This window comes from Melanerpes formicivorus, unplaced genomic scaffold, assembly GCF_026170545.1.
Source record: "Melanerpes formicivorus ecotype bairdi unplaced genomic scaffold, bMelFor1.0.p_v2 SCAF_21, whole genome shotgun sequence".
NCBI lineage: Eukaryota > Metazoa > Chordata > Aves > Piciformes > Picidae > Melanerpes > Melanerpes formicivorus.
The window spans coordinates 9,478,145-9,603,214 of NW_027142373.1; the positions used below are offsets into that span (position 1 = coordinate 9,478,145).

Sequence of the window (125,070 nt, forward strand, 5' to 3'; positions counted from 1 at the left end):
GCTCCAGACCCCTCCCCAGCCTCATTGCCCTTCTCTGGACACCTTCAAGTCTCTCAATGTCCTTCTTAAACTGAGGAGCCCAGAACTGGACACAGGACTCAAGGTGTGGCCTGACCAGTGCTGAGTACAGGGCACAATGACTTCCCTGCTCCTGCTGGCCACACTATTTCTGATGCTGTCCAAGATGCCATTGGCCTTCTTGTCCACTGGGCAGAGGTGCCAGGAGGTTGCCATGATTTAGGGACAGCCAGCACCTTGGCCCCGCAGCCAGCTGCCACCTTCCCCAGGCAGTGACCATGGTCTGGAAGGAACTGCCGAATTCAAAGCAAGGTGGGGGGCTCAGGAGACCTGTCTCATCACATGCAGGTCACTGCACAGCCTCTTGCCAGCCTCTGGCAGGAGAGACAGTCCTAATGCATGCCCCTCCAGGGCAGAGGGGACAGGGGACACAGTCATGGACACAGCACAACTACTCTGCTCCCACCACAGCCCTCTCCAACTCTGATCCTGCAAAGCAAAGAGGTTCCATGGCCCCAAGGAGGGACCCAATAAAAGGTCATCTCCCACATGACTGTCCCCTCCGCCCAGGAAGCTGTCACACAGCCTTGCTGAGCAGGACAAACAGGCAGGAGCTGCTCCCAGGGGAGTGGGTCCCTCTGCCCCCCAACAGGCGGGATACAGGATGGGGCAGAGGGAACCCCTGGGCAGCCACTGCCTGATGCTGAGCTGTGCAATCCTGCCAGCCCCAGTGCTTCCATTGCTTTCCCAGCAGCTGTCTCCCTGGGAACTGGAGCCAGTGCTGAGGTGGGAGGCAGGACAGGGCATCACTTCCCTTCAGGAAGAGGGGATGGATGAGCTGTGCAGCAGCTGCTCCCAGCAAGGAGATGGATGGAAGGCCACAGCTGCTGTGCTGCTTGGCTTGCTGAGGCTGTGAACCAGCCTGAGCCATCCTCACACCTCCCCATCACCCCACATCTCCCTCTGCTTTGGGGCCAGGAAAACTCATGCCTTGCCTCAGGGCTACACAGGGGCACAGCAGCCGCTGCAGGAGAAGCAAAGGACTGTGTAGGGAGCTGAAAGCAAGGAGGAGGAGGGAAGGGCAAGCAGAAGGTTGGCTGGAGGGGAAAAGATGAGAGCAAGGAGAAAATCTGAGGAGCCCAAGAGGTGGTCAGCCCATGCTGGAGGAGGATGTGGCAGGGAAGCCTGCTCCCACCCTGCAGAGCAGAAAGCCAACAATATTAAAACAAAGGCACTGGATATTCTAATTCCTTGCAGCTCCTGCTCCTCAGAGAGCAGCAATGATGTCTGAAACACAAACAGAAATTAAACAAGAGGCATCTCAGTCTGCTTGTTCAGCCTGCAAGGGGCCTGGGGAGCAGAGCCTCAGACAAGGGCAGAAAGGACCAATGCATGCCCTCAGCGAGCCCCTGTGCCACCTCTGTGGCACACATCCCCGGGAGGTGCCCCAGGCACTGCTGCCCCACCACCATGCCCTGGGTTTTCCTGTCATTTCTTTCTCTGTGGGGACAACCCAGGAAGCCTCTGCTCAAGCCAGGCTGCCTCTGCCTGCAGCAGCTTCCATCTATTTCAATTAGAGAATCTTCTCCTGAGAGGGGGGCAGAGAACTCAGCTCCTGCGAGGCAGAGCAGGGGAAAGCAGAAAAACCAGCCTCTGCCACACTTGGGACTGCTGCTCAGAGCCTCATTTATCATCTCCCAACACCGTGGTCATGCCCAACCTCCTCCACACCAGGCGCGGGGGGGACCAGCAGCACCCCAGCACTGCCTGGGGTTAATCGAGTTTGGCCTCTGCCAACAGCATCTGGCAGCCTGGGGCAGGAGCACTCTGCGTGTCCAAAGGCAGGCAGCAGCCTGGGGACTAGCCCAGAGCTGGATCTCCTCCTGGAGCTCACATCAAGCTCAGTTAGAGCTTCAGTGATTTATTAGGAGAGCTACTCCTTGGAGCAGCTGGGGGCTGTAAAGCTGTAGTACAGGCATCTGCTGCACCAGGGAGGGTCCTGGACACCATGGGGTGATTTATGGGGCAAAAGAGGCTGGCTTAGCACAGGGTGGCCAGCACAGGGTGAGCCTTAGGGCTGGCTGGGTCAGGACATCTACCACCAAGCCCAAAGTGTCCTCAGGTGATGAGCTGGGGGTGGCAATGCTCAGGGAGAGGGACACCTCCAGCCCGCCACAGCCCAGCAGTACGAGGCAAAGCAGCTGGGAGTCCCCCGCCAGCAAGCTGGAGAAGAGAGGAGGCTTGGGCACCACGGCTCAGCTCCAAACCTCCAAACCAGCCTATTTGAGGGGAAACAGCTTCTCCAGTTTTTGTCTGGAGCAGCCAATCAGACCCGAAGAGCCCCATTTGACGGCGAGGGGTAAAGAACCCATCCAGGTCTATTCAAAATGATGAAAGGCACCTTGACAGTGTCCTTTTAATGGTAATTAAAAACCTATTTACAGGCATGCCAAATGTTTACTAATTAAAGGAGTGCTCCTTTCCCGAGCCATAATGGGGGAAAGAAACCAAGCAATTGTGCTCCTTTGTAGCGAATCCCAGGTTTTTAAAGGAATAATTGCTTCGTAGAAAACCAGTCCCCAAATTAAACCACTCTCCCCCTGCTGTTATTTTCACTCTTCAGCTCCTTTGCTGGCAGCCGGTGGAATCCTGCAATTACCTGGGGCAGCTTTTCACTCTGAACGAGGCAAAAAGGAATGGAGAAAGAAGGAGAAAACGTTGTGGAGCCTCCCCCCCGCCCCAGCCCCAGCCTCAATCTGCAGCTGAGGGGGAAAGGGTGGTGTGGTTGGAACAGAGCAAAATGTGCCCACACTGGACAGCTGCTGCACTGGAGACAGATCAATCAGATCCTGGGCTGCATCAGGAGAAGTGTGGCCAGCAGGGCAAGGGAGGTGATCCTCCCCCTCTACTCAGCCCTGGTGAGACCCCACCTGGAGTACTGCCTCCAGTTCTGGAGCCCCTGTTACAAGAGGGATGTGGAGGTGCTGGAAGGTGTCCAGAGAAGGGCCACAAGGATGAGCAGAGGGCTGGAGCACCTCTCCTGTGAGGACAGACTGAAGGAGTTGGGGCTGTTCAGTCTGGAGAAAAGAAGGCTCCCAGGTGACCTCATTGTGGCCTTCCAGTATCTGAAGGGAGCTACAGCAAGGCTGGGGAGGGACTGCTCAGGATCTCAGGGAGTGATAGGACTAGGGGGAATGGAATGAAGCTGGAGGTGGGGAGATTCAGGCTGGATGTAAGGAGGAAGTTCTTCCCCATGAGAGTGGTGAAACCCTGGAATGGGTTGTCCAGGGAGGTGGTTGGGGCCCTGTCCCTGGAGGTGTTTAAGCCCAGGCTGGATGAGGCTCTGGCCAGGCTGATCTAGTGTGGGGTGTCCCTGCCCATGGCAGGGGGGTTGGAACTAGATGATCCTTGTGGTCCCTTCCAACCCTGAATGATACTAAGATACTATGATCTCCAACAGCTCCACCGCTCCAGATCTCCATCACCACCACCATGGACACAAATGAGGGGCACCAATGGAGGCAAAGCCTCTGGAGCCTGGGTACAAGGTCCATAGACTCACAGAATGGGAGGGGTTGCAAGGAACATTTAAAGGCCATCTAGGCCAGCCCCCCTGCAGTGAGCAGGGACACCTTCAGCTGGACCAGCCCCCTAGGAGAGATTGTCAGGCTGCTCCTGGAGTCAGCCATAAACTCTGCTGATCATCTGAGGATGGGAGAGGTACTGGAGTGTCTTTGAAGATGGCCTCCTCTACTCTGCTCTGGTGAGACCCCATCTGGAGCACTGTGTCCAGTTCTGGAGCCTCTGTTACAGGAAGGATCTGGAGGTGTTGGAAGGTGTCCAGAGAAGGGCCATGAGGATGAGCAGAGGGCTGGAGCTGCTCTGCTCTGAGGACAGGCTGAGGGAATTGGGGCTGTTCAGTCTGCAGAAGAAAAGGCTCCAGGGAGACCTTCTTGTGGCCTTCCAGTATCTGAAGCGGGCTACAGAAAAGCTGGGGAGGGACTTTTGAGTGTGTCAGGGAGTGATAGGACAGGGGGGAATGGAGCAAAACTAGAAATGGGTAGATTCAGATTGGATGCTAGGAAGAAGTTCTTCCCCATGAGGGTGGTGAGAGACTGGCACAGGTTGCCCAGGGAGGTGGTGGAAACCTCATCCCTGGAGGCTTTTGCAGCCAGGCTGGATGTGGCTGTGAGCAAACTGATGTAGTGTGAGGTGTCCCTGCCCATTGCAGGAACTTGATGATCCTTGATGTCACTTCCAACCCTGACAATTCTATGATTCTATAACCAAAAGCCAGCTGGGCATAGTCCTGGGCAGCCTGCTGTGGGTGGCCCTACTTAAGCAAGGACTTCCAGAGGTCCCTTCCAGCCTCAGCCTGTCTGGGATTCTGTGATGACCAACCCAAGGAGCAGGAGTGCAGGAATGATGGTCTTGCAGGAAAGGTGACTGCACACCACAGCCTTGCCTGCAAATCTCAGCTCCATGCTCAGACACCATCATAGAATCATAGAGCTGAGCCTGGAAGAGACTTTTGAGATCCTCACGTCCAGCTGCTCACCTAGAACTCACAATGCCACCACTACCACTAAACCACATCCCTCAGCACCACATCCACTCACCTTTTAAACCCCTCCAGGGATGGTGACTCCACCACTACTCTGGGCAGCCTGCTCCAGTGCTTGGTGACCCTTTCTGTGAAGAAACGTTTCCTGATATCCAGCCTGAACCTCCCCTGGCACAACCTGAGGCCATTTCCAGAAGCTGGGTAACACCTTTGGTCCCTACCTGCAAAACAGGCTCCTCAGCTCAGACCAATTCCTCCCAGGCAGGTGAGCATCCACTGGGACGTGACATGCTGGAGCCACACATCCCAGCACTGCCCAGGCACTGCCAGGCTGCTGGTGCTCACCCCTCCCCACAGCCCCTTGGCTCAAACACACAGAGGGGAGGGGGAAAGGCAGCTGCCCCCCCTGTCACTAACAAAGCCCAACCTGCAGAGCTGCTCTCCATCTCCTCCTCCTGCAGGCACTCAGCAGCAGCCCTGGCTGAGCAGAGGCTCTCATTTCCATAGCAGAGCTCACAGCACTTGATTGAAGGTGGCAACTGCAAACCACTTGGTGCTTGTTCTGCAGCCAAGGTGCCCATCAGCTCTACCTGGCTGCTTCCAAGAGGAGGCTCAGGCTTTGAACATGAGCCCAGCTAATCTAAGGTGACACCAGGCTGGATCTAGCAGGAGGCAGGGAAGGCGCAGCAGTGACCAAGCATCTGTGCAGGCAGGCAGCGGGTGGCTGGCTCCCAGTTGGCTGTTGCAGGGGCCTCTGACAGCAGATGGAGAGTCTGATTGCATCTGCTGATAGTGGATTAGGAGGCTTATCTTTGATCTTGACTTTCTCCTGGTTAGCCAATTTCTTGAGGGGCTCTCTGTGGGGAGGTGTTACAGGAGATTTATTAACGAGATGAGCTGCAGTGCCAGGAAAAGCTACTTCTGCAGCACACACTCTGCCTCTCACACAGGCACAGCCTTCAACCCTCTTTGAAGGCACTCAGCATCTTTCCTCCCCAGAGGTCCTCGAGCAGATCTGCTCCTTCCCTCACAGTGGGCTTGGCAGAGGTTCATCAGTGCGATGGGAAGCTGCTGCAGCCCTTGTCTAGCCTCCAAAATGCCCTTCTCTGCCAACAGCAGCAAAGGTAAGCACCTTAAAAGTTAGGCACCAAGTGCAGAAGGAAGTGTAGGTAGAGGTGGCTCGGCCCTAGTGTCCCCAGCACCCTCACAGGGTCAAACTCCTCTTGGCTGCTCTTGCAGCAGGGTGCAGAAGCCCAGCTCTTCCCGGGGCTGGGGAACAGGCAGCACCTCCAAAGCTGTCCTGGTAAGGGGAAGGGTTGATTTTAATGCCCACAGGTTGTTGGGAGCTGGGGCTGGCTGGCCAGCCTCTCAGCCCAGCTTCTGCAGAGAAAGGAGATGCTCTCCACTTACCTTATGCAGCCTCAAGAAATAACCAAGCCCTTCCAGCAGCTTGTTGCTGGACAGCAAGCCTGAATAGTTCATTTTCAACTGTTTTGCCTTGAACTTGACCCACCAGGCACTCCTTGTGCTGCCCCAGAAGTGAGCTGGTTTAGCAATGGTCTCACCCTGCAAGTGAGGAAGCCAAGCCCTGCCCTAAGGCACCTGCTTAAGGCCAGCAAAGGAGCCAGGGTTAGAAATTCAGAGCTCACAGCTCAGCTCATTAGGCTGCCTTATGTGTACCACACATGGCCATGGCAGGGGGTGACACTGATGAACCTTTGAGATAGATATGAGCACAGCTAACTACCAAGCAGTAGCTGTAGGGGAAGGAAGGAGCAAGGAAAAAGAGATGAGGTGATGGGGGAGGCAGCTGAGAAGCAGAGAAAGTAAGAGAGAGAGAGGAAAGCAGGGAGGAAAGCCACACTTTCATCACTCCAAATCCACCATGGGAGGTTTTGGTTGTTCTCTCTGCAGGCACAGGTTTTCACTGGTGCTGGGAACAGAGCTGCTGTGTTGGTGCTGGTGGCACTCTCCAAGCGGAGCAGTGCAGCCCCACATGACCTAAGCTGCCAGCCAGACCAGGCTGGGCTGTGCATGGCAATTTGGAGAGTGTTTGGCTCTGGGGAGAATAAAAAGCAGGCCAAAGCCTGTCCTACCCTTTCCCCCAGCCTTGCAGCATCTCCCAGAGAAGCTCCTGGAGAAGCAACAGGAAGGGGATGTGGCACTGGCCAAATGTCTGCTCTAAAAGCCACCTCCTGAGCTGCCTTCTACCATCCAGTGTGTCCCACCCTGGCCAGCATGTTTTCACCCCTACTCCCTTCCAAAGCAAACACACTGGATGAAAATAAAGCAGACACCATCCCTGGATGGGTTCTGGAATTTCCTTGCCAGCAGTTCCCATCAGCTGCAATTTCCCCAGGCCTTTGGAGTTTGCTGCTGATCTACAAACCCTTGGCTGAGGAGAGAGCAGGGCTCCCCCAGCTGCACAGTCCATGAACACTTCTGAGTGATGCAAAGCCAAAGCACACCAGCATTTTCCACAACAAAACCACCCCCTGATCCACAGCACTGCTCTGCACACCAGGACCTGCCCTTTCCCACTGCTGAGCTAGTGGAAGGTGTCTCTGCTCATGGCAGAGGGGCTGAAACTAGATGATCTTTAAGGTTCCTCCCAACCCAAACCTTTCTCTTACTCTATGATTTGTATTGAAACAGCATTTGGAGAGTCAGAGCTAGGTTGGATAGACACAGCTCCAGAGAATTAGCAACTGAGCTCAGAAGTCATTTACTCAGCTGCCTGCTCCTCCTGCAACAGCAGCAGCCAGCCCCAGGGAAGGGTTTGCCCCCAGTGGCAGCGGTGAGGGTTCAGCCAGCACCCAGGTTCCTGCAAAAGGATGCAGTAGGTGAGCACAGAGGCTTGGAACCAGGAGTATCCCTTAAACAACAAGCAGCCTGCTGCATGTTTCATCTCATTCTTACCTACAAGCTAAATAAACTGGCTTTTCACCTGAAGCAATGACCATGGTGCACACCAGCACTGCCTGGGGAGATGAACCAAACCCCAGGTGAGACCAGAGCAGTTGTGAGGCCTTTCAGCAGCCCACTTGCTCTGTGAGTGTTACCCCCACACCTTGTCATCTCCCTGGGGAGCAGTGTTGGACCACCTGGTCCCCAAATGCCCTCACAAAACCCAAGCACAGGTAACCCCCAGGGACACAGCCCAAGGTGTTTCTCCATCAGTGTGTGGGACATTTGCAACAGGTGAGGCTCCAGGTAGAGGCTGAGCATGGTAAGTGTGTAGCTCAGATTACACAGGAGCTATTCCCATCTCTGCCTTCAGGCTTGAGGACGAAAAATGAATTCAGCAGCCAAGCTACAATTCATCTCAGCTGGCTCAGGTCTGCCTTTGCAGGCAGGATCCAAGCACAGACACCACTTAGCCCAGCCAATTTCCTGTGCTGATGCTTCACCCAAGACCCTGGCAGGAGAGAATCATTAATTACAGAGGCTGGAATTGCCTCTCCACTAGATAAAGGGAAGCCAAATGCAGGTCAGGAGCTGTATGTGCCCAACAGAGCAGCAAACTCTGCCAGTGGGTGCTGCTGCAAACCAGCCCTAAGCAGGGGATGCCCCAAGTGCTGTGTGCTCAGCTAACCCTACCCAGGGGCTGCCCAAGCCACAGGTCCAGCTTGGTGGGTGGAGTAACAGTGCCTCGGGGAGGGAAGATGCTGCCACATACAGGACTTCATTGCCAGCTGTATCCAGCTACAGGAGGCTTCCTCTGCTCCCCTTGGGCTCTTGGCACCTGCTTATTTCCACCCACACACCTGCAGGTGCTCTGCAAGGGTCAAGCGCTCTGCAGAGGCAGAGGCACGGGGCCAGGACTGATGGCTGCTATGTAGCTGTGACTCATCCCCACCCTAGAGCAGGGCAGGGAGCTGGGACCTTCCCTCCTGCACCTGAGGCTCAGCATGGAGCCTGCAGCTGCAACCCTCTCAGCCTGTTTGCTCAGTATTACCAAGGTCACAGAGGAAATGCCCCCCAGCCAGGCTGATGATGAGCCACATGAAGAGCAGAAGCATCACAAAGTGCTTCCCATTCCACACAGGATCCTGGAAGGTAACACTGGGAGGGTCTCACCTTCCTGAACCAACAGGGTGAAGCTACCACTCCACAAACTGCTGCCAAGGTTTCTGGGATCAAACTTATCCTCAAAAGCACATCCAGACCAGCATCCTGTTAACCACTTTCCCACCAGTACCACATCTCCCCAACCTTTCCTGGGTCCCTCTTATTCTCCCCCCATCTCCAGACCTCTCCCTTCCCCAGCTAGGACTTGCTCCAAAATCCAGGCTTTCCCAGAGAAGGAGGTCAGCCCCACACCTCTCTCAGTTCCTCTGGAGCACTGATTTCCAGCCCATGCTGACTCCAAACCCAGGGCCTGCAGCCACTGGAGCGGGCACAGCAGCTTCTGCTGACTCCCAGCTGGAGCTCTTCCCCCATCCCATCAGCAGTTGCTGCTTTATGCCCTGTGACAGCAGGAGAATGGGGGCTGCCCACGTTCAGTGCCTCGAAGCAGACACCTCCACTCCCCTCCTTTCCTTTTGCTCTGCACAAAACACCCCACAGAGGCCTCAGTTACAAAGACAAAGCCAACATCTTCCATCTCAGCTCTGCAGCACTGGGCACCTCCAACTATGATCAGTGCCACAGAGGTGGAAGGCAGAAGCACCATCAGTGTGGCTTATAAAATCATTCCAGCTGGAAAAGACCTCTAAGGTCATCAAGTCCAATCCCTAACCCTACCCCAACAGCACCAGGGCCACTAAACCCTGTCCCAAAGTGCCATGGCCACAGGTTTCTTGAACACCTCCAGGGATGTTGACCCCATCACCTCCCTGGGCAGCCTGTTCCAATGCCTGACCACTCTTGCAGCAAAGAATTGTTTCCTAATATCCAGCCTAAACCTCCCCTGGTGCAACTTGAGGCCATTCCCTCTCATCCTATCACTGCTTGCTTGGGAGAAGAGTCCAGAGCAGCTGTATCCTGCATCCTGAACCTCAGAGCATCATGTTCTGACTGCTTCAGGAGGCTGCAAGAACCCCTTCACAAACACAGGGAACAGCCTGTCCTCACTCTGCCTAGTTTCTAGGAGTTAGAAATTGGCTTAAATCTCCCAGCACAAGAGCCCTTCTGCTCTTTCTGTGGTCATTAAGGATAACAACTGGGTCTATCATCTGATGGTACAACAACTAATTAACCATCCTGCATGCCCTGGCACCTCTCAGTCTCCACAGGCTCCCATGCAAGCCTCAGCTCTGCAGAAAGAGTGGCTGCAGAGGGAAGTAAAATAAAATCATCTCTTGGCTCCCAGCCCAATCTTTCCTCTTTTTAAGATGCATTTCAGGAATCTGCTGGCTGGTAACCTCCTGGAGTTACAAGGGAGGCTGCTTGTCGAGAGCTGACCTGAGCTGGGTTTAATTGAAAGGCAGCTGCTGGCTGTGGGAGCAAGAAGGGAAAGGGCACCTTGGGAGGCTTGGTGCCGAGTGGGCAGGAGCACAGGAGCCATGCAAGCAGAGAGCACCCTCTGCAGCTTCACTGAGGAGAGCCAGGCCCCTGGTTTGGAGAGGCTGGGTTCCTCAGGTCTGGCTTTGGGGAGTCTTTGGCTGCTTAGAATCATGGAATCGTAGGCTCATTTCACTTGGCAGGGACCTTTAACATCCTCGAGTCCAGCCATGACCTAACTCTTCCAAGCCTGGTGCTAAACCCTGCCCCTCAGCACCACATCTCTGCTTCCCTCAGCTCCTGCCTGGTGAATGGGATCCAGCTTTGCCCTGCACTCACCATGCACCCAGCAAGCCTCCAGGGGCATGTCCAAGGGCAGCACACCACTCACACACAGACCCAGCACCCAGAGCCCCTCTGTCAAGGCAGCAAGACCCAAAGGCCTGTCTCACAGCACCTGGACACAGAAGCCAATTTCAAGGTGTTTCTCCATGGAGGTTTTCCTGCAGGCTGCTGCCACAGCAGACACAGCATTCCTCTGCTCCCCTGAACCACACAGTTCCTCACTCAGGCTGAACTGCTCTTGCTTTTCACCAGCAGTGGGGCCAGCAAAAGGAGGATAAGAGCCAGCCAGGGATGAGCTGCTGTGTCCCCCAGGTTCTGCTGCTGCAGGTCTTCCAACAGCTTCACAAACCCAGCACGTCCCTTGAGCCCCTCACAATCTGTCTCTGTTTATCATCCCATACAGATGTAACCCTTCCCACCTCCCACAGGAACGGTGGTGGGAAGCTCTTGGACACTGTCTTACATCCTGGAGGAAGAAAAGCAGTTCACAGCTCCAAGCAGCTCCCAGGACAGCAGTGCTGACAGAGGATTTGCAAACTGGATTAGCTGGGAGCAGCCAACTGCTAATCCCAGCTCCACCACCGAGGATGCCTGTCGCCTTGGGCACACCACTTCATCTCCTGCTCCAAAATTCTCCTGCTTTGCAATATTTATCTCCTGCACAAAGCTTTTCTGGGGGAGGAATTTATTGGGGGTGGGGGGAGGGGGTGGAAATGAAGTCCTTCCCAGCAGTACTTTGCAGCAGAAAGGATTGAGCAGCCTCCACCTCTCAGCATCATCGATGTCCTAAGCCTTTAATTCCACCAGAGACCAAAGGAGTTCATTTGTGAGTTTCAGCCAGAGTGACCCAGGGAAATTACCATTCTTGCTAAATATAGCTTCTCATGAAAATATTGACCAACAAAGCTCTGCTTTCAGCTGCTCAGGATTTGGGGTTGCTTAGCCTGGAGAAGAGGAGGCTCAGGGGAGACCTTCTTGCTCTCTACAACTCCCTGAAGGGAGGCTGTAGCCAGGTGGGGGTTGGCCTCTTCTCCCAGGCAACCAGCACCAGAACAAGAGGACACAGTCTCAAGCTGCCCCAGGGGAAGTTTAGGCTGGAGGTGAGGAGAAATTTCTTCCCAGAAAGAGAGATTGGCCATTGGGATGTGCTGCCCAGGGAGGTGGTGGAGTCCCTGACTGTTCAAAAAAAGCTTGGCTGTGGCACTTGGAGCCATGGTTCAGTTGTCAGGAGGTGTTAGATACCAGGTAACAGGTTGGACTTGATGATCTCTGAGGTCTTTTCCACCCTGGTTGATTGTGTGATTTCCCAGGGCATTCCTGCTCCCTTCCCTCTGCAGCCTAAGCAGCTGTCACCTTCAGGCTTCATCACCACCTGAAAAGAAGTTGAATTTTTAATGGTGCAACCTGACCCTTCCTTCCTTCCTTCCTCTCAAAACAAAGAGCCAGGGTAGGCAAACACACAGAGTAAACCCAAAGCACAGCTTGGGGAGCTGTGAGTTGAGAAGTCACTGAAGGCAGGCACAGAGAGCTCTGCACAAACCTGGCTCCAGGTTCAGCTTCCTGGACAAGCCTTCAGCTCAGCTGATCCCTTCTCGTTGCTACTTCTCACCAAACATCATTTTGCCTGCAGAAAAGGAGGCTGGGGGAAGACCTTCTCACTCCCTACCACTCCCTGACAGGAGGTTGGAGTGAAGTGGGGGGTCAGCCTCTTCTCCCAGGTGACAATGATTGGAGAAGAGCAAATGGCCTCAAGTTGCTCCAGGGGAGGTTTAGGTTGGATAGTAGGAAAAACTCTTTTGTGCAAGAGTGGTCAGGCATTGGAACAGGCTGCCTGGGGAGGTGTTTACAAAACTGTGTGGGCATGGCACCTGGGGACATGGTTTAATGGCCATGGGGGTGGTGGGTTGGCAGCTGGACTCAATGATCTTGGAGGTCTTTCCCAACCAAGCATTGTATAATGCTGTTAGTGAAGGACAGTGCCTGGCAGACTCCAGTGGAGAAGAGCCAGAGACTGTAGATAGCCCTGAGCTGTTCACAGGACTTTCTGCCCTGTGGACTGGCCACAAGCACATCTGTATGTGGCTGTTTCCCACCTTGCTTTAATCCCCTGGGCTCCCCTCTGGAGCTGTGTCTGAGCTCAGGGCGTTGCTGTTGGTCCTCGTTTAAGCTACAAAGCAGATGCATGTCCACAGCTGGCCTCTGGCTGTGCTAATCCTGACCTGGTCTTACTGATGTGACCCAGCCTCAGCTTTGCCTTGTCTGGTGATTGTTGGCTGTGGCTAAGCCTGGCTACTGTCACTGGGCTGGTCTGGGTACTGCAGACCTGTGCCCTTGCTGGTGATGCCACTCTCAGCTCGCCACCCCCCTGGGCAGCCTGTTGCATTGCCTGACCACTCTTGCAGCAAAGAGATTTTTCCTAGTATCCAACCTAAATTCCTCTGGTGCAACTTGAGGCCATTTCTTCTCATTCTGTCACCTGATACTAGGGAGAACAGACCAACACCCACCTGGCTCCAGCCCCCTTTTAGAGACTTGCAGAGAGTTTTCCCTCAGCCTCCTCTCCTCCAGGCTAAACAACCCCAGGTCCCTCAGCTGCTCCTCACCAGTCCTGTTCTCCAGACCTTTCACCAGTTCTGTTGCCCTTCTCTGGACCCATCCTAGCACCTCAATGTCCTTCCTGGAGTGAGGGGCCCAAAACTGAAGCCAGTATTTGAGGTGCAACCCCAGAGGACAAAGCTGCCTGACTCCTGAAGACGAAGCTCCCAGCGCTGCAACGTTCCAAGTCACCCTCCCAAGCCCTGGCTCTGCTGCTTGCTTTGTTTGCTGCAGAACATTAATGCCAGCTAGCAGATTTCCACATCCCATTGCTTTCTGCATGACATGAAACCCAGTGTGCAGAGCACCCTTGCCTTCCCCTGTAGCCATTTCTGCTGGGGATATCAGATCCCCCCAGCGCCGGCACGAACGCACAGGGTGCAGGCACAGGCTGTGGCAAGCTGGCTCTGATCCCCCCCCACAAGGGCCCTGAGGCCCATCCTCTGCCACTGGCTGTGAAAGGGCAGTGCTTTGTGTCTTCCCCACACGTCTGAGCATTTGGAGAATTAAGCTCTTACCCAGTATAATCATCATAATTATTCAGAAATGTCACTGAGAGCTGCCTGTGATTGCTGCTCTCCTTCCCTCTGCACAGGATGGCATCTGAATGTGAATCACAGGATGGTGGGGGTGGTGGGAAGGGACTTCTGAAGAGTAAGTCCAACTCCCCCTGCCAGAGCAGGAGCACCCAAAGCAGGTCACACAGGACCACATCATCATAGTATCATTCAGGGTTGGAAGGGACCACAAGGATCATCTAGTTCCAACCCCCCTGCCATGGGCAGGGACACCCCACACTAGATCAGCCTGGCCAGAGCCTCATCCAGCCTGGGCTTAAACATCTCCAGGGATGGGGCCTCAGCCACCTCCCTGGACAACCCATTCCAGGGCTTCACCACTCTCATGGGGAAGAACTTCCTCCTTACCTCCAGCCTGAATCTCCCCACCTCCAGCTTCATTCCATTCCCCCTAGTCCTATCACTACCTGAGATCCTGAGCAGTCCCTCCCCAGCCTTCCTGTAGCCCCCTTCAGATACTGGAAGGCCACAATGAGGTCACCTGGGAGCCTTCTCTTCTGCAGACTGAACAGCCCCAACTCCTTCAGTCTGCCCTCATAGGAGAGGTGCTCCAGCCCTCTGATCATCCTCGTGGCCCTTGAAAGTCTCCAGAGATGGAGACTCCACCACCTGTCCAGGCAGCCTGCTCCAATGCTCTGCCAGCCTGAAAGTCAAGAAGTTCCTTCTCATCTTCATGTTCCATCTTCATGTTCCATCTTCAGTTGGAACTTCCTCTGTTCAAGTTTGAGCCCCTTACCTCCTGTCCTGTCACTGCAGGGCACAGAATACTAGGGGCTGGAAGGGACCTCCAGAGACCATCTAGTCCAACCCCCCCTGCCAGAGCAGGATCACCACATTCCTGGAGGTGTTTAAAAGACACAGAGATGTGGTGCTGAGGGACATGGCTTAGCACCAGGCCTGGGGGAGTTAGAGAATGGTTGGGCTCAATGTGAAAGGTCTTTTCCAAGTGGAATGATTCTATGAGTTGGAGATATTTCAGCAAAGAAACAGGCTGGGCACCCACTGCTATCCTCCACCTGCCTTTTCCTCCACCAAACCACATAATGCTTGAGCAGGGCAGAGACACTTCGGCAGCTTCTGACCTTTGCCTCCTATTTTATCACTCAACCACTCAGCCCCACGGCAGAGGAACAGAGCCCACAGCTCTGGGCCACCCTCCACCCCATGGCCCCTCACCTCAGGCAGCCTCCTAAGTGTTTTGTTGCTACAGAGGCAATCCTTTCCCTCCCCCAGCACAATCAGCAGCAGCAGGGAGGTCATTCTGCCCCTGTACTCAGCACTGGTCAGGCCACACCTTGAGTCCTGTGTCCAGTTCTGGGCCCCTCAGTTTAGGAAAGATGTTGAGTTGCTGGAAGGTGTCCAGAGAAGGGCAACAAGGCTGGGGAGAGGTCTGCAGCACAGCCCTGTGAGGAGAGGCTGAGGGAGCTGGCGTTGCTTAGCCTGCAGAAGAGGAGGCTCAGGGGAGACCTCATTGCTGTCTACAACTACCTGAAGGGAGGTTGTAGCCAGGCAGAAGTTGGTCTCTTCTCCCAGGCAACCAGCACCAGAACAAGAGGACACAGTCTCAAGCTGTGCCAGGGGAGGTTTAGGCTGGAGGTTAGGAAGAAATTCTACAGAGAGAGAGAGAGAGAGATTGGCCATGGGAATGTGCTTCCCAGGGAGGTGGTGGAGTCACCATCACTGGAGGTGTTTAGGAGGAGACTGGATGGGGTGCTTGGTGCCATGGTTTAGTTGATTAGATGGTGTTGGGTGATGGGTTGGACTTGATGGTCTTGAAGGTCTCTTCCAACCTGGTCTATTCTACTCTGTTCTAATCCCTCAGCACAGGAGCTGCAGCAGAAAGGCTGTGTACCACAGCTAGGCTCCCGTGAGCAGGCAACAACTGCAGGGTGGTGCTGAGGCTCCTTTCCCCCAGGCCTTTATCTGGGTAATTGGGGTTTTGTAGCAAGATTAATAATCCCAACAAACTCTGCAGGTCAGGCATTACCACAAGATGAGTGGCTCTGACAGTAAGCAGTCACCACAGCATTCAGTGAGGGCTGTTTAATTGAAGCTAATTTCACTAAGTGACCTTAACAAATCACAATTTCCTTTTAATATGACAGAATTCATGATTGGATTTTTTTTTCTCCTTTCTATTTAAGGCACAAACCTTTTTTTCCACCCCCACCCCTTCCCCCTCCACAATCCAACTTTGAAGTGCAAACTCCTGAGTCGACTTTCATCCTGAGATTCAAAGGGCTGTGCACCAGCCACAGCTTCCCTGCCAGGCTCTTTTCCATTTGTTCCCACAGAGGATTTTACAGCCAGCTACCCAATGCAGATTGTGTCTCTCAGGAATGGGAACACCAAGGCCATGCAGAGATCACACACTGGGTTTTGATGAACCTGGAAATTGCTGAATCTCGAGGGGAAAGAGAAAAAATGCAGAAGGGGGAAAAAAAAAATCAGTGCCTGTGCTGGGGCAGGCTGCAGGAAGCACTCCTGAGCTCCCCTCCCTCAGCAGCTGCAGCTCTGCAGCCACATTTCCATGTGAAATCCAGCCACACCACCACCACAGCTGGGCCCTGCCACCCCCTGCCCTTCATCACAGCCTGAAGCCAGGACTGAATCCCATCCTTCAGCCATGCAGCTTGACTGGACGATAGCCTTCCATTCATACACTTGCTTGTAGCTGAGCAGGACCCAAACATCCCACAGCTCTGAGCAGCCTTCGGGGAGCCTCCCAGGAATGCAACACTTAGGAGAATGATATTGGAAGTCACAGGAAGGGCACTGAGAGAGGAACACAAAGGTCCCCCCAGCACCCTTCCCTCACATCCCCTCCCCACCCCCCTTTGCCCAGCACCCTTCCCTCTCCCCCTCAGCACCCTTCCCTCTCCCCCTCCCCACCCCCCCTTCCTCCAGCACCCTTCCCTCTCCCCAGCACCCTTCCCTCTCCCCCTTCCCACCCTCCCTTCCCCTCAGCACCCTTCCTTCTCCCCCTCCTCAACCCTCTTTCCAAAGCACCCTTCCCCTCTCCCCCTCCCCACCCTCCCTTCCCCTCAGCACCCTTCCCCTCTCCCCCTCCCCACCCTCCCTTCCCCTCAGCACCCTTCCCCTCTCCCCCTCCCCACCCTCCCTTCCCCTCAGCACCCTTCCCCTCTCCCCCTCCCCACCCTCCCTTCCCCTCAGCACCCTTCCCCTCTCCCCCTCCCCACCCTCCCTTCCCCTCAGCACCCTTCCCCTCTCCCCCTCCCCACCCTCCCTTCCCCTCAGCACCCTTCCTTCTCCCCCTCCCCAACCCCCTTTCCGAAGCACCTTTCCCTCTCCCCCTCCCCACCCCCCCTTCCCCCCAGCACCCTTCCCTCTCCCCCTCCCCACCCCCCCTTTCCCCAGTTTTCTTGAGCTGGGCTCTCCAACAGGACTAGGAAAGCCAAGAGGGCAGGGACAGAAGCAGCCACCCCGATGTCCCCAAGACATTCCCTCCCCTAGCCTTCACCACCACCACAACCAGGCGGCTCAAAGGGGCTGCTCAGCCCCAAACCACACGTTCTCCCTTTCCTACAGCAGGCAGCAAAGCCTCTCTGAGATCCACCGCTCAGGACCGCGCCTCCCTCCCGCAGCCACGGCGGGCAAACAATGCCAGGAGCAACTCGGACAACTTAAGCGCAACACAACCCTCGTTTGCTTGTGATGGGTTTTTATTTGCGTGGCTGTGCCCGCGAACAGAAATACAGCAAGGAGCCGTCGGTGCTCTCACTGGGGAGCAGCACGTTCATGAGGACAATCACCGGGAGCCCGTCGGCAATTATCACCAGCTCTAACCCCGAAGGCATCTTTCATTAAGGTTAAAAATAAAGTAGTTTAGCATTTCAGTTGGGACTTCTGCAGCTGCCAAAATGTAAACCAGGGAGAAAGGACAGCTTGGCAGAGGACAGGCCAGCAGCTGGAACAACCCAGAGAGCAGAGAAAGGAAAGAAGCAGAAATGGAGTCGACAGCAAGCAGCAGCCCTTCACGTCCCCGTGGAGAATGTTCTCAGTCCCAGATTTGCCCTCTACTGTGCTTTAGAGAGTGGAACAAACATCCTTAGTGCTCCTCTGTGGTACCAACAACCACTGAAGTTAAAGTTATTAGAAGCACCACACTCAGTTTAGCCTTGACAACTGCTAGAGACAGTCTCAAGCAATGCCTCTGAACCAGAGTGGCTAGATCAGAGCAGCAAACACCTTGTTAAGCAGCTCAACTTCAACTTCACCCCCAGCTTTCAATGCTCCCACCTCCTATTTCTGCCAGCACCTACCAGGGAACAAGGGAAACATGGCATTAACCACTGCTGCCATTCAATTACCACAAGTGGAGCTACAAGACTGCCAAGGAAAGGAGAGATGTGGAGGAAGCCTTTGAAAAGACATTTTCCTAGGGAAAAACCCCAAACACACACAAACACACCCCCCACAAACCCAACCCCTCCTCAGTTCCTGTCATAATTAACACACTTAGACAACTGAAGTCAAAGTTGAGTGTTGTGTCTGCTGGCATCCTGTTCAGCAAGGTGTTTCCCCCTTCTGCTGACAGCAAACAATTAATCATCGCCCCAGAAAACATCTTGGAGGTTTTCTCCTCACACCCACCTGCTCTCCAAGCAGAAGCAAAGCTGCCAGGCAACCTCTGCAGCAATCCATTCCTGCCACTGGGGGTTGGTGGCCAGGGAGCCACACTCCCCAGCTTAAGCAAACTTGTGGAGTTGAAAGTCAGGAAGAGCTTTCCCTGCCACAGTGCTGAAGCTATGGCTTTCTACACTCAGATCATCTTCCCATCAAGTTATACCAGCAAACTTCACCAGGAAGTTGGGGTTTTTTCAGGAGTGTTTAAAATAGTCACAACTGAAAGAACTACACCAGCAGAAGCCTTCTTGATGAACTTGAGCTCAGCTGACTCTGGAAAAAGGTATAGACTAGATTTACTTACAAAGAACATGTTCTAAAGTGGTGCCCTTCCCCATCCCAACCTGCTAACAGAGGTTGTAAGCCTGGAGGTGTTCAAAGGCCAGCTTGGATGAGGCCTTGAGCAACCTGGGCTGGTGGGAGGTGTTCCTGCCCATAGCAAGGGGGGTTGGAGCTAGATGATCTTCAAGGTCCCTTTCCAACTCAAACCATTGATGCATCTGTGAAATTAACACAAGTTAAAAGCCCATCCCTTAATTATGAACAAGTTCCACAGAACAGTTCTCCTGGGCTGCAGCAAGAGAAGTGTGGCCAGCAGGGCAAGAGAGGTGATCCTCCCCCTCTGCTCAGCTCTGCTGAGACCCCACCTGCAGTACTGCCTCCAGTTCTGGAGCCCCTGTTACAAGAGGGATGTGGAGGTGCTGGAAGGTGTCCAGAGAAGGGCCACAAGGATGAGCAGAGGGCTGGAGCACCTCTCCTGTGAGGACAGACTGAAGGAGTTGGGGCTGTTCAGTCTGGAGAAGAGAAGGCTCCCAGGTGACCTAATTGTGGCCTTCCAGTATCTGAAGGGGGCTACAGCAAGGCTGGGGAGGGACTGCTCAGGATCTCAGGGAGTGATAGGACTAGGGGGAATGGAATGAAGCTGGAGGTGGGGAGATTCAGGCTGGAGGTGAGGAGGGAGGAAGTTCTTCCCCATGAGAGTGGTGAAGCCCTGGAATGGGTTGTCCAGGGAGGTGGTTGAGGCCCCGTCCCTGGAGGTGTTTAAGCCCAGGCTGGCTGAGGCTCTGGCCAGGCTGATCTAGTGTGGGGTGTCCCTGCCCATGGCAGGGGGGTTGGAGCTAGATGATCCTTGCGGTCCCTTCCAACCCTGACTGATACTATGATTCTATGAAAGGTCTTAAAGGGAAAAGGGACAGCACCCAAAGTGCAGCTGGAGGAAGATCACCTCTAACCCAGCAGGGGGGTTGGAACTAGATGATCCTTGTGGTCCCTTCCAACCCTGACTGATTCTATGAGACTATGAACATAAGTTGCTCTACAACTTATGAACAAGTTCCCTCTTTCCCCCATTCCAGGGCTTCACAACTCTCATGGTGAAGAGCCTCCTGCTCACATCCAGCCTGAATCTCCCCACCTCCAGCTTCATTCCACTCCCCCTAGTCCTATCACTCCCTGAGATCCTGAGCAGTCCCTCCCCAGCCTTCTTGTAAGCTCCCTTCAGATACTGGAAGGCCACAATGAGGTCACCTCAGAACCTTCTCTTCTCCAGACTGAATAGCCCCAACTCTTTCAGTCTGTCCTCCATACATTCACAACAAAATGAACACCAGCCAGCAAGACCAAAGTGTGATAGGCATTTAAAGGCTACTCTTTGGCACTCAAAGGTTAAGAGCATCCAATTAGTCAGCATTTGTATGAAAAACTTGGGGATGTGATAGACCAAACCTTAATAACCTAAAAGGATTAAAGAAGAACCACCAAAACAACATGAAGTCTTCTTTTCAAAGAAGCCCAAGCAACTTAGGGTGCAATTGTGCTTCTGAAGATAAAAATCCCCCACAGAAACCAACCCACAATATCACAAACATTGCCAGAGCCTCTTCTCAAATCCCACTTCATTTCACAGTAAGCTCCCAGTTCAGATTAACAGGGGACTGCCCCCAAAAGGCCAGGGAGGTGAAATGAACAGGATGCAGGCTCAGGGCTGGCAAATGATGATAAAAAGATGAAGAGATGGGAATTCTAAATGGATGTCAGCATTGGCTGTGGGCAAACAGTGGCATGGAGCTGGGTGGATTCTTCACCTCCCTGTCAAACCAAAGAAAAAGAAGTGAGAAGCAATCATGAGCCATGGGCAGCCTGATTAACTGGGAACTGTCTCTCAAGATCAGACGTCAAAGCAAGGCTTACACAGCTAATAGTAAAAGATAAGATAAAAGGTTATCCATGATGCAGTTCTGAGGATTCCCTGATTCCTTGGCAAGAGCTGCCACAGAGCAGTAAGGCTTCAGAGCCGTTAACTGGGTTGTTCAAGGGAACAGCCTTCTGGCATTGTCTGATAGGCAGACCAAGCAGAGCAGAGAGAAGAATGCAACAGCATCAGATTCACAGAGGTACTGAAGAATCCCCAAGGCCCAGGTCACTAGGATCCCTGAAAGGCAGTCTCAACATGCTTGCTGGAACCACAGAAACCTAGCAATTGAACTCTTCATGAAGTAGTTGATATCATGGCACAGAAACCCCACAAGAAGCTCCTCATGAAGGGTGACCAACTCAAAAAGCAGCCTCCTGAAGAGCTGCAACCTAGCCACAACAAATGGCTTTGTTTTGAAGGCATTTCTAAGTTCCTCACCACCACAAGACCCACAGAATCATTTTCCTGTGCTGCAAGACAGACCTGTCCCTTGTGAACTTCAAAGTCTTCCTTCTCTCACTGATACAGAAGGGAAAACAGGCCTCAGGAAGAGAGTGTGGAGACAAAAGTCAGCAATTCCTTACCTTAAAAAAACCAGAGAATTAAATTAAACTAACAAAATAAAACCCTTTATCCCTTTTGGTACTGGGGAGGAAACACAAATGTGTAGCTCCAAGAGCAGCAGCAGCTACACTTTTTACAGTACACTTGAAATTAGAGGACAGCAGGAGTGGCTGAGAGGCACTAGAGTGCTGCTAGTCACATTAATTGAATATATATTGATTGAATCCTGAATGCCTTTTCAGTTTGCCTGACAAATTGGAGTGGCTTGGGTAACCCCTGGATAAATGCATGCTCTGTCTCATTCTCTTTTGCATCATTCATTCCATCTCCTGGGAATACACAAAGGCTCTCTTCTCCTGGCTGGCCTCACAGATTTCTTTGCCTGCCAAGTGCTCAGGTGCTTTCTCTCATCCTCCCATTAACACCTTACTGATCTCACAGCAAGAACCTGCAGTGCATTTAAAGAGCCCTTTCCATAAGGCTGTAAGATAATCCTCCTCTGCTGTTTTTGCTGCTGTGCTTCCTGGGAGCTGTCTTACATGTCCTGTGAGAGCAGAAGTCACAGCAAATGTCACAGGAGATACTGTAGTCCCTCATCAAGTTTAACCTTAGGTACACCTATGTAGCTCTGACATGCAGGAGATACTGATCCATACTGAGTCCAGGTGGTGAGTGGTAGCCTCTCTGAAAATAGCTACATGGAGTCTCTAAAAGCAGAAGAGGAGGCTCAGGGGAGACCTTATTGCTCTCTACAACTCCCTGAAAGGAGGCTGTAAACAGGAGGGGGTTGGTCTCTTCTCCCAGGCAACCAGCATCAGAACAAGAGGACACAGCCTCAAGCTGTGCCAGGGGAGGTTTAGGCTGGAGGTGAGGAGAAAGTTCTTCCCAGAAAGAGAGATTGGCCATTGGGATGTGCTGCCCAGGGAGGTGGTGGAGTCACCACCCCTGGAGGTGTTCAAAAAAGGCTTGGCTGTGGCACTTGGAGCCATGGTCTAGCTGTCAAGAGGTGTTAGGTAATAGGTTGGACTTAATGATCCTTGAGGTCTTTTCCAACCTGATTGATTCTATGATTCCTGTGGTCCCCACTGCTCTCAGTCACATCCTGTTTGCCCACTGGACAGAAACAAAACTGCAAGTGCTACAGAGTCATGCAGACATCAAAAGGAAGGTGAGCTGCATTTGCTGCCTGAGTGACATCAACTCTAACAGCTTTTGGATTGAAATCTGGTTACTGTGCAATTTGGCAGCATAAGATCACAGCTCAGGCTTCTCAAAACACACTGAGAGAAACCATTTGCATTGAGCCTTTCAGGTATTTTTAGACTAGGCAGTAAAACAAACACTGGAAGATTATTTCCTTGCAGTTCACATCCTGAATCTGGTTTGTACTTCACTTGTACTCAGACAATGCTTCCATCACAGATCATGAGGAAGATTTCCTTCAACTCAAATGACTTCTTTGGAAAGTCCTTTTGGAAAGTCTCCTCCTCTAGGACAAGAGGAAATTACCTGAACCTTTGCCAGAGGAGGTTTAGATTGACTATTAGGAAGAAATCTCTTTAAGGAAAGAGTGGTCTGGGATTATAAAAGGTTATCCAGGGAGGTGGTGGAGTCACTGCCCCTGGAGGTGTTCGAGAAGCCTGTGGCCATGGTTTAATGGCAACGATGGTGTCAGGTGGCCAGTTGGACTCAATGATCTTAGAGGTCTTTTCCAACCAAAGCAATTCTATGAAATCTGTGAGGGAAGTCATGTCTTGTGGTCCTTCATATAGCACTCCCCCAAGAGAGCTCCAGCAGCCATCCCAACAGTTCAATCCTGAGATGCTGAACCAACGGGCTGTTTTCAACCACCAGTACTTCACAGGCACCAGGATATCTCATCCTTAATTCCTTAAGTTCTCCTAAAACCTTTCCTGTCACACCACAGCTTCATTCCCTTTCTTCAGAAAAACCAACCAAACAAAAAGCAAACAAAAAACCCCACCCCAAAAAAGTCACCAACCAACCACCCCACCCAACCCCCTTGCATCTGATCAAATGCAAGCACATGAAGCAGGAGCTGGTGGGGGGACAGGATCAGACAGCAACACTCCCCACAGAAATACTTCTACAGATCCAATTGTTGAAAAAAGCCAATGACCTGCATTGATTTCTGCTGTGCAGACACACTCTGGGATATAATGCACCTGATAAAAATATCACTCATGCCATACCAGAGTTGAAGTGTTTGCAGAATGAGAATATAGGAAAAATAATTTAAGGGAGAGGAGGAGGAAAAAAAAGAAAGAAAGAAAGAAACTAATTCTGTAGTGCCTGGTGGAGTGGAATTAGGCAATTACATTCTGAAAGGTACATCTCAGAACAGAACTGTTCAATACTCACATCTCTGCATTTCCTTCCACTTCTAATAGCACAGTTCTAAGAACATGCACACCAAGCTCACTTGATTAAAGCAAGGGGGGAGGATGGGGGTGGGGGGAACAAAAAAGCCTTTCCAATGTGGCTGTTTTCCCTCTCACACTTCACACTGTTAGGCTGATGGTGATTTAGTAGTAGCTTCCTCCATCTTAACCTCTGCTGCAACTTGGACTTTCCACCACCTCTCCCATTCCTTCACAGTAAGTGTTTTTGCCTCACACAGGACCAGGCACAGGGGCTGGATCAGATGCTGCTGTAGTCGGAGCCACGGGCAGCCAGAGCCGCTGCTGCTTCCCACTCCACTACGAAGAAGGTAATGGTTCCAAAGAAGCCCACAACCACCATGATCAGGAGCTGCCATTGCAGAAGGAAGTAGTTGCTGTAGAAATATGCAACTGCAGCACAGATGGACTGAGAGAAAACAGATAAAAAGATTATTAGTGGAGATTTCCATGAATATTACTGCCCAAGGATTATCAGGCTGACATAGACAGCTCGATACGCAACCCTCAGCAGCGTGCTCCCAGGAGATAAAGCGTCTTAAAACCTCAACATATGCTTTGATTTGCAACAGATGCAGTTTTTACTTCTTGTTTAAGTAGTGTTCACTGCTTAAAGAGAACACAGAAGTGTTTGCAGCATCCCAAGTGCAGTTTCTCAGCTGTTTGAAAACGGTTTGTCTGGAAACAACGCTGCCAGGGAAGACTTCGAGACAAAACCCAGGAAGCTGCTTGCAGTTTCACAGCATCACAAACTATAGCCTGGAGAAGGCTTAGGGGAGACCTTATTGCTGTCTGCAGCTTCCTGAAAGGAGGTGGTAGCCAGGTAGGGGTTGGTCTTTTCTCCCAGGCAACCAGCACCAGAACAAGAGGACAGTCTCAAGCTGCCCCAGGGGAAGTTTAGGCTGGAGGTGAGGAGAAAGTTCTTCCCAGAGAGAGTAACTGGCCCTTGGAATGTGCTGCTCAGGGAGGTGATGGAGTAGTTGTCCCTGGAGGTGTTCAAAAAAGGCTTGGCTGTGGCACTTGGAGCCATGGTATAGTCATCAGGAGGTGTTAGGTAGTAAGTTGGACTTGATGATCTCTGAGGTCTTTTCCAACCTGGTTGATTCTATGATTGTGTTGTACAGCAAGCAGCTGGAGGCTCTGACAAGCAGAGAGTCTTACTTGCAATCTATTCTTTTCCAAATGAAAACTGTCATTAGAGCTCATTTAAAGGCTCTCTGTATCCCATGTCTATCTCTGATTCTGACTTATGATGGAATCATCATAGAATGGCTTAGGTTGGAAGGGACCTCAGAGATCATCTACCCCAACCTTCCCCACCGTGGGCAGGGACACCTCTCAACTAGATTTGGCTGCTCAAGGCCTCATCCACCCTGGCCTTGAACACCCCCAGGGAGGAAGCATCCACAGCTTCCCTGGGTAGCCTGTTCCAGAGTCTCACCAGCTTCATACTGAAGAACTTCTTCCTAAGATCCAGTCTAACCCTACTCTCCCTCAACTTAAAACCATTCCCTCTTGTTCTGTCTCCAGACACCCTTATGAAAATCCCTCACCAGCCTTCCTGTAGGATCCCTTCAAGTAGCAGCTTGACCAGAGGCTTCTCCAGGCTGAACAAGCCCAGCTCCCTCAGCCTATCCTCATAATGTCACCAGATTTGTGCACAAGGGAAAAGAAAAGAGCTTTCTGAAGCAAGTAGTTGTCATCTTTTCAACTAGACCTAGGCTGAACTCTGCTCCCAGCACCAGCTTGCTGCTGGTGTTACCATGCACACACAGTACTTTGCACCACCATTTCTCTGCCCATCTCTCTGATCACAGAGTTTGACCTGGAAAGTTCAGTCAGCAAACAAGATTAGTGCCAGGCAGTGAAGTGACCTATCCAAAACACAGCAGCTGTATTCATCTTGTAGGAGGAGTTTTCATTAAGCTACCATAGATGCTTTTTATTTGGCATTCAGACAACTGAAGGACAGGATTTGATTCTTCTAGGGTCTGCAGACCCACCTGGAAACTCCCAGTGATAAGAAACAGCAGCCACAAACACTTGAACCACTGGTTGCACAACTCATCTCCTGTTAATTCACAGCCCTCTGGCAAAGACTTGAGCAAATAAATTCAGCCAATGATGATTTAAATAAAATCAATCTAGTGAACTGGACCAGGCTTTTGACTCTAAACTACAATTCCCACCACTAAGCTCCCTCCAAACCTTTAAGTAAGAGCAGCTTCATTATATAATCACACCAGGCTCTACATTCAAGCTACTCCTCCTCCCTAAAAACCTTGTGGAAGATAAAAACAAGCTGAAATCCTTTGCAGAGACACAGTTGCTCTGAGCTGCTTAATAAAGCAAGATCAGCACTTCAATACCAATACCAAACCAACAGCCAAGACTTGCAAAAGGCTGTGTCCTGTAATACCTGAACAAACTTGAAGATGGCAAAGGCAGGAGCACTGTCTTCTGAATACAGGAATCCTAAGATACTGAGGAGCTGGGTGTTGAAGCAGCTGTCCCCCAGGCCCAGCAGGAAGCTGCAGAATATGGCTACCTCTTTGCTGGAGGAGAAAAGCGAATCCAGTTTAGCAGGTGCATGGTCAAACAGCTTACACATCCAGAAACTATTTTGGGCAGGCTTCTTTGCAAAGTGACAATGGAACCACAGAATGGCTGAGGCTGGAAGGGGCCTTAGAGATCAGCTATTCCAACCTCCCTGCCATGGACAGGGATGCCTCTCAACTAGACTCAGCTGCTCAAGGCCTCATCCAGCCTGGCCTTGAACACCCCCAAGAAAGAGGCATCCACAGAATCACCAAGGTTGGAAGAGACCTCAAAGATCATCAAGTCCAACCTGTCACCACAAACCTCATGACTAGACCATGGCACCAAGTGCCACTTCCAATCCCCTCTTGAACCCCTCCAGGGACGGTGACTCCACCACCTCCCTGGGAAGCCTCCTTAGGCAGCCTATTCCAGCAGCCTATTCCAGCAGCCTATTCCAGACTCTCACCACCCTTATACTGGAGAAATTTTTCCTCAGACCCAGTCTAACCCTGCTCTCCCCCTCAGCTTAAAACCTTTCCCCCTTGACCTACTGTTATACATCCTTATGAAATGTCCCTTTGCAACCTTCCTGTAGGATCCCTTCAGGTACTGGAAGGCAGCAAGGAGGGATGAAAGTTACCCAAGTCTTACATTTCACTGGGAAAGAGCTGGGAACACTTGGCTTGGCAAAAGGCACAGTTACATCACATTTTAATTCCTTGAATGACAAGACTTCTGTTAACTGTGACCTGCAGTCAGTTCCACAGTGAGTTAGAACCACTGGAAGAGTTCCTTCTGGTGCCTGGAGCCACAAAACCCCCAAGGCAGTGATTAAGCACACTGTGAGTTCATAGAAACGGCAGCAACATCACAGAAACGCCAACTGACTCTGCAGCAAACCACTCCAGATAAAGAAGTGTCACCAGCACAGGCACAAACCTGGTTCATTCTGCATTCTGCAAATGCTTAGAGCTGCACGGCAGCAGCTGGCTGCACAAACTGACAGAAGTGCAATTGCACACAAAACTGGACAAGCACACCCCCAAAAGGAAGTGGCAGCGATGAGATAAAGCTCCCTACAGTCTTCCCCTGAGGGAGACAAGCACAGCATGGCTCCAGGTAGACTTGGGACAACCAGACTTTGGAAAGCAGTACAACAGTGCAAGGGGCTCCCAGCTGGAGTAAAACTGAGCCCAGTGATGGTTTAAAGCAAACTGAGCCCCTGCCAGCCAGTACACAACAGTTGCTGCTCTCAATGTTGTACTAGACATCAAGAATGTCAGTTCCCAGAGACAGAATTGCTACCAATTTATCCTGGGGTGCATCAAGGAGTGTCCAGAAGGTCTAGGGAGGTTCTCCTTCCCCTCTACCCCACCCTGGTGAAACCACACCTGCAATGTTGTGTCCAGTGTGGGGTCCCACTTCAAGAGAGAGAGACCTGCAGGGGAGAGTCCAACAGGAAGCTACAAGGATGATAAAAGGACTTGAACATCTCTCCTACAAAGAAAGACTGAGAGAACTGGGGCTGCTTAGTCTGGAGAGAGAAGGATGAGAGGGGATCACCTTAATATCTGAGGGGTGGGTGTCAAGATGAAGGTGCCAGGCTCTTTTTGGTGGTGCCCAGTGATAGGACAAGGAACTATGGGTACAAGCTGGAACACAGGAGGTTCAACCTGGCTGGATGTGAGGAGGAGGTTCTTCACCATGAGAGTGGTGAAGCCCTGGAATGGGTTGTCCAGGGAGGTGGTTGAGGCCCTGCCCCTGGAGGTGTTTAAGCCCAGGCTGGATGAGGCTCTGGCCAGCCTGATCTAATGTGGGGTGTCCCTGCCCATGGCAGGGGGGTTGGAACTAGATGATCCTTGTGGTCCCTTTCAACCCTGACTGATACTATGAGGAGAAACTTTACTGTGAGTATGACAGAGCAGCAGAGCAGGCTGCCCAGAGAGGTTGGGGAGTCTCCTTCTCTGGAGGGTCTCAAAGCCTGCCTGGATGCATTCTTGTGCAGCCTGCCTGCCCTTGGTGATCCTGCTTTGGCAGGGGGGTGGACTCGATCTCCAGCAGTCCCTTCTAACCCCTAACATTTTATGGGTCTATGAGTCATGCTTTTTACTCTTCTGCCAAATTTGAACTCCTAATTGGGGTGCACACTGGTAGAACATCTACCTTCAGCAAAGAGGACTCCTGAAAGCCTTTGCTGTGGCATTAGTCACCACATGGAAAAGCAGCTCCCAGGAGTTTCGAAGGTGCTCTTCATATGCCTCTTTGGCTGCTGCAGCTGAGGGAAAGCATTCACATACCTTGGAATCATGTAAGCCACATCATCTGTTCCTGCCATAGGAGCAATGGGGGCATCATTGGGCATGTTGAAGAAAATTAAATAGAAGGCTATGAAATGGACAAGGATGCCCAGCATCACAACGGGGTTCCTGCCAAAGCGATTACTCTTGCTCAGCAAGCCAAAGACTCCTCCACCTGGGCAAGCAGACAAGATGGGAGAATGACATCAGAACTGAAGATGCCAACAGTAGAACCAAACTCAAAACACTGCAATCAAAAAGGATGAAAGATTACAAACTTATAATCTAAGCCCCATGGCAGCCAACTGCAAGACTTGGGAGGAAAACAGCCCTGAGGAGTCTGCCTGACCTACCAGCCCCAGCTGCCACAACCTTTGGGCCAGAGACACCTGGGAAATGTGGGCAAGAGGTTTATCAGATGATTGCAGGTGAAGACACTTAACCTTTCTGCAACATTCTCCCAGCAGCCACTGTTTCCTCCAGCACTGCAACAGCACTCAGTGAAAATGGATGGCCTGGTGCTTAGCTCTTAACTGTTAACAGCAAAACATGGATCCAAGCTGCCAGTGAGCAGAGGCAGGGGGCTTGGGGGGTGCCCTTCAAGGCAGTGGGCTTGGGGGGTGCCCTTCAAGGCAGCAGTGCTTGAGTTTAAGCACAAAATTAGAATCATTTACTTAATGACCATTCCTTGCATTCAATTGTATCCAACTCTCAGCTCTCATTTAACATGAGCTAACTGTGTTTAAAGAACTCTTTTAGTGTAACACTTCACAAGTGTGTGTTACACCACTGAAGAGCTAATAAAAATCAAAGCAGGTGAGATTTAAAACCAGGGTACCCAAATGCTGGAAGCTCCCCAACAACACTGGGCCCTAAATGTTATTTATGTCTCTGTACTAACCCCAAAAGCACACAGGAATCTGAGGATTCATGCTCCCCACTATTTCACTTGCCAGGGTGTAACATAACTCCCAGTGCAGCAAGGAACCACACTGGCAATTTGATTTCATGGGGTTTTGTTGTTGGTCACATAATCATGGCTGGAAGCTTGAAAGCCACTAGAGAGTGAAATAAAACCAAACATTTGGGGTAACTACATCATCTTAACCCCTTTGGGGTGGTTTTTTTTTTTGACTAGAAGGTAGTAAATTTAAAAGACTCACCTAAAATTTCTCCAACACCAGTAAAAATGCCAGAGAGCCCAATGAGGCTTTTCTCCTCACTACCAAACCTATTCACAGCACCAATGCATGTTCCATAGACTCCAGAAAAGAAGGTTAATTCCAAACCTTGGAAGAAATCAAACACAATGGGTAGATGAGATCAAAGGTGTTAGAAAGTTAGGTTTAAAGGCTGGGGTTTCCCCCACCACCACCACCACAGTACCTTTCCAAAGCATACATTGAAATCAGGTATGTGTAATAGGAGCAGTGAAGGGATTTTAAGCTCTGTAGTTATGACCATTCTCATCTCATTCTACATTAAAGTGCCACTGAACAGAGTCACATGCACTTGGGTTCAGTCCTGCTTCTCTTGACAATCCCTACATGCAGTTTATATTCCTGCTTTCCAGGAACTTAGTTCTTTTGTTCTCCTCAACTTATGAGGTTGTTGAGCCCAGAGAAGGCTCCAGAGAGGCTTTATTGCAGCCTTTCAGTATCTAAGAGGGCTTCAGGAGAGCTGGAGAGGGACTGTTCACAAAGGCAAGGAGCGACAGGCCAAAGGGTAACGGCTTCAAACTGGAAGAAATCGGATTCAGATCAGACATTAGGAAGAAATCCTTACCCATGAAGGTGGTGAGGCACTGAAATGGGCTGCTCAGAGAAGATGTGGAGGCTCCCAAGCCTGACAGTGCTGAAGGCCAGGTTGGAATAGGGCTTGAACAACCTGGGCTACTGGAAGGTGTCCCTGTCTAAGACAGGTGGGTTGGAACTAGATTATCTTTAGGGCCCTTTCCAACCCAAACCATTCTATGGCATTCTTAGGAGAGCCTCCCTGCCTCCCCAAATACCAGAAGAGCAAAGATTCCTGCAGTTTTGGTATAGATAGTGAACTAAAAGAGAGAAAGAGCAACTACTGTTAGTTTAAAACTCTCCTTTCAACTGCCATTACCATGTGCAAACAGAGTCAGCTGTGTCAACCAGAGTGATGATAACCAGCCACCAGTGTAAAACTGCCAGCTCTTTAACAGAAAGTGCATTTAAACCCATGCCAAGTGGCATGCTCAAAGCAAAACCTCTTAGAAAAATACCATTTTTGGTCCAATTTACCTTCCTTGCCTTTTGCTGCTGCCAAAATACAGCACACCATACCCCTGGTCTACACAGAGGAGGTTACCTGACATGGCAACTGCAGAGCCTCACAAAAGGGATGAGCTTGGAGCAGTCTTAATAATTCCACCACCAGTTTTGGGAAGAAAAGCTTTTGCTGGCCTCAGGGGATTTTTCTTCTCTTGCATCGAGCAGCAATATTGACCAAAAGCCACCAGATGGCAGCAATTTTTTCCAAGCTGGATTGATTATTTTCTTTCCCCCCTGCTACCTACAAGGCCAAATTCCAGCTGAATCAGGCAAAACTTGACTGACTCCCTTCCCTTCTTACCTTGCTGCATGTTCTGCTTGACACTAAACATCCAGGAGGCATTGCAGTGAGTTAGTTTGTGTTAACTCAACACTGTGAAGTAATTTGTAACTCAGATTAGTGGCTGGCACAAACTGGCTTCACAGCTACTGTTGTTATTTCTCTACCAGAAGCTGACTGCAAGCCACAGCAGGTGTTACAGCACCATTCCTAGTCTGCTCACATCTGAGACTGCTGTTAGCTCTTGTAGGTGAGAAGACAATTTTTCCCAACAGTTACTCAGAGCTGAGGGTCTTAAAAATCACAGAAACATCCATGTTGGAAAAGACCCTCAGGATCACCAAGTCCAACCCACAACCCTACTCTACAGGGTTCACCACTAGACCATATCCCCAAGCACCACATCTAAATGACCTTTAGACACATCCAGGGTTGGTGACTCAAGCACCTCCCTGGGCAGCACATTCCAATCCCTGACCACTCTTGCTGTGAGAATTTTTTTCCTAGTGTCCAGTCTAAACCTACCCAGTCACAGCTTGAGGCCCTTCCCATTTGTTCTGATCACCTGTGAGAAGAGACCAGCACCAGCCTCTCTACATCTTTTCAGGTAGCTGTAGAGAGCAATGAGGTCTCCTCTCAGCCTCCTCTTCTCCAAACTGCCCCAGCTCCTTCAGTCACTCCTCATAAGATTTATTCTCCAATGCATCTGTTCTTCCTAAAGCTTCTTTTGACCATGAACAGATCCACAGCTGAAGTCAATTAAGGAGCAAGAAACCAGCCCCCCACAAAAAAATCCTTAAAGGATCCCAGTAACATTTTGAACATTTGATATTTTGGGGGAAGAATCTCTGTAGTGTATAGCAAAAATCAATGGATTTATTGTATGCATTGTTAGACCAAGGTCCAGCAATGGCAGACCAAGGTCCATTACAATTGCTAAAGAGAACTCTTGCCACAGCAAATACTAATGACAAAAATAGCTGAAAATGGTTAAACTTTTCCCCACCAGAACCAAGACTAAAATGAACACCAGGCCTCAGTGAAGAGCACACTGGAAGGAGTACCCTTCAAACCCACTTTTGATTCAAATGCAGTGCAATTGCACCAAACAATCTGGAACCTAATGATAGTGCAACCACACAGAAAGCAGCTGAGTAAATCCTGCCTAACTCTCAGTCTGGGTGACTCAACTGACCAAGCATTACTACCTCTGCTAGCACTGGCAGATTTAGGCATACCCTGCTTCCACACAGAAACCACTTCCCAGAACACAAGTGTCAGAAGTAACTCATTCCAAGTTAAATGAGATATTCAAGTCCTGTTTGCAGAGAGGTGGGATTGCAGTCTTGCTCTGGGGTTGAAATTCCAGGCTATGCCCTGACACTGCTTACACACTCTGCTTGCTTCATACCTGTGTAGGCTGTTGTAACACTGAGGAGCAGGATCTCTTTGGTGAAGCTCAGCTCTATAGATTTCTCTGTGAAGACATGAGAGTGAAAATTAACAACTGAGAAGACTATTAAGACAATTTACACTTTATTTTGCTCTTTCCCCAAAGAGGTGAACAGTCTGCAAACTGGGAGTTTATTGCAGTGCTGAACAAACCAACCCTGACTTGCCCTTGAAGGCAATGTTATCTGCAAGCCTTTGCTGTGAGAAATGCAAAGGGGGAAATATTAAAGAGGAGATACACAGCTTTCAATTAGCAGGCAATTTTCTGCTCCTTGTATTTTCCTTTTGTCCTCCCTTTCAGCTCATGCTGATTGTCTCCTAAAAAGATAAGTAAACTCTCAGGAACAGTTTTAACAGTCACAGGCAGACCACATCAAACTTGAGTGGAAACTGCAGATACTCCAGGTCAAAACTGTTGGTCTTCACTGGTATCACTTGGTGACAAAACCCACCACATCAACACTTTGTTATCTTGTGTTAGTGAACTGGGTTTGGGTTTTTTTAAACATTCATGCACTAACTCTCCCAAGTGGTGACCTGTTTGTTTTGAGCTCATCCACATAAAGAAGCTGTTGTAAAAGAGCTTGGCTCTGAAACTACACAAAGGAAGCACCCCTCCAGTTCTCTCCTGGGCCACACCAGTGTGTAATTGAAGTGAAGCCTGCTTCGCTTTCTTTGCTTGCAGTCAGTTTGCCTGGTACTGCCAAATGAAGGGAGCACTTCTGCAGTGCAGCCAGCCAGCTCACATCAATTACACAGCAACAGTAACTTGCCCACATGTGAGTTCAGTGGTTCCCAAGCTTTTCCAGTTGCAAACTCCATTTTGGTTAGGCTAAAGAAATAAAATGCCCAAACAACTGAATCCCTAGCAGGGTCAACATTTACTCACTTGTCATCTCTGATTATACAATCAGAGAATGGTCTGGGCTGGAAGGGACTTCCAAAGCTCATCCAGTCCAACCCCCTCTGCAGTCACCAGGGACATCCTCAACTAGATCAGGTTGCCCAGAGCCCTGTCGAGCATCACCTTGAGTATCTCCAGGGATGGGGCCCCAACCAGCTCCCTGGGCAATCTGTTCCAGTGTTGCACTGTCCTCATGGAGCTTTGACTGCCATCTGGGAGTCACTTTTCCAAGCAGGCCACCTCTGAAGGTCTACACTCCAAGTGGAATAACTGAAATGCATTCTTAAAACCTTATTTGTTCACATATGGTTGGTTTACATGGTTTGCACATGCTCATAGCATCAGCAGAATCATAGAGAGATGGGAAGGAGACAGCAGTACTTCTGAAGCAACTTATTCCATAGAACTACTTACTGAAGGCAGCCACTGCTTTTGTCAGCCTGTTTTGTGCAGACCTGGGTAAATAAACAACTTGGTCAAAAGGGAAAAAGAATAATCACAGCACATCACTGAGCTGGAAGGCAGCTTCATTTTTCAAGCTTTCTGTATAATTTCCAGCCCAGCATTCACTGCAATATGCTAATACATTATTAAAAGCTTTGAGAATCTAAACTACTAACCACAACATTTGCTTTCTGCACTTAAGGGCAACAAAGCTGGTGTGGGGTTTGGAGCACAATCCCTATGAGGAGAGGCTGAGGGAGCTGGGGATGCTTAGCCTGGAGAAGAGGAGGCTCAGGGGAGACCTTATTGCTGTCTACAACTACCTGAAGGGAGGTTGTAGCCAGGTGGGGGTTGGTCTCTTCTCCCAGGCAAGCAGCACCAGAACAAGAGGACACAGTCTCAAGCTGTGCCAAAGTAGGTTTAGGCTGGATGTTACAAAGAAGTTCTTCCCAGAAAGAGAGATTGGCCATTGGAATGTGCTGCCCAGAGAGGTGGTGGAGTCACCATCCCTGGAGGTGTTTAGGAGGAGACTGGATGGGGTGCTTGGTGCCATGGTTTAGTTGATTAGATGGTGTTGGATGATGGATTGGACTCAATCTCAAAGGTCTTTTCCAACCTGGTTAATTCTGGTTCTGGTGAGTGCCATTCAAATGTTAACCTGGTTATCAGAAGCTTTCTCCTGAGCAACTTGATCCTTGGTCTTTATTTTTTTCCCCCTGACATATTTATTGATGTTTTTTCTACTGTTTTCAGTGTTCTTTAAACAAAGCAAAAGTACTCAAACTGATGCTTGAGGCAAAAGTGTACTGAATCTGCCCATCTGTGTACCTATGCATTACTAATGCATTTATCAGGCTGGTGAATGTATATAATACACATTTACAGAAGATATGAAAAGATGATTCAGTATGTAAAAGATAAGCTATAAAAAAAGGGGAGTAATTTGTTTATTCCATACTTTAAGCTCTCTTGATGAGGGCAAGGCAGACTGTAAATGGTGAATGTCTTACATCATAATCAGCAGAGAAAAAGGAGCTGCAAGTTGTCTTTCCAAAGGCAGTTACCTACTAGTGGAAAAGCTTAATGTGGAGCACTGCATGCAGCCCTTGAAAATGTGTCATAGGAGGAGTATAAATTCTCCTTGTTATAGTAGCAACACTTCTCCATTACATCTGTAAATCCTGCAGAACAGGTTGTTCATAACTTTTATGTTGCCAGTGTAGAGAAGGGGGAAAGCAAACCCACAACAGTGCACTGAAGAGCAGGAGCACAAAGAAGTAAGCGACAACATGTTATTGCCACAAGCACTTACGGGCTGTCCCCCAGGATTTCATTAGCAGAATCTTCCTCCCCTGGAGCTTTTGTGTCCTCATGTTTCCTAATCAGAAAGAACAGAACTGTGCCCACAAGACTGATAACAGTCAGAGCAATGAAGACAGTCCTGCGATCGCTCTCTGTGGAAAAACAAAGAGGAGCCGTAACTGCATGTGCCAAAAAACAACACCACCCCAATCCAAACCAATTCAGCTACCTTCAGAAGAACTAGTACAGACACACTACATAACACTGATTTGCTAGCTTACCTTCCAGATGGATCAAAAGGTACCCAGCTGCTGGCAAATTCCTGTCTCAGTTTTATCATGCCAATAAAATATCGGCACGTTAAAGTGCCACTCGCATTTTCTGCCATGCAAAGGCTATGACCAAGGAGGAGCCAATTAACAATGGAAGCATAAATCATTAGCAGAAGAAAGGACATCTTTCAAGACTTACATAATTGAGTGGACACAGTCAAGTACCCCAAGCCCCTTCAAACTACTAAAAGCAGCTCTTAAGCAGCATCAGAAATATCAGTGGCCTAACACCACAAACTGGGAGGCTTGACAATGGCAAAGGTGACCTAACTGTGACCTTCCTAGGTCACAAACAGGTGACCTAATTGTGGCCTTCCAGTATCTGAAGGGGGCTACAGAAGGCTGGGGAGGGACTTCTCAGGATATCAGGTAGTGATAGGACTAGGGGGAATGGAACGAAGCTGGAGGTGGGGAGATTCAGACTGGATGTGAGGAAGAAGTTCTTCACCATGAGAGTGGTGAAGCCCTGGAATGGGTTGTCCAGGGAGGTGGTTGAGGCCCCATCCCTGGAGATGTTTAAGCCCAGGCTGGATGAGGCTCTGGCCAGCCTGATCTAGTGTGGGGTGTCCCTGCCCATGGCAGGGGGGTTGGAGCTAGATGATCCTTGTGGTCCCTCCCAACCCTGACTGATACTATGATTCTATGAAAGGTCTTAAAGGGAAAAGGGACAGCACCCAAAGTGCAGCTGGAGGAAGATCACCTCTACCCCAGCACCAGGGCACTGACCAACTTGTTTGGCAAGGCCAAGTCTGTACCACAAAAGTCATTCCCATTTATGGATATTAAGCAGGCAAAATGAAAAAAAGCCAAGCAGCAGCTAATGGTTGTGGTTGAACAAGTAAATGATCCTGAAGATATTGCCTACACTCAGATTTATTTCCCCTTTAGCTCAAAGGCAAATGTAAAATTGTTCCATGTCAATTAAAAAGAACCTCTTGTGTGATTAGAGATCAAAAAGAGATGATGTGCTTCACCCTGAACTGCCTCTCACATTTTTATGTAGGTAGTAAAAGGAAGGAAGGAATTGATTTTTAAATGCTGTTAAAGCTCCCAATATCAACACTTTTTAATAAAGAGGAGTCTCAAGGCATTTAGGGGGGGAGGGGTGGAAGTGTAACAACAGAACTCCCTCACAGTTAATTGCTCTATTCCATGGTGAGCAAGAGCAGTGAAGCTTAGAATGCAGAGAATTTCAGGCCCACCAGGTTCCCAGTGTCTCCAGTGCTTTTAATAACATCTAATCCTTGGTGCTCAAGGTGAAGGAATGTGGGAGCTGACCTTTAAAAGTTAACCTGTGCTGAGCTAACAAGCCTGTGTCCATGGAGAACCTGAAAGGATGGATCTAAGAGACATGGAGTGCACTGTTTATCTCAACAGGGCTGTGCTTCTGAGGCCAAATAATTACCATTTAAAAGTCAACATCTTACTCCTGCTTGACTACAGCAGAAGCAGCCTCATCTTTTAAACATTAAGAGAATTTACCATTCCAGGAGGTGTTTTACTCTAGGACTACAATAAGGACTACTCAGTCACCAGAGAACAGGAAAATCAACTCTATTTGTTTATAAAATGTTGCTTTTCAAGCAATGCCTGCTTTTTTTGTAATTAAAACCTTACCTTTTGCTCTACTCCTTAGCTGATCTCCCACCCACCTTGCCTTAAACAGCTGCCAAAACCCTCTGCTTTAAAACCACTGAGTCTCAACCACTCTCCAAGCTTCTTAAGAATATTAATGAAGCTCACTGCTCTCTACCTCCTGCTCTTTACCAGTCTAGCATGATGTCAAATGAAGGGAAAAAAAAACCCCACTGTAGCAGTAATTACAATCCCATGAGGAAGTTAGTCTTCATTAACTTTCCCAGAAAGGAAGACTGAGTTCTTTGCACACTCTTCTGGCACTGCTGCCAGTTGAAGCAGCAGCAGCTGCCCACTCTCAGCCCTGGCTAACCTGTGCCTTGCTGCTGTTTTGTGCCAGCACAATGATCAGTGCAGCCATGAAGTGAACTGGGATGCTCTTCCTTTCTTTCATAGGTTAATCAATCTCTAATCTGATTGAGGACAGTCTACACCAGGGACTGGCTTTGGAACAGAACAGCCATTCCAGAATGTCTTCTCCCCAAAGCAAGCCTACTTGGGCATAACCCTGCAAGAGGGAAAAATCCCAGAGCAGCCCTTGTGGAAAACCTTCTTCTACACTAGCTTTTGAGCCAACAGCCTAAAAGGAGGTACTCAAAATGCACTGCACACAGGAGAACAACAAACAGAGCACAAGGGCTGTGTGTGCCATGCAACACAATCAAAACACCACGCTCCAAAGGCAGAATCTAACAATCAATTGGAAAAAGAAAAGAGCTGTCTGCTATTGCACAAGATTCTTGCCACTTCCCAAGCCATCATTCTACCTGGTTTTACTCATGCTACCACACTTCAAAGGCTGGCCTTTCACACAAACAAGCAACACTCACCTGATATGTGAGTTTTTCCTTGCCAAGCAAAGTAGATGTAAAGGTTTCCAAAAAACAAGCTGTGAACAAAAAAGGACAGGACAGGTGAGCAGCACTTCTTCTGGGATAAGGTTAAGGTTGCAGCATCACAGCAGTGATGCTCTGTGCAAGCACTAGCACTGTGTAATTGTGGAGGAAATGAAGACCAGTCCCTCTCCATGCAAACTGCTTACTCAAACACAACAGAGCCCCACAATGCTTGCCAGTCATTTTCAAGGATCAAAACACAAGGTGGAAGGAAAAATGAGGAAATCTGTACCTAAGTTGCCTCTCTCTAGAGATGTAATTCTGGGAGGGTATAGGTTAGAGAGCTGACATTTATGGAGATGATTTTGTAATACACCCTTACAGGAGTCACATGTCTTGTCTGGAGCACTGCCCCAGCAACATTAAATTGCTTGTGAACTACTTAAGGGAAATTCTGTGCTCCTACCTCCAGCTTCCTACAACACAGCGATTTTGAATGAATACTGATTCAAAACAGCCTTACAGCCAGCCTTCCTCATTTGCATGCATGTGGTTCACTGTGAAACACACAATTAGGTGGGCTTGTGGAAATTGCTACTCTAATAACACACTGAGATGTTAAGGAACACAAGGATGCTACTGAGTCAGACTGATGTTCTTTCTCTTCACAGAGTGTTCTGCCCTCACAACAGCATCAGCAATGCCATCTACTGCAGGCTCACCAGTCTAAGCACCTTCAACAACTCATTCCTCTCATTATCCCCCCCTATCCAGTGCTGCTGTATTAGAGGAGCCATTTGGGAACCTGTTGCTAATTATTTGACCAATTTCTGCTCTTGCTGACATTATCCCAACTCCTGTAGCAACAAGTTCCAGAAGTTTAATCACCCACTGTATAAAGAAACACTGCATCTGGTTCAAAGCAACCCTCTTCTAGTTTCACTAAGTGACTCAAGTTCCAGCACAGCAGCATGTGGTGAACAACAGCTCTCCACTCAGCTCACCTGCTACCTTTGTGTTTTATAACCCATCAGTTTTATCTTCTCAAACACTTCCTCCAAAGGAAAGTCCCAGCCTTTTTAGTCTCTTCAAGACACCAGCTCTTGTCCTCTTGTGCACTGTTGGGTTTTCTCCCATTATCCTAGCTGTGTGACACTCTCCTGAGAGGCACAAACCACACCTGCACATAATGCTCAGTGGCAGCAACACAGCTTCCACTACCTTGTTCTCCCTTCCTTTCTTGATGCCAAGCCTCTTGCTGACAGTTTCAGTTGAGGCAACACTCAAAGCTTAAGTCAAGAGAATATTAACAATGAGACCTCTTTTCTGCCTTCTAGGTCCCAGGTCTAACTTCAGTATCTTCAGGTTGTCAGTGAGCAGCAAGGTCTGAGTGCTCCCTCAGGGAGTGAAGGCTGAGAGTCAGAGGGCAACATCCAGCAGAGAAAGTGTCTCACTGGCCAGAGTCCAGCCCCACAATACTTAGACACAGCACACAGGGCAGTCCTAAAGACTGTAGCCAGGATAAGCCAAGAGTCCAGACCATCATACAAGCTTCTGTTAATGAAGCAGATCTGAAGTCTAGCCAGGAAGTCAGTCAACAGGCCAGAGTCAGGTCTGGTAACTGCCACACATCCTCAGTGACAAGGCAGAACAGAACAGAGTTAAGAAAGGAAGCCACTCTGCAGACCACCAGGCTCCACAGCCACAGAGAGGCATAGCTGAAGCAGACCTGGAGACCATGACTCCTCCAGTGAAAGTAGAAGCCCAGAGCTGAGTTTAAATGGGACTCCTGGGTCCACAGGCAGACGGGAAGGGTGTGGTGGAGGTGTCAGGTGAAGCTGCTCAGGACCATCAGGGCTTATCAGGGCACTGGGAAGCCTGACACAAATTAGCACAGCCCTCCATGATCAACAAGATTTCTGTTACAAATGTCAAATGCTCCCCACAGAAACAGATCTCATATCCAGAGCAGAGGCTTGCAACATGCAACTTTCATTCATTGTTCTATAATAGAATAGAATAGGAGTCTAAAACAGAATTAGGCAATAGAAATGTTGCTTTCAGCTCTCCCTCTCACTTCACTAACTGCCAGGCACCAGTGGAGTACTTCTTGATGCAGTTTCCCACTCACTGACAAATGTAAAAAGCAGAATGTGTCAATAGCCAAGAAAAAAAAGATTAACAAATAAAGCTTACCTGGACTGCAGGAGTGCCCAAAATACTCCACTGTTCCTTCCTATGGTGTTTTCATCAGAATTTACAGTCAAGCAATTCCCCTGGGCTGTCCAGAGCACTGAAACATAGGCAACATATTCCTTAGGAAATAATATTTTAGAGGCATATTGAAATGCAGTAAAGATTAGGAAACAGGGCAAGAACAATTCTTACCAGCAGCTGCAATGCCAATAAAAACAGAAGCAGTGTAGAAAGCCCATGTAGCAGGCTGGATAAAAACTGCAATGTAGAGGCTAGAATAAAACAGAGCAGTTTGTTGAATGGAGACTTAAAGCAGATGATGCTCTTTACCAGACCTCTCACTTAGCATCCACCATATCTGCCACTCTCTCCTAAGTGATACTGGAAAATGGTTTAGATTGCAGGTGAAAAAAGGAGAATCTTTTTACTTCACTATGCATGTAGAAGAGAATGTCTGAGGTTGGAAACAGCCTTAGAGATCATCTCCTCCAACCTTTCCACCATGGGCAAGGACACCTCTCAGACTCAGCTCCTCAAGTCCTCATCCAGCCTGGCCTTGAACACCCCCAGGGAGGAGGCATCCACAACCTTCCTGGGCAGCCTGCTCCAGAGTCTCCCTAGCCTCACACTGAAGAACTTCTTCCTAAGATCCAGTCTAACCCTACTCTCCCTCAGCTTCAAACCATCCCCTCTTGTCCTATTGCTAGATACCCTCATGAAAAGTCCCTCTGCAGCCTTCCTGTAGGCATATATCCTGTAGGCATACTTCAGGTATTAGAAGGCAAGCAAGAAGGTCCCCTCAGGAATCTTCTTTTCTCTAGGCTGAACAATCCCAGGTCTCTCAGCCTATCCTCATAGCAGAGGTATTCCAGCCCTTGGATCATCTTTGTGGCCCTCCTCTGGACTTCAACAACTGTGTCCTTCTTATGATGGGGACACCAGAACTGGCTGCAGTATTCAAGGTGGGGTCTCACAAGAGCAGAGTAAAGGTGAGGAATCACCTCTCATGACATGCTGGCCATTATAGGAGTCCACATAGTCATTAATATAGTCATTAATAGGAGACCACAACCTGAACCCCACAGTCAGCAAAGTCTGGAGATGCTGTGGCAAAATGACACTTCCAGGGGGCTGAAATTTACTCTGCAGTTACACATCTACTGATACAGGCAAGACCTCTGCAAGATGCCTTCCTTAGCCAGCACCCTTCCATGGATCCTGTGGCAGCCTTAGGTGTGAAAAGAAAAATGAAATTAAGAATTCAAGGGGACAAAAAAAAACATCCAAATGAATACTTAAGAGGACAAAAAAAACCATCCAAATGAATACTTACCTATAAAAGACACCACTGACAACCATGGAGAGCTGAGGTCCCACTATTGCTACCACTGAAGGTGAGATAAGATTTGATGCAGAGAATACTCCATAAATAATGGACATGCTACACAAACAAACAACAGAGAGGAGATTAAGAGCTTAAAACACAGGGCATAAGTGCAACTGATTAAGCATTTAACATACAGGCTGTGGGCAAAACTAAGTAAGTATCTGAACTACAGGCTGTTAAGAGCAACTGGTTTAAGAATGCTCAGTCTATTCCAAAAGATCCAGTTAAGTACAGACACAAGTGACTGCACAACTTTCATCCTCAAACATTTCCTTCCTCTCCTCTGTTACCTTCACCCACTGGGGTGCAGGAGTGCACAGTGTTTCCTGGATTGCTGAAGAGAGTCCCAAACTACTGCAGACAAGAAGGTCTTGTAAGGTACAACATGCACTTGTCAAACTGCCTTGAAAAAGAAATAGTCTGTTCTGTGCCCAGTACTCATAGAGGAGGCTGTTGCAAACCTTCATCTATCAGGCAGGTTTGCATCTTCTGCCAAATACACTACAGAAATGCTATAGAGAGAGTTTGTGCCAGCTGTATTTTCAGTCTCAATTAAGACAGCAAACCCAGCAAAGTAGCAAGCAGGTTTTCCTACATGACAGATTCCTTTGGCACACAAAAGATCCCTGATCATGCTTGGCAAGTTTGGCTTTGCCAGTGCAATTAACCAACAGGAGGAAGGCTTTGTGTGGTTTGCTTCTCATCTTTCTGACTGCTCCTTTCACATTTCTGCTGCAGTATTTCCTGGAAGTTGATCCAGCTACCCTCCACAAACACACAGAGGTGCACAAAGGCGAGCAAGCAAGGCCTTAGTTAGCAGGTCTGTTTTAAAACTTCCACATTCTCCATCTCCTAAGACAGGAGGCAAAATGGGATGACTGGATGGTTTGGGGATGGTTTTTTTTCCCCCTCCCTCCAAAGAAAACATGCAAACCAGATAGGTAGCTCAGCTAGGAATGATTCAGAGCAGAAGCAGAGTGAATGGGAGAAGTCTGGTTTTAAACTGCTTTAACTATGTTACTAAATGGTGAAGTCAGCAGAGCACCACAATGTCTTGGGAGACAGAATTATAACCAGCTTCCCCCTGCAGGGAGCAAAGGAACAACACCTGTGGAAATTACCTCGTGTAGCCACTGCCATGGAAGTCTGTGCTGTTTAGGTTGGTGATCACAGTTTGCTGTGAGGAGAGGAGCACACATGGTGGCAGGTTAGAACACATCCCGTGGCTTGACAATGCTTGCATCAGTTTGAAGCCAGAATCAAACAGCAGAATCAATCACTGACAGGCTCCACAAAGTACTTAAAGTCGTGTAAAGTGTTAATTACAAAACTCACACCACCTCCACAATGAAGGTGAAGGAGACTGCTTCAAACAGAGACCACTGTAATTAGGACTGTAGGATAACAAAATTATTTCATCAGAGACCTTAAAATACCTCACAAAAATGTTTGTTTGACTGAACACCTCTCCTATGTATGACAATCTTAGCTTAAAAAGTGAGGGAAGAAAGGATATGTGCCAAAATACTCTTCATTTGACCTAACTTCTGCTTCCTGTTCAGTATCTTTATTGATGATCTGGATGAGGGGATTGAGTCAGTCATCAGTAAATTTGCAGATGACACCAAGTTGGGAGCAGGAGTTGATCTGTTAGAAGGTAGAAGGGCTCTGCAGAGAGACCTTCACAGGCTGGAGAGACGGGCAGAGTCCAACATGATGGCATTCAACAAGTCCAAGTGCTGCACTTTGGTCACAACAACCCCATGCAGAGCTACAGGCTGGGGTCAGAGTGGCTGGAGAGCAGCCAGGCAGAAAAGGACCTAGGGGTGCAGGTTGACAGCCAGCTGAACATAAGCCAGCAGTGTGCCCAGGTGGCCAAGAAGGCAAATGGCATCCTGGCCTGCATTAGGAATAGTGTGGCCAGCAGGAGCAGGGAAGTCATTCTGCCCCTGTACTCAGCACTGGCTAGGCCACACCTCGAGTACTGTGTCTAGTTCTGGGCCACTCAGTTTAAGGACACTGAGACACTTGAAGGTGTCCAGAGAAGGGCAACAAGGCTGGGGAGAGGCCTTGAGCACAGCCCTGTGAGGAGAGGCTGAGGGAGCTGGGGTTGCTTAGCCTGGAGAAGAGGAGGCTCAGGGGAGACCTTATTGCTCTCTACAGCTACCTGAAGGGAGGTTGTAGCCAGGTGGAGTTGGTCTCTTCTCCCAGGCAACCAGCACCAGAACAAAAGGACACAGTCTCAGACTGCAACAGGGGAGGTGAGGAGGAAGTTCTTCACTAGAATGTGCTGCCCAGGGAGGTGGTAGAGTCACCATCACTGGAGGTATTCAAGAGGGGACTGGATGTGGCACTTGTTGCCATGGTTTAGTAGTCATGAGGTGCTGGGTGACAGGTTGGACTTGATAATCTTTGAGGTCTTTTCCAACCTTACTGATTCCATGATTCTGTGCTAAGAGTTTCTGTTCTTTTCTGGTTTCCCATTATTTCTCTGTTCCTTTTTTTTTCCCCTTGAATCAGCTTTAGTGATCATGAGACCATGTAGCTAGTTGGCCTGGCAGGCAGGTCTGATGGAAAGTCACTTGTAAATGCTGTCATGACAATAAATTGCATGAGCACTGTGTCTACTTCAGTGAGGTGGTGTGAACCAAAGCAGAGCTCCAAAGATCACTGGGCTGCACTCATGGACCTGCTGCCCTGCAACCTGTGCCAAAACTACCTTAAGTAGTTATTTCTGCAGCACAGTGAGGGACATTTAGATGTCTGAACCTAGAAAGTACTCTTGCATGCAAGCTAAGAGAATCTGTAAGACCTGCAGGCTCAGGAGGTATGTTGAAATCTAACTGTCCTTCAGGCACGTAACTAATGCTGAAGCAATGTCACAAGTTAGAGGAGCTGGGCTAAGTGTGACAGTAGCAGGATTCCAGACATTTAAATAGTAAGAGACTGCAATCTGCTTCTACCAGTCAAGTTGGACTATGTTATGCTCTATTTTCCTTCAGCAGGCAAAGAGCAACACGATACTAAAGCAGGAAATTACTTATTCAGATGGAAGGTGACTTGGCAGTTCTAGCAATTGTGGAAGTCTGACTACTTGTCAGATGTTATCCTCAACACTCCCCCTCAATGGATAGTTTGTTAGAACAGAAAAATATGTTAGAGTAGGCAAGACACTCTAGGAAAAACCAGGGGCATGGTTAATGATAACAATTAGGGTAAGTATTTTGAAAGGGGCCACACTGAACAATCAGAAGGCCCAATGTCATTGTGAAATGCTGCCAGTAACACAACAGACACTGTTCTAAAGTTCAAATCTTAGGTGAGAATGATCAGCTTTCTAAGAACTCAGGCACACACATATATGCAGCTATGTTATCCCCAAGAGACAAAGTGCTGCCTTATCCAGTTAACCAAGTTAAGCTAACACTAAACCAAAAGGAGGCAAAATGTCAAGGTGCCTGGAAGATTGGAAAAAACCTCAACAAATATAGCAACTCATACATTAGAGTACACAATAAAAAAAATAAACAAAGAAAGAAAGGATGAAGTCTGCAGAAGAGAAGGCTCCAAGGAGATCTTATTGTGGCCTTCCAGTACCTGAAGGGGGCTACAAGAAAGCTGGGGAAGGACTTTTGAGGGTGTCAGGGAGTGACAGGACCAGGGGGAATGGAAAAAAAAATAGAAATGGGTAGATTCAGATTGGATGTTAGGAAGAAATTCTTCCCCAGGAGGGTGGTGAGAGCCTGGCACAGGTTGCCCAGGGAGGTGGTGGAAGCCTCACCCCTGGAGGCTTTTGCAGCCAGACTGGATGTGGCTGTGAGCAACCTGCTGTAGTGTGAGGTGTCCCTGGCCATGGCAGGGGGGTTGGAACTGGCTGAGCCTTGAGGTCCCTTCCCACCCTGACAATTGTATGATTGTATGAATAGGTGTGATAGGAACAGGGCAAACGCTGAAGTTCAGACCTACCGCCACGTTGCCACACGTCTGGAAAGCAGTGAATATAAACATAAAGGAGAGTCCCAAAATAATGACATTGAAAAGCTTTTTTGATGCAGGAGACATTGTGTGGTTTGGGTGGTTTTATTTTCCCTTCTTAAGTCCTCACTTTTGCTCTGGAAAACACTTGATTTTTCTTTTAATCTTTTGTTCTTGATCTCTGTTAAAATAGAAACAAAGAAACCAACAAGAATAAACCAAACCACCCCCAAAACCCCTCTGCAAATAAAACATCAGCCAAAAAAGCCAAACCCAATGATAAGGTCATTAGTAACCCAATGAATTAGACAGACCACATCATTATTTTGCTTTTGTATCCAGTGGTCATTTATTTTGCTTTCAGTCTTTGCACTCAGGCTGAAGTTCCCCCCCTCGAGGTGTAACACACACGTGCAAAACAAAGAACTCCCAAGCACCAATCGATAACCCTCCCCCCCCCCCCCCCCCGCCCCCCAAATAAACCTCAAAATCAAGCTTCAAAAATGATTACTTAGAGGTACTTAGCAGCAGCAGCAGCTAACTAAGCAAGAAATCTGTTCACTCTCTTAATAAATGTACAGCAAACTCAGTACCTTGGGGGACGGGGGAAGGAATAAATAGAAGGAAAACAGCAAGGTCTGGTACAGAAGGTAAAGTTCATAACGATCAAGAGTGTCTTTACCTTTCCCCATGAAGTTAACAGAGCAGGCTGCAGCATGTCACTTCTTCACGGTATCATTTTCCCTCCAAACGAAGCAGTTTCCCACATAGCGAGCTAGTCAAGCAGCTCACTTCCTCAGTTCTAAATCCGAATTCTGGCCCCCTGCCTTTCAATCACCTGACAAGGCAAAGATGAGGCACGGCTAAAGACGAACCCTTTCCTTGCATGTTGGACAGGAAATAAGGAACATTTCACAGCCTGCATCAGCTGACCCAGCCCAGGCAGCCCTTGGGCACTATGGGAAATGCAGTTTTAAGGAAATCCTCTTTTGTTTCTTGAAAGGGTGGAAATCTTAGACTCACAGCACGGTTTGAGTCGAAAGGGACCTTTAAAGGTCATCTAGTTAACCCCACTGCAGTCAGCAAGGATATCTTCAACTAGATCAGGCTGCTTGGAGATCCAAACAACCTGACCTGGAATGTTTCTAGGGATCTCCTAATCCTTACAAGATGTATGCTGGTTTGTAGGAAGTGTTATCTCTATCCACAAAGCAATGCCCAGCAAGATAAAAATTAGCTGAATTCAAACATGCAATTAGTAACTCTAAAGGAAAAATGATTTCTACCTTGGGGAAACCACACAGCTCAGTGCACTCAGCTCTGCACAGTGCTTCTGCCTTCCATTGCCTCAGGGACCCAGGAGAGGACTCTTCACAATCTTTCACAGCTTTGTCTCAGGGAGCACCATTAAGCTTTAGCAATTGCACAGCCTTAATATTTTACCTGGACATTAGTACATTTAAGATAATTTGATCTTTAAATTCATAATCATAGAATGGGTTGGGTTGGAAGGGACTTCCACAGGTCACCTCTGCAGTCACCAGGGACATCCTCAACTAGATCAGGCTGCCCAGAGCCCTGTCAAGCCTCACCTTGAGTACCTCCAGGAATGGGGCTTCCAGGTCTCAGTTAGAACACCAGCAAAATCAAAAGAGGAGCACACATGGACTAACAGCTGCTTTCCATTCTTGCTGTCTTCTCTCTGTTCTGTTGGGCCTCCAAGTCAGGACTGGAGCATTCAGCTCCAAGTAACTGCTGGCCAAAGAGGAAGGGAAGGAAATCCAGGACTGACCTGTCATTACACAGATCACTAAACTTTACCTCTTCTGTCACAGTAAAGGACACAAATAAAGTCCACACCCCAGCTATCATCCCAATTTGATGCTCTTTTAACACCCAAGTTGTAGTTTCGTTTAAAAAATGACTTTTTTTCTCAAAACAGTGTTGTGGAAGAAAGTCACTACGAGTATTCAGAGGCTGCTTTGCAAAGATCCAGTTGGAATATGAAGGTGGCTTGTTGCTTTTAACATGAGCTAAGCTCTCTTTTTACCCTATGAATTTATAGCAACAGCTTTTTTAAATCCTCTAGGCAGTGTCCCACTCATGCCTCTGTCCCCTTGTGCAGGATAAGCTTTCACCCAGCTGCAGAGCAAGCTGGACTGCTGTGTTGGACCAATTCCTTTGCCCACAGAAGCAGCTTGTATCTAAGTGAGTGAAACCAGTGAGGGACACAGCAATCTCCCTTTGACATTTTAGGGAGCTCATTTGAAAGGTAACCTAGAGAAAGGGTCTCAGCAGACCAGAAGTTATTACCTCAAAATTCTCTAGGAGAAAACAAAACACACAACAAAACCAACAAACAACACAGCACGAAGCAGTCCAAAATGTGCAGCACCTTAACACTTTTGTGGGCAGGAAACAAACCTGTTGCTTCTGGGTTTGTATGGCTGTCACTGCTTGGTTTTATGCTTCTTCAGTGCAAAAAAAACATTAAACCATTGCAGTAAGAACAGGGATTTAAATGTGAGCACGGAATTTACGTCCTCGTTTCGATATTGTAAAACAAATCAGCAGGCAGCTGCCTCTCTGGTTTGATTCTTCACGTGGCATTAGGAAAGAGATGGATAAAGAAAGAGCGCTCATCATCGTTGTAAGCCGAGTTCGTGCTTGGATCTTGGGCGATTTACTGTGCGTGAAGTGACACAGCGACAGCTCCTCCTTTGGGGAAGCAGCTGTCACCCAATTCCCTCGACAAAAGCCGGGGACTCCGCTTGTCATCGCTGCGCTTCTCTTCCCCCCCGCTCCGTTTTCACCACACAGGCTGCCAAGGCGCGAGCTTGCAGGGAGCGCTGTGTGTCAGGGAGGGTTTCCGGCGTTCCCCAGTTCGGCTCACAGCTCTCTGCCAACGGAGATCACTTCGCAGCAGTGCGCGGCCTGAGGACTACCCACACGGCTCTGCACCCCCCACCACAGCACGTTATCCATCGCGCCACGGACCGAGGCAGCGCTAACGGCAAAAGGGGAAGGAGAGCCTGCGAAAGGCCCGCGGCGGCCCCCTCGCAGCGGTGACCGGAGCACACACCCCGCCGCAGCGGGAGCAGGCAGGGTACAGAATTCCCAGAGCAGCTGCCAGGGGAGAAACGACCTCAGGGCAGCCTGAGCAGAGGGCCCGAGTTCTCCTCCCCTGACGGCGCGCTGCCTCCCGCGGCCGCCATTTTACACCGGCGCCTCCCCGCCCGCGCGGGAGGGGGCTCGCAGCGGGAACGGTCTTTGGGCTTCGGCTTAGTTTGGGTTCTTATTTCCCGTGTGGCGGGGTTTCCCCACTCCTCCTCCCGGTAGCGGAGTCAGGGCGCGCCTTATTTCCGTTTGTGTGTGTTTTTTTTTTTCCTCCACCGATTTCACCACACATTGTTCAAAATTTCCCCGCCTCCACCGAGTCCTTCCGGCTCACCGCCGCGCCGCCCTCGCGGTCGTTTTCAATAGCAAGCGATTTATTAATTTAGATTAGTATTTTCCGTCTTCCCTCCAAAGCTACTTCTGGGATCTGCGGCCGTTAAGGAGGAAAAAATAGCCGCAAAAAGAAACCACCACGGCGGGCCGGGGCTGGGGGCGGCGGCTGCAGGGCGCGGGGCGCAGCTTTCGCTTCCGGGTCGCCGTCGGCCATTTTGTGGCGTTAAGTAGGCGCGCGCGGGCGGCGCCCCGCTCATTTCCTCGCAGCGGCGGGCAGGGTTGGCTTCTGCTGGCGCTTCGCCTCCGCTCCGGCCTTAGCTGCCTCTCCTCCCGGACCCTAGAGGTGGGTGCCTGCTCATCTCTCTCCGCTGAGGACCCTGCGGCGCCTCCCTATGCCCTGTAGCTCTCCTCCTTACTGGACTCTGTTGGGCCGCCGCTCCGGCGCTCCCCCTCCGGTGTGAGGCGCTTCCCGCTTAGGGCCGCGCCGTCTCTCACCTCGTCCTCCTTCCTTCGGGCTTATTCTCTTTAGCCGCCGCCCCTCGGGGGCTCTTGCCCGCCATGAGTTACGGGCGCCCTCCGCCAGACGTGGAGGGCATGACGTCCCTCAAGGTGGACAACCTGACCTACCGTACGTCCCCGGACACGCTCCGGAGGGTCTTCGAGAAGTACGGCCGCGTAGGCGACGTCTACATCCCCCGGGACCGCTACACCAAGGAGAGCCGCGGTTTCGCTTTCGTGCGTTTCCACGACAAGCGTGATGCCGAGGACGCGATGGACGCCATGGACGGGGCCGTGCTGGATGGCCGTGAGCTCCGTGTGCAGATGGCTCGCTACGGCCGCCCGCCCGACTCGCACCACAGCCGGCGTGGGCCGCCGCCGCGCCGCTACGGGAGCAGTGGCTACGGCCGCCGCAGCCGCAGGTGAGCTCCTGGACGGGGGCAGGGGGGGAGCAACGGTGCTTCGGTCGTGAGGTGGAGAGACGGGCGTTAGGCGTGCGCCCGTTCGGGGTTGGCCGCGTGGTTTCGTTTCCTTTTCCGAGCGAGTTTCGTGCCGGGGCTGGGAGAGGGGAGTTGCGGTTTGGTAGCGAAGGCACGTGGAGTGCCCTCGGCGCGGCAGGGCTTTTCGCTCGGTAGTAGTTTTAGCCCCCGGCCACTCACTCTGAACAATGGCGCCCTCTCAGCACTCATTTTCGTGCCCACGTGGGTCCCGTTCCGCCCGCCCTGTCCCGAAGTAGTCCCTGAAGTCTGTTGCGCTGCTCGTGTTCCGACTTATAACACGCTTTCCTTTTGCTTTTTGCTGTGTTTCAGCCCTAGAAGACGCCGTCGCAGCCGATCTAGAAGCAGGAGCCGCTCTAGATCCCGCAGTCGGTCCCGCTACAGTCGGTCTAAATCCCGCTCTCGCACACGCTCTCGGTCTCGCTCCACCTCGAAGTCCAGGTCTGCCAGGAGATCCAAGTCAAAGTCCTCGTCTGTCTCCAGATCCCGGTCCAGGTCAAGATCCCGATCCAGATCTAGAAGCCCTCCCCCTGCGTCAAAGAGGGAATCCAACTCTAGATCCAGATCTAAGAGCCCTCCCAAGTCACCGGAAGAAGAAGGAGCTGTGTCTTCTTAGGCTCATGGTAATGTACCTCGGGATCAGCACATGGTGCATGTTACTTAATTGTAGCACTTAGCCGGGGTGTTGGGTAGTCCTTAGCCTGTTAAAAGCTTGAACCAAGTGAATCCTAACGGGGCACGTTGTTAGTTGTTTTGGTTTGGTTTTTCTTTTCTGGAGCAGTGCTCTTTTTTTTTGGTTACTGATACAGGGAAATTAATACCGAAGGGCTTTCTACAGAGAAACCTTTGTTTCTTTTGACAGAGCAAATGTTTTATTGAGAGATTAATGGCTTGGTTTTAATAAAAAAGCACTATTGTATGAGACGCAACCTATGATGAACAAATGACTATTTCTTACTGTATTTATCCAACATCTGCATTTTCCCCTTTAAAGCTGCGGTCTCCTGTTTGCTAAAAGAATATTGGCCAGTATTGCAGATTTTAACTGATTTGGCTGATCCTCCAGGGACCAGTTTCTGTGGGCGTGTATTGGAGCAGGTTTGTCTTTAAATGTTAAAGATACACTATCCTTTTGTAACAGAAGATCGGTTCAGTGGCCGTTATCTGGCTGGAGGTAACAACTGTTCTAGCAAAGTGGCAAATTCCTGGCAACGAGAAAACCATGGAAACTAGTTTTTCCTCAGGTCGACATCTTGGAAGAGGCATCTTAAGGATACACCGGGTGGGGAAAGGATAGTGTGTCTTTAACCCTTCAAACTGTTTGGTCCTGTTGTTTTTTTTTGAAAGGAAAGGGCCTGAGCTAGCTCTGAAGTTAGATAAACGTAGCCAATGTAGTCACTTCGGTTTGAAATGCTAACGAGAGCTTAGTTAAGTCTCGATGAAGAAGTGTTAGTTTTGTAACTTTTATATCACTTTTTAATACTCCATCGTTGAACAGGCTGAATTGAAGTTAATGCTGCCTTGCTCTACAGCCTGATGCTTGTTCCTCTTTTAACTAAATACTGTGACAGAAGCTTACATTTGGCCTCTGAAGTAAAGCAACACGTTGGGGGGGGAGGCGGAGCACGGTGGAAATGGCTAAAACTCGGAACTAAATTAGGCAAAGCCAGTTGAAAACACACCTAGCAGTATGCCTGAAGTCATCCACACGAGCCCGGGAGAGCAAGGTAGGAACCTGGCTGAATTTCTCTCTCTTCAAACCTAGATGCATCAGATAAATGCGAACCCACATAAAGGACGCCTATGGGGGGAAAAAAGATCGCTTTGAGTCTTCAGTCCCTTGGAGAGAGCCCTGGCACGAGCAACCAGCCGATGAAAAAGGTTATTTTGTAACATTTTTGTCTAACTTTTTACTTGTTTAAGTTGCGCCTCGAGTGGCAGGTTTTTACACTTTATGTGCCATTTCGTTGCTGTCATTCAAATTTCTTGTAATTTAGTGAAGTGAACGACTACCGATTTCATTATTGGCTTGGATATTTGAGGTAAAACTTCGTTTTTGTTTATCTAGTGCTGACTTATTTTGAAATTGAGAGGAAAAAAAAAACCCAAACTTAAACCAACCACCAACCAACCAAACCTATGGTAACTTGCTGCCTCCAGTTTCATACTGAAGCAAAAGTGCAGCTAACTCTGTTGGGGAGGGGGAGGGGAAATAACAAAAGTATTCTCAATTTCATCCTGGTTCCTTCAAATTGCTGCAAAAAGCTTTGATCTGAAACTCATTGTAAATGCTTTTTTTTTGTTGGGTTTGTTTTTTTTTTTTGGGGGGTGGTGTTTGTTTTTAATGATGATCATTATTTTAAAATTGAATTCAAAGTAGCATCTTTGCAGATAATTGGTAGAAATCTTTTCAAGGTGACAATTGATGTTTGAAAAAAAAAAAAAACAGGATTGCTTTTACCAGACTCAATTCTAATCTCTTCTCTTATGTATTTTTGTGCACTAGGCGCAGTTGTGTAGCAGTTGAGTAATGCTGGTTAGCTGTTAAGGTGGCGTGTTGCAGTGCAGAGTGCTTGGCTGTTTCCTGTTTTCTCCTGATTGCTCCTGTGTAACGATGCCTTGTCGTGCAGAAACACATGGCTGTCCAGTTAATTAAAATGCCTTGACAACTGCACTTCCAGTCACCCGGGCCTTGCGTAAAAATAATGGAGCATACAGTGAGCACATCTAGCTGGTGATATACACACACCCTTATTTTTTCCAGAATGGTAAAAAACAAAACCCACTTACCAACCTGCGGTAAGACGAACTTAACAGATGAGAGCAATTGTAATCTTAAGAAAGAAATGGTTCATTCCTCTGTAAGTACTCGATTGGTGTATCTTTTGCTTCAGACATTCTGTACTATACCCACATGTCTCTGTAGCTAAGATTAAACGTGTTCTTTTTTGCCTCTGTGTTTAACTTTCCTCAACTTCCAATGTCCGAGTCGGCTTATTCTTAGCTAGAAAAGGTTTCATACTGCCAGTGTTTTAACTTCTTATATGGTAACTGAATGCTTAGACATCTTACCCACTGGGGTTGCTTTTATGGGGCAAACTTAACAGGTATTGTAACTAACCCCAACGTTGTGTGGCGAGCGGTGGGAGCTGACCGTGAGCACAGAATCAGGCAGGTTGGTGCAGTAAGATGCACACTGAGCAGTACTAATCAGGTTTGCTTTGTGCTTGCCTTCACAACAGGCTGCTGCTCAGTGAGGGCTGATCTTACATTGACTTTTTTTTTTCTTCTTGGTTTGAGTACCCAACAAATTGTAACTTCATGTGTTCAAGGGTTATTGTAATGCCATGTCAACTTTAATGCATGTATGTTACATGGGAATGGAAACATCTGAATATTTGCAGTCTGGCTTGATTGAGGATTAAAAGTACTTTTCTACAAACTGAGGAGTTGGTATCTTCCAGAATTGCAGGGCTGGCAGGTCTGTTTTGAAAACAAAAGTTGGGGGGGAGGGGATGGCTTCTTTGGGAATTTGAATCTTTGGGGAAGAGCTTCAGTCCTGGGAAATGCATCTTGCAGGTATCTTACCTTGGAAGAGTGTAGTTCTCTTCAAAGCTAAGTTGTGAATTTCAGTTCTATCTTTTGGGTTGTCAGGCTGTTAAACTGCAGTGGGTTACATGATGGGATGTAGTCTTTGAACTACTCTGTGGTCTCTGGGGAGGAACACAAATTCTCAAAAGCCAGAGCTGAGCAATGAGCAGCTTTATTCACACAGTGCATGTGGTGTGAGGTGCTGCTAAGGGGAGTCACTTCCCACACAATGACAGGTGTGCTGTAAACAGAACTCTTCTGCAGGGAACAGTGAAGTCTTGTATTGGAACCAACAAGGAGAATAAAGTCAAGTACCACCTGGTTGTGCTAGTGAGATGATCATCATTTCAATTGTGTGTCTTCCTGGTAGAGAGGAGCTGGCCAAGTGCTCCTTGTCTGCACCGAAGGAGTGCAAGGGAATGGGGGTGCTTTTCAGCTTCCACTTGCAGAGCAGAGCTTCAATTGACCAGTCAGCACTGAGGGGAGAAAAAGCAGGGTGTGAAAACAGGAGCTAAGTTTATTATTTGCGTGTGCAGTAGCTACACGAGGGTGTCACCAAACTGAAATGCAACAGTTGACTAAGTTGGCAACTCTTCTACTCAACTAAATTGGTGGTGGTTGGAATTCCTGCTCTGGCTGCTACCCCTAGGATTTATTTGGTTAATACCAGCCTGATGCACAATGTCAGGAACTTCTCTGGAATTGGTGTGGCAGTTGGTGCCTGTGAGAAGGCAACACTTAGAGAGCTATGAGTGGGACAGGGATTAAAATTTGTCTTAAACACAGAAGCGTTTTACCTTCGGACTTGATAAGTAGTCCAGAACTGAGCCTGGGGATTCTTCTCCAGCAGGAAGTAAATAGTTGTTAAAATATCTTCAAAATCTGTGCAGTGTGGGGACATGAAGTGGACTTGGGTTAGTCTATGGATCCTAGACAGTTAAATATGCTTGGTTAGTTAATTGATACAAGACTAACTGCAGCTGTAGTTAAGACCATGCTTGTCTCATAGTTGTTGACTCCATTTTCTGTTCATCCCACTGCAGTGGTATTTCTGTGACAGCTTAATGCTGGAATTACCCCAGGCATAACAAGGACAGTGTCACCATAACAGCTGAAACCTGATCTTTTGAGAGTGTTCCAGTGCTACTTGGATAGTCAAGCCCCTGTAGTTTGTCACAAATCAAAGCATACCTTTGGGGTCAAAAAAGACGTCAGATCCTAAAATGATGTCTACAGGGGCAAGAGCAAGCAGCTCTGGAGACAGCTGCCCCCAGGTGAGCCCTATGACGGGTACATGGGGCAGTCGGTTCAGCAGGCAGCTCCTTCGGCAGTTCTGTAGGCACTGGGGCAGCTCCTCACTGTCGGATAGGATCACCTCAGCACCGCACTTGGCTGCCAGCACCCCGGGAAGGCTCACACCCGCACCGATCTGAAACCACAGTGTGATGATGGTGATGGGAGAGGTGATGGGCTGCCCCTGCAGTTAGGGATAGCGACGGGGTGCAGGTGGGCTGTTGGCCGTACCTCCAGCACTCGCTTGCCGGGCAGACTTCCCCGGTGCACCCAGAGGTACTGGGCCAGGACCACGGCGCAGGGCCACACGTACATGCCATATTGCGAGTCCAGCATCTGAAACACACCGTGAGGGTCGCTAGCAAGGCGGGTCCCTCTTTCTCTGCCATCCCTCCCGCTCCCTCCCGAGGTGGTACCTCGGGGATGCGCAGCACCAGCGCAGCCGAACCCTCAATGAAGCGGTACCGCCGCACGCAGCCCCGCTGTGGCTCCGCCATGTTCGCGCCAGGGCCGCCGGCCAATCGCAGGCAGCTACGTCCGCAACCAGACCACACGGACCAATCCGAGTCTTCTCCGGAGATGGCGTCATGCGGAGCGCCGCGGGCGCTGATGGTGGCGGGTGGGGTGCGGTTGGGGGCTTCTCCCCTGGGTCGCGATTAAACTGGGCCGCGCCGGTGGCCCGGCGGGGCGGGATGGGGCTCCTCCTCGTGGGTTGGTGCCGCGAGGGGCCCTGCGCTGTCCTGCACGAACCGGGTGGCACGCGGCCGGCTCGCCGCTGTCAGGGAAGCGGCGGACATGCAGCACGGCCTAGCCAAGGGAAGGGGAAACACCGGGGCGCTGGATCTCTTGGGGTGATCCCGCCGGTGAGTGGGCGAAGGGCAACGCAGCCAAGAGTGCCTGACGCTCGCCCTCCCCGTGGCCCGCAACCCCCAACATGGCGGCCCGGCTGTGCCGCTTCCCCACCTCGGCCAATCAGCGCCGGAGAGCGGGCGAGGCGTGGCGGAAGGCGACGGCAGAGGGAGCCAATGGGAAGGCGGCGGAGGCGGGGCCGCAGCGACAGCGGCGGCAAGGGGGGGGTGAAATTTCTCGAAGGTGCGGCCAGGCCGGGGCCGGGCGCGGAGCGGGGCCTGGGGCAGCGGTGAATAGTGACGGCCCCTGGCGCTGCCGCTAACGCTGCTGCCATGAATCACAAGAGTAAGAAGCGGATCCGTGAGGCGAAGCGCAGCGCCCGACCTGAGCTGAAGGACTCGTTGGACTGGACCCGCCACAACTACTGCGAGACCTTTCCCCTGAGCCCCACCGCCTGCAAGGTGCGCCCCGGCCCCGCCTCGCCTGAGGGTTATGGCGGAGGCTGAGGGGAGCGAGGGGAGCTTAGGGGACCGAGAGGGGGTGGGGAATGGGGGCCTGAAGGGGATGGAGGGGCCACTGGGGGGAGGTGTTGAGGGGGATGAAAGGGCTACTGTGTGGGGCCTGAGGGGGATGGAGGGGCCACTGGGTAAGGGGGGGCTCTGTTGGGGGCCTCAGGGGAATGGGAGAGGCAGAGGGGAATAGGGCACGACGACGACTCTAGTTGAAGGGTTACAGAGGGGAATGGGGCGAGTGGTGGGGAATGGGGGGATGAAGGGAATAGGGAAGCTCTGAGCTGAATGGTGCAGGGAAATCGGATTGGGGGGGTGGTGGGGAAAGAGGCATGTACTAAAGCGGAAGCCGCCTCAAAGCTGTGCTGCCTCAAAACGGGTGCCACCTCAAAGGTGCCGAGGTCAGGGCTGAGAGGAGGAGGTCAAACAGCATCCGCGGCTTTTTCTTCTCCACGTGGCGAGTTGTGCTCGGAGGTCAGGGCTCCGCTGGGGTGGGCGGGCACCCGCAGGGCAGGAGCGCCCACATAGTTCGCAGGTGTTTTCCCCGGGGTCCTGGAGGCTGCGAGGGGGAGGAAATGCAGCAGGGGGTTGGCAGCCAAAAGGGCAGGGATGGCCTCCTTGCCTGGGGAGTTTTCTCTGTGGGGATCAGTGCCAAACGGTTTCAGCCTGCTGGTGTTGCTGATGGGTGCAAGAAGCAGGCACACAAATTAGGACTGCAGCCTCAGGGAGCTTAAAATAACGTGTAGGCAGTCTGATAGCCTCGTGGTGTGTGGAGTAAAGGATGAGTGCGAGGCTCCTCCACGCTTAGAAAGTGTGGTTCTAGGGTGTTAGTCTGTCCTAGTATCTGTTCTGTATTTCTTGGCTCCACAGGATAACGTGGAGAGGGCAGATGCACTCCAGCTAACGGTAGAGGAGTTTGTGGAGCGTTATGAGAAGCCTTACAAGCCTGTAGTGTTGCTGAATGCCCAGGTGGGCTGGTCTGCCCAAGAGAAGTGGACTCTGGAAAGGCTGAAACGCAAGTACAGGAACCAGAAGTTCAAATGCGGGGAGGACAATGACGGTTACTCTGTCAAGATGAAGATGAAGTACTACATAGAGTATATGGAAACCACACGTGATGACAGCCCCCTCTACATCTTTGACAGCAGTTATGGAGAGCATCCCAAGCGCAGGAAACTCCTGGAGGACTACAAAGTACCCAAGTTCTTCACTGATGACCTCTTCCAGTATGCAGGGGAGAAACGAAGGCCACCTTACAGGTATAGTACACTGACAGTAAGACCCAACTACATCTCATAAGCTATTCCCAGCCAGGTGTGATTGTCCTGTATCAAACAAAGAGATGGCTTTATGTCTGGGGCCATGGTCTAGGGGTTCTGGAGGTGATGGGTAGAAGGTTGGGCTTGATCTCGGAGGTCTTTTCCAACCACGGTGATTTTTGTCAGCTGCTCTTTCAAAATGAGCATCTGTAAAGCAGAGGGAGGCGAGGGCAGATTGTCTAATGGTCTGTCACAACTTCTGTTCCTGCCAGCAGTGTTGTGACAGCTTTTGGAGGTGGTTATCCTTGTTATTGTTTTAATTTACCTCACTTTTTTTTAGATTAAAAGGAAAAAGCAGAGTTACTGAAAGCTGGGAAGATTAATTCCTTGCCATCTGCATCTCCTCACTTCCAAACTTTAAGTGCCTCAGAGCTAGCTCCTGGGTTTTGCATTAGTGCCTTGTGTATGGTGTGGAATTGAGTTTAATTATGAGTCAGTCCTTTTAAGGTAAAGATCTTAATCTCGATTACTGTGAAGTGTGGAGGCTAGTCAGCTCCCCTTCAGATGAGTTTGAGAGAGAGCAATGTTTCATTTCTAAATATTCAACTGGATTTTGTTTGCATCTGATTGGAAAAGGGTTGAAATGACACTTCCTGAAAGGTGTTTGGGCTGTTGGATACACAAGTGATGTCTCTCTGTGTTAGTGTAGTGCTTCACAGCAGTGTGAGCTTAAGATGAACCCTGCCGAGTAATTACAGGCTTGACAGCAGCATTACAATTGTGGGAGAAGGCTTTGCCCTTTGAGTGATGTGAGGCTGTGGTGTGGGATTTTTAATCACTTGGTGTTTTTTAGTCAGAGTAGGACAAGCAATGAACAATGGTACTCTGCAGCCTCTCCTGTCTCTGTAGTCCAGTTGTGCTTTTGCAGGAGTGAAACATGAAACTTAATTCTGGTGGAGACCCTTGAAGTAAGTGTTTTTTTACAGTAACAGACTGTTCATGTACCTCACTTTGAAGAGAAACACACAACTGTGTGGTCAAAAGCACACCAGGTGTTGCCTCTAGTAGAAATGGAATGCACTGAAAGAGCTGGGAATCATTTAGCCCTGTTACAGGTAAAGCAGATAGAGTGGTCATGACTCACGTTGCTGTCTCTTTTGCCCCACACCCTCTCCTCCTGCGGGCACTACGCTGAACTCTGCGCTGGTGATCTTGATAGGCACAATTCTTGTCCTTTGTTGTGGAAAAGGTGAGCTTTGTTTGAGGCTGTTAACGTTTGTTGAGGGACGAGTGATGCAAGGGGGCACATCCAGGCCTCCTGCAGTTAGGGCTTCCACCCAGTTACAGGAGCAGATGAAGAGTATCCAGCAGTCTGAGAGCACAATTAAAAATCCAACAGGAAATGAATTTTCCAGTGCTGTAATGAGGATATGAACTGTACAGCTTGACCTCGGGATTCAGCAGTGTGCTGAAGTACAGAGATCCACAGCGTCTGCATTGGAGTTGTTCCTCTTGGAGATAAAGGCAGGAGTCTTTGGAAGCTATTTTAATCGGAGGGGAAGGTGGAAGGGAGGGTGTTTGTGTTTGGTTGTGGGGTTGGTTTTGGTGCTTTTAAATGGGAAGTTCCTGGTTGTGAAGCTTTTGGCAGTAAAGGTGATGCCTTGTGGCAAACTGGGTTATGCTCATTGTAAATGGAACCCCTGGAGGAAGATGCTGATGAACGAGAGTGTCCCTAGCTAAGGGGTTTCAAACCTGCCAGGGTAGATGGAGGTTGCAGTCAGGAAAATGGCATTGAGCAGTGTGTCTGTCTGTGTGCCAAATGGACCTCTTCTGTGTTTAATTCCTTTTTGATTTCCTTGTAGAAGCTTTGACTGCTCTGTTTGTAGTTTAATTAGCTCTCCAAGGCTAATGTGAATCTGAAGAGTGACATTACAATGGAAGTGACAAGCAGCTGCTAATTCACGTTTTTATGGCTGCTTTGTGAGGCAGGAATTGCTCAGCTTGATAAACTCACACTCCTGCAGTTTGTGCTAGCAAAGGATACTTCAAAACCAGTTTAATTTACACCTGTGCTGGAAAGGGGAGCTGGAGAGCTTGCTGACTTGTGGTGTTTTCTGAGCCTCTTGCTGGGTATCACCTGCCTGTCAGCACAGGATGGAAGGTGTTTGTACCCTCCCTGTGCTCATTAAACAGTTACTGCCACGTTGCTGACTTGTGGTATTTTCTGAGCCTCTTGCTGGGTATCACCTGCCTGTCAGCACACGATGGGGGGTCTTTGTACCCTCTCTGTGCCCATTAAACAGTCATTGCCACATTAGTCCTCTTGATATTAAGTCACCTCACTCATGCTGCTGTGTCTGGTAGGGCAGAGCTCACCCTTCCTTTAGAGGGGAAATGAGCAATTGAAGGTGCTGCTGCTGTTAAATGTGTATAGTTGGCAAAGCTCTCCGTGGGGGGAAATAAACCATGTAAATGGGGAATGAGAACAGGCACACCAAGTCCTGAATGGCCACTGGAGAAAAAGCTCCATCTAGTTAAATGCTGTGAGTGAAGAGAAGGCATAAAGGGAGGCCAGGGTTGCATCACTTTCTTCCTTACTTGTGTTGCCTTTTGTTTCTTCCTCGGTTTTCTGCAGCTCTGGATCCATTTGAGTAGCAAGATATGGAAGAATGTAGGCTGAGGAGAATTCCCCTGCACAGTAGGAACCCTAATGCAGGCTGCTGGGACTTCACCCATTCATCAACCTTGAGCTCATTAGATATTTTACTACAACAATGCAGCTATGAAATGCAAACAGCCACTGTCACTTTTGGAATAGAATAGAATTAACCAGGTCAGAAGGGACCTTTGAGATTGTCAAGTCCAACCTATCACCCAACACCACCTAATCAACTAAACCATGGCACCAAGCACCCCATCCACTCTCCTCCTAAACACCTCCAATGATGGTGACTCCATCACCTCCCTGGGCAGCACATTCCAATGGCAAATAACTCTTTCTGTGAAGAACTTCTTCCTAACATCCAGCCTCAATTTGCCCTGACTCACCTTGAGACTGTGTCCTCTTGCTCTGGTGCTGGTTGCCTGGGAGAAGAGACCAACCCCCACCTGGATACCCAGAGTCCTTCCTGTCCCAGTTCACCTGGATTTGTAGGTTAAACCCATGCTGTGCTTTCCCTGTAGTGTGAGCCTGATGATCTGGAGAAGGTAAAGGAGGGAACTGTAACTACTTTGATTTCTGACTGTATGTGCAATTAACAGCTGTGATTTTCTGTCTAACAGGAAGAGAAGAGAAGGCAGGTATGTGCTTGCTCTTGGACTAAAGGATTTTCCCTCTCCCCCCCCTGCAGATGGTTTGTGATGGGCCCACCTCGCTCTGGAACAGGAATTCACATTGACCCCTTGGGAACCAGTGCATGGAATGCCTTAGTCCAAGGACATAAGCGTTGGTGCCTGTTCCCTACCAGCACTCCCAGGGAGCTGATCAAGGTGACAAGAGAGGAGGGAGGGAACCAGCAGGATGAGGCCATCACCTGGTTCAGTGTCATCTATCCCAGGACACAGCTCCCTACTTGGCCCCCAGAATTCAAACCGCTGGAAATCCTGCAGAAACCAGGAGAGACAGTCTTTGTGCCAGGTATGTGCCCATCTGTCCAGCCAGGAACTCTGAGGGACAACAGAATAGAGCTAACCAGGTTGGAAGAGACCTTTGAGATAGAGTCCAACCTATCACCCAACACCATCTAATCAACTAAACCATGGCACCAAGCACCCCATCCAGTCTCCTTCTAAACACCTCCAATGTTAGTGACTCCACCACCTCCCTGGACAGCACATTCCAATGGGCAATCTCTCTTTCTATGAAGAACTTCTTCTTAACATCCAGCCTAAACCTCCCCTGGCACAGCTTGAGACTGTGTCCTCTTGTTCTGGTGCTGGTTGCCTGGGAGAAGAGACCAACCCCCACCTGGCTACAACCTCCCTTCAGGTAGTTGTAGACAGCAATAAGGTCTCCCCTGAGCCTCTTCTTCTCCAGTCTAAGCAACCCCAGCTCCCTCAGCCTCTCCTCATAGGGCTTGTGCTCCAAACCCCTCCCCAGCTTTGTTGCCCTTCTCTGGACACCTTCCAGCAACTCAACATCTTTCCTAAACTGAGGGGCCCAGAACTGGACACAGGACTCAAGGTGTGGCATAACCAGTGCTGAGTACAGGGGGAGAATGACCTCCCTGCTCCTGCTGGCCACACTGTTCCTGATAGAGGCCAGGATGCCATTGGCCTTCTTGGCAAAACAGCTTTTTAACATCTGTGTGCAGTAGAGGTGAAGAGAATATTTCCACTGTCTTATGTGGCCCATCTCTTGGAAACAAAACTACTCTGAGCTGTTTCAAAAGGGCTGTGTAAGGCAAGATGTCTTTTGAGAGCATTCAGTCATTTAGTGAGTGTTCCTGAGACACACATAGCCTGTAGCATAGGACTGCAGGTGGCATAGATGACAAAACAAATGGGACCCAAGTTGCTGTGTGATCCAGAACTAAGCTGCAGTAATAGGAAACTGGAAAGACCTAAAATGCTAGAGGTGTTTTGAGTACAGGTAACTAGAGAAAAGTGGTTTGAGTTTCTATGCACTGTAGCAAATGCATGGCTGAATTGGGTAGTCTGACTGCAGAGGGGTTTTTCTTAGCTGGGGGAAAAACAGCTGCTTACAGGCACTGGCACCTTCCACCCACCTCACTGCTCCATCTTGCATTGGAAATGAAAAGCTAAAGAAAGATCTGGTGAAGATGCTGTTGCCTTGGAGTGACTCATCCTTTGTCCATTGTAGCTGGGAGGTGGGGTGACTAGAGGGTAAAGCAGGTGAGTTCAGGGTCGAGTTCTAACCCCTAACCCCTGCCTCGGTTTTGTGCAGCGTGGCCCGTGTTGCCCTCCTTGCCTTTCTCTGCCATACAGCTGACTTCATGTTTGAGAAGTGCCTTGTGATTGCCTTGGCACTTATTGGTGGCTCCTCAGTGTACCTTCTGTGAAGATTTTTGTAGCTGTCAAGCTCCATTAAACTGTTTCCTCAGTCTTTTTAGGAGGTTCTAAGTGGGCTGCAAGAACAGCGCTGTCTATTTTTACCCGGTGTGGGGAAACAGTTTTGTGTCTATTTTTAATTGAAAGGTTAGTCTGTAGTCATAGGAGCCTTGCAAAAATCAGCAGCATGGAGAGTGCTCTCCAGCTTAAGGTCTCTGTGCTGTCTGGGCTACAGTGGCTCCTGCTGTTAAATAAGCTGTCAGCAGCCAGCGCTGTGCTGTCAGGTCAGATCTTCAGTTCTGTTTGTGAGCTGAGGAATATGGACAGAGCATTGAGAAGCTGCAAAGCATTAGGATGCAGAGATAAGCCTGAGGGAAGGTGGCATAGTGGCAAACTCACCTGGGCATGGGGGCTAAGCTGAGGTTTCCATCTCTGATAAGGGAAGAGTGTTCATGGCTGTTCTTGACTGTGCTCCCTGCCATGCAGCCAGCAGCGGTCACTGGTGTTGTATTTGTAGGTGGCTGGTGGCACGTAGTTCTCAATCTCGACACAACCATTGCCATCACACAAAACTTTGCCAGCTGTACCAACTTCCCTGTGGTGTGGCACAAGACAGTAAGAGGGAGACCCAAACTGTCAAGGAAATGGTACAGGTAAGAGGCTTAGTAGCTTTCTTTCCATCTTCTCTGTTTAAACCCCCGAAGTACCCTGTTTGGTTTAGGTGCAGCGTCCAAAGGCTAACTCTGACCTTTCAACTCTTTAGGATCCTAAAACAGGAACACCCTGACCTGGCAGCCTTGGCTGATTCAGTTGACCTGCAGGAATCCACTGGTATTGCTTCTGACAGTTCCAGTGACTCCTCCAGCTCCTCAAGTTCCAGCTCCTCAGACTCTGATTCAGAGGTAATGCCTTTTGCTCCAGCAGATGATCCATGTCCTGCAGTCAGATTGCTTTCTCCATCACGGGGGCTTGGCCGTGCTGGGTCAACTGCAGGACCTAAACTATTCTGTGCAATTAATAGAAAGAACTAAACCAGATCTAAGTGGTGGAGGAGCCTGTGGTCTTAGGCTCTGTTTGCTGCAGGCTCTTTGTGTTACTGAATGAGTTTGGTTGGTGTGACCTGTGTTTATTTTGTATAGAAATGTGTATAGAATTAGCTAAACCCTGCCTGTGGAAGGAGCTGCAAAACAAATGCTTGAAAAACAGGGAGGGGGGGAGGAGGAGGTCCAAACCAGAGGCTGTGAGTTACAATAAAGGATTTTCTAGGCACCTAACTCTGCTCTTGGAAAATTGGGTCCTTCTAGGAACCAAAAGGATCTCTGTTGTCTTGCCCCAAGCTAGCTTAGTCATTGATGATATCTAAGAACCTAACCATCCTGGTTTTGGAGCTCTTCATTTGAGGTTCCTTTCATGTGTCTGATCTACAATGGCACCTTCCTCGATTGCTGATTGTTCAGAGTTGCTGAGGCAGCTCTTGTGGTGACAGGGTTGTTTGCTCAGCTCCTCTGAATTGTGATTCCACCTCTTCACGCTTCAGTGTGACTCTGGCTCGGAGACAGAGGGGATGATGCACCGCCGGAAGAAGCGGAGGACGTGCAGCATGGTGGGCAACGGAGACACGACTTCCCAGGACGACTGCGTCAGCAAGGAGCGCAGCTCCTCCAGGTGACCTCATGGCAGCCCTCGTTTTGACACATGCCAAAAGGAGACAGTGGGAGGCAGAGCTGGCAGGCCTCAGACAGGGTGATGCCTCAGGATGGAGAGCAAAGGGTTCCTCACAGAGTATGAAGCAGTTGGCCAGTACCTTCCCTCCATGTCTAGCACAGAGCCATGAGGATGGTTAAGGGAATGGAACATCTTCCATATGAGGAGAGACTGAAGGAGCTGAGTGCTCTTTAGCTTAGAGAAGAGAAGGTATTTAGCTATTAGGGAGCAAGTTTGTGCTCGTCTGGAGGGAGGGAACAATTCTGTAGGAAGGATATGCATGCCATTAACCTCTGTGCTGTGGTCTTTTGTCCTGATAGGAGGGGAAGTGCTGTGGTTGTTGACAGGCAGTTGTACTTTTGTGTTGTGTTTCTTTTGGCAGGATTAGGGAATCTTGTGGAAGCCGCAGCTACCCCTGAGCGATGCCAACACCCACCTAGAGGCAGCTGCCAAGCCAAGCTCCGTTAGCAGCCAGCCAGCTCTGTTCTACCCCCTTCTGCTTCTATTTCTCACAGTCCTTAAAGCTTCTGTCACTCTTCCTCGACCCAGACCATCTCCATTTTGTGCTGTCAAGGGCTGGCTCCTGGATGACCTCTAGGAGAAGGCCCCAGCTCTCCATTCTCGTGCAATGCTTTGTCCCCTCCGCGCCCCCAGTGAGTGCACTAACGACCCAGCCAGGTATGGAACGGTTCACCTCGCTGGCAAGGAAGCTGATGGTCAGTTTTTAAAGAACTCTTTTTAAAACCAGCAGGTCAATGTCCAAACCTGCCTTGCTTTGACACTGTCATATGTTTACATGTTGTCCTGTACACTTGAGGAGAGGAACACCAGCCCCTTTGGCCTGTCCGAGCGTCCGGCGGATCTCCCACCACGCTTTCGGGAAAGGAAGGTGCTACAAATGCCCCAGACACTAAAGCAACTTTCATCAGAGGTGGCCACCAACCTGAAGCACCTTTTGTGGTCTTGATCTACAAGCATGCAGGTGCAGCACCTCAACCAGCAGCGGTCCATTTGTTGTGCTCTGCCTGTCACGACGCCTGGTGGCATCGGGGATGCGCTAGCACCTTGCTCGCAGTAGCTCGATGCAGCAGGAGAATCCTGGGAGTTTCTTGCACAGCTAAAACAAACCTATGGGCAGCAAGTCAGCATTTGGCAGTGGTTCCAAGCCTTTAGGTGCAGGTGTGATGCTCAGCATTAAGCAACACCTGAGGAGGTCTGACTCTTCCAGGATCACAAGGGTTGCTGGGTTTTAAACGGCAAGCAGTGACAGGGCCAGGGGCTGGTGCAGGCCAGTGCAGTTCACGTACCCTAGATAGCTTTCCTTTGAGGTTTCTTGTTCAGAAGTGTCCCTAGAACCTGCAGTGCCAATTTTAAAGGATGGGGAGGGGCACATGTTTTTGTTTCCTGCTGTTTAAAAATGCAGTGTGTTGCTTGAGTCTGTGTAGGTGCTCTTTGTATTATGCCAGCTGAAGCTCCCATCCCCAAGGGATCTGGTGGAGCTGTTGGGGGTTTTAGCAGGGGCTTGTGCTGGTAGTGTGAGAGAAGAGGTGTGTCTGTGCTGCAAGGAAGTGATCTTCCTTTTCCATCTGAACAGCACAGCTGGACTGGGGTGCTTCCTTGGGTGCTCTCCTGAGACCTAGGAGTGGGTATTTGATCTCACTTCAGCTGCTCTCCTGTGGGAGAGGAAATTGGAAAGCAGAAGTGGTGAGTGTGCAGTAAACATGCAGTAATGGCCAGACACTAAGAGCAAGGTTCAAAAGCAGATTGGCAGCCTGAACTGTGACTTCCTTGTGCATGTTGGGTTTGGTGGAAGCCAGAGCATTGCTTGTCTGGGTTTCTGATCTGTTTTTAACCTGATCTCTTCCTATTTCAACACTTTTCCTTCTTGGAGACCAGACAACATCCTCTTGTAGAAGGGAGTCCTACATATGTCTGAAACCACAGTTTCTGAATCTTCTGTGCCAGGAGGAGCAGTAAAGTGGTGGGAAAATGGAGAGAGGGAAGGATTTTGGTACAGCGGAGGCTCTGAGCTCCCTGTGATGGGCAGCCATAAGTGAGCACAGTTGCCCTGTAGCCTGCTGCAGATTCTTCCACAGGATTACTGCATTCTAAAACAACTTCTTGGACTCCTGGCATTCCTGGCCGAGGGTTGCCTTTTTCCTGGACAGCCTGGGAGCCAGCACAAGCTGTGCATCCCTTCACAGCAGGCTGCAGCTGCTGCCTTGTGAAGGAATGTGAGGGCCTGAAGAGGTGAAGACTCAGATGTCTTGGCTCTGTTCTGCTGAGGGGAGCCTTTGGAGAGCTGTCCCCTGCCCTCTTTGGTGGCCTGACAGCGTGTCAGTGAGGTGGCTTGTGCTGGCACTTGCAGTTGGTGTGCAGAGTTCAGTTTTGCAACCTTAAAATCTGCTTAAACTGTTGGTGCAAGCCTGATGGCTGTGCTGGGAGACCACACCCCTGTCACCAGCAGCACAGCAGGAGATGCAGAGTGCAGAGGATTCTTCTGTGCCTATGAACTCTCCCACAGGGTGAAGTAAAACTGCTCCAGATGAAGCCTGTGGCTGTTTGACATCCCTCACGGGAAAGCAGTGTGTGGGGAAGGAACTGCAGGCCTGTGGTACCAGTAGCACTGCACTGACTTCTCCACAAGGCACTTGAAGATAGGAGACAAAGGTCTGTCTGTCCAGACTACCTGGGAATCAGAACTCCTGGGCTCCCTGGTTCTTCCACTGGCAGGCTGCAGCCTCAGCCAATCAGTGAGCTTCTGGCTTTGTGTTAGTAGGAGGAAAATACCTACCTCACAGGGGTGTTGTGAGGCTGAGATGTAATTACTGTGTAAGATGCTTTGAAGTCATCCTCCCACAAAAGGTGTTCCAGGCATCCTGAGCAACCTGAGGCTTCCTGAGCTGCTGTTGACTTCCCGTAGCAGAAAAGGTGGAGGATGTGGTTGGAGCGCTCCTGGCCGCCTGGTGTGCTGTGGTGGCCCTTCCTTCCAGAGCTGCTGTGTGGTACATACGTGTAGCAAAACAAGGCTTTTGGTTTTCACCAGAGTTCATCTCTTGGCCTCTCATGCCCTGCTCTGAACAGGAGGTCCTGCTAGATCAGGGCTTTTTACAAACAGGACTAGATTACATCCTCTCCCATCGGGGAGTCAGCCCCGCTGGCCTTGCAGGAAGGGGGGAGCTGGTGATTCCCAGGCCCTCCTCCCAGGCTGGGTGAATGAGGAATGAAGTTAAAAGCTGTTCTCCCTTTGTGCCTAGCTCCATGCTTGTGGCAGGCTGGCTGGGGAGCGTGGGTTTTGTGCTCTCACTTCTCCAAGCTTGTGCTACTTGGGGCATCCATGTCTCTCTCGTTCCAACCCCCACTGCTTTTGTGCACCCTAGAGCCCTGGATGTAGCAGGCTGTGCTCCAGCATCCAGACCCAGTGGCCCCTTGTTTCCCTGAGTCCCAAAGCAGCAGCACTGCTCCACCTCAGCCCTGCCACGGTGCTTCCTGGGCTGCCCCATTCCCTGGGGACAGGCTGAGAGCTGTGTGCTGCCTTTGGGCTCTGCACACCAGCGTTGAGTGTCCTGCCTGCTCTGGAGAAGGGTAGAAGGATTTGTGAGCCCTGGCCATGCCTTTGAGTCTGGTAACCACTGCAGGCTTGTCTGCTGTGCCAGTTCAGGAGTAAACAAACACCCACCAGAGCTGTGGCTGTGGGCAGCAGGGGCTGATCTCAGCACCTGTTCTCTGCACAAGTGCTGTGTGAGCAGGTGACACTGTGGCAGCCCTGACAGACCTTCCTCCCTTCTCCAGCTTGGCTGTGCTGGCTCCAGTTTGTCTTCTCAGTTACATGAAGCCTCTCCAAGTGCTTAGAAGAAGGACAGCAACCTCTTTCATAATTAACAAAGTCCCCAGCCATGGCAGGGCAGGAAGCAAGGCTGTTGGCTGAGTCCAAGCTGAAATGCCTGTGGGCTCCTTGTCACAGGGAGGGTTTTGGCATCCCCCTTGCACGGGGGGGAAGGAAGGAGCTTACTGCTCCTTTGACAGTCACGCTGTCAGCTCCAGCCCTGCCACTGCCCTTAGCTGCTTTTGTCACCCCATCCAGCAGAGCTGGGATACTCTTTGTCTTGTTTGGATGATTGTGGTTTTGCCTTTTATTTTAAATAAAATCAATTATTTTGCATTATTCTCTCAGTTGGTTACTTTGTTTTCTCGTGGCCTGGGGCCCTCCAGGTGTGCACCTGCTTGCCAGAGCACCGCAGGAGGCAAAATGCTGTTCAGGTGACAGCTGGGGGAGGGCTTTGGGGGCTGTCTCATGTGTGTTGTACTCTGGTGGGGTGTGTTTTGGAAGCTGCTCTGCTGTGGTGGCTTTGAGAGAAGGTTTGTGTCTGTGGCTTTGTTACCAGGCTGCAGTGCGTGCTTTGTGCCCTGGCCTCCATGGGCTGTCGCTAGAAGCCTTCTGTTGTGTTTCCTTTGCCACCTCACACTGGTGGGAGTGTAGAGGCAGGGAGAGGCATTTGCAAATGTGTGCAAAAGGAAAGAATTATTCCATGACCCTTCTGGTTTGAGAGCTGGTGGCTCCCTGTCTGTATGTGATGCCTGTAACCCTTGTGTGTCTTCTCCCTCAACAGAAGGACCTGGAGCTGGGGAGCTGCCATCGCAGCAAGCATCTGTGCAGCCTGTTGGGAGGAGGAGCAGGAACAGAGCAGTGCAAGAGCAGCAGCTGCTCCAGCTGTGTCCCAGTTGTGCTAGCAGGGCTGGAGGAGGATTTCAGAATTGTTTTTCTGATGCAGCACTGACTTGTTTAGACCCAAAGATAGAGCTGGAATGGCTGCCGCTCTCGGGGAGCTTCTGGCTCACCATCAGCCTGCCCTCGAGGGTAAAGTCAGTGGTACAGCTGGCTCAAAACTTTGAAGACTATGAACAACTGGGAGCCTGCCTTAGATGAGGGATTAGACTGGGAAATGAGTTTAAATGTGATGGAAGAGGAGCTGTCCTGGCTGAGACCAGAGGCCTAGCTAGCAGGGTTTTAGTAATGGGAGCTCAGGGAGAAGGTAGAGAAAGATGTGTTCCCAAGAGAGCTCTTTTTTGGTAGGATCATCCTTTCAGTAGCAGCAAAGTAAGGCCAGCCTTACCCTCCTGCTGCCTCTGACCTCTTGGTGGGCTGAACTCTGCCTGTGGTGTTGAGTTTCCTGTGAATGGAAGCAGCTCTCTCTCTGAGCATCACGTTGGAGCTTGCATCCAGCCAGAGGTTGGTGACCTCCACACCTGGGTCAGCTGGAGAGCAGGGCAAAGATGGTGATGTTTCCTGGGATACCTCCTGGTTTCTGGCATTAAGGCAGAGAGGATGTTGCTGTTCTTGGCAAGGGTAAGTGCTGTTGGTGACTGAGGGCATGACTGGTCTCTTAACTGGGGATGGAAAATGGGTTCTTGGAGGAGCTGGGAACACAGAACCATCTGAGATGAGCTGCTGTGTGCATTGCTGAGCTCTGTAAACCAGCAGCTGTCACTTTCCCTGTCAGAAACCAGCATGTAGCTGCTCACCTGCCCTCACAGCAGGCTGCACACCCATTGTTGGTTACAGCTGTGGGGGAGAGCCCTGGCTTGCTGTGGTTGGGAGAGCTGCAGTGTATGAGCAGAGCAGCTCGGAGCAGCCACTGCCCAAGCAGCTGATGTGCTGTAGGAGAGGGAGGACGTGGAGTGGTGAATCGGGTCCTTTCTGTGCCTTCAGAAGGCCCTCCCAGCTGCTCAGCATGTTGTCCTGGGGAGTCTGGGCGCAGCGCCCGCTCCAGCAGCCTGGACTGTAGGGAGCCAGCCGAGCCCAGCCCCTCTTGCCGCCCAGCGTGTTTATGGCATGGGATGCTTCCCGCAGCAGTTGTCACCGCAGCTCTCCTGAATCCCCCTTTGTCGCTGAAGCTCCTCAGCTGTCACCCAGCGCTCCGCTCCCCCGTCGTGGTTGTGGAGCCGGTCAAAGCCGCTTTTGTGCGGGGCCGGGGCTGCGCCCCAGCGCGCCGCCCGCCGCCGCAGCCCTGCAGAGCGCCGCTCCTGCCGCCAGAGGGCAGCCTGCTCATGCGGCTGCCCCACCGCAAGGCTGGCACCGCCCGGCCGCGCTGGGGCACCGGGTTGCGGGACCCCGGCAGGATTGTCCTCCCCAACCCCTCCACAGCTCTCCTCTCCCGGAGCTAGCGGCCAGGAGCTGGGCACAGAGCCCTGGCTGGCAGCCGGCCTGGCTGGCCCATGGTGTGAATCCATCACCTTCTGTCCCAGGGCGTGTGGCTACGCAGCTGGAGCTGGAGACATTGGTCTGGCTGCTGGGTTGCAGTCCCCTCTCCTTAGTTTTGGAGAGACTCCATGACAACTGCCCCTTGGGACTCTAGTCCAGGAGGCTGTGACAGCAGTTTCCTTGGGACACCTGCTTTGCTGGACATCAGGTTCTCCCATCCACACTGGCAGTTCTGAGAGACAGCAGCATCTGGCCCTGTATCAGCACAGGCTGGGGGATGAGTAGATGGAGAGCAGCCCTGTGGAGAAGTGTTGCGGTGGGAAGCATTGAACAGACAATCAATATGATTGGTAATTAAGCTTCAACTTCATTGTTCGAAAGCACGGCTTATAAAGCATCTCAGCTAAATATGCACACCTGTCATTATTCCATTAGCTATTAGTCCAGGGTTACATCATAATATCCAGCCTACTTGTGGTTAGACCTACCTGCAACTTCACAACCTCCTTTCTCAGTAGCTCTTTGTTTCACATATACTTTGTATCACATACTGCTATCCTGTAAGTAACTCTTTCACATGGTGCTATCTTATGAGAAACTGCAAGCACAGTCACAGGGCTGTGGTGGCCTTGCTGCATCAGCACACCAGCTAAGCTGTGAGCAGTAAACAGCAAGATGGAGTCTGGCCTACACACTCTGAGCAAACAGCTGCTCCATAGAACCATGTCCCTGCAAGTCAAGCCATTCCTCAGCAGAGAAGGACTTGGGGATGCTGGTGAGTGAAAAGCTGGACAGGAGCCCGCACTGTGCACTCCCATCCTAGATCCTGCTGTGTCCTGGGCTGATCCCCAGCAGTGTGGACAGCAGGTGGAGGGAGGGGATTCTGCCCCTCTGCTATGCTGTGCTGAGATCCCACCTGCAGTGCTGAGGCTGTTCTGGAGTCCTCAGCACAAGAGAGACGTGGACCTGTTGGCGTGGGGGCAGAGGAGGCCACAACCATGATGTGAGGGCTGGAAGCTTTCTGCTGTGAGGACAGGCTTGAGAGAGTTGGGGTCGTTCAGCCTGGAGAAGAGAAAGCTGTAGGGTGACCTTCTGGTGATCTTTCAGTACTTAAAAGGACTGATCAGAAAGATGGGGACAGGCTTTTAGCAGGGGCTGTTGTGGCAGGAGAAAGGGTGATGGCTAGAAATTAAAAGAGGGAAATTCAGGCAAGATACTAGGAGGACCTCTTTTATAGTGAGGGTGGAGGAACACTGTCCTAGGTTGCCCAGAGGAGGTAGTAGCCCCATTCCTGGAACCATTGCAGGTCAGGTCATGTGGGGATCTGAGCAGCCTGCTTTAGTTGCAGATGTCACTGCTGACTGCAGGGTTGGACTAGATGAGCTTGAAAGGTCCCTCCCAACCCAAACTATTCTATGATTCTATGATTTTTTATTAAGAGGCTGATGAGAAAACCGTACAGGGACCTTCTGTCCCTCGCTCGCTTCATCAGGATGAGTTTATTCCATCCAGTTGCCTCCGGAGAGCCAGGGGAGAGACAAGTGGTTATCAGACGGGACCTGATCATAGGTCTGTACTCCAGACCCATTCCTACCCCTTTGTGTTCATGTGGTAGAGCAGTCCTGGTTACCACATCCTTCATCCGCCTCCACTGCTTCCACCTAAGGAGTCAAACTTTGGGAAGCTGGTGCTTTCACCTGGCTAAGGAGTGGATTTGGTCAGGAAGTGAGAAGAAGGGACCAAACACACCTCAAAATCCAATGCTGAACGAAAGAGTGCTGTGACACTGGCAATCTGTTGATGTTCTGGCTGAGCTCCAGAGCAGCTCTGGTGGTGGGGGGCCCAGGAAAGGCAGGAGCAGGGGAGATAAGCAGCGTGGCTGGTGTTACTAAGAATACAGTTTTCCATACGCTAACGATTGCTGCCTGATAGGATTACCCATAAAGACAAACCCCAGTGAGGATCATGGCTTCACTTCCTTCCTCTCACCCTGGGAATTTAATCCCTTCTTTGTTCCTGTTGTTTTTAGCCAGTCAATAAAACCCTCTGCTCCCAGAGATGCCTCCAAAGCCTTTTCCCTGGAAGAAACTCCGGGGGCGGATTCCCATGTTTGCTCCTCTCGCGTGCAGCCAGGAGAAGGCCTCGTGCTGGTTTTACCCTGGCAGGAATAGCTTAGGCCTTCTAATTTCAGCCTGCTTTGTAAAAGGTTGGCTAATCCTCCCAGCAGTCTCAAGAGGCAGGAAATCCTTGGTGGCAGAGTCTGGAAGGACCTGACAAGCCCTCGGCCGGTCTCCTTTGCCAGCTTGTGAAGACTTTTGGGCACATCCCTGGTTTTGAGCCTCCTGTTTTTCAGATCCCCTCAGCAGTGAGATGCTCAGGAGAAGGCTCTCAAAGCCCAGCACTTAACCTGGTGGGTGTGACACCAGTTTATGGCATAAATGTGCTGCTGTTACTGCCCACAGCTCCCCGGGAAGGTAGAGTGACCGTCTGGAGCCTGGCATGGGTGTGCTGCCAGATGCTCCTCACTGAGGAGAGCCAGGACAGCCCTTCTCTGGCCCTGCCAGCTCCTCTGCTGCCCAGCCAAGGGCTAACAAGGTGTAAATGCTCATTAAACAGGAGGTGGAGGCCGGTAAGAGTCTCTCTGCAGCGCTCACCAGGCTGCAGCTGCCCGCGGGGAGCACCTCGGGAGACAGGAACCCCCCCAAGACACACAGGAACGGTGCCAGTCCATGTGCTGAGCGGCTGGGGAGCCACTTTTTGGCTGCAGGGCTGTCTTTGATGAGCCCTTGCTGTCCCAACCGGCCGTGCATCAGGCAGAGCTCCGCTGCTTGCAGGACCTTTTCTCCCAAATCCCACCTGTGGGTGCGGGCAGGGGGGTTGGCTCCGGCTGGGAGCGGGGGGGGGGGGGGCCGGGGCTGTGGGCAGGGCCCAGGCAGATGACGCCGGGCAAAGCCGGCAGAGCCTGCCCAGCCCCGCCGCAGCCCCAGCGGGCTGGTCGCGCTCCCTCCGCGGCCGCGCAGTCGGGTCGAGGCGGGCTCCGGTAGCAGGGCAAGATGGACGTGGCCATGGACTTGTACCTGGCTGTCCCGCTGCTCTTCACCGTCCTGGCCATCGTCCTCGCCTCCGTCTTCGTGAGGCTGCGGAGAGGCGAAGGGGAGCGGGCGGCGGAGCGGCCCCGGGAGCCGGCAGCGGCTGAGCCGGCCCGGGAGGGAGAAGAGGCGGCCAAGGAGCCGGAGGAGGAAGGGAGCCGGGTGCCGGTGGAGGAGGTCGGGGCGGGAGAGGAGGGGAAGGAGGCAGCTGGAAAGCAGCAGGAGACAGCGGCGGCGGAGCTGGGCCCCGCGGCCGAGCCCAGCCCCGCGGCTCCCGAGAGCATCCCCCAGCAGCCGCCGGCCTCCGAGAGCGTCCCCCGCCAGCCTCCGGTCCCCGAGAGCGTCCCCCGCCAGCCTCCGGTCCCCGAGAGCGTCCCCCGGCAGCCTCCGGTCCCCGAGAGCATCCCCCAGCAGCCACCGGCCTCCGAAAGCGTCCCCCGCCAGCCTCCGGCCCCCGAGAGCATCCCCCAGCAGCCACCGGCCTCCGAGAGCGTCCCCCGCCAGCCTCCGGCCCCCGAGAGCGTCCCTCGCCAGCCTCCGATCCCCGAGAGCATCCCTCGGCAGCCGCCCACCGAGCCTCGGGAGCCCGGTCACAGGGACGATGCAGAGAGCAAGGTAAGACCGGCTCCCCACGGAGCCTTTCCCCGTCCCCCGGACTGCCCCACGGACTTGGGGGTGTGTCCCCGTCCCCCAAGCCGCAGTGTCCTTTCTCGGGTGCCTCTGTTCCCCGGGGTTTTCTTCTACAAAAGGGGGGTGTCCCAGCAGAAGCCGGGGTTTGCACTTCGCTGGGGACAAGCCCGTTGTCCCTGAGGGTGGCAGTGTGTACGTGGGGGGCGTTGCAGGCTTCCTTTCACACACACCCCCCCACACCCCCCACACCCCCCCAAGGTGCACTCTTAAAAATGATCAAGACAGAGAAGATTCAAGGAAAGAGATGTGCACGTTGGTGAGAGCCTCTCCTGCCACATATCCAGTTCCTGGGGTTCTTCTCCTCCTCCCATGAGCTAATCCAGGTGCTGGGGGGGACACATTTATTCTGCCAGTTTGCACCCTCTTTCTGTGAGCAGGCAGCAAACTGTCCCCTTGCTGGCTGGCCTGGCCTGCCCCAGGGGAAGAGGCTGCTCTCCTTCTCCCTTCTACCCCCAGCAGAACACTGACCCCAATCTCTGACCCTTGGCTGAACTGGGGGGGGGGGGGGGGGGGGCTAAGGGGGACAGTGGTGCCTATAAGCACCCAGTAAATCCTTCTCCAGCACTGGATCCTGTTTAAAAATAAAAGGGTGACCCAGCACCCGTGGAAGGAGCCTGCTCCATTCTTGTCCAGCTTGCCTGGGACTCAGTGGCAACCTGAGGTGCCTCAGCTCCGTGTGTGGGTGCCTTTGCCTTGGGGTGACCTCCCGTCCCAGAGCAGGGGAGGCTCAGGACCTGGGGAGCGCTGCGTGGTCTGTGTGTGGGCAGTGTGTTAGGTGGGGAGCTCAGCCCCAGGGCCTGCTGGCTATTCTTAGCAGCATTTGTAAACCTCAGGGACTGCATCCATGCTTGTGGGCAGCCTGCAGACAGCCCCTGCCTTGGGGAGCATCCCCACTGACTCACTGGATGGCCCTGGGCAGGTCTCTGGGGTTGTGCACTCCCCTCTGTACTGTGATGCTCTGCAAGGCCTAGAGTGAGCCCTGAGCTGCTCTTGGGACTGGGACAGGGATCTGCCTCCCTGTGCTCCTCCTCACTTCCCTGGCTTGTTTCCAAGCCCCGAAGCTCTCCCTCTCTCCTTCCCAAGGCTCCTTGGCTGTGGGTATGACTCTTGAGCAGTCCCCTCCTTTGTCCCAGCATCCTGGAAGGCACATCTGTCTCTCTGTCTCTCTGTCCCCGTGATTTATTTGGTGCCTTTGAGTACCAGGATCTCCGTCAAGCTAGAGAGTCCCTGGGCCTCTGTTAGCCAGCTGGGTCCCAGCAAGGCTAGCTCAGCAGCTAAGCTGGCCACCCAGCTGGAGCTGCTCTGGAGCCTGGGGAGCACCCAGGGATCTCTGGTGAAGGGACCTCTGGGGAGCTCTCTGATGAAGTGCAGCACCCCATTGGGACAGCTGACTGTTTCCAGTGTGCCAGAGCTCTGCTGTCTTGCTAGCTTGAGTCTTGGCAATGTTTCTCCTCCCTGCTGGCTGCTCTTCAGTCATGATTTTGAACAGGCACTACTGCAATGTTTGTCACCTTCAGAGATGGGCTCAGAAACTTTATCCCCACTCAGGCACAGGATTTTGCATTCTTGGAGGCACAGGGAGTGTTGTGTGCCCTGGGAGCCTGGCTGGGCTCTGCTGGACTGGGGTGTCTGCTGGACTGGGGTCTCTGCTGCACTATCCTCAGCCCCTTACAGCAGAGCAGAAGCAACACCAGAGCTGTGAAAGGTGCTGGCTAGTTCTTCCTCCTGTATGGGCAAGGCAGGATGAGTTGCCCTGGCCCTGAGCAGCATCTCTTTGGGAAGGGCAGGAACCAGGTGGTGGCTGTGATCTGGGTGGTGGTAAGCAGTGGGAAGGGGGAGGGATGCTTCTTACTGCTGAGTAAGTGCCGGGGAGCGCTGGCCTGCGCGTGATCCCAGCGCTGCCAGGGCTGCTGGGCACAGGCTGGCAGTGCCGCGGGGCTGGGTGGCACGGCGGAGGCAGTACGTGCGGCTCCGGCAGCACCGCACACGTGTGCGCTGAGAGCAGCTCCCAGCCTGCTGCTCCAGGGCCTGACCCTGCAGGCAGAGCCGGGGAGGCCATCCACAGCTCTGCGGGGGCTCGCCTGGATTCCCTGCTTTTGCTCCCTGCAGATATCCTCCAAGTTGCTGCCTCCTCCTCCTCCTCCAGCACTGCTGAGGCCGAAGCCCGGCAGATGTGGCAGGCAGGGACGGGGCTGGCCTTGGGCAGTGCTCTGCAGGCAGCCGCTGATGGAAGCGTGCCCGACCAGCCCCAGCTTGGCTCGGCCGAGGGCTGCGGTCCCCTGATGTGACTCAGCAGCTGAGGCTCCCAGACACCATCCTCCCGCAGGCTCGGGGCGCCTTGGTGCACCAGCAAGCAAAGCACAGTCCCTGAGCTTTCTCTCCTTGTTCTCTCCCCCCTCCTCCCTGCTCAGCTCGCACTGCACCAGGCTGGGTCAGGCTCTCCGCAGCCATTAACCACTCGACCAAAATGCTGACGGATGAACCCTCTCAGGGACGGCATCCTTGCCGTGTTTAATGGCTGGCTGGAGCTGTGTGCCCTGCTGCCTCCTTCCTTCCTCCCTTCCCCTTGCCTCTGCGAGCCAGTGTCTGCTGGGGCAGACACCTCTTGCCAGGGCAGGGTGTGGTGTGAAACCAGATGGTAAAATCCCTGTGGATTCCCTGCCCCTCTCTGGGAGGAACAGGGCTGTTGGGTGCCCATGGCCATACAACGAAGCAGTGACAGAGCAGGGAAAGGAGCCCAGGAGTCCTTGTTTCTGTTAGCTGCTGGTAGTGGTTCCCCTTGTCTCTGCTGGCTCCCATCAAGGAAAAAAAGTTAATTAGTGTGTCACTGCCTGTTCTCATCCCCGTCCCCAGCTCGTTAATGGGGAAGGCAGCGCTGTCAAAGCGATCTGCTGCTGAAAAGCTGTCGGGTGGGAACGGCAGCGTCGCTGGAGCTGCCGAGCCCGGGACTTGGGAGGAACAGCCAGGAAACTTCAGTTCTGTAGTGAGTGTCTGTGTCCTGGAAATGGCAGGGACGGGGCAGGGCTCTCAGTGCTGGTCCAGAGCTGCTGCTGGGATGCCATTCCAGCCAGGATGTTCTGGAGATGGGAAGGGTGAGTGGGCAGTGCCAGGCTCTCAGCCCTGCACAGCAGCCTGGCTGGTTTGCCAAGGGTTAACTGCAGCTGGTGGCCTCAAACAGTGAAGGGTCAAGTGGGTGACTGTGGGGGAGAGGACAGCTCTGGAGAGGTTCTGGTAAGGGGGTGTTAGCACTGGGATGCCCAGCTCAGCCCAGCCTTTGTGAGGATGTCACCTGGATGGTAAGGGCAGGAAAGGAATGTCACCTGCCTCTTCTGCAAAGCTCCTGATGCCTTTCCCCTACGCCTCCCACCCTTGTCTGCGTCTTCCTGGGGGCTCTCCGTGCCTCTGGACACACCAGGCAGCACAAACCAGGCAGCTCCCAGCTGGGACCCTCTTTAAATGTGAGAAGTTAGCATCTCCCTCCCGGATACCTCCAGCCTGCCTTCCCTGTGCCTGAGGGGAGAGCGTGTCTAATTAGTCTGGCTTTAATTAGAGGCTATGCAGTCTGTCTCTGGGCTGGCACAGGAGCTCCAGTGTCCTACAGTGTGGTGGGAAGGGACAAGGAAGATGTTCTTCCCCTCATGGGCCCCTGCCAGTGGGATGCAGGGCTCCAGCTGGACCTGCAAGGGCGTGGGTGTGCCCCAAGCCTCCCCCAGTGCAGCCAGGGGCAGTACCAGATGCATCATATGCTACAGTGGCTGACGTGGGGCACCTCCCCAGGGAGCCTGTGCACTGTGGTGCCCCTCCTCTGCATCCCAGCCGCGGGGCTGAAGCACAGGGCCGGCGCTGGGATGTGCTGCTGGGCACGGTCGTGTTGGGGCTTTATTTTGTGTCCTCTACAGCAGGTCTGGGAGGTCAGGCTGCTGCCCGCTCCCTTCTGAGATGGTTACAGCCCCGGGAGCCTGCCCAGAGCTGGTGCACTGTTGGAGCAGAGCCTGTGAGCACTCTGCCTGCTGAAATGTCCACCCGTGTGGAGGCTGCTGGGTGAGCCTCCGACGTGAGGGCAGGCAAAGCCCTCTGGCCCATGTGTGGCAGCAGGACATGTCCTGGTGCCTGTGGCATTCATTTCCCAGAGGCTGGAGCTAAAAGGGGAGGGCAGAGGATGGCTGAGCTGGCTGGGTGCAATGCCTGGGGTACTGCACCACCATGGATGGTGCCCACAGGGGTGGGTGCTGCTGAGCTGGGGCTCCTCACCCCGCCATGGGGCTCCTCACCCCACCATGAGGCTCCTCACCCCACCATGGGACGTGCTGGTGTTCTCCTCAGCAGACCTGCTGCTCTCTGAGCCCTCACCAAGGGCTGGGTGGCCACAGGGCTTCAGCAGGGCTCTGGCCACTCTGTGGCTTGTCCTTGCCTGCAGCAGTGACAAGGGGACAGATGGGAGCACATGCTCCCCACGCTTTGGTGGGGGTCAGACCTGCACAGTGCTGCCTCCACACAAGGTATGTCCCTGCCAGGCACCCCAAGGTTGGCAGGACCACTGCCCAGGACAGGAAACTGCTCTGCTTCTGTAGCAGCTGGTGGGAGGATGGAGAGCCACAGCAGTGGGGTGAAAGGGATCTGCTGGTGTAGGAGATGATTTGCTTTGCTACATTCTGCCCAATATTCATTCCTTCTCTTGCCCCTTTCCTTCTCTTGCCCCCTTTCCTTCTCTTGCCCCTTTCCTTCTCTTGCCCCCTTTCCTTCTCTTGCCCCCTTTCCTTCTCTTGCCCCCTTCCTTCTCTTTCACTTTCCTTTTTCAAGGCTTCTTCCTTCTCTTTTCCCTCTTGGCTTTTCCCTTTCTGGCTGGCTCTCTCCTGTCTGCTTTCTTTCCCTCTTGCAACCTCTTGCATCAGGCTTTGGAGCAGAAAGTGCAGCCATAAATGGCAACACACAGGGCCTGGGAGTTTAATCCAAGATAATTTTCTCCCCTTGCTTTGCAGCCTGGGATCTTCCCCTTTCCTGGAGCTGGAGTGGAGCACTCATTTGTCTCCATCCTGCCAGGGTTGTTCCTTCAGCTAAGGACAGGGAGAGGGACACACCAGCCCCCATTGTGTCCCTCCTGAGAAGGGGAAATCCATTGCTCAGAGAGGTTTGTGCTGGGGATGGAGGAAACGGGAAGGAACTGGCCAGAAGTGAGCTGAAAAGCAGAGGAGGAGGTGCTGGGGAGCCCGGCCTCCATCTCCCACAGGGCTGGGAGAGGGCTCCTGTGCCGGCAGAGCCATGAGAGGGGAATCTGGGGGGACAGCACCAAGTTCCTGCATCTGAACTGTCTGCCCCTGGGTGACACAGGACTGTCCATGTGTCCATGTCACTGCTCCCCATGCCTGAAGTGTCCCTGGAGGGCTTGTCCTTGCTCCTGCTTTGGTCCAAATCCTCCACTGCTGGAGTCAGCTTCGTGCATGGACTTCTTGTTTGTTGGCTGTGGAAGCTGAAGGACAAAAGCCTGCCTCTGATGATCCCACAAATGCTTCAGCTCTAAAGCCAAGAGCTGCCAAAAGCCAAGGCTATATGTAAGGTGACTGACTTGCTGGGGTTTAACCCTGTGGTGCTGGGTTCTGGGCTCTCCAGGACTCTTGGCAGGCTGTGCAGAGCAGTGATTCAGACCTGAGATGTGCTGTGGAGCAGGCTGGGTCCATCCTGCCCACCAACAGGAGCAGGCAGGGGGCTCAGGGCACATTCCTGGTCCTGTGTGGCCTCGGGGCCAGGCAGCTGCCCCTGAACGTGTCCCCATGCAGCAGTGTGATCTTTGTTTGCTGCAGCAGCTGGCCTGGGCAGCCTGTGTCAAGTCTCCTCCAGATGCTCTGGGATAATGACGTGCGTGGGCTCCCTGCAGAGCTCCTTGCTGCCTTTTTTGTCATGCAGGGAAGCTTTCCTCCTCGGCTCGCAGCCATGGAGAGATGCTGGCTTGCAGGCTGAAGGTCAGAGCACTCCAGTCCCTGCTTCTCCAGCAGCTCCTGCTGCCTTCTAGCCCTGGCCCCACACTTGCCTTGCCCCCCACTACTCAAAATAGTCTCCTTGCATTGTCCTGGGCTCTGCTGCTTCTAGAAGAGCAGTGCCTGGGATGCCATTGTGTCCTCTTTGGTTGTTAAGTCTCCCAGGTGTGGTCCTCATGCCTTCCTCCTCCATTTTTGGGCTGCAGGATGCTGCCCTCTTGCAGAGCATCCCGTGGCTCTTGCCCCATGGCTGCAAGGGGAACTGCCACAGCAGCAGCCACAGCCATGGCCGGGCTGAGGAGCCCTGGCGTCTGGGGACAGGCTCCCTGGGGGACGTGGGATGCTGTCCTGTCTGCCCCAGCTGCCAGGGGCTGTGGGCACAGCCAGGCTCAGGGTGGGGGGTGTACCCCTGCTGATGGCTTCTCAAGGCAGCCCAGAGGCTGCTCCCAGCCTGGCACTGGCACCTCACTGCAAGGCCAAGGGACGCAATGTCCCTGCTCCCTGCCCACGCACATCCTCCTCCACGGCTGCCCTCCTGGCACAGCCAGCAAAGGTTCAGCTCAGAAGGGTTTGGGCTGGGAAGGGGCAGGGGAAGGAAAGCTTTGTACTGGGGGTGAGGCTGATGTGGGGCTGAGAGGTCAGGGAGGTCCCAGTTCTGGGACTGCAGCTGAGGGACAGAAGAGTCTCAAGGGGGTTGTTACCCTGCAACGGAGAAAGCAGCTGGCAGTGCACCCTGCAAGTGCTACAGAGCTGAGCACACTGTGCTGTGCTTCTCCCCTGCCTTCCTGCCAGCCCTCATCTGCTGCATCAGCATCCTGGGGAGCTGCCTCCAGCCTTGCCAGGACACTCAGACATCTGTGCCCAGTGCTGGCCGAGCTGCTCCTTCTCACTCGTGGCTCCTCATGTCCCAGTCCCATGGGCTGGGGCTCCTGCAGGACCTGGAAGAGGGGAGACTGAGAGTGGAGATTAGGAAGAAACTCTTTCCAGTGAGGGTGGTGAGACACTGGAACAGGTATTCCAGGGAGATTATGGATACCCTCTCCCTGGAGGTGTTCAAGGCCAGGTTGGATGTGGCTGTGAACAGCCTGGGCTGGTGGAAGCTGTCCCTGCCCATGGCAGGGGGGTTGGAACTGGATGATCTTTAAGGTCCCTTCCAACCCAAACCATTCTATGATTCTATGATTTGTGCTCAAAGGTTTTTTTCCCTCTTTCCAGATACCACCTTTGGGTGCCTCACCTGGGTCCAGCCATGGGCACACAGGACAAGTGGAGGATGGATGTGACCATGCAGCACTTTCCAGCAAGGAGAAGGAGGAGGTGTGTGGGACAGAGAACCAGGGGGTGGCACAAGGGACAGTGCAGCTGGTGTCCCTGCAGGGCTGGCTCATCATCTGCTGGTAGCAGTGGCTGTGGAGAGGACAAAGGTTGCCTGCTGCACTCCCCAGGGTTGGACTGGGTGGGCTCTTAATGTCTTGGTCCATTTAAAGCAGAGAGAAGCAGTGGCAAGGCTGCAGATGTGCTCTGGGGTGTGCAGAGAATCAGTGGGGCCATGCCAAGGGAGCCTGGGGGCTGTGGCAGTGTGGCAGCAGCGGCTGCAAGCAGCCCTGGCGAGGCAGATGGAGGGGAGGTCGAGACTGGGGCTGCAGCATGGGGGGAAGGGAGGTGCTGGCATCTGCCTCTAAGCCATCCAAGCAGAAGTATGTTGAGCTGCAGTGAGCTGGCTGCCACGAGGAGGGGCTTTCCAGCACAGCCATGGCATGTGGCTGTGGCCTGCCAGCCTGGCATCCCCGGCATCTCTGCTCCCATCAGATGGTTCTTCCTCTGGGCTGCAGAAGAGATGCCTGCCTTCCTCAGAGGTTTGGCACCCAGGTTTTCTACTTCTTTCCACTGGTAAATGCTCAGTTTCTAATGCCTAGGCAGAGAACAGGTTAAAATATCCCTTCCTGTGCCTGGTGTCAGGTGTCCCTGGGGGCATCCTGGCTCCCAGGGAGATGTGATGGGAAACTGCTGCCCAGGCCTTGGGGCTGAGTCACCAGGGCTGAGCATCCTCTCCCTGCTCCCTCCCTGAGGCTGCTCCTGTGGGTGCTCTCCCCACTGCCAGCCACCCCCAGAGGAGAGCTGGGTGTCGGGTGGGAAGTGCCCAAGTTTGGAAGCGGTGCCCAAAATAGCGGTGGCTGTGGAGGGCGGGGGTCTGGGTGCCAGCTCCTTCTGGGGAGCTGCAGAACAGGGTGGCAAGAAGAAGCCAAAGGGCTGTGAATAATGCACATTCCTCACTGATGACAAACTAACCTACTTCTGGGCTGCAGGCTGTGCTCCAGCAGTTTATCTCCTGTGCATTGCAGAGCCAGCGCCCAGCTCTGCACAGCCTCCTGCTCAGACCATCTTCATTCCATGGAATCATAGAATGGGCAGGGCTGGAAGGGGCCTCAAGCATCAGCCAGCTCCAAACCCCCTGCCATGGGCAGGGACACCTCACACTACAGCAGGCTGCCCACAGCCACATCCAGCCTGGCTGCAAAACCTCCAGGGCTGAGGCTCCCACCACCTCCCTGGGCAACCTGTGCCAGGCTCTCACCACCCTCATGGGAAGAATTTCTTCCTAGCATCCAATCTGAATCTACCCAGTTCTAGTGTTGCTCCATTCTCCCAGTCCTATCACTCCCTGACACCCTCAAAAGTCCCTCCCCTGCTTTCCTGTAGCCCCCTTCAGAGACTGGAAGGCCACAATAAGGTCCCTGCCACTGACCAGGGGAAGGGAACCAGACTAGTGAATCTCACTCAGTAACCAGGATCCTTTTGGCCTGTTCTGTGAAGGAGGCAGGGAAGGGGTACCCAGCCCTCACCCCAGTCTCTGCCTCCCTGTCCTGTGGGCTCTGGTGTCCCAGCCAAATGTGGGTTCTTTAGCACAGTACCTTCTCCTCATGGCTGCTCTGGTTTTGGCTCCTCCAGGAGGAAGACCTGGACTCAGAAAATGAGAAGCTGGAGGTGAGAGAGGCGGAGGATGAGGATGGTGAGTACCAAGCAAGCCAGCACTCTGCAAGGAGGGCACAGGCAGGTCTGAGGGGCTGAATCCCAAAGTGCTTGGGGGTGGTCTCCTTCCTCCAGGACGTTCCTACCCTGGCAGCTGTCCCTCTTTTGTTCCCCAGGTGCCCTTGGGCTGTTTGCTGCGGGGTAGCTGTGTGATGAAGCTGCCCCAAAAGCTCCTTGCTCACATCCAGGAGGATCTCCGGGGGCTTTAGTCAGAGCCATGTTTAACTGATTAGCCAATTAGTTGATTGGAAAATGATTAATTGACTAATTGGAGTGACAACTGCCGTGCTTGTAAGCAAATGAAGCAGATGGTGCCATGAAGAGTGTGTGTCTGGAGGGGCCTCTGCCCTCCTCAGTGGGCCTGGAGAAGCTGGGATGTCCCCAGGAGCCTCTGCCTGGGGGTGGCTGGGGGCAGGAGGAGAGCTCAGGGTGTTCCCCCTGCCCTGCCCCACTTCCCTGCTTGCTCTTTGTAAGGTGCTGTGTGGCAATCCCCAGCTCAGGAGGATTACTCCTAATGCCACAGAATCAAATTGTAATCCTGGTGCTGTGCCCACGAGGTGGGGGAAGAGCCTCTGGGGTGGGGGCTCCCGAGAGACACTCAGCCCACCCTGCTGGGCTTCCTCACAGCACTGGTGGTCAGGGGGGTACCAGGTGGGACTGCAGCAGAGCTGCTTTGAGGAGGGATGGATGTATCCTGCCCAGTGGGTGCTCAGTAATGCTGCTCTGCCAGGGTCTGTCTCCTTCAGCCCTGCTTGAGAGCTGCTCCAGCACTGTTATGCACACCCTGAGGTGGCTGTGTCTTGGCATCTGAAAGAGAAAGCTTCTGGCCATGAGTCACAGCTAGCCCAGCACCCTCCCTGAGCATCTCCTGCAGACAGCCACCAACTCCCCTTCTGAATCACTTGCACCATTTCTGAAATGCTTTGTAACAGGACTGGACACAGTGATGACTCATCCTGAGGAGGAGGCAAATGGTGTGCCGCTGGGAATAGCAGCAGTGCCCTGGCTTTGCTGGGGAGCAGCCTCACTCCCTCCCTCATGGCCCTGCTGAGCACACAATCATAGAACCAACCAGGTTGGAAAAGACCTCAGAGATCATCAAGTCCAACCTATTACCTAATCCCTCCTGACAACTACACCATGGCTCCAAGTGCCACAGCCAAGCCTTTTTTGAACACCTCCAGGGATGGTGACTCCACCACCTCCCTGGGCAGCACATTCCAGTGGCCAATTTCTCTTCCTGGCAAGAACTTTCTCCTCACCTCAGCCTATACTTCCCCTGGCACAGCTTGAGACTGTGTCCTCTTGTTCTGGTGGTGGTTGTCTGGGAGAAGAGACCAACCCCCACCTGGCTACAACCTCCCTTCAGGGAGTTGTAGAGAGCAAGAAGGTCTCCCCTGAGCCTCCTCTTCTCCAGGCTAAGCAACCCCAGCTCCCTCAGCCTCTCCTCACAGGGCTGTGCTCCAGACCCCTCCCCAGCCTTGTTGCCCTTCTCTGGACACCTTCAAGTCTCTCAATGTCCTTCTGAAATTGAGGAGCCCAGAACTTGCTGAGGTCCTGGCTCAGCTCAAGCCGCTGAGCTCTGCCCGGTGAGCCCACAAGGAGAGAGGGATCACAGAGGCTCTGTCACCAGCCTGGGAAGCTGCTGGAGTGGCCAAAACCACCAAAGCAACTTTCTCCCACTTTCAGACACATTGGCTTGCAGGGAGCTGGCAGGGAGCATGCTGGAGTGAGCACATTGAGGGGAGAGGTTGGGCTCTTGGGGCTGCTCTTGCCCTGCCAGCCCCAGGTCACAGTGCTGGCAACGTGAGGGCAGAGCCATCAGACACAAATGTTTTCTTTAATGGGAACCCAGGGAGGCTCTAAGTAGGTCACCTGGTGTTTCTGTGGTGGCTCTGCTGGCCATGTGAAATCTCAGCCTCCCCTTTTCTGTGCCTTCCTTGGAGTTGGTTTTCAGCCTGCAGAAGAAAGTTCCTGAGCTCTGAGAGCAGCCAGAGGGTTCCAAAGCCACAGCCTGGCTCCACTTGGAGCCACAGCACGTGGGCAGGGAGATGGGTAGGTTCCTGTCCTCCCCCTCCCCTTATTCTTTTCGGCTGGGGTGACAATTAAACTGCCCTTGTGGGGCCAGGCAAACCCCCAAATCTCCACTGACTTGGCAGAAAAAAAGCCACGGGGGGGAAATGATCTCCATTGTCCTTGCAAGCAGGCGAGGCAGGCAGAGGTGAGCAAACAGCTCCTGCTCTGCAGCAGGGTAAGAAACAGGATGTTACACCCTCTGCTTTTATTCTTTGCCTGAATATCTCCCAGGGCAGCAGGCAGCTGAATTCTCTTTCCATGCACTCTTCTGGCCACCCAGGGGGCTGATAAGCCACAGCATTCCTGCTCCTTTCCAGCTGGCCAGGCTTCTTTGGCTGCCCCTTCAGAGGGTTTTTCCCACCAAGGGAAGTGGGACACGGCCAAGCTGAACCTCCAGGGCTGTGGGACTGGAGTGCTGGCGTTTGGACACTCGTGAAGGTGCTAGCAAAGGGCTTGCCTCATTGCTCCCCCGGGAGCTCCCATGGCATTTGGGGATTAGAAGGCGGCTCCGGCTCGGGAGCTAAGCAGTAATCCAACAGGAATCCACCAGGATGCCTCAGGCAAGCTCCCCAAGTTTAGGGACGTGGAGAAGGACACAGAACTCTTGGAGTGAGTCCAGAGGAGGGCCACAAATATGGTCCAAGGGCTGCAGCACCTCTGCTGTGAGGATAGCCTGAGGGAGCTGGGGGTGTTCAGCCCAGAGAAGACTCCAGAGGGACCCTCTAGCTGCCTGCCAAAACCTGGAGGGATCCTACAGGAAGGCTGCAGAGAGACTTTTCCTGAGGGTGTCTAGAGACAGGACAAGGGGGAATGGTTTGAAGCTGAGTGAGAATAGGGTTAACCTCAATCTTAGGAAGAAGTTCTTCAGTACAAGGATGGTGAGACTCTGGAACAGGCTGCCCAGGGAGGCTGTGGATGACTCCTCCCTGAAGATGTTCAAGGCCAGGCTGGATGAGGCCTTGAGCAGCCAAGTCTAGTTGAGAGGTGTCCCTGCTCATGGTGGGGAGGTTGGAGTAGATGAGCTCTGAGGTTCCTTCCAACCTGAGCCATTCTGTGACATAGAGAGGCAGGGGGCACAGTGGGTATGAGCAGGGAGGACAGTGGGTATGAGCAGGGAGGGCAGTGGGTATGAGCAGGGAGGACAGTGGGTATGAGCAGGGAGGGCAGTGGGTATGAGCAGGAGGGACAGTGGGTATGAGCAGGGGGCACAGAGGGTATGAGCAGGGGGCACAGAGGGTATGAGCAGGGGGCACAGAGGGTTCATGCAGGGGGCACAGTGGGTACATGCAGGGAGGAGGGTTGTGTTGAGTCCCCAGCCTGCTGCCATGGCTGCAGGCATGCTCCATGTGCTGGCAGCAGTGACCTTGCAGTGGGTGGCACACTCAGTTCTGAGCAGACCTTGTTTTGCAGCTCTCACATTTCCCCACCCACAACAGGAGGCCCTGAGCAGCCCTTTGCACGAAGGTCCCCGAGGCCTGGGAGAGCTCTGGCAGCAGCTGAGGGTGTGGAGGAGCTTGGGGTTGGGCAAATCACTAAATCAAGCAGCTGACCTTGGGCACAAGGAGAAAATCCTTGGGAGCGGTATTGAGTGGGAAAGAGAGGGAAGCTGCTGCTGCTGCTGAAGCCTTTGGGTGTGGGGAGGGGAGGAGAGGGGCTGGGGGGGTTCATTTTGGCAGGTAGAGGAGGAGAGGATCACAGGAGCACAGAATTGCCTGGACTGGAAAAGACTTAAGATGACAGAGTGCAACCAGCAGCCTAACACTGACAAGTCCTTGACTAAACCACATCCCTCAGCACCACAACTACACAGCTCTTAAATGCCTCCAGGGATGGGGACTCCACCACTTTCCTGGGCAGCTTATTCCAATGCCTGAGAACCCTTTCAGTGAAGAGTAACATCCAGCCTGAGCTTCCCTTGGTGCAACTGAAGGCCATTTCCCCTTGTCCTATCTCTTGTTACCTGGGAGAAGAGACTGACCCCCACCTTTCCACCACCTCCTTGCAGGGGGTTGTAGGGAACCTCCTTGTCTCCAGACAAAATGAATCACATCTAATGAAGGTGGTGCCTGTAATAGCAGTGGGGAGGGTTGGAAGGGGCTTCCCAGGTGGCTGGGGAAAGAGGCTGGGTCCATGGCAAATGCACAAGGTGAGGCTTTTCCTCCTGCCACACGATCTGGGGGAGTTTCACCACTTTGGGGGGCTTGCTGCTGCTGCTGCTGGGAGGTATCACCTTGGGTGCAACTGGTCAGGGCCATGCAGATAGCACAGGCACATCATCCTTTTGTGGAGCCCCCAGAGGAATGCCCAGGGCTCTGAGGCTCGGGGGGAGCAGCAGATGTTTCTGGGTGGATGTGGAAACAGCGATGCTGGAGGGCTCGACGTGAAGCAGCTGAGTCCTGCAGTCCTTGGGAGATAGAAGCTGCCAGATAAGCAGCCCACAGATAACCACTGAAGGCAGCTACTCAAAGCAGCCTCTCTTCCTGGGCTGACCTCCCCTGCTGTTGTTTCCTCCCCTCTGCAGGGAGATAAAGCAGGGGAGAGGTTTTTAAAAGCAAACAGTGCTCGGACAAAATCCGATTGGAGAAGGATCAGCTTTGGCTCAGGGTCCATGAGCTTTGGTGCTCTAATTAGCACAGGGCTGAGGCTGGGGAGCTGGGCATGAGAGCACCCCAAGGCCTGGAGAAGCAGACCTCAGCTTCCTCTTCAGATCCATTGGTTGGTGAGAGAGGGACTTGGCCTCAGCTGTGTTGGTGCTCCTGGGGCTCCCTTGGCCCAGCATCATTTGGACTGGCAATGTGGTACCTCCTTTTTGCACACCCTTTGTCCAGGGCTGAAGGAAGGCTGCTGGGCTGCATGGCCTGGGACAGCTTTGCTCATGGCACCATCTGTGAGCCCCAGGCAAGGGAAAGGGCCCCTGGATGAAGAGAGGGAGGGAGGAGGAATGCAAGTCCGGGGAGGAGAAGCAGAAAATGCTGTGAGCTAATCAGGAGAGGATTAGCATATCTTGATAAGCCAAGATGGGCCTGCAGGGCTCTGAATCCAGGAAGAGCAAGAGGTCCCATGCTGCAGGATTCACCTCCATCTGCTTCCAGGCAGGGCTGCTCGCTCACAGCGCTCCCTGCTCCTTCCGGACACAGCTGCAGCCTGGACTCCTGCTGGCCTCTGGCCACCAGCTCCTTGGCTCTCCACTGCACCCCACACAGCCTCCCTGACCCTGCCCAGGCCTTCTGGAGAGGGCAGCTGGATGAGGAGAGGTGTTCTGGGGTGGCACAGAGTTTGGGGTGGGTGTGCAGGAGCAGGGACCAACATGCAGCTCGGGGGACCGAGCCCGCTGCTGTTGATGGTTGCTCTCCAAAGGTCTCTGGCTGATGTGATCTCTTGCTCTTCTTTCTCTCTCTCTCTCTCCCTTCTCCAGCTTCAGATGAGACCTTCTCTTTTAAATACAGTCCTGGAAAGCTGAGGGGAAACCAGTATAAGTCAATGATGACCAAAGAAGAGCTCGAGGAAGAGCAAAGGTAAGCGGAGTTTCCTTTCTCTCCTTGCCCCAGGCCGTCTGGCTGGTGGCCAGCAAGCTGGGTGTGTTCAGACCTCTCTTGCCTCTCCCCGTACTACTCTGGCAACCTAGGGCTCAACATCTTACAGTGCAGACCTCTTCCACCCAGGAAGCTGAGAACAAATAAAGGCACATTGATTTAGGAAATGGAGACACTGTCTCCCTGCATACCTCTGGAGCTGTCCCAGCTCCCTTCTCTGAAGCCTTAGACCAAAACGTCCAGCTGATGCAAGCTGGTGTGGTTCCCCTGGTCCCATGAGCACCACACTGACCTGCTCTATTCCCCCTTTACCTGTGGATGGCCTCCAGACTGAGGACATGGGCATAGCCCAGAAATTCTGGAGCAGGCTGAGTGAATGTGGAGCTTTAGAGTTCACTGTGGTGGGGCTGAGCCTGGGAAGGTCTGTCCCCAGGGCTGGCTCCTCAGCAACAAGTGGTGGGGCCTGCTGGAGATGGAGAAGTGTCCATCTCACACCTCCTCCTAAAGTTTCCTCCTGAGCCTGAGCCCTGCATGAAGAAAGGAAGAGCCTGTCCTGTTCTAGCTCACACTTCCCAGCCTACCCACGGGGAACCAACCCAAGCCTGGCACCTCCAGCTGTGCAGCCCTGCCCAAGCCAGTCTGTGCTGTCAGAGTGAAGTTCCTGCCCACGTGTAGGAGGAGTCCTTCAGCCCACACTAAAGCAGAGACATTAAACCCCCAGCCGAGGGCTTAGCTGTGGTTTTTTTTCCTTCCTCTTTGTGGGGGAGGGGAGGCTGGGCCTTCTCTCTCAAAGCCACCACACCTTCCAAGCAGGCTGCTCCCCAGCAGATGTGTGCAGCTCACACCCCTTCCCTCTTGGGATCTCCCAGTGGTGGCTCAACAGGCCTGGGAGATGTTGCTCTCTCCACTGCTGTCCCAAGGGCTGTGAGACCAAACTGCCTGCCCAGTGGTGTGCACCCCTAGGAGCTTGCCAGCCCTTGCCCATGATGCCATGGTCTAAGCACCACCACAACTTCCATGGTGTAAAGGCCTTATGTGGACCAAGTGGCAAGCTGAGCACAGCAGGGAAGGCAAAGGCTGCAGGGATCACACCTTGCCCCTGAGCCAGGCATGCTCCTGCTGGCAAACCTTGCCCTGAGGCCCCTGGGCAACATCTCTGCATTGCCAGGGGCTGGGCAGGGCTGTTCTCCATGGCATCAGCAGGGCATTGCAGGGCAGTGACAGTCCAGAGAGCTGACCCTGACACACTGTGGTCCTGGGGAAGACTCAGGTGGTGCAGAGGGCTCAGTGCAGGCTGCCTTCACTGGCAGAGCCTGCAGGCATTCTTTCCACACCAAACCCAAGGAAACCTGTCTTCCCCTTCTCCCCTGGCTTCTTGGCTCCCAGCTGTCTTCAGAGCTTGGGCTTCACCAGCCTTACAGCACTGCCAGGAGCAAAGATCTACAAGGGCTGTATGCTCTGGGGTCAGCAATAGGAATGAGCTGTGGTTTCCTCTGGCACAGGGTGGATTCTGCATTAATGGCATCAGGAGAAATGTTTGCTTGCTTTCTTTTGTGATGTCTTTATTGTGCCTGAAAGCCCCCAGCCCCTCAACTGCTGGGCAGGTGCCACTGTGTGTTTCACCTGGGGAGGGTGGTGGTGGTGGAATGAGCTGGGTGAATGTGAGAGGAAACCCATGGGGCTCAATGGAAGTGGCTTTTCAGGATCCTGCTAAGCACCAACACCCGAAAATCTACCTGCAAGAGGCAAACTCAAACTCTCTGCACCCAGAGAGCTCCATCCAAAGCAGCTGAGCAATTGCTGCTTGGGTTCCCAGGGCCAGAAGTCCTGTAGGGCTGGGGCTGGTTCCTCTGTGGCACCACATGCTCCTGCTGTCACCTGGGGACACTGAGGGGAGGTGGGGGTGTTGTGCTGAGCAGTGTAGCACAGGCTGTGGGGGTGATGGAGCTTTGCTGGGCACGAGGGACCTCTCAGGCATCGCTGCTCACGGCTGGAGCGGTGCCAGGGTAGGGCAGTGCTCCTGGAGCTGATGGGACAGTGGCTGGGCAACAGGTCCCATGCAGGCTCTCAGCAGTCTTCCATGCTGAGGGCCACTGGCAGCTGTGTTTCTCCTCCTGCTCCTTTGTTTTCTTCTCTTCCATATTTGTGTTGTTCATTTCTCTAAGGCAGCTTTGTGATTTTTCATTTTCTTCCTGTGTGTCTTGCTTTGTTGCTGGCTTAATTTTTTTCCTCCCCAAACCTTCACTGCAGCATCAGCAGCTTCTCATTTCAGGCCTGGCAGGTGGTGCAAGGGGGCAGGGCTGCTGCCAGGTAAGCTCCCAGGCGAGCTGAGCGCAGCAGCTCAGCCCACTCCTGCATCCTTCTCCCTCATCAGTCCCAATCCCTCCTCCCAACTCCATGCACCCCTCCCCCCCCCAACCATGCTGCTGATCTGCTGTGACCCAGGTTTGCCACCTTTATGTTGCAGGATTGAGCTGACCTCTGATCTCACATCTCTGTAGCAAGTACCTTAGGTCCTGGGCCACAAACATTCTTGCAAATCCTTTTGGTAAGGACACTCTTTGCTAGCGGTAGTGGTACCCCTGCTAACATCTGCTCATGTGGTTTGGGGGGGTGGGGGAAGCTGGGCTTCATTTTTCTGGGGTGGGGAGGCTTTGTTTCTGAGCTGTAGATGACTGCCTGCCCCACCTTCCCCCCCACCTCCTTTCCCTCTCCCTCCTCATGACAGATGAACGAGTCCATTCCCCTCTGCCTCCATCTCACTTGCCACGAGTGCTCCGAGGGCAGCAGGCACTCTTGGTTCAGATGCTCAGCTCTTCCATCTGAGGTGCCTGAAGGGGGGCATCCCATGCCCTCTTATGTTCATGGAGTTGGAGAAGCAGGGCTGCTGAGTGAGGGGGTTGTTAGTCCTAAACTGAGCCAGGCTTAGCCTTGGCTTTTGGGCTGTCACTCCTCTGCTTTTCCAAAGGAGCAGCAGGTCCCCAGGTGAAGCAGCTTGGAGACCTCCTTGTGGCCTTCCAGGATCTGAAGGGGGCTCCAGGAAAACTGGTCCTTTTAGGGTGTCAGGGAGGGATAGGACTGGGAGCAAAACTAGAAATGGGGAGATTCAGATTAGATGTTGGGAAGAAGTTCTTCCCCATGAGGGTGGTGAGAGACTGGCACAGGTTGCCCAGGGAGGTGGTGGAAGCCTCAGCCCTGGAGGTTTTGAAGGCCAGGCTGGATGTGGCTGTGAGCAACCTGCTGTAGTGTGAGGTGTCCCTGCCCATGGCAGGGGGGTTGGAACTGGCTGAGCCTTGAGGTCCCTTCCAGCCCTGCCCATTCTATGATTCTGTGTAAGCAACATCCCAGAAGTGCAAAAGGGTCCCCAAGGCTCCCTTGGGGCAGCTTGTGTTGATGAGTAATCCATGAGTGCCAGGGCAGGGACTCCTGATGTTTGGAGGTGCCATTCACTGAAGGAATTCCCTGCCTCTCCCAGGGCTTCAGGCAGGAGAGGACAGGCATGCAGCAGACTGAGTTATTTAACCACCACCCCACTTCTGCTCTAACCTGCATCACTCCAGAAGCTGTGCTTGTCTTGCCAAGTATTCAGTTGAATCTTGTGGCTTCAAACTGGAGCTAAATCTGGACTGAAAGGGGAAAGAATGTGACCTTTACTGAGTGATGCAACTTCCTGCTTCTGGTTATATCAGTCTTAAAAAAATAGAGGGACTGTTCAGGGAGGGAGGAGAGCAGCCAATCTAGCTGGCAAATGCATCTGCTCAGGTGGTGGCTGTGCTGGAGCACACCTGGTGGCTCACCAGTACTGCTGGAACAGAAGCACGTAGCATTTGCTCCCCTGGGGGAGAAGAAAAGGCTGGGCAGGAAGGGGAAGGGTGCAAGGGAAGGATGCAGCCCTTCCCCAAGCCAGCACAGTGTCTTTCCCAAATCCTTCTCTTCTGCACCTGAGGCTTTTGGCCACTTGTTGCCAGCTGCAGCTGCCACACAGCAAAGTCCCAGAGAAGTGACTCAGCAGTGCATCTCATCCCAGTTCAGACAGGGCTGAGCTGTGCAGGCGTGAGACACAGCCCACAAGGGCTGACTGTGAGGTGTTGCTGACCTGGCTGGGTGCCTTGTGCAGATGAGGGAGGAAGAGGAAGGGCTCCCCGGTGTGCCTTCAGGGCCTATCCTACATGGATGGATCAAAGTGGTCTCTGCCAGTTGCTCTTCCAACCTCCCTTGATGGTTAAAGAGGGCAGTGGGGTTTTTTATTGAGTTAGGAAGGAGGATGACCAGGACTCTGTTGAGCACTGGCAGCTGCAGCTGGGCTCCACTCATAGGAGGAGAGAAAACAGTCATGGGAAAGGACTCCCTCGAGTCTCTCTTTCCATGAGGCAGAGCAGGTCCCAGCCAAGTCTTGGCTGGCCTCAGTGATGCCAAGGGGTTGAGCTCCCTGTGCTCTGCACTTGCCACTCTTCACTAGGTGTGTTGGCTGGAGAAAGGAGAGCAGACCCCATCTGACAGTCTCTGGAAAGGGCTCTCCTCTCTGTCCTTTCTCTTGTTTCTGGCATTTAGGAAGAGGTGAGGGTGGAGAGTCAGAAGCTGCCCCATGGGGCCTCAGCTAGAACATCCAAGTGAATGGCACCAAACTGTTCAGACATGCTCTGCAGCTTGCAGGTGCACTCATGCTGATCCCCCAGAGCACAGCTCAGTCTCTGTAAGGCTAAGGAGAAGCTTGGGATTGATTGCCCAGATTCCCTGGCTAATGGGCTCAGTTCCAACAGCCATTTGTCCCATTCTAGGAGCAAATTCTCCTGCCTCTCAATCCTCTCATCCCCTGGCCAGCCACGGGTGGGCTGAGGAGACACTGCTTGAATCCAGACTTAGATTTAAGCCCCAGGCTGAACTGCAAGCTGGGCTATTTTGCCAGGAGAATTGGATGGCTGTAAATCTCATGCTCAGTCCTTCTCTTGGTGGCAATTTAGCAATGGGAACTGGGTTCAGAGTGCCTCTTGGTGATGAGGCGCTGAACAAAGCTGGGCTTGGATCCTGGAGATTCAGCAAGGCAGGGTGCCCTGGACAGACTGGCTCTAAGGAGTGGCAGGGAGGAGAGACCTTTCCCTGCTCTGACAGCCATTCTGGAACAAAGTGGGGATGCAGCTGTGGCTCGAGGGAGGACCATGCTGAAGCTTGGGTTTGAATGAGACAATGCTGGTGCTGACAGCCGTGGAGCATGCAGGGCAGGAAGCAGCTGCAGGGCTTCAATCATTGTGCTCATAGACTTGGACCTGGTTTGAACATCTCCACTGCTGCTCCTTGAAAAAAGAAGTGGGTGGACTGGACTGGGGGAGGCTGCATTTCAGGAGAGCTCTCCATCAGCATCTGTCCCTGTCCACCCCCTGCATTGCCATCACATAGCCCTGGCTCGCTTGCTCTCTCCCTCCTCCGTGTAGCATGGGGGCTGGGCCTCTTTCTCCTCCCTTTCCTTCACCCCCACCCAGCAGCTTTGCTGTCCTGTCCTGTCCTCCCTGCCCTGTCCTGTCCAGCATGGTGCTTCTTTTTGACTGTGGGAAACTGGTAAGTTTGGGCTTTCTATGGGGTTTTATTGTTTGTTTGCTTCTCATCTTCTGCAGCACAATAGTCACCCTGGGCTGAGGGAGGAGTTAGCAGCAAGGGGCTGCAAAGCCGAGGGCTATGGGGACTCTTCAGGTCAGCTTGGCCACTGCTTCACTGCAGCCACCAGCCATGGGGATGGCACTGACTGCTGTCAGCCACAAAGCATGAGGCAGGACTCTTTCCCACCTGCCTCTTGTGGGACAGGGGCACTGTGTGTCTGGGGGTCCCTACTGAGCTCCCTCAGCTCTGCTGCTCCCTCCCTAGGAGCCAGACTCTGCTTGTATGAGGAGGGAGGCTCCTGAGGCTCCTGTGGCACAGTGCTGTGCCCTGACTCCACCACATCCCCAGGGAAAAACTCCTCTGACCTAGGAGATGTCTATGAACTTGAGCTCTGGCCCTATTTATAGAGCATCTGATTGAGTCCCCATCTGAGTCCCCATGATGCCTCCCTTGGAAACCTGAGCAAAGGGAGTCCAGGAGGGCTCCTTTCCCATCTCCTCCTCTCCTATCCCACAGAGGAAGCTTTGGCAGACTCCACAGTAGCCTTTGCAGGGTGTGTCTCTGCCCCTACCCTGGCATGAGATTTCAGACCAGGCAGCAGCTCTGCTTGAGCTCCTTTTATTTTGGCTCAGGGCCTGAATTGTCCTAGCTTGTGGCTGCTTCTCCATGTCTCCCTCACCCAACACTCACAACTTGTCTTCATCTGCTTCTGCTTAATGCCCTGCAGCATGGGCAGCTTGCTGCTCTCTATCTGCTAACCCTCTGGGTGCCTGGCTCTGCCTCTCCTGCAGCTCCTCTGTGGCTGGGGGACACCAAGGGCTGCAGGGAGCTGGAGCATCACACTAGGCTGGGTACAAACTGGTAGCCAGGGAGCTGGAGCACTCTCACTGAGTGCTGGAGGGAAAAGCAGGCTGGAACATCCATGGCTTCCCCCACTGCTGCAGTGTGGGGCTGGGGAGGTCAAGAGTGTTACAAGGAGATGAACATAGCCCTGAAGGAGGTCATGGTGGCCTCTCAGCTGAGCTAGCTGGGAGCTTGAACCACCTTCCTGGCTGTGGCTGGGATATATGAGAGGCTTGAAACCACGGTGGGCAGTGCCCGCTGTGGGGTGACACAGTCCCCAGCCTCAGTGGCTTCTCACCAGGCCCTATCCTAAAGGCAATGGCACTTGTGCTCCCTGGCCATGCAGGTTCCAGCAGCCTTGACTGCTCTCCTGGTGTTCCTGAGGAGCAGGAGGTACTCCCTGAGGAGCAGGAGGTACTCCCTGAGGCTGAGTGCACCTTTCAACTTCTCTGTCCCACTGGAAGAGCTTCAGATTTGTGTTGCTAGAAGCTGCCTTTGGTACCTCTCACCCTTCTGCTCTTCTCTAAGCACTGGCTCTCTCCCCCTGTTCTGCATTTAAGTCTTCTCTGTGGTTTATGTATTGGTGGAAGCAACTGGCCCATGCCTTTGGGACTGCCAGGAAAGCTTAGATTCAGCATTCCTCATATTCTTCCTGCATTACCCCAGTCTTGGACAAGACTGGCTCGTGGTCACTACCTGAAATGAGATGGTAGCTGTCTGCATGGTAAGGCAGTGGGAAGCAGTGGTGATAGGAGCATCCCCAGCAGTGAGATGGGAGGCAACTGCCTGGGGAGAGCATGACCACCCACTGCCAGGGCTGCCCAGCATCCAGGGCCTTTCTTCATTGCTCTTGATCCTCAAGGGTCAATCCTGGCCTGTCTGCATTGGGTGAGAAGAGTCTGGAGCCAGGTTGCTACCTGCCCTCCTTGCCAGGATTTCAGACCAGAGGTCCCAAGCTGAAGTCCTTCTGCCTCTGCCAAGGGAAGGAGCTGGGAATGCTCCATGCTTCTGAAAATCAGCTGAGTGCAACTGGTCCTGAAAAGGGCTCAAGCAATTACCAGGAGAAAGATGCTCTGGAACCTCCTTAGAGTGGGTCAGGACTCCTTTGGAAAGCTGTAAGTGTATGGATGGGCTACAGGATTTCCTGGCCTGCTGCAGATCTTGCCCAAGAGATCATTGCATATGGAATGCTGCCAGCCCACTCCCTTGGGCAGTGCTGGGATGCTGCTCTTGCTCTCAAAGGCAAGAAGTTTTGTGCCAACTCCAAGGCTGAGTTGGAGTGAAGTGAAGGCTTCTGAGGCTGCCAGAAGGACCTCCCCCCTCCCTTCCATGCTTCAAGGCAAAGCATGATCTTTTGAGATCTTCAGCACTGAGCCTCCCTCATAATCCAGGATCTGCTCTTGTCTGAGCTCCTTGTTCTGCATCTGTTCCTCACCCAGAGCCATGCCCAGCTCAGGTCATACTGTTCACCCACCTGGCCCTCAGCTTGGGCCAGGGCAGAGAGACTTGGACAGTCTGTATCTGAAGAAAGGATACAAACTCCCAGCAAAAGACCCTAACCTGCTTTGATTGATGTGCTGCTGGGTGATCAGGTCGACTTTGTCATCCAGGGTGAATGGGAAGGAGGGAAGAACCAAGGATAAGCAGTGGCTCAATGCTCTCAGCCTCCATCCCAAGCTAATTAAGTCTTTCAGCAGCAATGCCAGAGCTTCTCAGCCTGGAGGGTTTTATGGCCTTGATATCCCCAGTGATAGACTGCTTCATGCTCTTTAGTCTAATCCCCTTCACAGCTTGCTCCAGGAGCAGAAAGGGGTTTTTCTGTTGTGCAGATGGGGAATTTATGGCTCTGACGAACATCCTCCATTAAGTTCATGCTTGGTTTAAGATCTTCTCACCCCAGCTGTCAGCCTGGCCCTGTCCTGGAGGTGAGTATCCCTTCGAGGGGCCTCAGGCTGGAACTGAGCCTTGTCCACCCTCCCTCACATCTTCCCTTGCTCCTACTGCGTCATGCTGGAGGGGACCTCTCCTTCTGGGCCTCTGTGGCAGCAAGCCTGTGCCCTCAGGCACCAAATGTGATTCTGCTTGTGTGACTTGACAGGGTGATGGGGCCCACAGTGCCATGAACCACCCTGTGCAGTTCCCTGTCTTTGTCCTAAGGAGCAGGCCACGGAGCTTCCACAGCGCTGCTTGTGTGACCCCCATCCCATGGGAAGCTTCACCTGCATCTCCCACCCAGGACCCTGGTCGTTGGCTGCACTTGTGAGGCTTCTGGAGGTGGACAAGGGAGGCAGCAATGAGGCTGTAACTTGCCTTCATGCTGTGGTTGGCAGGAGCAGGGGGACTTTCAAACAGGGTTCAGGTGTCAGGGACAGTAACCCGACTGAGTTCAGGAGGAATCAGGCTGGGGTGCACCTGGCTGTGTCTGTAAGTGCCCAAGCAATGTGTGTTGTAGCTTCCTTCTGCCTCATGCAGGTCTCTGTGTCCATGGGCAGCTGCCCAACCTGCTGTCACCTGGTTCCTATGTGGATGGTTGGGCCATGAGAGGGCAGAGTGTCTCAAAGGTCCAAGCTGAGAACGAGGCCCACACCTTTTAGTCCTGGCGCCGCTAACAACATGCTGCAAGACCTCAGGGAGTGCTCAGATATCCATCAAACATAGCTAATCAGCTCACCCTCCTTGCCTAGGACACTGGGAGAGCTTCCCATCAAAAGCAAGCCTTGTGACCTGCAGAGAGTCTGGGGTTTTTTGCCTCTTCACTTGAACAGCCACATCTGTAGGAGGACTGAGAAAGGCTGACCTGTTCAGGCACACTGCCCTGTGAAACCAGTACTCGCTCCCAGCTCTTCAGTGTGCAGCTGGGAAGAGGAAACTGGGCTGGAGAAGGGTGCCAACAGCCCAGGGAGGCTCTGCACAGGGCAGCTGAGGCTTCCAATTAGTTGGGCTTCTCCAGCTCTCACCAGTAGGTCAGGAGGGCTGTAGCAGATTGGGGCAGGATGAGAGGCTTTACACTTCTGATGGGGTACTATCCTGCTGCAGTTGATGAAGCAAAGTGTCTCCTTCTTAGAGGCCTGAGGTTTGCCAACAGACTTGTTCTGCCCTGAGGTGGGAAGCTGTCTTCTCTTCCCCCCACCACACACACTGAGTTTTCCCCCTTCTGGTTTATGTGAATACTAATGAGCCAACTTGAGGGGTGAAATGACTGAAATGATTTCTCTTCTCTCCCTGTTTCTCTTTGCAGAACTGAAGACTATATGAAGTTGTCCCTAGCCTCCTCCTAAAGGCATCCCTTGGCATCCTTAAAGGCTTGAGAGAAATACCAAAACCAACCAAACACACCCATAAGAGAAATCCATAAACCCTCAAAACTTGGGATCCCCTCTTGGTCTGAAGTTGAGTTCTTCAAAACCTCCTGTGGTGTCAAGTTTGAGGAGAACCTGTTGTGTGGTTCCATGGGCTGGGGCTGGGCCCAAGCAGGGACTTGAGTTGTGTTTGGGGGGCTGGGATGAACCTTCCCTCCCTCTCCCCTAAACAGAACCCAAACTGGACACTAACAGTGCACAGCCAGTCTGTTAGTTGTGTTCATTACCATGCATTAGGTTTGCCATGAAACCTGGGTTGTTCCTTTCTTGGGGTGGGCCAACAACAGATCTTCTCCCAGACCAGCCTGGACCTTATACCAGACTAGCAAGTTAGTTCTCCCTGGGGCCAAACTCCTCTTTACTGTTGGGGGTGGGAACTGCCTGTGATCTCAAGTGTTGTACAATGCTGCTTTACTCTGAGGGGTGGAGGACAAAGTGGGGTCCAAGTGAGGGATGGCAGATGGACTGACTCAGATACTGCTTCTGTAGTTATTTTAGCAGAGAGCTGATTCTGTAGGTAGAGAGAAGACTTGGGAAGTGATGAAGATTGATAAGTTAACTGTTTTGCTTCTGGTGGTGGGGGCTTAGGAGACCACACTTTGGCTGCTGTTAATATCTGGATTCTCACTATTCCCTACTCCTGTTCCCAAGAGGAGAGACCCAAGGAGACAGCTATAGCATTAGTGGTTCCTTCTGGCTCAGGATGAGAAAGGTGGGGCCCTGGAGGAGACCACCTCCCCATTCCTCTGCCTGCTTGCTGTTCCAGTGCCCTTTTCTCTTGCTACCCTGTGGCTTGTCCACCGGAGCCAGAGCTCAGCGTTGCTTCCTCATCTCTCACATCCAGATGAATTTGGCTGGGTGTGTATCCCTGCTTCAGACACAGCAGGTGTCCCATCAAACCCAGCCAGTCTCTGAGAGTGAGAAGAGGGTCCAAGTCCTCTGGCAATGCTGTAGAAACACCAGGCTGGGTGAGGATGTGTCCTTCAAAGTTTCTCTTTCACTGCCGGACAGCTGCCTCTCAGCTAACGCTGCAAACATATCAGAAACCCCCAACAGGCTGCTTTTGGTTTCCCCTTTCTAATGGCTATGCAGACAATACTTGAAACCTTGCACACAGGTGTCCCTTCCAGCGCCTGGGGTTGGCAAACTCTTCATCTAAAGGGCTCATTTAAAGAACAGCAGGAGGCTTCAGCTTTAGAAGAGGCTGGGGGCTGCCCCTTCCCAGCCGACAACCGCGAGTGTGCGCAGCGGTACCTCGAGTGGATTCGGGCACCTCCGAACCCTCTGCTTCGACACCCCCACCCCGGGTACAGCCACTGTCTGCCCTCGGTGCTGGCTGGCTGACTGTGTCCCAAGCACCCAACTATGCAAAGAATGCCTTATATATGTTGTGTTTAAGTTACCTGGCAATGTGTACATCGAGCAAAGCCTGTAGTTGAGCCCAGATTGTTCTGCTTAGCGGCAGCGAGTCAAACTCTTCCTTCAACTCCAAAGGCTGGCTGGGTCTGGGGGGGGGTGGTGGTGTGTTTTTTTGTTACTTTTGTTTGTTCTGTTTGTTTTGGTTTGTACCTGATGGTGGCTCTTCTGCAGAGGACTGTAATTCTAGTGGCTTGAATCTGTAAAAAATTGCCTTTGTTTGGTCCAATAAACCTTTGAATAGTTGATGCGGTCTGCGGCTCCTGGTCCCTGCCTCCAGCTGCTTTCTCAAGGGGGGTGTGTTGGAAGCTCTGGGCTTTAGGTGAGAGGTGCCTTTCCCTCTCTAAATGATTCCACTGACTTCCTTCACAAGAGAGTCAGGACACTGATGAAAGTCAGGGATTTTTTTTCCCCCCTGTATTTGTGCAGGAGCAATGCAGCAGGCTCCTGGTCATGCCTGGCTGCAGGCAGAGCAGTTAGGAACACTCCCGCTGCAGAGCTCTTCTCAGGGTTTGTGAACCTGGATCTCTAGGAGCTCCTGAGCCAGAGATCTGCTCTCACACACCTATGCTTTGCTGCCCCAAACCTCTACTTGATTGTAAACTGTCTTACAAAGGCCTAAGGGAGTTAAGTGTGCAAATTCAATTGCCTATCAAGAAGAATTAGGCTGCTTGGAAAATCCTTAATGAATCTGTTTTGTTCAGCAATAAGTAAAATCCTGTTTGCCCTCCTGAATCCAAATGGGTTTGAGGACTGCACTTGGGGGAGGGGAGAATGATTGTGAATGGAGTGGGTTTGGGCTGAAATGATTAAGCAAAAATAAAACCCCCAACAAACCAACCTGGAGCACTAACAAGTGGCTTTGCAAGGTCACCTTTGATAGGAGAAGCTGCTTCTTTGGAGCAGTTTCATGGGTTTGATTCCTTACTCTTCCTTCCCAGGCTCTTTTCTCTCTCTTTATCTTTGTTTTGCTCTCCCTTTGTTGTTGCTGTTGTAGGTTATGCAGCACAGAGCAGGAACAGCTTTTTTCTTTCTGGTTTTGTTTTGTTTCCCCCAAATGCAGAGTCAGGATTTTCAAAGCTGAGGGGAGGGGGGGAGCCAAATTGCATCGATGTCGTGCTTAGAAAACCAGGGTGAATGTTGCCTGTGATCTTGATTTTGGGGCTTTGGAGGCCTTTAGGGAGGTTTCAGCAGCTTTAATGTCTGTGAAATAATGAGCAAGGGATGCAGACCTGCATGGAGCACTCCCAGCTGGCAGGCATTTCAGGCAAAGCTGCGTATTGAATTTCTCCAGAGCAGCCTGGAAATGTGCCCACTGGTGCCCAGCGGTGATCTGAAATGAAATATTGATCACTAAGGACCATGCTTCCCCTCCTCTTGTCTGGAAAGGGCAGTGGCATGCCATTGATGTGAGCACACACACACACACACAAAGTACAGAAGAGCCAGACAAACCCTGGTGTTTGACAGCCTGTGGCCACAGCTTTTGTAACCGAAAGATCCCACCTCATTATCAGGATATGTCTGGCCTTAGGACAACTGCCTTTTAATTGCAATAGGAAAGAACTCGCAAATGAGCTTGCTTTTGCCAGCATCTGCTTTGGGTTTTTTCCCTACCCTGCCTGCTGCAGTGGTGATGAGAGGACAGCCTGCTGTTCCTGCTTCTCCTGGGGCTTAGTCCCGGAAAAGGGAAAACGCAGAACTCTCCGGCAGGAGCTCTACATGTGAAGGGTCCTCCCCCTTGTTCCTGTCTCCTTCCACTGATCTTGTTTGTAGTGGTGCTGCTTCTGATGCGTTGATGCTGTCCTCTCCTCTTTCCAAGCAAAGACTGTGCCCTGGTTGTGCCTAGCAATGAGCATTTCTAGCCCTCCCGTTGCTGGAACAGCCAAGGGCTTGTCCACACAGGACGAGCAGGAAGCATACCCCAGGGTAACTGATGGCCTGCATTTAAATGGATTAATTACAGTGGATTAAAGTCCTGTGTGGAAAGCTGTGGCAGGGACAGAGGACTCTTGACAGGGTGAGCATGAGGAAGTAAAAGTCAGTGTCTTTCTAGCCCAGGAGAGGTCTAAAGATGCTAAACTAGCAGGAGGAGCTGGGACTGCAGCAGACCTGTGCTCTGAGCTGCTGAGCTATGGCTGACTTCTGTTCTGTCATTCCATGAATTCTGGCCCCACAGTCAAGTAGGGGCCAAGTGAGCCTTGAAGTACTAGAAACTGCTCCTCCCTTGTTACAGCCATAAAGCACCACACCCTCATTAGTCCTTCTAATCTCACACAGGAGAGTTGGGCATGAGGTGTGCTAGGCCATACTGCAGTCTGAGCTCAGTCAGGTAAGGGACCTGGCAATGGGAACGTAGCAGCCCATGGCCACCACTGACTAGGGCCAAGCTGCACATTTGTTTTGCCCTGAAACATGAGAAAGCTGCATCAGTTCATGAGCTACCTGCAAACAACTGACCCTCCTGTGCTGCCCACATTTCTGTGTCTGAGTGATGCTCCCTAGCTGGATGACCAACATAAGCCCTCCCATAAAGCTTCCTCAAATCAAGCCCTGTGACAGATGTCAATCTTTGTGCTGCATGCAGGACATACAATGGTGAACTGCTGCAGGGTAGGGAAAACATCAGGGTATCATCTGTGATGGGGAGAAGGGAGTTAATCATTTACTGGGGAGCTTTCTAGGGATGGAAATCTGAGCTGGGTGGTCCACTGGTCAAGCTCTGCCCACACAGACATCATCTTGTTGCTGGCCTGGCTACATGAGGCTATCTGTGGCAGATGAACTCTTGAATCAAAACAAATTTCTGCCTGTGGTCCTAGGTTCCAGTGGCTGATCAAAGTCATGTCCACACTAGGAAGTAGTCTGGTCTCTAACCTGTATCTCCAGAATGAAAGGACACTGCTTGCTGATGAAGATTAATCCAGTTTGATGATGGAGTCTGCTAAAGTGGGACATGTTGGTCCTGTGAAATTCCACACGTCAAGTTATCTCTGAAACTTGGAGCATAGATAAGCCCTAAGGAGCTCCAAAGCTAGTGTTAAAGCTGTCTGGTTTATCTCCACACTTAAAGAACTGCACAGAGTCATGCAGGATGATGGGGTAGATGGGAAGGTGGAGGAAGAACCAGAGGCTCTCTCTCTCTTATCTCACATGGGCAGATTTCCTGCAGCCAGCAAGGGTTGTAAAATGACCTCCATTTGGCTTCGTGTTTCATTTGACCATGATGTTCTTGCTCAATGTGCCTTCTGGGGACTGGCTATTCCTACTTCTCCTTTTCTTCTTGACAGGGTTCAGAGAGAGCAGCTGGCTGCCATCTTCAGGCTGATGAAGGAAAAAAGTGACACATTTGGAGAGATGTCTGAAGGAGACATGAAGGAGCAGCTCAGACTGTATGATATATGACCATGCAGCCAGTGCTGTGCCCAAGCCATCCTGGCCCTTATTATGCAGGACACTGGAGGCTGTAGTGCTATAAACATGTTTCAGTAGCTGTGTTGCAGTTCCAGTTTGTTTTGCAGGAAACTATAGGCCTGAGATATTTCAAAACACTTATTTCTCACCTTTTTTTGTTGCTTTACCTTGAAGAGCTATCATGATACTTTCATCTCCTACAGTGTTTTCTTTTACCTCTTTCTGGCTGGGTCCTAGGTCTCAGTTACACAAAGCAGTTAAACTCACAACTTCTTTTTCCTGGCCATGCTTTGTAAACATGAACTTTTAAACCTAGTCTTTAGTAGTCTGACATCTAAAGGAAACCAAAGATGATAGATGTAAAATGAATGTAAATCATAGGATCATAGAGTAACATGGGTTGGAAGGGATTTAAGGAGGTCTGTAAGCTCAACCTCCTGCTCAAAGCAGCATCAGTGGTGAGACCGAGCCAGGTTACTCAGAGCTTTATCCTGCTGGGTCTTGAAAGCCTCCAAGGATGGAGACTGCACAATCTCTCTCCTGGCAGAGAGAATTCTGAACCTACAGATAGAAAACAAATAGCCAAAGGCAAGGCATTAATGCTCCTCACCATGCCATTCTCATCTCCTTGGAAGGAAAGCTTCATCCTCCTTCACGCTGACTCTTTGAAAGAAACCCAAGCTGGTTCCGGCTGACCTCGCTGAGCTCATCTTCACGCCTGAGAAGACAGCAGCTAACACCAACCTGGAAAGAGAAACATCTCTTCACCTCTTGACACTGGTAACAGTAGTACAGAAAGGGTTTTGAGCTGGATTTTTCACAGGGATGATTGTGCCCAGCTCAGATCCTGCTCTAATATAAAAGTGACGTAGGAAACGACACACTGAGGAAAGCTCTTGTGAGTTTATCAAGCATTTGGAACAGTCTTGAAGCATCCTTGGATAAGAGCAGATCAATGAGCATTCCTAGTTTTAAGTGAATATCTTCTGGTGTACTTCCCTCTCCTGTGAAATCCTGTTAAATACTTTATGAGCAGGAAGGATTTTTCTCAGTTTTAGTCACTGCTGATAAAGAGAGGCAACATTTTCTGACCCAGTTTTAGGGAACGATCTTAGGTTTGCTTAAGCCTAAAGATTGGGTTTGCTTTATATTGTGTAATCCTTTCAAGTCTGGGAAGCCAAACATCTCACTATCTGGTCACTGTTTCGTACTACAATACATTCTATAACCCCATACTATTTGGCTCTTAAGAATAATTTTATCTCCTAACTGTTCTCACTTAGACTCATAAAATCATTTTGGTTGGAAGAGACCTTTAAGATCACCAAGTCCAACAGCTACCTGTGTGAAAATTACCTCTTCTTATCCAGCATAAAGGGATTAAGTGGCATAAGGACTCTCATGATATGAAAGCATCATGCTTCCCACAGCCCTAAGCCACAAATTCCTTTGTCAAGCTGTGCAAAGAGAGAGAAATGTAGAAATTCTGTGCATGGAATTTCTCCCTAGCTCAAACCCCAGAGCAGGCTCTTTCCCAAAGCTCTTCCTGAAAGCAAGCACAGAGGAGTTAAGGTTGAGTTGATTTTGAGTCTTTGCCTTGTAGAATTTACAGTTTATTTCCAAAATATTTTTTATATCTCTTCTTTTGCCTTTGGGCCTTCCCCAAGCAGGAACATTTCAGGCTGGGAGTGGGGAGAGACTTTCCTCCAACCCCTCAGCTTCACGTGATGCCAGCAATGCCAACACTGAATAAGGCAGAGCAGCTGGCACCAATCCTGTCCTGCTCATACCAACTCTGAGCAGTGTCACCAAACTGTTAAGATGCTGTTGAGGAGAAGAGAGTGGTGAAAGACCTGTCAAATGAAGCTCAGCAGAAAACCCTCTGCCCAAGGCACGAAATGAAGAGATGTTTGGATGTAAACCCCATGGGGTGCAGCTGGTGCATCCTCTCTGCGTGTAGTTACAAGGCTGAGATGTTTGGCTGTAAGCCCCATGGGGCACAGTTGGTGCATTCTCCCTGCATGTAGTTACAAGGCTGAGATGTTTGGCTGTAAACCCCATGGGGTACAGTTGGTGCATCCTCCCTGTGTGTAGTCACAAGGCTGAGACGTTTGGATGTAAGCCCCATGGGGTGTGGTTGGTGCATTTTCTCTGTGTGTGGTCACAAGGCTGAGATGTTTGGCTGTAAGCCCCATGGGGTACAGTTGGTGCATCCTCCCTGTGTGTGGTCACAAGGCTGAGATGCTTGAATGTAAACCCCATGGGGTGTGGTTGGTGCATCCTCCCTGTGTGTAGTTACCAGGCTGCAATAAAGAGGAGCCCACTGGACACGTCTGTGTGAGTCTGTGGATGGCGGCGGGGAGGGACCTGCAGCCGACTCAAGCGGCCAGCTTCTCATTTCCTTTTCCCTCTGGACTCATCAATATTTACACAGGAAATGTTGCCAGTTGCTGTGGCTGCATCTCCTCTTCTGGGTATTGCCCTTTCAATAACACTGCCTGCTTTTCCTCGGCCTCATGCAGAGCCGCAGGGCACAGCCGCATGAACGCACCTGGGAAGTTGGAGAGCGGGGGTCAGTGTGGGGCCACTGGGGGAAACCCTTCTCCCCACGACAAGCTCTGGGACTGCAGGCATGAGCGGGAGGATCCCGAAACAGTCCCGGCGCTGAGGAAGCTCTCACGGCTTTTCATACCACGGAGGGCTGGTCTCCCGTGAGCACCAGTTCCAGCGCTACCCGGCCCCCGCGGGAAGCAGCGGAGCACGAACGCTGCTACAGCCAGCAGCCCAGGGCCGGTTGCCATTGGATACACGTGTCCCCATTTGGCACCCGTACGGCAACCCTGAACGGGACGGAGTTGTCCCTGGCCGGCCCCCGTAGGGAGACGCTGTGTCAGGGGAGGGGCTGATAGCTACGCTGTCGAGACGCTACGTCATGACGTCACCCCGCCCGGGGCCTCCCAGTGATATGGCGGCGGGTGGGCTGTGCTCGGCTGCGGCGCAGCGGCGGGGAGGCCCTCGGGAGCCTCCTGGCAATGTCTGGGCAGCGGGTGTGCGGCAGCGCTCCTGGCCGCTCGGAAACTGCCGTTGCAGTCCCTGTGAGGGGGCTGAGGCAGCGGGGTCAGCCCTCACCTGCCAGCCCTCCGACAGGCGGCGGGCCGGCCTCCAGCTCTCTGAGGCATCAGAAATTAACCCTTGTATGCACCGATAGTTCTCTGCGGGTGTTTAGCCTGACACAGAGCCCACTGAAGTCGTCGGGACGTTAGTTTCGGTGGGTTTGTGAGAGTAGGGGAGCTGTGAAATAAGGTGATTGTGGCTTTAGCTGTTTTTTAGTAAATCCGTGTTTGGTGATGGGCTTGGGATCTGCCTGTGCCGGCCCCTTAGGACATGGATCTTCTGTTCCTCTACCCAAACCGTTATGAAGGGTGTGCTGCTGTCCTCACTGGCATCCGTGGCAAGAGTGGTTCATCCCTCATAACAGGGACTGAGCTGCTGGAGTGAGTGCAGAGGAGGGCCACAAAGGTGATCCAAGGGCTGGAGCACCTCTGCTATGAGGATAGGGTGGGTGAGCCTAGAGAAGACTCTAGGGGGAACCTTATAGCTGCCTTTCCAATACCTGAAGGGATCCTACAGGAAGGCTGGAGAGGGACTTCTTGTAAGGCTGTCTAGCAGTAGGACAAGGGGGAATGGTTTGAAGCTGAGAGAGAGTAGGTTTAGACTGGATCTTAGGAAGAGGCTTTTCAGTATGAGGGTGATGAGACACTGGAACAGGTTGCTGAGTGAGGTTATGGATAACCTCCTCCCTAGGGGTGCTCAGGGCCAGGTTGGATGAGGCCTTGCACAACCAGGCCTAGTTGAGAGATGTTCCTGCCCATGGCGGTGGGGTTGGAGTAGTTGATCTCTAAGGTCCTTTCCAGCCTCAGCCATTCTGTCATTGTGTGATCCTAGATCTTTGCCAAGATATGTTGTAGCCAGATTTTTTCCCTGATGGTCTTACTCATGCTTCTTCCTGACATCCCACTGGGCATGGTTGGGGTGTTGGAACTCTTGATCTTGCAGATAAGGAGTAGATTGCGTTGTCCTGATCAAATCTTGGGTAGATCCATGAGCATTTTGTTCTGGATCCTCAGTGTTCTTGGATGTGAAGCTCAGGCAGTCTTTGAGCACCAAGCAAATCTGAAATTGTTTGGCTGGGGAGGTGAAGACAGGAGAAAGAGGGCAGAATTCCCCTGCTTTGGCTCTGTAGGTAGATTTGATAGGGATCACAAGTTGGAAGCTTTATTTACAGGTAATTTAAATGAGCTCTTCCCCCATAGACTACCTCTGGAATTAGTAAAGGTTTATCTCCAGTGCATTAGCAGTGCAGCAAAGTGAAGGCCAGCAGCAAGAGGGATTGTGCCAGTGAACCTGTTAAATGTGTTCCAGCATGAAGAAGTGGATTTTCACTGCCCTTTCCTTGGAGGGAGGTGAAAATGATTGTGGCCCCATATACCCACTGTAAAGCATTTGCTTGTTGCATCTACAGGGTCATTTTCCATGGTGTTTTGCCCTCTGTGCTGCTGAGGGGAGTTGTGGCATCTTTTGCAAACTATGCCAACTATTTTGCATGAATTCCTCAGGGGCATTGCTCAGAATGAACCAAAGGCAACAGGCCTCATTAATACCACCAGAGGAGGACAAGTAGGAGTTTCCAGGCCAGCTTTGGAGTTAGCACAGCACTAAATAATTCCACTCCTTCCCACCACTCCCCAGTCCCTTGTGTCTCTTAATTGCTGTGACCAGGCTGCATGCATTTGACAGGGAATTCAATCCACAGTCCCTGAATTTATGACAGCCTGGGCTTGTTCCCCTAGGAGTGGTGGGAGCAAAGTTCAAGCATCATGTTGTAGATAACCAATCCATTTTAGGACTGTAATTTCCTCTGGGGAGTGGAATAATCAGTTCTGGAACTTGCAGTGGCTGATGGCTGCAGGGAGTTGGTGCAGTCATCAAGCAGCTCCTGGTTTGAGCTTCATCTTTGTTACCACCCCACTTGTGTTGGTGAGTCACATTCTCATACAAGGACTGTAAAGATCACAGAGCTGTAGCTCCATAAACCCCTTGATGTTGTAGCCTTTCCCACCTGCATTTCTCTGGAGGTGGTCTGACCTACCTAACCTCTGGGGAAGTTTAGGCTGGAGGTGAGGAGAAAGTTCTTCACAGTGAGAGTTGTTAGCCATTGGAATGTGCTGCCCAGGGAGGTGGTGGAGTCACCAGCCCTGGAGGGGTTCAAGAGGGGATTGGAGGTGGCACTTGGTGCCATGGTCTAGTCATGAGGTCTGTGGTGACAGGTTGGACTCGATGATCTTTGAGCTCTCTTCCAGCCTTGGTGATTCTGTGGGGTGGTGGAAAGCAGACTCTGGTGTCTGCTCCCTTCTGCTTGTGGCAGGTGAGTGGCCTGGTCTTTTGTTATCCCCATCATATGACTAAAGCTTTTCTCCCAGAGGTGGGGGTTGGTAGGGACTTGGACATACTCCAGGAGTTTGACCTTTCTGGATGTCAAAGGAAGCAGCAGAGAGTCTCACCTCTTGAGTGCATGTGCAGACTGAGTTGTGGAAGCAGCACGAGGTGGTCAGAGCTCCCAAAGATGAGCTCAGGAGGTGGATGTGCAGTGCTGGCACTCTGGAATTGGGCCTGGCTTTCTGCTAGGATGGGAACAGAGCAAAACATGGAAGACCTTGTGATACTTTTTTATTAAGCTTTGAGTAGAATCACAGAATGTTAGGGAGGTTGGAAGGGACCTCTGAGGATCATCATGCCCAGCCCCACTGCCAAAGCAGGATGACCTAGGGCAGCTCACACAGGAACGCTTACAGGCAGGTTTTGAAAGTCGCCAGTGATGGAGATTCCACAACCTCTCTGGGCAGCCTGCCCCAGGGCTCTGGGCACCCTTAAAGAAGTTTTTCCTCATCTTGAGGTGGAGCCTCCTGCGTTCCAGTTGGTGTCCATTGCCCCTCGTCCTATCACAGGGCAGGACTGAAGAGAGAGTGTCTCCTCCTTGGCTCCCACCCTTTAGATATTGATCAGATCCCCTCTCAGCTTTCTCTTCTCCAGACTAAACAGCCCCAGGGCTCTCAGCCTTTCCTCATTAGACTGATACTGCTTTTCCTTAATCATCCTGGTAGCCCTCTGGTGGACACTGGTGAATCCCCCTGTCCCTCTTGAAGTGGGGATAGAATGATAGAATAAACCAGGTTGGAAGAGACCTTCAAGATCATCGCATCCAACCCTTCAACCAATCCAACCCACCTAAACAACTAACCCATGGCACCAAGCACCCCATCAAGTCTCAAGTCTCTGAACTAGGTGTTCATAGAAGGTGCACAGTCATGTCCTCTGTAGATACTCATAGAATCAACCAGGTTGGAAAAGACCTCAGAGATCATCAAGTCCAACCTCCTACCTAACACCTCCTGACAACTAAACCATGGCTCCAAGTGCCATATCCAAGCTTTCTTTGAACACCTCCAGGGATGATGACTCCACCACCTCCCTGGGCAGCACATTCCAATGGCCAATTACTCTTTCTGTGAAGAACTTTCTCCTCACCTCCAGCCTAAACTTCCCCTGGGGCAGCTTGAGACTGTGTCCTCTTGTTCTGGTTGCCTGGGGGAAGAGACCAACCCCATCCTGTCTACAGTCTCCTTTCAGGAAGCTGTAGAGAGCAATAATATCTCCCCAGCTAGTAGCTGGTCTTCCTGCACAAGGCACATTCCTCTTTGGTCACATATAATAGGAAGGAGTTGCACAGAGACCCCATAAATACAGTCCTTAAAGGAGGACAGATGATGTAAGCAACATCCCAGTGACACATAGATCTATTTAGACATCAAATCCATCCAATTGCTGGCTCCCAGCCAACAGCTCTGGAACAGCTTTTCCCTCTCTCTGAAGGGGAAGCTCTCTGAAATGCTTTCTTAATTCCCAAAGTAGGTCAGGAAGGCAGTGACTGAGATAGGGCTGGGTAGGGGCTGAGTCACGGTGTGAGCAGCTGCTGGGAATGCTGCTTGCCTTTGTTAGCTGCCAGATCCCATTGGGAACAATAAACTGACAAAGAGGAGGCTTTGCACCCTTGGTTTCATCTTCATTTGTCCTAGGTGACAGGGATAATTGATTGGGTTTTTCCATGAGAGGGTGGTGGCAGAGCTACTGTGGGCACTGGGACTGCTGTCAAGCTCAAAGCCAAGACTTGCTAGGGATGCTGCTATAGAAGGAGATGAAACAGCCACCTGACCTCAGCCTGGGCAATCAAAGCAGGCTGAACACATCTCCAAAAGTGGCAGTGTGAGCTGGGCCAGACGTGGCAGGGGAGGTTCTGTGCCTTCTCCGGTGGTCACACTTGGCCTCGCTGCAGCTTGGCTCCCTGTGAAGTTGTCCCCAGTAGTAAAATCCAAGCGAGAGGTACAGTGGGGAGCCTCTAGAGGAGCCTGTAAGAAAGGTGGGGACACAGTTTTTAGCAGGGCCTACTGGAACAGGGCAAGGGGTGGTGGTTTGAAACTGAAAGGCAGATTGAGGTTAGGCACAAGGAAGGCACCTTTACCACGGGGGTGGGGAGACACGGGCCCAGCTTGCCCAGGGAGCTGGTAGATGCCCCAGTCCTGGAATCATTCTAGGTGAGACTGTTGCTCTGAGCAATCTGCTCTAGCTGCAGCTGCCCCTGCTGACTGCAGGGGCGTTGGACTGGATGACCTTTAGAGGTCCCTTCCAACCCAAACCATTCTAGGAGTCTGCCTCCCCTGGGTTCCAGATTTCCTCTTCTCCAGGGGTGAGAAGATGGCAGCCCCAGTGCAAGGCAAGGTAACACTGGGAGAGAGACAGTGCAGGGTAACTTGCTGCTGGCAGAGCAGTGCTCAGTGAGGTTCTCTGGAAGCTGTTTTTGACCTGAACCTGCTCACATTTTCTTACCCAAGGCTGCTGTAAATGCAGCCCTGAAGAGCTCACAGCAGGTCTGAAGTTTCTATCCTGCGTGTCTGGGAGGTAGTGGGAGAGGGGAGGAGAGGCGAGTCCGATTCACCCACTGGGTGGTGCTGTTGCTTCACACAGGCAGCAGAGGGGTGCTGCATGGCTGCTGCTGCAGACTTTGAGCACTCTCTTGCTCCAGAGGCAATTAGGAAAGCTGTGCAGAGGCGTTTGCTCCTCAGCAGATCTCTCGCGGGTCCTGCCTCATGGATCTGCCTGGCTGGCTGCACCGGAGTGACTGTACGGGGTCAGAGTGGCTGAGAGCTGCCAAACAGAGAGGGACCTGGGGGTACTGCCTGAATATGAGCCAGCAGTGTGCCCATGTGGCCAAGAGGGCCAATGGCATCCTGGCCTGCATTAGGAATAGTGTGGCCAGCAGGAGCAGGGAACTCATTGTGCCCCTGTACTCAGCACTGGTTAGGCCACACCTTGAGTCCTGTGCCCAGTTCTGGGCCCCTCAGTTTAAGAAGGACATTGAGACACTTGAATGTGTCCAGAGAAGGGCAATGAGGCTGGGGAGAGGCCTTGAGCACAGCCCTGTGAGGAGAGGCTGAGGGAGCTGGGGTTGCTTAGCCTGGAGAAGAGGAGGCTCAGGGCAGACCTTATTGCTCTCTACAGCTACCTGAAGGGAGGTTGTAGCCAGGTGGGGGTTGGTCTCTTTTCCCAGGCAGCCAGCACCCGAACAAGAGGACACATTCTCAAGCTGTGCCAAGGGAGGTTGAGGCTGGATGTTAGGAAGAAATTCTTCCCAGAAAGAGAGATTGGCCATTGGGATGTGCTGCCCAGGGAGGTGGTGGAGTCACCATCACTAGAGGTGTTTAGGAAGAGACTGGATGGGGTGCTTGGTGCCATGGTTGAGTTGATTAGGTGGTGTTGCGTGATAGGTTGGACTCGGTGATCTCAGAGGTCTCTTCCAACCTGGTCCATTCCATTCCATTCCATTCCATTCCATTCCATTCCATTCCATTCCATCCCATCCCATCCCATTCCATTCCTCCTAATCAGGACCAGAATTAGTCCCCTCCATTCCCCAGCCCCCAAGACTGAAGCTTTGTTTCACCTGTGGGAGGAGTATCTATGAGCTCAGTCAGGTGCAGTGAGCTGTCTGGGAGCTGCTGGAGGCAAAGCTGGTTTCCAGAGCCTGTGGTTACTCTTCTTGTGGAGGAAAACACATTCCTCTGACCAGACCACCTTCCCAGAGGCCAGACTTGAGCCTGAATTTTGTTTGCCTGCCATAGCATTAGCTAGCTCAGCATCAGATAAGAGCTGCAGTAGTTCTTTGTGACATACAGATCATTCTTCTAGTGTCCTTGTAACATTTTTTGGTCCTTATAACTCTCTCTCAAAGACAGAACTGCAATCCTCACCAGGGAGAGGACTTTGTGGATCGTTGCCTCTGCAATTTGTCTTCCCTGTCAACACCCTTTCATTGGAATGGAAACCTTTGAATAGTAGCCTGTGTGGTGTCCAGGCTCTGCCTGTGGCTCAGTTGTTGGAATTCTGCTCTTGGTAGTTGATGGAAGTAGAAATTAAGAGGCTGGGTTTAAGGAAAGGGGGGGAGTGGGATGTGAAGGGGGGGGTGTTGGGTCAGTAACTCCTCTGCAAGGTGATGCTTCGACTTTTTTAGTGTCTTCCAGCATCAGAGGCCTGGCTGTCAGCTGCTTTCAGTTCCCAGACACCCCAAATCCCAGTGGCAGAGGAGAGCTTGGCAGAGAACACAGCAACCTGCTGGCAGAATCTGACAGCCATTGCCTGTGGAGCACAAAGCCCCACCCCAGTGTGATGGTTCAGTGCAGGGCAGTGTCCTGTGGCACTGCCAGGGCTCTCATCCATTCTGTGTGCCTGCAGCAGTCAGGCCTGAGCTAATCCAGAGCTGTCCTGCAAGCATGGGTGATGCAAAAGAGGGTCTGGAGGCTGGAAGATGTGGTAGCTCGTCTTGAGGATGCCAGTGATTGGCCTGTGAAGCAAGTCCTGACTTCAGCTGAATGACAGCATCACATTCAAGCCTTAATCTCATCTTGCAAAGATGTTTGCACTCTGGGTAGTGGCTCCCTGTTGAATCACAGCATCTTCCTAATCCCTTCTGTCATCCTGCAGTCCCTTTAGCTGCCACTCTGTGTGTGTGGCACAGAGTGTCCTTGCATGTCAGCAAGGGTGATTTAAAAGTGCAGCTATTGCCTTTCTGGGGGGAGAATCACAGCCCAGCAGCCCATGAAGATCACTGTGACCTGTGGAGGGACTAGGGACTTACTGAAAGTGTCCCTGGGTGGATAAACCAGGGCTGCCTGGGGCAACAGGTTTGAAGGGAGGTGGAATGACTGAGTCATAGAATCATAGAATCAATAAGGTTTGAAAAGACCTCAAGGATCAGCAAGTCCAACCTGTCACCCAACACCTCATGACTACTAGACCATGGCACCAAGTGCCACATCCAATCCCCTCTTGAACACCTCCAGGGATGGTGACTCCACCACCTCCCTTGGCAGCACATTCCAATGACTAACAACTCTCTCTGGGAAGAACTTTCTCCTCACCTTGAGCCTAAACTTCCCCTGGTGCAGCTTGAGACTGTGTCCTCTTGTTCTGGTGCTGGTTGCCTGGGAGAAAAGACCAACCCCTTCCTGGCTACCACCTCCTTTCAGGTAGCTGTAGAGAGCAATAAGGTCTTCCCTGAGCCTCCTCTTCTCACAGTATCACAGTATAACTTAGGTTGGAAAGGACCTTGAGGATCATCGAGTCCAACCTATCAACACAGACCCCATGACTAGACCATGGCACCAACTGCCACGTCCAATCTCCTCTTGAACACCTCCAGGGACGGTGACTCCACCACCTCCCTGGGCAGCACATTCCAATGACGAACGACTCGGTCAAGAACTTCCTCCTCACCTCGAGTCTAAACCTCCCCTGGCACAGCTTGAGACTGTGTCCTCTTGTTCTGGTGCTGGTTGCCTGGGAGAAGAGACCAACCCCCACCTGGCTACAACCTCCCTTCAGGTAGCTGTAGAGAGCCATAAGGTCTCCCCTGAGCCTCCTCCAGGCTAAACAACCCCAGCTCCCTCAGCCTCTCCTCACAGGGCTGTGCTCAAGGCCTCTCCCCAACCTCGTTGCCCTTCTCTGGACACATTCAGGAGTCTCAATGTCCTTCTTAAACTGAGAGGCCCAGATCTGGGCACAGGACTCAAGGTGTGGCCTAACCAGTGCTGAGTACAGGGGCACAATGACTTCCCTGCTCCTGCTGGCCACACTATTCCTGATGCAGGCCAGGATGCCATTGGCCTTCTTGGCCACCTGGGCACACTGCTGGCTCGTGTTCAGCCAGCTGTCAATCCTCATGGAATGACAAGACCTAGGCCTTGTCCTAGGCCTGATGTTTGTACTGAAAGTGAGAGCTGTGTCTTTGGCAGAATGGAGGAGTTAAAAGTTTCTGGATGCTTCTCAGATGTGACCTGTGTGTGGTCAGAGTGGCTGGGGGGGAAACTCACACCTGTTGATCTGGGAACGTGCTATTTGCTTTGGGCTTTAGTTAAAAGCTCTCCTGGGTGTGTGTTTGTGCTGTTCAGTTTTGGTAGCCCAGGTGGATGTTGGCTGCTCCTCTTCCATGGGCTCTGTGGTGTTTGTTTTCCCCTGACAATGTGAAGCTACTGGATGAGTTCCACAGGGTGGTGCCTGCAGGCTGTCAGTAGAGAGATCAGTGGAAGCCGGATGGGGAAAACAGAAAGCCAGCTTCTCTCTGCACAGACCAGGCTGAAATCCTCACACCCACACGCTTAAATCAACTTTGTAGTGCTGAAACTTGACTTCTGGCATGAGCAAAGAGGCTTCTATTTCAGGCAGTGCTGCAAGAAAGCTGTAGGTTGGGTTTCGCTGCTTCTTCCTCTGGTGTGGGCTGCTGCTTTGTCCTGTGCCTCACCTGCTGGCCTTGGGGCAGGATGGAGCTGGGTGACCTTGGTGAGGAAGGGGAGTACAGCTGTGTGTGAACCCAGCAAGCCTGATACAGGAGCAGAAGCATGCCAAACCCTTGTGTTTAGGGGAGGATTTTATCTTGCAGCTATCTTCAAGAGGCTCCTGAACACCAAGGAGTGTTGGGGTGACCTCATTGTGGCCTTCCAGTATCTGAAGGGGGCTACAGGAAGGCTGGGGAGGGACTTCTCAGGATATCAGGCAGTGATAGGACTAGGGGGAAGGGAATGAAGCTGGAGGTGGGGAGATTCAGACTAGATGTGAGGAGGAGGTTCTTCCCCATGAGAGTGGTGAAGCCCTGGAATGGGTTGTCCAGGGAGGTGGTTGAGGCCCCGTCCCTGGAGGTGTTTAAGCCCAGGCTGGATGAGGCTCTGGCCAGGCTGATCTAGTGTGGGATGTCCCTGCCCATGGCAGGGGGGTTGGAACTAGATGATCCTTGTGGTCCCTTCCAACCCTGACTGATTCTGTGGGTCTGGTTTTGTGTGCAGACCAGGGGTGCACTGTTAAATGGGGGTGGTGTGCAGACCAGGGGTGCACTGTTAAATTGGCAGGGCTGTGAGATAGTTCCCTAAAATGTCCTGAGGAAGCTGCACACTCTCCTGTACACCTCCCTTCAAAAACTGCTGGCAGCCAGCTGAGGTAGGAAATGTCTCTTTGGCTGTTGGATTCCACACAGCATTCAGGAAGCTGGAAGCTCCATCAGTCCTCTGTGCTGCCCCTGGGATCTGTGAGGGACTCTGGTCCCAGGTTTTCCTTTCCCCTTGTATCTGTTCTCACAGATGAAACCTTCACAGCAGAGAGCAGAACTGGGGGAGAAAAATCTGATGTTGATGTACCTGGGGATACAACTTCCACAGAATGCCAGGATGCCAGGTTGGAAAGGCCCCCTCCAAGCTTCATCTGCTCCAACCTTTCTAGGTGATAATGCAGTTGAAATGAGCTGGCTCAGCACCCTGTCAACCTCAGTCTTAAAAGTGACCAGTGTAGAGCAATCCACTGCTTCCCTTGGGAGATGATTCCAATGTCTGAGTGCTCTCTCTGTCTGACTTAGTGCAGCAGAGGGGAATTCCTGAGTGCTGCACAGCCACAAGAAGAAAACCCTGCACCAGTGGCTCTTGGACCTGTGCACTGCTGGAATGTTCTGCCTGGGACACAGTGCAGTCACAGCTCTGAGGATCCTGCTTGCTGTGGTGTGAGCAAGTCACTGACTGTTCTGAGGGCTGAGAACCTGTGCAGAGAAACTTCTTCTGTTGCACTTAGTTGTCTCACCTGCAGCTCAGCAGAGATGCTGCAGGTTTATGAGGAGCCCTTTCCTCAGTGTGAGGCTGCTGATGGAGCTGCTCCACTGCAGGTCCTGCTGGGCAGTGGCATCTTCATCACTGCACACCCTGGGGTGCACAGACAGAGCAGATGGTGGACCTGCATCCAGTAACTTTATACTGGTCTCCAGCAGAAGTGCTGCCTTGGGGGACTCCCCTGTCCCCAGGCTCCTTCATGCCCAAGGTCTCTTTTGCAGCCAAGCAGCACTGCCTGCCTGGATGGGACCCCACAAAGCTGTGGGGCCATCACCCACTCTCTCTGGCTTTCACCATCCTTTCTGCCAACTCCTTCTATAGCCTCTTGTGACAAATGGTAAAGGGTTGAGTGATCCTTGTTTGCACATGGATGTTCTGCACCCAGGAATGATCTGCATCCTGCGTGGCAGTTTGGTGGCATTGGTACTGACAAGCCTGTGACAATGATGTTGAGGTCTCTGCTCACCTGCCTGCAGCAAGAGGGGAGGCAGAAACCTTCTCACTAATTGTGTCACAACCTGGTGGGGTTGGTCCTGCCCTCTGCAGTCACAGAGACTGACTTGGCTGGGAAAAAATGTCTGTGTCAGTATCTGGGGGCACACACATGCAGACACTCAGGGCCAGGATGTGGGAGCCCCAGACTGATCCACTACATTGTGCCAGGGTAGGAGAGCCCATGGTGATGGTAAAGGCAGGGTTCTGTCCCCTCAGCCAAGGGGACTTCAGCACATAGTGGGATGGCAGAGCTGTGATCTGAGGCCCTCTTGTACAAACCTTCTTTCTGCCTCTAAACAAACCTAGCAGAGGTCAGGACACTGCATTAGCTTGTGCCTTGAGTTCTTGATCTTTCTTCCTTCTTTGTGAGCACAAAATGCCACATGTGCAGCAGGGGGAGGTTGCTGGGGGACTGAGAGCTGCTCCTGGGGTCTCTTGGCTCATGGTATTGACAGGGATGTTAACTACAGCTCTGGAGAGGGAGGTTGCTGGGGGACTGAGAGCTGCTCCTTGGGTCTCTTGGCTCATGGTATTGACAGGGATGTTAACTACAGCTCTGGAGAGGGAGGTTGCTGGGGGACTGAGAGCTGCTCCTGGGGTCACTTGGCTCATGGTATTGACAGGGATGTTAACTACAGCTCTGGAGAGGGAGGTTGCTGGGGGACTGAGAGCTGCTCCTGGGGTCACTTGGCTCATGGTATTGATAGGGATGTTAACTAACATTGTGTTTTGGTGCCTCAGGAAGGGGTGGTGTAAGGATGGGCTGTTGTTGTTGTTCTCCTCTCTTCTCCCTGCATCAATTCCACTTGCCAGTTGGAGTGTTGAAACAGAATTTGATCACCTGGCCTCTGCTCTGAGCCAGACCAGCTCAACCTGGTGACCAAGGGGCATGAGGGTGACTCGCTTTAGCCTGCGGCAAACTCCTGCTGATGTTGGTGACCACCAAGCCTGTCTCCATTTCAGCATGTTGGGTGCAGTTAGCTGAGCAGGTACCTGTGACTGGGCATATCTAGCCCAGAGCCCCCCAGCACAAGATCAGGCAACCTGGAGATAGCATTTTTGTTGACTTCCAGCCCAGTGGTGCCCTTGAAAGTCTGTAGCAGATAAACTTGTGCCTGGGGTGTGTGCAGTGAGTGGCTGTTCACTGAGGCCTGCACTCTTCATTTAGGCCTGAATGGAACTGCAGCTTCTGGATTCCTTGAGGCTGTAAAACCAGACCTCATCAGCTGCTGGCATTAGAAGTGAGAGGCTGGCTGAATGGAGCCCACAAAAAGGCCTTGTGGAAAAGCTGTTTTCCAGTGCCTAGGCAATAAATTGGTTTGCAGGATAGCAGAGAACCCCAAGGCAAGCCACATGAGAAGATGGGAAATGTTTTTCTTGCTGGCCAGATCAGAGGGCAAACCCTGTGGCATTCCTCCAGTGAAATGCCACCCATCTGTTCTCAAAGAGAAGCAGCCCATGCCTGCTTTGGAGAGTTGGGAGTGAGGTAAAAGCTAATTCTCAACTCAAGTTGTATTTTAGGGAGAACCTGAGCTTCCATCCATGCCACAGTGCTGTCAGCTGAATGTGTTTGTGGGGCACTTAGCCTATCCAAATGGTTTTAAGAGTCCAGCCTCCTGAGCACCAGGGAAATCCTTTGGCAGTGGCAAAACAAATAGGCCACCTTAGCCTTGTGAGCTGCTGGAGCAGTGTGGCTTCAGCCCTCAGGACACTCTGATGGAGCCACCAGTGCCTAGATGAAGCTGAAAATGGAAAGATACCCAGCTAGCTCTGGACAGAAGCTAGACTGTTGGCACCATCCTGGTGACTAATTGCCTTTTACAGCTCTGTCTCCTTTCTGTTTATTCCAGAGCCCTCCTGGCAGCCAAGCCTGTGCTGCTGCGGCCTGACTCCTCACCTGCCTCTCAGCAGTGGCTGCCTCTCAGTGTCAGCTGAAGGAAACCCAGCAAGGTAACTTGCACATGCTTTAGGGTAAATGACAGCAAGTTTATAAACCCAGGACCTGTTATTTGCTCTGGGATTGCCACCTGGGCTCCCAGACCAGCACAAGCAGCGGAAGAGTCATTTCCACAGCCCTTAATCTCCTGCAGAGCACTCAGTGTCCTCTGGCTCTTGATTATTTTGTGCATTTACTCTGCAGATATTAATTACTTCAGTTCACTGAGCTCCTGTTTACTTACAGCTCCAGTATCAGGGAGTAAACATGAGCTCAAACATTGCCCAAGCTGGAAGGTGAGGTGGAGCAAAGGGGGAGCCCCAGCTGATGGTCAGCGGGGTGTGACGCAGTGGTGTAGATTACTTAGGAAGAGGGAGGGAAACCTCAGTATCTTTGAGATAGACAAAGCCCAACCAACCTCTGCTTGGTTTAGATAGCACTGAAGCTTGGTGCTCCATGAGGTGGCCTTTGAAGATGTCTCTTCCAGCCTGTGTTGCTGTGGCCTGCCTACAGAGGAGAGAGCTGTGAGGGCAAGCTAGTGGAGATCAGCTGGCATCATAGAATCAATGAGGTTGGAAAAGACCTCAAAGATCAGCAAGTCCAACCTGTCACCCAACAGACCTCATGACTACCAAGCCATGGCACCAAGTGCCATGTCCAATCCCCTCTTGAATACCTCCAGGGATGGTGACTCCACCCCCTCCCTGGGCAGCACATTCCAATGGCTAACAACTCTCTCTGGGAAGAACTTTCTCCTCACCTCCAGCCTAAACTTCCCCTGGCACAGCTTGAGACTGTGTCCTCTTGTTCTGGTACTGATTGCCTGGGAGAAGAGACCAAACCCCTCCTAGCTACAACCTCCCTTCAGGTAGCTGTAGAGAGCCATAAGGTTTCCCCTGAGCCTCCTCTTCTCCAGGCTAAGCTCCCTCAGCCTCTCCTCACAGGGCTGTGCTCCAGACTTCTCCCCAGCCTCATTGCCCTTCTCTGGACACCTTCCAGCAAGTCATCATCTTTCCTAAACTGAGAGGCCCAGAACTGGACACAGTACTTGAGGTGTGGCCTAACCAGTGCTGAGTACAGGGCAGAATGACCTCCCTGCTCCTGCTGGCCACACTGTTCCTGATATAGGCCAGGATGCCATTGGCCTTCCTGGCCACCTGGGCCCCTTAGCCTGCCTGCAACTGTGTGACAGGAGTGTCCTTCTCAGAGATCTAAGGCCTGTGAGACAAAGCCTGATTGAACAGATGCTAAGCTGCTCTCAGAGAACCAGGAGAGAGTGGCTTCCTGAGCACAAGGATCTACAATAGCATCATGTGTGCTGCTCTTCTGCCCAGCAATTGCTTTGCCTGGGGTTTTCCCAGTGTGAGGTTGATAGGTGGTGTGCAGCTGGGCTGGCAGAGAACTATCTTCTTTCCATGGCTGGCAAAAGCCTCTGTTGAGTTAGGAGGAGGAGGCTGGAGATAAGCAGCACAGGATCCTCTGGGTATGTAAATAGAGCAGGAGAAGAAGTGTTAAACAGAAGACAATAGACGAAAGAGGGAGAAGGGAAGAATGTGATTTCCAGCAGCAAATTCATCCTGCCTCTCACAGGACCTTGGGGCTGTGCTAAAAATGTGGCTGCACTTCTCTGATGCATCTACCAGCCAGGGACAGGGAGAAAGGCACTGGGAGGCCACATTCCTTCCAAGTGGCAAGTCAGGGACAAAGTGATTTACACCACTCAAGGAGCAGGCTTCCTTCTGGCAGTCCTGTAGCACTTTTTACCCCAGAGGATGCCACCTGGCACATCTGTGCCCTGCCAGGCCACAAGGGGGGTGCTTGCAGGTGTCAAGTCAGTGGGAAGAGTATGGGAAAGACCTTGAGCAGACATGATCTTGTTTCTGGTTCTAAAATTAGTAGGTCCCCACACAGCTGTGAGTCTGTAACTCATAGGTGTGCAGGACCTGATTTCTGCAGCCAGACAACATGCCTGCATTTTCTGCCAGGCCTGGGGAGAGGGATCTGGGCTTTGTGATTGTTTTGTTTCTCTCTCTGGAGCAGTGGAGTCTTGGAATGCTCCTGCTCCTGGCAGCTCTCAGGGACAGGAGCTGGAGAGGCTGCTTTTCTGACAGGAGGCCAGCTAGCCATGTGTTTCCTAAATTGCCACCTCACCTGTCTGCAGTACTGGCCTGCTGCCTGGGGCAAGAGCTTCCTGAGAGATTCCTGGGCAAGGAGCAGAGTATTTTCTTTCTTTCCATCAAGTACATTTTAAAAGGGGGGAAAAAAACAAACCCAAACCCAAACAACCCATACCATCCCTGAAGTGGTGTCAGTTGCCTCTCTGTCTGTCAGCCCTGGCATGCTGCACTGGGCTTCCTGCTGCGGTGGCACAGACAAAAGGCTGGTGAGGGAGGCATTTGGATAATGGAGCTCTGGTTCTTTCCAGCTTGTGTAACTCCAGTTGCCATTTCCAGCCATTGTTGCTGGGAGTGGGTTTTTCCTTAATTCTCTGAAAGGAAGTGGCTCCTCAGGCTCCTCAGCTTGGTGTATCTGAGAGAAGAATGCTGAGACCCAGAGCCATTTCAGTGTGGCAGCTTCAGCAGGAGAGGAGGGAGTGAGTGGTGAAGAGCTCAGGAAGCAAAAGAGCAGTGTGATGGCAGTGCTGGGCTGCTGCACTCAGTACAGAGGGGGTGGCACCTGCAGCTGTGGCCACAGGGGATATCCTCAATAGCTGAGTAGTCACTGTGCTTACAGAGAGACTACAGCAAGTTCCAGTGCCCAGAGGCTGTAATGGGACCAAAGGCAGAGCACATCCTGCTGCAGGCAGGGATTTGCCCTGGCAGGTGGGAGCTGGCTGGAGGAGCTTGCCTATGGTCCTGTTATTGTGTGGGAGAAGGAGAAATATTCCAGCTTGGACCCACATCAGCTGCTGGCACAACATAGATCCAAGGCAGTTTCTTTACTGTGGTGGGACTGGACACCAAGCAGAGAAACCAGCACTACATAAAAACCAACCAGTTCTGCACTCTGTGCAGCTCTGCTGTGTGGACACCGAGGAGAAACTTCCTAGTGTTGCCCCATAGCAGCCACTGCCTCCTCCTTCCTCTGCTGGCACATTTCAGCCCATGGAGAGCACAGGCCAATATGGTCTGGCTCACTAAGCTGTTCCTCACCTCCTGCTGCAGTTCTCTGAGGCTTTGCTCTGTGACAAAGCTGTGGGATATTCCTGCAAGGGCAGCAGCAGCTGAAGTAGTTGCTTTGCCTCAATAAATGCTGCTGTCTCTGGGTGATCAGCACTGGGGATTGAAGCTTTGATGCAGAAGTGACTGGCTTGTAAATGACCACAGAGTGTGGAATTGAGGCAAGCTTGGCAGCTTGGGGGCCAGCAGTTTTGTTTGGTGAAAGGCAAGCAAATAGCTGTGCAGAGTTTGCTCTTGTCATTTCTTTCCCCCCTGCATTCCCAGCCTGGAAGGATGTGCTGCTGAAGATGTCAGCTGAGCTGGCAGGGGAAGGAGGAGCCAAGCATTTCCTAGCCAAGCCTGTGCTGGCTTAGCCTTTGCTAACCCACAGGGATGACCACTGAGCAGTTGACTGCTGCAGGCAGTGCCATTGTTTTTCTCTCTCAGTTCTCAGATCATCCAAGCAGTGCTGTGGACAGGTCCAAACACCCCCAGCTTCTTCAGCAGCTCCTTATTCCCACAGGCTTCCAGCTCTGCTGTGGTGTGGACATCACTGGAAGCTATGTTTGTCCTACAGTGAAACTTCATCAATTTGTTCTTGTGGTACCCTGTTCCATAGCCTAGAGCCATGGGAAAGTGGAAAGCACAAAGGGGACTGGCAGATAAACGAGATTTGATGCACAGCCCTCTGGACAACATGCTCACAGGTAAATGTTTGGTGTAGTTGGAGCTCTAGCCAACACACAGCTAAAGATCTAATGGAGATGGAGCTAGTTGATGGAAAAAAAGCAAACTAGAAAGGCAAAGCTGCCTTTTATCTGCCCAGGATGTAACTAAGGGTGTGCTTCAGTGGCATTAAATAGGCTATAGGAGATGGAACTGGCCTAACAGATAACCATCTGTGCTTGATGAGCCACGTGGAGTTTGCTTAACAAAAGAAAGTTGTGTTTTCACAGCACTGAAGAACAGAAGAGCTTCTGGTGTGGGCACTCCTGTTGGTAGCTGCAAGCAGTGGGCATGGAGCAGCAGTGCTGGGCTCAGAGCCTCTGCACCATGAGAAAGGCAGCAGCATCCTGGCCTGCATCAGGAATAGTGTGGCCAGCAGGAGCAGGGAAGTCATTGTGCCCCTGTACTCAGCACTGGTCAGGCCACACCTTGAGTCCTGTGTCCAGTTCTGGGCTCCTCAATTCAAGAAGGACATTGAGACTCTTGAAGGTGTCCAGAGAAGGGCAACAAGGCTGGGGAGGGGTCTGGAGCACAGCCCTGTGAGGAGAGGCTGAGGGAGCTGGGGTTGCTTAGCCTGGATAAGAGGAGGCTCAGGGGAGACCTTCTTGCTGTCTACAACTACCTGAAGGGAGGTTGTAGCCAGGAGGGGCTTGGTCTTTTCTTCCAGGCTACCAGCACCAGAACAAGAGGACACAGTCTCAAGCTGTGCCAGGGGAGGTTTAGGCTGGAGGTGAGAAGAAAGTTCTTCCCAGAAAGAGTAATTGGCCACTGGAATGTGCTGCCCAGGGAGGTGGTGGAGTCACTGTCCCTGGAGGTTTGGCTGTGGCACTTGGAGCCATGGTTTAGTTGTCAGGAGGTGTTAGGTGTTAGGTAAGAGGTTGGACTTGATGGTCTCTGAGGTCTTTTCCACCCTGGCTGGTTCTATGATTTCCTGGGCTTGCTGGTAGGAGTGCCAGGGGAACATGCAGAATGCTCATCTGGAAAGGAGGCTGGCACCCAGCCTGTGGCCCTTGAGAGGATGCCAACCCTTGTGCTAGGTGCAGTCTTTGCTGGTTATCTTCCTGTCTTTGGGCTGGGAGCCCTTTGATTCCTGAGAACCAGACTTCTTGTAGAGCTTCCTAAGAGAGCAGCTCTGCTCTTGGCCTCAGTTTTTACCAGGCCATCCCTGCAGAGTTGCAGTACATCCCCATTTCCCAGTCTGCCCTCAGCTTTGAGGTAAGCAGCCTGGCTGCCTGGGCTCTGACAGGCTGATTTCTGCAGTGGGAGTGGAGGATGATGAAATACTACTCCAAGGAAGTGAAAGCCAGCACTCTGGTTTAGGTTTCCTTACACCAAGGAGGTGAGAAGCTACATGTGTGTTTTACATAGCCAAGCCTGCCTGTGGCTAATGTGATTGCCAGAGAGCTGGCTACTCCCCCAAGCACAGCCTCTCCTGAGCAGGAATAATGTCCTCCACCTCTGCCAGCCCAGTTCCTTACAAGCAGAGAGAGCTTTCCTTCTCTTGCTATCCCTTGTGCCTCTTGGTTTCACAGTCATGTGCCCTGGAGGAGGCTGAAGGACAATGTTTGCTGCCTCCAGAATTCACATTTGGAACTCCATTCAATCCCAGCCTTGTGGTCTACAGACAGCTTCTTCCAAGCAGGGTGCCTGGAGGCGCTCAGGGCCTGAAAGAGGAAGGCTGAAGCAAAGCTGTTGCTGTGTGCTGCCTGCCAGTGCTTCAGGATTGGTGCTTGTTCCTGTGGCTCAGTGCTGGACTGTTTCAAGCAGTTCTCTGAGGCCATTCTTGAACTGAGTGGCCTAGACCTGGACACAACATTTCAGAGGTGGCCTCAGCAGGGCAGAGGAGAGGGGCAGGAGAACTTCTCATGACCTACTAACCACAGCCCTTCTAATCCACCCCAGGATGCCATTGGCCTTCTTGGCCACAGGAGCACATTGCTGCCTCATGGCCATCCTTCTGTCCATCAGGACCCCCAGGTACCTTTCCCCTGTGCTGCTCACCAGCAGGTCACTCCCCAGCCTATAGTGGTCCATGGAGTTGTTCTTTCCCAGATGCAGGGCTTGTTCTTGTTGGATTTCATTTGGCTTCAGCCTGCCCAACTCTCCAGCCTGCCCAGGTGTAGCTGGATGGCAGCACAGCCTTCAGGTGTGTCAGCCATTCCTCCCAGCTTTGTGTCACCAGCAAACTTGTGACAGTGCCCTCTGTGCCCTCCTGTGGGTCACTGATGAATACATTGACTGCTTGGGAGATCTTGTGGGCCCAGAGCTGCTGCCTGCCCTCTGCACAGCCCAATCTGCAGCCCACCCCTGGAGAACTGCCCAGAGCTGATGAGAGCTGCAGTACCCTGGCTGATCCCTTCCTCAGTGTCCATGAT

At 52.0% G+C, this 125,070-nt stretch overlaps 5 protein-coding genes across 12 annotated transcripts; 3 read left to right on the top strand and 2 right to left on the bottom strand.

Moving 5' to 3' along the window:
* Nucleotides 1-19,668: 19,668 nt before the first annotated feature.
* MFSD11 (major facilitator superfamily domain containing 11) lies at nucleotides 19,669-49,058 on the bottom strand. Its single transcript, XM_068151435.1, has 14 exons — nucleotides 45,934-49,058; nucleotides 45,243-45,432; nucleotides 42,398-42,453; nucleotides 41,223-41,330; nucleotides 40,082-40,161; nucleotides 39,890-39,986; nucleotides 37,688-37,746; nucleotides 34,901-35,042; nucleotides 33,559-33,599; nucleotides 32,200-32,265; nucleotides 29,372-29,497; nucleotides 28,209-28,383; nucleotides 25,790-25,925; nucleotides 19,669-23,779 (listed from the first exon to the last, which is right to left on the bottom strand). Exons 2-14 carry the CDS (start codon nucleotides 45,336-45,338, stop codon nucleotides 23,612-23,614), a joined length of 1,350 nt encoding a protein of 449 aa, XP_068007536.1. The 5' UTR covers nucleotides 45,339-45,432; nucleotides 45,934-49,058; the 3' UTR covers nucleotides 19,669-23,611.
* SRSF2 (serine and arginine rich splicing factor 2) lies at nucleotides 48,911-52,670 on the top strand. 4 transcript variants are annotated; one of them, XR_010988899.1, is made up of 4 exons: nucleotides 48,911-49,621; nucleotides 50,009-50,319; nucleotides 50,691-50,794; nucleotides 51,462-52,670. XR_010988899.1 is itself a non-coding variant. In XM_068151440.1 (4 exons), exons 2-3 carry the CDS (start codon nucleotides 49,260-49,262, stop codon nucleotides 50,310-50,312), a joined length of 666 nt encoding a protein of 221 aa, XP_068007541.1. In that variant the 5' UTR covers nucleotides 48,913-49,044; nucleotides 49,231-49,259; the 3' UTR covers nucleotides 50,313-50,319; nucleotides 51,462-52,670. The 4 variants fall into 4 exon arrangements, 2 of the variants coding, with proteins under 2 accessions (XP_068007541.1, XP_068007540.1); XR_010988900.1 differs by lacking the exon at nucleotides 50,691-50,794 and having other exon boundaries at nucleotides 48,913-49,621; nucleotides 51,462-51,577; nucleotides 52,203-52,670; XM_068151440.1 differs by lacking the exon at nucleotides 50,691-50,794 and having other exon boundaries at nucleotides 48,913-49,044; nucleotides 49,231-49,621.
* Nucleotides 52,671-53,443: 773 nt separating this feature from the next.
* On the bottom strand, nucleotides 53,444-55,167 carry METTL23 (methyltransferase 23, arginine). The gene is made up of 5 exons (XM_068151438.1): nucleotides 54,997-55,167; nucleotides 54,812-54,916; nucleotides 54,479-54,716; nucleotides 54,085-54,169; nucleotides 53,444-53,763 (listed from the first exon to the last, which is right to left on the bottom strand). Exons 1-5 carry the CDS (start codon nucleotides 55,075-55,077, stop codon nucleotides 53,595-53,597), a joined length of 678 nt encoding a protein of 225 aa, XP_068007539.1. The 5' UTR covers nucleotides 55,078-55,167; the 3' UTR covers nucleotides 53,444-53,594.
* Nucleotides 55,168-55,270: 103 nt separating this feature from the next.
* On the top strand, nucleotides 55,271-68,073 carry JMJD6 (jumonji domain containing 6, arginine demethylase and lysine hydroxylase). The gene is made up of 7 exons (XM_068151437.1): nucleotides 55,271-55,890; nucleotides 56,809-57,197; nucleotides 60,548-60,834; nucleotides 62,725-62,860; nucleotides 62,971-63,109; nucleotides 63,745-63,872; nucleotides 64,294-68,073. The coding sequence occupies exons 1-7, from the start codon at nucleotides 55,762-55,764 to the stop codon at nucleotides 64,328-64,330; spliced, it is 1,245 nt and encodes a 414-aa protein (XP_068007538.1). The 5' UTR covers nucleotides 55,271-55,761; the 3' UTR covers nucleotides 64,331-68,073.
* Nucleotides 68,074-73,056: 4,983 nt separating this feature from the next.
* MXRA7 (matrix remodeling associated 7) lies at nucleotides 73,057-105,457 on the top strand. 5 transcript variants are annotated; one of them, XR_010988901.1, is made up of 7 exons: nucleotides 73,057-73,817; nucleotides 81,080-81,181; nucleotides 82,814-82,874; nucleotides 88,386-88,485; nucleotides 90,776-90,813; nucleotides 90,971-91,051; nucleotides 98,177-98,193. XR_010988901.1 is itself a non-coding variant. In XM_068151442.1 (7 exons), exons 1-6 carry the CDS (start codon nucleotides 73,167-73,169, stop codon nucleotides 91,002-91,004), a joined length of 1,008 nt encoding a protein of 335 aa, XP_068007543.1. In that variant the 5' UTR covers nucleotides 73,057-73,166; the 3' UTR covers nucleotides 91,005-91,051; nucleotides 98,177-99,959. The 5 variants fall into 5 exon arrangements, 4 of the variants coding, with proteins under 4 accessions (XP_068007543.1, XP_068007542.1, XP_068007546.1 ...); XM_068151442.1 differs by having other exon boundaries at nucleotides 90,754-90,813; nucleotides 98,177-99,959; XM_068151445.1 differs by lacking the exon at nucleotides 90,776-90,813 and having other exon boundaries at nucleotides 73,059-73,817; nucleotides 98,177-99,959.
* Nucleotides 105,458-125,070: the final 19,613 nt, after the last annotated feature.

Bases quoted from the DNA above. Each gene is read 5' to 3' on its own strand.
- MXRA7 (XM_068151441.1), top strand. From the start codon at position 73,167: ATGGACGTGGCCATGGACTTGTACCTGGCTGTCCCGCTGCTCTTCACC. The intron at 73,818-81,079 runs GTAAGACCGGCT...CCCTCTTTCCAG, and splicing joins GGGACGATGCAGAGAGCAAG to ATACCACCTTTGGGTGCCTC. The intron at 88,486-103,003 runs GTAAGCGGAGTT...TCTTCTTGACAG, and splicing joins GAGCTCGAGGAAGAGCAAAG to GGTTCAGAGAGAGCAGCTGG.
- JMJD6 (XM_068151437.1), top strand. From the start codon at position 55,762: ATGAATCACAAGAGTAAGAAGCGGATCCGTGAGGCGAAGCGCAGCGCC. The intron at 55,891-56,808 runs GTGCGCCCCGGC...TTGGCTCCACAG, and splicing joins TGAGCCCCACCGCCTGCAAG to GATAACGTGGAGAGGGCAGA. The intron at 63,873-64,293 runs GTGACCTCATGG...TTCTTTTGGCAG, and splicing joins AAGGAGCGCAGCTCCTCCAG to GATTAGGGAATCTTGTGGAA.
- METTL23 (XM_068151438.1), bottom strand. From the start codon at position 55,077: ATGGCGGAGCCACAGCGGGGCTGCGTGCGGCGGTACCGCTTCATTGAG. The intron at 54,717-54,811 runs GTACGGCCAACA...CTGTGGTTTCAG, and splicing joins CCGGCAAGCGAGTGCTGGAG to ATCGGTGCGGGTGTGAGCCT. The intron at 54,170-54,478 runs GTATGCTTTGAT...CACACTGCACAG, and splicing joins CGTCTTTTTTGACCCCAAAG to ATTTTGAAGATATTTTAACA.
- MFSD11 (XM_068151435.1), bottom strand. From the start codon at position 45,338: ATGTCTCCTGCATCAAAAAAGCTTTTCAATGTCATTATTTTGGGACTC. The intron at 32,266-33,558 runs GTAAGTAGTTCT...ATGTCTTCACAG, and splicing joins AAAAGCAGTGGCTGCCTTCA to AGAAATCTATAGAGCTGAGC. The intron at 23,780-25,789 runs GTATTACAGGAC...GTTTTCTCTCAG, and splicing joins CCATCTTCAAGTTTGTTCAG to TCCATCTGTGCTGCAGTTGC.
- SRSF2 (XM_068151439.1), top strand. From the start codon at position 49,260: ATGAGTTACGGGCGCCCTCCGCCAGACGTGGAGGGCATGACGTCCCTC. The intron at 49,622-50,008 runs GTGAGCTCCTGG...GCTGTGTTTCAG, and splicing joins TACGGCCGCCGCAGCCGCAG to CCCTAGAAGACGCCGTCGCA.